The sequence below is a fragment of the Rhinoraja longicauda genome, chromosome 16 (assembly GCF_053455715.1).
Source record: "Rhinoraja longicauda isolate Sanriku21f chromosome 16, sRhiLon1.1, whole genome shotgun sequence".
Lineage (NCBI taxonomy): Eukaryota > Metazoa > Chordata > Chondrichthyes > Rajiformes > Arhynchobatidae > Rhinoraja > Rhinoraja longicauda.
The window spans coordinates 20,688,285-20,832,463 of record NC_135968.1 but is presented as its reverse complement, the minus strand read 5'-3'; the positions used below and the strand labels follow the sequence as shown (position 1 = coordinate 20,832,463).

The 144,179-nt window shown below is 43.7% G+C and overlaps 3 protein-coding genes, 1 non-coding gene and 1 pseudogene across 14 annotated transcripts in view; 2 read left to right on the top strand and 3 right to left on the bottom strand.

Moving 5' to 3' along the window:
• Positions 1-33,806, bottom strand: part of sfxn3 (sideroflexin 3) — a 36,535-nt gene extending 2,729 nt beyond the window's left edge. The window contains exons 1-11 of the mRNA XM_078413400.1: positions 33,674-33,806; positions 22,366-22,535; positions 19,895-20,065; positions 18,408-18,506; positions 14,922-14,997; positions 13,130-13,215; positions 9,293-9,420; positions 7,344-7,393; positions 6,844-6,893; positions 5,371-5,418; positions 1-2,925 (exon numbers count right to left, since the gene is read on the bottom strand). The exon at positions 1-2,925 is cut by the window's left edge and continues 2,729 nt beyond it. Of these exons, the coding sequence (XP_078269526.1) occupies positions 2,829-2,925; positions 5,371-5,418; positions 6,844-6,893; positions 7,344-7,393; positions 9,293-9,420; positions 13,130-13,215; positions 14,922-14,997; positions 18,408-18,506; positions 19,895-20,065; positions 22,366-22,529 (969 nt within the window). The 5' untranslated portion in view covers positions 22,530-22,535; positions 33,674-33,806 and the 3' untranslated portion in view covers positions 1-2,828. The remainder of the gene's footprint in view (positions 2,926-5,370; positions 5,419-6,843; positions 6,894-7,343; positions 7,394-9,292; positions 9,421-13,129; positions 13,216-14,921; positions 14,998-18,407; positions 18,507-19,894; positions 20,066-22,365; positions 22,536-33,673) is intronic.
• Positions 29,111-45,627, top strand: LOC144600827 (RNA-binding protein 8A-like; annotated as a pseudogene).
• trnas-uga (transfer RNA serine (anticodon UGA)) lies at positions 43,048-43,129 on the bottom strand. Its single transcript has one exon. It is a non-coding gene; the product is annotated as a tRNA-Ser (tRNA).
• Positions 45,628-62,061: 16,434 nt separating the features above from the next.
• On the top strand, positions 62,062-119,266 carry pdzd7a (PDZ domain containing 7a). Of its 4 annotated transcripts, none has more exons than XM_078412810.1 (17): positions 62,062-62,080; positions 68,564-69,036; positions 70,903-71,052; positions 71,460-71,634; positions 75,332-75,505; positions 78,565-78,712; positions 83,162-83,222; positions 84,250-84,747; positions 87,677-87,856; positions 89,657-89,698; positions 90,121-90,284; positions 92,872-92,963; positions 95,582-95,673; positions 98,480-98,551; positions 99,867-100,559; positions 102,257-102,357; positions 117,761-119,266. In XM_078412810.1, the coding sequence occupies exons 2-17, from the start codon at positions 68,838-68,840 to the stop codon at positions 117,902-117,904; spliced, it is 2,985 nt and encodes a 994-aa protein (XP_078268936.1). In that variant the 5' UTR covers positions 62,062-62,080; positions 68,564-68,837; the 3' UTR covers positions 117,905-119,266. The 4 variants fall into 4 exon arrangements, with proteins under 4 accessions (XP_078268936.1, XP_078268939.1, XP_078268937.1 ...); XM_078412811.1 differs by lacking the exon at positions 62,062-62,080 and adding an exon at positions 62,087-62,178; XM_078412812.1 differs by lacking the exon at positions 62,062-62,080 and adding an exon at positions 62,182-62,210.
• An 11,042-nt stretch (positions 119,267-130,308) lies between these two features.
• Positions 130,309-144,179, bottom strand: part of LOC144601342 (leucine zipper putative tumor suppressor 2 homolog) — a 112,567-nt gene continuing 98,696 nt past the window's right edge. For all 8 annotated transcript variants that reach the window (XM_078413393.1, XM_078413395.1, XM_078413397.1 and 5 more), the window contains 2 exons: positions 139,451-140,344; positions 130,309-137,051 (listed from right to left, as the gene is read on the bottom strand). In XM_078413393.1, the coding sequence (XP_078269519.1) occupies positions 136,350-137,051; positions 139,451-140,344 (1,596 nt within the window). In that variant the 3' untranslated portion in view covers positions 130,309-136,349. The remainder of the gene's footprint in view (positions 137,052-139,450; positions 140,345-144,179) is intronic.

The following is a 144,179-nucleotide window of genomic DNA, read 5'->3' as shown; positions in this document are numbered from 1 at the left end:
GGCATGGGAGGGAGGGGGGGGGGGTGTGAGGTAAATGTAATTGACCTGAGAAAGACCCCAATTCCAAACCAAGGTTGACTAATTGAGGGAGGTGTCCCATAGATCGTATACACCACAGAATGTGGTTGTGAAGGAAGGCACTCTGTTACATCTTATAATGACAATCCTGCTAATTGTCATACATGGAAGTGCCCCCCATTTTATTGTTGACCTTGCATGTGTTGGCCTGGACCCAGTAAGACAGAAACAAATCAACATGCAATACTTCAGAAAAGGCTTTCGACAAAAACATTCATTTCATGATTCTTAAAGCTTTTTCTTAAATACTCATAAAAGTATGTTATTTTAAAGAGCTGGAATTTAATGAAAGAAGCAAAACTGGAAACACCTTTGCACACAAAGTGCTGGAGGAACTCAGTGGGTCAGGCAGCATCTGTGGAGGGTACAGAGAGGCTGGGACCCTTCTTTGGACTGATTGAAGTAGGGGGAGAAAACTGGAAAAGAGAGGCAATGACAGGACAAAGCCTGGCAAGTGATAGGTGGATATAGGTGATACGGGTTTGATTTTACCCCCCTCCCCCTCCCCCACTACAGGCACTCTGCCTATCAAACCCCGCTTCTTTTTTTGTTGTTTATCATGGATTTTATAAAGTACTGTTTAGACATCTGCTGTGCTGCTACAAGTATGAATTTCATTGTTCCGTTTCGGGACATTTGACAATAAAACATTCGTGACACTGTGCTCTAATTAAATATGAAGCCTGTTTATCTCGTCACCATAATGCTTCCTGGGTCCACAGCACAAGCTAAACCTGATTACAATACACCTGATTCTATTTACAACTACTCTGAAAACTAAACTTCTAATTCCTACACCAGTAAACCCACTATCAGCAAGTCACTTGCTTTCATTATACATAGTAACTATTTTTTTTAAATCACAAAATATTTCTATTTTATACTTTTGATTCTCAAAAGTAGAATATATTAAGATGCTTTAAAGTACCTTAAATGCACTTGGCTTCAACATAGAATCTCAGCAGGAGCTAGGCTTGTGCATTTCACATGGCTTTTGTGTCTTGTTAAAACATGTGTGGGGCCATTCAGTGCTTTTGAGTATTTGGCACTTCAGCATCCCTGAGATAAATGGTCTTCAAGAGGAACAGGCAGCTGCCTCGATGTGACCATGAGCAATAACCATGTAACTGAGAAACGATCATAGAAAGTATACTCAAAATCGTATAAATTCGTATAACGGACGTACCTTTAGAAAGGGGATTTCATTGCCACAGACAGCTGTGGAGGCCAAGTCAATTGATATTTTTAAGGCAGGGATTGACAAATTCTTGATTAGTGAGGGTGTCAAAAATTATGAGAAGGCAAGGGAATGGGATTGAGAGGAAAAGATAGATCAGCCATGGTTGAATGGCAGGGTATACTAGATGGGCTGAATGGCCAAATTCTGCTCCTCGAACTCATGAACAAAGGAAGTCAAAGATTATGTTAAATTGAAAAATCGGGTATACAAAGTGGAAAGGGCTCGTGGTAAGTTAGAGGACAGGAAGCTTTAGGATCTAGACACAAAAGATTTTAACAGCTCATAGGAAGGAAGAAAATTAATTATGAGAGAAAATGTACATGTAATATTAAAGAAGAGTGCCAATGGATGTGTAAATGGAAGAAGGCAGCACCGCAAGGCTGGAAACCCTTAGAGAATGAGGCTGGTGAATTAATAACAGGAAACAAGATGGACAATTTGTCATATCAATTTTTTTAATGTCTTTACTGTGGAGGACACTGCAAAGACTGTGAAGATTACAGGTGGTCGAATTTCAGATAACATGGGGGAAAATACCAATCACAAATGGGATTGGTGTAGATAGGTAAAAGGGTTTGCAGGGACGTGGTGGGCTGAAGTACCTGTTATTATGTTGCCCTACTCCATGACTCTTTGACTCCAATCCATTCCCAACCTTAGTTCCAGTGGGGGATCTTCCTAGGCTGTGTCCTTGGAGCTAATAAAATGCAAGCGCATTCTTGGTCTGGAAGCACCAACACAATCAAAACCCAGTTGGATTGGGACACTTCTTCAGACTGATTGGGGTTAGTCGGGGGGGGAGGGGAAGCAGGAAGAGATGGGGTGTGACAAAGCCTGGTGAGTGATAGGTGGATACAGGCTGGGGGAGGGGGAGTGGTTGACTGACAGATGGTTGGACAAAAATTGACCACAAATCATTATGGATGATTAGAACTAAAAAAAATAGCAACAGACTGCTCATTGAAAGTTAACATTTGCGGGGTTTGCTGTGGGGGTTATTTGAAGAAATGAATGTGGGAGGTTTTAAGTTAAGTTCAAGCATGTGTTGGACTGGATGAATTACAGATTCCCTGAGTGAATGGAGAAGTTAGCAGTGGTGCATTCATCATGATCATTTCTGCAGTTTGGTATCAATTATTTATTCCCACTCCCTGTAATACAAAACACTTTGCAATCCCATTTGGAAATTCCAAGTTTCCAGTCAGGGATTGGCTCCTGGAAAGCCTTCTAATCTTTAATTTCCACTTTATTGTGCATGATGTTTAAACATCTGTCAAGTTCTGCTCAATTATAAATTTTACAATGGCCAATGATTCAAGCGGGTCTCTACCCCTTTTGGCAACCAGCATCCTTACCTTCAGCAAGGATACTTCACCCTCCCAGGATGACTTACAAGAAACTATCAGGGGCAGATTGGAGGGTGATAATTCACACCATTGAAGGGACAGTTACTGTTGCTGCTGAGGTGAACTGTTGATGGTCTTGGGCGGGCTGCTGATGTGACAAAAATCTACAAACCCTTGTTGAAGTATACAACATTAATAGCTGAATTTTTTGCCTGAATCAGAGCCTGAAGTTCTGGTTCAAGTCTGGAAACCTTCATGGTGCTGTGGAAATAGAAAATGAAAAAGGTAAAACTGGTTAATAGCATTAAGGATTTCTTTCCCTCCGTGTTGCTATAGACACATCCCCTGACAAGCAACTAGTTCATCTTCGCTTTAGCAAACTGCTCCGGCTTCAGCTTTGTATGGACAACCTGAAGCAACAGTGCCAAATGACCATGATGTCTGACTAGCTGACCCTCTCAACTTGTTCCTTCTTCTTGTGGGCAGTTAAAGAGGTGGGGAGGGGGGAGAGGGGGAAGGGGGAGGGGGAGGGGGAGAGGGAGGGGGAGAGGATGGGGGAGAGGGAGGGGGAGGGAGAGGGGGAGGGGGAGAGGGAGGGGGAGAGGGAGGGGGAGAGGGAGGGGAGAGGGAGGGGGAGAGGGAGGGGGAGAGGGAGGGGGAGGGGGAGAGGGAGGGGGAGGGGGAGGGGGAGAGGGAGGGGGAGAGGGAGGGGGAGAGGGAGGGGGAGAGGGAGGGGGAGAGGGAGGGGGAGGGGGAGAGGGAGAGGGACAGGGACAGAAATAGGTTCAATAGTTATGAATGTTTATGATGCCACAAATATTAAACATTCTTGAACTAGTCAAAACGAATCAAGCTGTTTTTTAAAAAATGGTAAACGATTCAAAAATTTCAAATAGAAATTAAAATGCTAGAGAACTCTTTGAAAAACTGGAAGTGATAAGTAGAGAAGACTCATCACAGAGCAGATGGGTGAAGGAAGATGAAGAGTGAAATGTAGAACTGGCTTCTCCACTCATCGCCACCAGCCATGGTCACCATCTCCACCCTCCTCTCTCCCACCTGAAACATGTATCAACCAACTCCCCCTCAGCTGGATCAGTCTGAAGAAAGGTCACCCATTCCTTCTCTCCAGAGCTGCTGCCTGTCCCACTGAATTACTCCAGCTTTTTGTGTCTATCTGGCTTCTATGACTTGCCAGCCCGTGCCCCGTCCCTTCCTCTCACAGCTTTCCAACAGTTATCCTCACTCCTCTCCATCAGTCTGGAGTACATGGGATATATCTGGTTCCCGGACAAAAACGTCATCTGTTTAATTTTGCCTGACCAGGCGAGTTCCTCCAGCAGTTTGTGTATTTACTCAAGGTCCCAGCAGCTGCAACCATTTGGCTCTAGATTTGGACATTACTCCCATTAATACCACATAATACTTTTCATTTCTTTTTTTTTTTTTAAAGGTTTTACCCAATAGTTTAATAAATATTCTTGTTAATCCACTAACTTTAAAGCAAATTTGAGAAACGGAGCTCCAGTGAGCCAAATACAAGGATTTCCGATCAATGGGATAGCTATTCGGAATTTCAATGCGTCGATCCTTGCAGGATTTATCCATATAAGCAGGCAGCTGAGGTAACCGGGCTAATGCAGCACCACCAGGTGGCGATGCACTCACTGCACGAACATCTACTAATCAAGTACCACATTCAAACACTGATTTTGCAATAAGCTGGATCCGACATCATATCGTGAATCTGAAACATTCTGCTGACTGTCATCTCCCTACATATACTGTTGGTGTACAGTATTTACAGCATCTTTATGTCACGTCACCAACCTCTTCAGCATTTTGCTTTCTGATTTTTAGCTTTAGTTTAGTTCAGCGATGCAGGATAGAAACAGGCCCCACAGCCCACCGAGTCCACGCCGACCATCGACCGCCTGGTCAAACTAGTTCTCTGTTATCCCACTTTACCATCCACTCCCCACGCACTTGGAGCAATTTTACACAGGGCCAATTAACCTACAAGCCCACACGTCTTTCGGACGTGGGAGGAAACCGGAGCACCTGGCGGAAACCCACACGGTCACAGGGAGAACGTGTAAACTCCACACACACAGAACCAGAGGGCAGGATCGAACCAGGGTCTCAGCTCAACCAGCTGTGCCACTGTGATGCCCTAGTTTTCTGCTGACTGTAACAAGACATTGAGGATGGAACACAGAAGATAGAGTAGTACATAAAAAGGAACAGGCCCTTCAGCCCACAACATGTGTGTTGAATCTGTTGCCATGACCAATTCTTATCTGCCTACACATAATCCATATCCCTGCATTTCCATGTGCCTATCCAAAAGTCTCTTAAATTCCACTGTTGTATCAGCCTCAACCACCAACCCCAGCAGTGTGTTTCAGGCACTCACCAACCTTTGTGTAAAATTTGCCCCGCACCTCTCCGATATATAAACTATAAAAGGAAGACTTGACTAAAGCAAATGAACATCGGGGTGTTATCTGTGCCCACAGACCAGTGCCCATGGTGGCAATGGCCACAATGTAACGTGACAAACCAGCATAAAATTCAACGTCTGTAACAACACGGCAATTAGCATTGCTTTTAGCATGAGTATTCACATTACTTTAAAGTTAATGATTATTTGCAAAAGGAAATAGAACAGTCATGAGGAACATAAAGTCATGAAAGTTAACATACCTTTTCTGTGGAAACAGGGCACAGCATAGAGGAGTGGCAAAGACCAAGCTGAAAGAACGGGATAGAGAAACAGTGGTAAACCAGGTTATTCTGAATCTGCATGTTAACTTACACTAAACAACTGTGCTGGAAATGCTCGGCTAGTCAGGCACCATCTCTCATAGATAAACGCAAAGTGCTGAAGTAACTCAGCGGGTTGAGCAGCATCTCAGGAGAACATATCTTATTTTTCTTATCATTTTTCTTATCCTTTTGTCCCCCCCCCCAGAGATGCTGCCTGACTGTGCTGGTCCCAAATGCCTCCATTTGGGCCATATGCCAAGGGGGAGGTTGGCGTCCATTCAACTGCGAGAGACAATGGTACGGCATTGACATCGTCCTTCTTGGAGAGGGGAATGTTTCAGCTACCGTTGCATTTCCTGCTGTGGCTGGCTAGGTCTATCCTTGACTGCTACAAAAACTTTCTTATCAATGTACCTGTCTAAACATCCTTTAACCATCACCATTGTACTCTCCTCTTTAGTTACCTCTGGCAACTTATTCCATACACCCACCACCCTCTCTCTGCATGAAGAAATGACCCCTCAGATCACTTAAATTTCTCTGCTCTCACATTAAACCTACGTCCTCTACTTCTGGACTGCTCTACTTTGAAAAAAAGACTGTGACCATTCATTCACCTTACCTATGCTTCTCATTATTTTGTCCTTTTTCTATAAGACTACCCCCTCCGCCTTTTATGGGAAAAAATGCCAGCCTACCGAGTTGTGCCTTATAATTCAAGTCTTCCAGATCTGATAAGATTCCTGTAAATCTTTTTTGCACTATTTCCAGCTTAATGACTTCCTTCCTATAGCAGGGTCTCAAAATGCTGGAGTAACTCAGCGGGACTGGCAGCATCACTGGAGAGAAGGAATGGGTGACGTTTCGGGTCGAGACCCTTCTTCAGCTCTGAAGAAGGGTTTCAACCCGAAACGTCACCCATTCCTTCTCTCCAGAGATGCTGCCAGTCCCGCTGAGTTACTCCATCTTTTTGTATCTATCTTTGGTTTAAACCAGCATCTGCAGATCCTTCCTACACTTATAGGTTAGTGCTTGAAATACTAAGGATATGGATCATGTGTAGGCAGATGAGATTAGATTAGGTGACGTTTCGGCTTGGAACACTTCTTCAGACTGGAGAAGTGTGTCAGACAGTCTGAAGAATAGTTGCAAACCAAAATGGATTCTGAAGAAGTGTTCCAACCCGAAACGTCACCCATTCTTTTTCTCCAGAGATGCTGCCTGGACTCGCTGAGCTACTCCAGCAGTTTGTATCTATCCAGTATAAACCAGCATCTGCAGTTCCTCCCTACATACTGAGATTAGTGTACCCTGGCATTATGTTCAGCACAGACACTGTGGGCCAAAGGGCCTGTTCTTGTGCTGTACTGTTCTATGCTCTATCAGAACAACAACAGAAATGTGACTCACCAAAAGCCGACCAACCCAACCTGAATTGGGGCATTGAACACTGGAAAACGCTGCCATAAAAAGAAATGATTAAAAGTTAAAACACTGCGATTGTCAATTAAATTCAAATAGAATGTTCCCTCAACCTGGGTTTGTTATAAAACTAAAGCAGAAAGCAAGACAAAAATCTAACGATGAAAGGAACACAAATACATAACCTTAAGGCCGAATAAGGAGTCACGGTAAACATTCAATACGGTAAAAGAATATCTGACGTTTGGGAAAATTACTCGCTGTTAATTCATTCAAAAATTGTTTTGCAATAGATATTGAAGGAAAAAAATAAAAAATCTTCCCCCACTGTCTCCGCAATACAGAGCGTGCAGATTCTGTGCAGATAGTACCCGTAGTAGATCGAACTCGGGACTCTGGCGCTGCAAGGCAGCAACACGACCACTGTGCCACCGTATTTGGCATTTACATAATCACACACACACACACACACACACACAACACATTACCTTTAAAAATGCTCTCTTTTCCAAAGCATTCATGATAACTGGGGGTATTGCTAGAGAAAAGAAAACGTTATTGATGACTCAGAAGCTATTTAAAAGTAATTTTAACCAAATATTATACGTAAATATTAAATACTATTGTTTTTTTTTATTGATTTCAATTGAATGAAGTGAATCAAGTAATTCTCAATTTATAATCAAGCCCATTAATCCAAATGCATGCATGCTGATTTGGCAGCAGGGACTCCAAAGGTAAATCTTTCATTTTCTATGAATAAAACGATCACCACAATGCCGGCAGCTATAAAATGTGGGAATTAGGAATCTGGTAACCACTACCTGGCTCTTCAGGAGACTTATACTTTTCCACTGAAAGTGACCTCCATTCTGCAATCTATTTTCATTCCCCAAAACAAATTTGCTCATGCTTCAAGAAAATGCCCAATAAACATTTATTGCTTAGCCATCTCATCCATCTACACTGCCTCAACAAGGCCACCACCATAATCAAGGACGAGTCTCACCCCGGTCACTCCCTCTTCTCCTATCAGGCAAGAGGTATAGCAGTGTGAAAAGTCACACCTCCAGATTCAGGGACAGTTTAGTCCGAGCTGTTATCAGGCAACTGAACCATCCGAACAACTAGCCCTGAGCTCTTACCTACGTCATTGAAGACACTCCGACTATCTCTAAACAGACTTTGCCTTGTGCTAAGTGTTATTCCCTTTATTCTGTATCTGTACACTGTGGACAGCTCGGTTGTAATCATGTAGTCTTTCCACTGACTGGGTAGCTTGCAACACAAAGATTTTCACTGAACATTGGTACACGTGACGATAAACTAAACAAAACATTTCTAGGTCTTCAGTCTGAAACAGGGTCTCGACCCGAAACGTCACCTATTCCTTTTCTCCTGAGACGCTGCCTGACCCTCAGCTGCCTGTTACTCCAGCATTTTGTATCTATCTTCAATGCATTTATTGGACTTTGTGTCCTCCTCCTCCTCCTCCTCCTCCTCACAATAAACATCAGCTAAAGCCAAAAAGAATGGAATCGTGAATGTTAACCTGATCCAAATGAAAGAATAGGGTTAATGGACGAACGCAGGGTAGGAAGGGCACAGAACCATCTCAGTTCTTGGCCTTGATTTCCAGGATGAATGCAAGCACTGACAGATGCAACAAGCCATGCAGCTGGCTTTGGCTTATTCCATTTCTAAAGAGCTCTGCATGCCAAACCAGTTAGGATGGCCAGCTCTAGACTAGTGGACTTCCACTGCAAAGACTGAACCGAATACTGGCTTAGCATGACTCTTCCAACTCCAATTTTGCATCTAACTACAGTGCATGACATACAAGCTAAAATACGCTTCCTAGTCTGGAAGAAAACACCTTGGGACTTCAAGGGAAGCATAGTGGGACAGCGGGAGAGTTGCTGCCTTACAGCGTCAGTGACCCAGGTTCGATCCTGACTATGGGTGCTGTCTGTACGGAGTTTGTACGTTCTCCCTTGACGGCATGGGTTTTCTCCTGGTGCTCCGGATTCCTCCCACATTCAAAAGACGTGCAGGTTAATTGGCTTCAGTAATTTGTCTCCAGTGTGTGTAGGATAGAACTAGTGTATTGGTGATCATTGGTAGACACAAAATGCCGGAGGGTCAGGCAGCATCTCAGGAGAGAAGGAATGGGTGGCGTTTCGGGTCGAGACCCTTCTTCAGACCATTGGTTGGTGATCGTTGGTTGGTGCGGACTCAGTGGGCCGATGGGCCTGTTTCCTCGCTCTATCTCCAAAATAAAATAAACTAATCAAAGCACCTTTGTTCCCAATTGCCATCCCACTCCCCATCACCCCCTTCCCCAAGTGCCTAAGCCTGACCAATAATCAGTCAAACAAGTCCCTACGATTAACTATGCAACTGAAACAATGCCCCTCACAACCAAGTCTGGACTTACCCATGGCAGGTATGGCCATACCAATCCGTGACACCACAACCTGGACAATGGCTTGCTGTGCTGCCTTAGCTGACTCCCCTAGTCGATTCCCACTGGCATCTGTGACCGGTATCCCATATTTCAGCTCTCTGCAAAAGAATATGGTTTTACTCAGGGAATATGGCAGCAGGTTCCCACATCGTCTGATATGTGGCATTGAAAGAGTACACAATTGTGAAGCATTTGTATCAGCATTTAGTGAACTGACTCAGCAAGTTTTAGGTTGCATCTCACCGGAGACAAGATGTATTTGAAAGTTGAAAAATTGAGGCTTGAGAAGGTGCTATTGGGAAATTCATCCACCCAGGCTAGATCTCCAACAGATTGTATGTAGGTTAATTTGACTGGGTAAATGTAAAAAATTGTCCCTAGTGTGTGTAGGATAGTGTTAATGTGCGGGGATCGCTGGGCGGCGCGGACTTGGTGGGCCGAAAAGGCCTGTTTCCGCGCTGTATATATATGATATGATGATGACAGTCATCACTTTTGTTCCCCCCAGGATGGAACCGCCAAAGACTAGAGAGCGTAGGTTTAAGGTGAGAGGAGCAAAGTTTAAAGATGTGTGGGATAAGTCTTTTTTAAAACACTGAGGGTGGTAGGTGCCTGAAACAAGCTGCCAGGGGTGATGATGGAGGCCGATATAATAGCAGCATTTAAGAGACTTTTTGATAGGTACATGGATATGCAGGAAATGGAGGGATATAGATCATGTACAGGCAGGTAATATTAGTTTATCTTGGCATCATTTTTGGTATGGGCATTGTGGGCAGAAGGGCCCAATTAGACTTTAATTAAAGGATATAGTTCATGTGCAGGCAAATTAGGTTAGTTTAACTTTGCATCACGTTCGGCACAGAAATTGTGGGCCGAAGGGCCAAATTCTGTGCGATACTGATCAATATTCTAAAGACATGCATTCATACAATGTCTTTTGGAACTTCAGGACATCCCATGAAATTATGTGGCCAAGGGTATGTGTTTAAAGTGTAACCAGAACAGTAAGATAGGAAAAGAAACAGCTGAGAAAAAAAAATACCAACACATCGTCCACTTCAGATGTGAATTGGAATGTCAGTCAACTGAGCTCCTATGCTCCAAGTTTCTTTTAATTGAGTGTGTTGCTTTTACTCAATTAATTGTTGATTAGAAAGAAATCTAGGTTAATTCAGTTCCCTGGCATGGATATAACACTTCAGGAAACTATTCCAAGCCACTTGTGATCAGCAGGCAAGTGGTAACTAAATGCATCACACGGTCTTCAAAACTGAGGAAGGACTTTCGATTCAAAAATCAAAAACATGCAAAAGCATTAAGAACTGGTGAAACAGCTACCTACTAAACACTGTAGAAGAATAATTTGAAATTGTAAACGGGGTAAATGAGGTCAAAAGGTAATAGGGCATCTGTTTCGCTGCCTTGGGGGTTGGCCGTGAAAGAAAATCCCCGCGGTGTGTTTGTTGGAGGTGCATGACTCCTCGGATATCCGAGGAGCACCTTCAGCGAAAGACTGGTTCCACCAAGATGCAAGACAGAACTCCACAGGAGATCCTTCTTCCCAGTGGCTATCAAAGTTTACAACTCCTCCCCCTTCTGTCGTGGGGCAGACTGAGATGGACACCCCTCCCCCCCTCCCCTCCCCAACCTTTGCACATCTGCCACTCATCACTTTAATTTCATGTTTCATGTATTTTGTGTTTTAAGACTGTTGGCAGATCAATTTCTCTCCTGGGATAAATAAAGTTCTTTCATATCGTATCGTACTTGCAGCTGTTGTTAGAGCATTCTGAGGAAAAGGAATGTTGGAGTGCCTGTGTAAAATCTGTTAGGGGTAATAGTGTACACAAACAACAAAGACTGTATGAAAGATCACACGAATCGCATGAATCTTTATTCAAAGATCACATGAACCTTTATTCATTTAACAGTCTGATTTAACTGTTCCCAGTGGTCGTCGTATTTTGTGGTGTGTTTTAAAGTTTTTTACAAATAAAACCAAAGCTATAATATTCTGCCTGGTTTGCCACAATTCCAGTCAAATTTCTTTCAAATAAAAACATGGAAAGGTACAAATAACTGTTCTACTGGGACTCACGGAAGGAGGTTGGAAACACTTGTCAAGATTCCACCCCCAAAATATATATATCCGAACATGAGCCCAAATGCTTTAGAAATTGATCAAATCTTTTATGTAAAGTTTTGCACCACAACCAAAGAACACTCAAAATTAAAGGACATTCCTTTAGAAAGGAGATGGGGAAGCATTTCTTTGGTCAGAGGGTGGTGGATCTGTGGAATTCATTGCCATTGAAGGCTGCGGAGGCCGTCAATGGATATTTTTAAGGCAGAGACTGATAAATTCTTGATTAGTACGGGTGTCAGGGGTTATGAGGAGGAGGAGGCAGGAGAACGGGGTTAAGAGGGAAGGATAGAGCTGCCATGAATAGTGGCGGGGTAGACTTGATGGGCTGAATAATGCTCAACAGTTTAAGAATAAGGAGTAGACCATTTAGGACCGAGGTGAGGAAAAACTTTTTCACCCAGAGAGTTGTGAATCTGTGAAATTCTCTGCCACAGAAGACAGTGGAGGCCAATTCGCTGGATATATTCAAGAGAGTGTTAGATTTAGCTCTTGAGGCTAACAGAATCAAGGGATATGGGGAGAAAGCAGGAATGGGATACTGATTCTGGATGATCAGCCATGATCATATTGACTGACTCGAAGGGGCGAATGGCCTACTCCCGCACCTATTTTCTATGTTTCTATAAATGGCCTAATTCTGCTCCTATCACTCACAATCTTATGAATTATGACCAAAGTTGATTTTACTTGTGCTGCAAAAATTTTGTATCAATCTTGCTGCACAGAAAGTTGTGGGATCATATCCCACTTCATGAACTGTGTGTTAACTACGATTAGTTGACAACCCTAGTCCAGATCAATGTCATTAATCCAGCAAGTGCGTCTGACCAATATTCAACTTTCAAGCAAAACTTCGATAAAAAAAAGAATTAACTGACCATTACTGTCTTTGCTGCTGCTGAGATCTTACATCTGTGCAAAAATAAAGCGCACCCAGCTATTTTGAGCTTCAAGGTTATATAAGCGTTGTGAGAGATGTAATAATAGATCAAAATACTAGTCATAGAGTGATACAGTGTGGAAACATGCCCTTCGGCCCAACTTGCCAAAACCAACCAACATGTCCCATCCACACGAGTCCCAGCTGCCTGCATTTGTGGCCCATATCCCTCTAAACCTGTCCTACCCATGTATCTGCGTAAATGTTTCTTAAACATTGCGATAGTACCTGCCTCAATCCGGCAGCTCATTCCATATACTCACCACTCTTTGTGTGAAAAAGTTACCCCTTGTGTTTCTATTAAATCTCCCCCCACCCCACCCCACCCCCCTCCCTCACCTTAAACCTTTCTCCTAGTGTTTTTGCATTATTGCAATACACCTTTATCTCCTAAAACTATTTTCCATTGTCCTACTTTTTGTGTTGAATTTCTTAGTCCAATTTGATTTGTTCACCACTTTCCGTTTTTTTTTTAATCATCTAACTTTCAAACCATGTCATCTAATCATTTCAACCCCATTCTCCTGCCTTCTCCCCAAAACACCCAACACCCTGACTAATCCCACTCATCACCCCCACCCCCCACCCCCTTTTTCCCTTCAGAAGGACCTTGGCGTTTCCCAACATTTTGCATTGTTGCATCAGATCACCAGTATTTGCTGCCCATCCTCTCCCCGAACAATTCTTTATCCCTGGGTCGGTTTCACAGCAGTCTTACCTCTGTCTCATGAAAGGGATATTGATGCAGTTGGCAGCAGCGACAGCAGCAAAGGGCACGAAACGAGAAATCAAGGCAGGCAAATGCTTCAGGAAAGAAAGATGAAATTGTACATAGTTAGCTTAAAAATTTAATTTAAATGAATTACGTACAAAATTAATTAACTTACAAAATTGAAATGGTTACTTACAAAATTAATCTTTCTACCGAACAGTCATTGACATACCAATACGGATATTTCTACACATGCTTCGAAAATCTGTTGAGTACCTCCTGCATTTTCTGATTTCTCAAACTATTCCATAGTATGCTTTTGTACAGATTACAATCCCATATTCTACGTGGCCTTACAAGAGGTAACACAGCTCACAGTTCTGCTAGCCTGTGATCTTCTCTTCATTCCTTCAACTGTTTTAAACGTACACCAAGGGAAGAGACTATTCTGCTACAGTAGACGCAAAGAACTGCCGATGCAATTTGCTGGAGTAACTCAGCAGGTCAGGCAGCATCCTGGAGAATATGGATAGTTGACGTTTCGGGTCGGGACCCTTTCTTCAGACCTATAGTACCTGTGCCATTTCTCTGAATGAACCACCCAAATAAGATTGAGTCAGGAAGACCCTCTGGAACGTAAAACATGCTTGTTCTCTCACTTCAATTCTCACAAAAGGACATCTGAAAAAATCAATTCTATTTCTCCCTCCTTGAATGCGATATGGTCTGCTGAGTGTATCCAACACATTGTTTTTATTTTGGAACTAGACGGGCGTGAACCAGTTGGGTCCAAACCTCTCCTGCGTGTCCGGCAACCCTCCCGTCCAAACCTCTCCTGTGGGCCCGGCAACCCTCCCCAACTGATGACCCGTGGACACGTTGCCGGCCGGGGAGTCTCCCCCGGGGCCGGGAGAGGAAAGGGGAGAGGGAGCCACTCACCCCGGCCCTGGGCGGCCATCACAGCGGCCAGAGTGACCCGTGGACCCGTTGGGTGCAAACCTCTCCTGCATGGTGGTGTAACGATAGAGCTACTGCCTTACAGCGTCAGAGACCAGTGTTCGATCCTGACTAGGGGTGCTTGTCTGTACGGAGTTTGTTATGTTCTCCCTGTGATCACATGGGTTTTCTCCGAGATCTTCGGTTTCCTCCCACACTCTAAAGACATACAGGTTTGTAAGTTAATCGGCTTGATGTACATGTTAAAAAAAATTGTCCCTAGTGTGTTTCGGGTAGTGTTAATGTGCAGGGATCACTGGTCTGTGCAGACCCGGTGGGCCGAAAGGCCTATTTCTGCGCTGTATCTCTAAACTAAACTGAACTAAAGTTTCCTCTGTATAATTCCATGTGAAAGTATTCCATGAAAGACTCAATAAGCCACACTGATCCACAGCAGTGCATTGGCAGCATCCATAGAGTCATAGAGTCAAACAATCATACAGTGTGAAAACAGGCCCTTCCGTCCAACCTTTCCTATCCATGTAACCGTCCAAATGTTTTTTAAATGTTGTGATATAACCTGCCTCAACTACCTCCTCTGACAGCCCGCTCCATATACCTACCACCCTTTGTGCAAAAACCTTGCCCCTTAGGTTCCTATTAAATCTTTCCCCCACTCAACCTTCTGACCCAGAGATCAAGAACATGGACAAGAGACAAGAGACAATTAATGTAAAAAAGGACAAGAGACAATTAATGTAAAAAGAATAACGTGCTAAAATATGTACAAAGATGAAAATGATCTTTTTTGGCCAGATCTGCCAACTCTAAGGAAGGAAATAGATATGATTATTAATATTACCTTTGTGAGAGACTTCAGCCCAACAGCTGTGACCACCGCGCCTGTAGTTGCACTGACGTATGCTGTGCCCAGCTGGCTACAAAGAGTTAAAAGAAAAGACATCTCAAACGACTACAGATGTTTTCAACATTCTTTTACTCCAGTCAAGATTTATCTGAAAACAAGTTTCATTTTTGGAGCTCCGTTCTCCAGGGTTTTAATTTAAACCAGAATAAGAAAATATTTATATATACATATATATATATATATATATATATATATATATATATATATATATATATATGTGTGTGTGTGTGTGTGTGTGTCAAACATCAAACATAAGTGAATGTGGAAAATTGGAATCCAGTTCAGAAACAGAACATAATCAGCAGTAATTTTAGAAAGAGAAATACACCAAATTGTTCTTTTGAGATATAAATAACATTACATTCAACTTTATGTATAGTCTATACATAAACAAACTTGGCAGAACCAGGCAGTAATAAACCAAATATTACTGACACAATGATTAGGACCCAAATATTACAGATTCAGGGACATTTATCAGACGACTTGAAGGTTCTCTGCAAAACTAGGGTATAGTTCCAATCTGCCAACCTATCTCATTGCAGATCTTGCATTTTTTCTCTGCAACTGTAACGCTGTAATTCTGTAACACTATATTCTGCACTCTGATTCCCGTCTCTTTGCATTCCCAGTTGTACTTGTGAATGGCTTGATTGTACGCATTTATGGTATGATTTGACTGCAAAGAAGGCTTCTCTCTGTACCTCGGTACACAACAATAAACCAATACCAATAACAACCCGTGGCGTACAAGTGGCGGCACCGTGGTGCAGCGGTAGGGTTGCTGCCTTACAGCGAATGAAGCGCCGGAGACCCGGGTTCGATCCTGATAACGGGTGCTGTCTGTACGGAGTTTGTACGTTCTCCCCTTGACCTGCATGGGTTTTCTCCGAGATCTTCGGTTTCCTCACACACTCCAAAGATGTACAGGTACATAGGTTAATTGGCTTGGTAAATGTAAAAAAATTCCCTAATGGGTGTGTGGGGATCGCTGGTCGGCGCGGACCCAGTGGCCGAAAGGGCCTGTTTCCGCGCTGTATCTCTAAACTAAAAAAAGTGCATCTGTCCCTGCTACTACTGCATCTTTTCTGGCCTAAGATTGTGTGGCATGAAAAGCAACAATGCATCCAGCACCACACTGAAAGAGCCCAAAATCTACTAAAAGCTGCAAATACCTGACCCCAGCTTTAAAAACTGTAAAATCTTTGAGGGTTTTTGTTAAGATTTTAGATGTCATTAAAGTTCAGAGACATTTAGAAACTGTTAATGGTGCAATAAATAGTGATCATTAAATTCTTTTAATTACTTTTTAAATGGGTCAAAAGTGCAATAGTTAATTACAAGCAAAAGGAATTTGTCTTCCACTTGATGTCCACAGTTCCACAAGGATGACTGAAATCAATGGGGTGACAACCTCTGCACGAGGTGCAGCCCAGCACAGATCCAAAGGGGGATTCCCCAGTGCATACGATGGAGAAGCATACGATGGAGAAGGAGGAGCTCCATCTCCCAACCTCACGTGGGAGTCCAGGGACGGAGCACACTGACTGATGTGGCACTGCCAGTAAGCAGGTACCAGCCTCCCACATTTGGAATCACTGGCGCCTGCCAGAGACGTCAAAACGCAGTGGACAATGCTCACCGTAGATCAAATTAAACTTATCTTTCCTTGCACTGAACAGCAAAGTGCAGGAACGGGCCCTTCGGCCCACAATGTCTGTGCTGAACATGATGCCAATTTAAACCAATCTCCAAAGAAATGCTGAAGTTACTCAGCAGGTCAGGCAGCATCTCTGGAGAAAACGGCTAAGTGACGCTTTGGGTTGGGACCCTTCTTCAGACCTTCTCTACCCTCTTGTAACAGATCACCCTGCGAACTCCGATGTTCCAGAGACATTTTTCGTTCTAAAAGTCTCAATAGCTCCGTATGCTACTGTATTGATAGATTAGTAACCTGCTCAAAGACTTTCTAAAATCAAACTGATAATGCTTCTTCTCAGTACTTATTTCCACTGATTTGCCTGCGCTCTCTTATTTATAAAGACCCTTAAAAGCACACGTTCACTACTGTTAATTTGCTGCAAGATTTCTCCATGCAACATTATTGTCATCAAGTCATCAATGACTTGGATGAAGGGATTAAAAGTACCATTAGCAAATTTGCCGATGATACAAAGCTAGGTGGCAGTGTGAACTGTGAGGAAGATGCTATGAGGTTGCAGGGGGACTTGGACAGGTTGTGTGAGTGGGCGGATGCATGGCAGATGCAGTTTAATGTGGATAAGTGTGAGGTTATCCACTTTGGTGGTAAGAATAGGAAGGCAGATTATTATTTGAATGGTGTCAAGTTAGGAAAAGGGGACGTACAACGTGATCTGGGTGTCTTAGTGCATCAGTCACTGAAAGGAAGCATGCAGGCACAGCAGGCAGTGAAGAAAGCCAATGGAATGTTGGCATTCATAACAAGAGGAGTTGAGTATAGGAGCAAAGAGGTCCTTCTGCAGTTGTACAGGGCCCTAGTGAGACCGCACCTGGAGTACTGTGTGCAGTTTTGGTCTCCAAATTTGAGGAAGGATATTCTTGCTATTGAGGGCGTGCAGCGTAGGTTTACTAGGTTAATTCCCGGAATGGCGGGACTGTCCTATGTTGAAAGACTGGAGCGACTAGGTTTGTATACACTGGAATTTAGAAGGATGAGAGGGGATCTTATCGAAACGTATAAGATTATTAAGGGGTTGGACATGTTAGAGGCAGGAAACATGTTCCCAATGTTGGGGGAGTCCAGAACCAAGGGCCACAGTTTAAGAATAAGGGGTAGGCCATTTAGAACAGAGATGAGGAAAAACTTTTTTAGTCAGAGAGTTGTGAATCTGTGGAATTCTCTGCCTCAGAGGGCAGTGGAGGCCAATTCTCTGAATACATTCAAGAGAGAGCTAGATAGAGCTCTTAAGGATAGCGGAGTGAGGGGGTATGGGGAGAGAGCAGGAACGGGGTACTGATTGAGAATGATCAGCCATGATCACATTGAATGGCGGTGCTGGCTCGAAGGGCCGAATGGCCTACTCCTGCACCTATTGTCTATTGTCTATTGTCTATTATTGAATATAAAGAGATCACATTTTTTTTCTCCCACTTACTAATATCGGCTAAGCACAGCAAGTGTAGAGCAAGGGTGCAAATTATCACTGAAAGAAAATAGCAAGGATGCAGATGGAAAAAAACACTATTGAGTTAAGAGCTTTTCCCTTCAAGATAAAATTCAATTACATTTGCAGTTTTATTTTCCTCAGTCTGCCAGTTTCTTTCAATGTACCAACCAACTCATTAAATTATTATGCAAAGGAGATTTGTACAAACTTGTATATTAGCTCAGAGATTATACGTTTTCATGACAATATTGCAAGCTGTTGGACTGCCTACCCCACTGTCAGCGGCATGTCTCCACTTCTGTTGGTGTAGTTAACGATTGCATTGAAGGACTGGTTGGCCCATTGCCAAAAGACCACCGCTGGAGTTGTCCTGTCAACAAAGAAAAATGTTTAAAAATGCAATGACTATGCACAATGAGCGCAGCAGCTTGACTTGACCCATAAAAATGCATAGAATATCAGCTATTATGTGCACCATAGTTTTCATGACCTACGTGCACTGATAAAATTAAAACAGCAACAAGAGTGTTCAACGAAGTTGCGATCCGTGTGAACCAGATCCCGAACGGCAGCAACTCCTGCAGTCTGGTGAGGCACAGTGTCACTGATTTAACAAGCATGCACAGAGGTTGCCAGCAATTTTACAGTAATCATAATAAACACTGTCAGTTGTACAATTGCTACATCTGCAAACTCCAGCCTACTTATTTGACTCATCAGGCTGGATCATATTTCAGTCTGAAAGTCAAAGAGGGTTTGATGTCCCTGAGGTGCACATTATAGCAAAGAAGGTCGGAATGGTAATTAACTCCTCATTCTACAATCAAAATTGGGCTTGTTTGACTCTAGCATTGTGCCTTCAGCCCATGGATACAATTATGAGCAGCTTGTGAATGCACAGGTACACAAGGACTGGCATTGAAAAATTGAAAAACTGCATGCTGAAACTCTGAAATGGAAACAGAATGCTGGAAACGTTCAAAAGATAAGGCAGCTTGTGAATGCACAGCTACACAAGGACTGGCATTGAAAAATTGAAAAACTGCAGGCTGAAACTCTGAAATAGAAACAGAATGCTGGAAACATTCAGAAGATAAGGCAGCTTGTGTCGAACGAGACACAAAGTTCTGGTTTAAGTTTGAAGACCCTGCATCAGAACTAGGAACAATGTAAATTGAGTTATAGACTACAGGGTGGTTATAGACCAGATAGTTGTAGTCAAGTTGTAGTCCAACTAGGATGCTGAGGGGCAACTTTTTCCACACAGAGAATGACCAGGAAGTGCTTGAGACAGGTACTTTAACAATATTTAAAATACATTTGGACAGATACATGGAGAGGAAAGGTTTAGAGGGATATGGGACAAACATGGGCAATTGGGATGAGCTTCAGGATGGCAGGATGGCGCAGAGGTAGAACTGCTGCCTTACAGCGCCAGAGACCCAGGTTCGATCCTGACTACATGTGCGGTCTGTACGGAGTTTGAACGTTCTCCCCGTGACCATGTGGTGCTTTCAGTTTTCTTCTACACTCCACAGACGTGCAGGTTTGTAGGTTAATTGGCTTCTGTAAATTAAAAAATTGTCCCTAATGTGTAGGATATAGCTCGTATGCGGGGTGATCATTAGTCGGTGCAGACTCGGTGGGCCGAAGGGCCTGTTTTTACACTGTAGCTCTAAAGTAAAGATGGGGCATCTTGGTCGACAGGGACGAGTTGGCTGAAAGGCCTGGTTCTATGCTGTATAAGTCGAAACTTACCTGTAAAAGGTCAGCATGCAGCCAGTTATAGACATGTTCATTGGAACCTGTGCAGACATCCGTCCAACAAGAAGCATTTTTTCCCCTGTATCTGGATGAAAAGCGGAATCGTAGAGATACTTTGCCTGCCAGAGCTCATCCTCAGTCAGTCCAGGCGGGATTTTGCCAAGCCTGAAAACAAAAGAACAAAAATCATGTGCTGTACTGAACAATAGCTGCAGACAATACATTAATGCAGGAACAATTTTTTCCAAGAATTCAATTCTCCTCTACTAAATGAAAAATTTAAATTTAGAACAAAATAGGACGTTGCTGGAGGATCCCAGCAGGCCAGGCGGTATCTGTAGAGGGAGTTGACAGACAACGTTTCATCAGGAACCTTCTTTAGCTTAGTTTAATTTAGATTAGTTTAGTTTATTGTCGCGTATAGAGATACAGTAAAGAGCTATTTAGTTGCGTGCTATCCAGTCAGAAGTTGACTGCTTTAAAAAGAAACAGAGGATTGAATTCCTCCCTTAAACTCATGGACGGGCAGCGTTTTTAGTTAAATGTTCATATAAGACAATAATAAATATTCACTTTGTCAAATTTTCACTGAGGAGGGCAACTATGTAATCAAATGGGCAACAATGCAATCAGTCTGAAGAAGGGCCCAGACTCTAAATGTCACCTATCTACGTCATCCCTGGTTGCAGTGGTAGAGTTGCTGCCTTACAGCGCCATAGTCCTGAGTTCGGTCCTGACTACGAGTGCTGTCTGGATGGAGTTTGTACATTCTCCGTGACCCTGGGGGTTTCCTCTGGGTGTCCGGTTTCATCCCACACTCCAAAGATGAACAGGTCTTCAGGTTAGACACAAAAAGCTAGAGTAACTCAGCGGGACAGGCAGCATCTCTGGAGAGAAGGAATGGGTAATGTTGACCCGAAACGTCACCCATTCCTTCTCTCCAGAGAGGCTGCCTGTCCCGCTGAGTTACTCCAACTTTTTTTGTCTATCTTCGGTTTAAACCAGCATCTGCAATTCCTTCCTACACAGGTCTTCAGGTTAATTGGCTTCAGCAAAAATTGTAAACTGTCCCAAGTGTGTAGGATAATGCTGGTGTACTGGGGTGATAGGGGTGGACAGTGGGCCGAAGGGCCTCTTTCCATAGTGTATATCTAAAGTAAAGATACTGCCTGACACGCTGAGCTACTCCCACGCTTTGTGATCTATGTAATCAAATATTTGTACCCACATTTTCCAAGATGCCTTCTATTCCTCTGACAACATGGTAACATTGAACCAGAAGTCATGTTGCATTATTTTATCATATAAAAATCGTCAAGAGTTCTGTTCTGGAGCAGAGTGAAAGAGTTTCAGGAGACAGGGTTAGCAGGTATACTTTCAGGCCAACAGAAAGTCAGTCAACAGGGTAACACATAACCACATCAAAGCCAAGTAGCTATGCAAGTCTAGACAGGAAGCGTTGGCAGTCAATTTGGACATGGGAATTAAAACTCAGAATTCAATTATTCCGCATGAGTCTTTAGACAGCCACCAGGGGTCGGAACTCTGATCTGTTTTCATATTAATTGTCGATGGACCGTTCTGGCTATGCACCACACTTTGCCAAGGTCTCCTTGCAGTCTGCCCATTTATTATTTACCACTATTCTAGTTGCTGCAGTATTGAGGCAGAGAAATAATTTCATTTCTCTCAATCAAATACTGTCAGCTCCCCCCCCCCCCCCCTCCCCCAATTGTGAAAATGCCAAAGACTAGAGGGCATAGCTTTACAGTGAGAAGGAGCAAAGGGGCAACGTTTAAAGGAGCTGTAAAAGGCAAGTGTTTTTACACAGATAGTGGTGTGTGCCTGGAACATGCTGCCAAGAGTGGTGGTGGAGGCAGATACGATAGTAACGTTTAAGAGGCTTTCAGATAGGATATGAAGGGAAAGGAAGGATATGGATCACTTGCAGGCAGAGGAGATTAGTTTAACTTAGCATCATGTTCGGCACAGATATTGTGGGTCAAGGGGCCTGGTCCTATCCTGCATTGTTCCATGCTCTAAGTATCAAATATAACTGTGCCTTATAAGAGTACAAAATCGTGAGAGGAATAGATCAGATAAATGCACAGTCTATTGCCCAGAGTAGGTGAATCAAGAACTAGAGGACATACGTTTAAGGTGAGGTTGAAAAATTTAATATACACAAAGGGTGGTAGGTATATGGAACAAGCTGCTGGAGGAGGTAATTGAGGTAGGAACTATTGTGACATGTATGAAACATTTAGATAGGTACATGGATAGGATAGATTTGGAGGGATATGGACCAAATGCAGGCAGGTGGGACTAGTGTAGATGGGGTATGTTGGTCGGTGTGGGTGAGTTTGGGCGATGGGCCTGTTTCCACGCTGTATGTCTATTATTTACAGTGGACAAAGAGATGAGTTGACATGACATTATCCTGCTTACATTGCCTACACACTTACTTGTAGTCTTCCATAATAGTCTTGGCTGTCCCCAGTGCTTCACTAGATGCTAAGATGTTGCGAGGGTCAGTCACCATGAAGAAGTGCTTGGCTCTTCCCATGAAGGTCCCCTGATCCCATCTTGGTTCTTTTAAATTTATATCAGATCTCAGCAGTCCAGACATTTTGCACTAAAGAAGGAAAATATAAAAAAAGATTACTGGAATATTGCTGCATCCATTATTAATTCGTCACAAATAACAAATGCAAAGTTGTCTTTTTGCAAGATGCTCAAAAACTTGGATTGTTTCGCTTTCTTGTACCACAACAATGGAACTGATTTAACATTATCTAAATGTTGTTCTGCTTTTGATTGATAGATTGAATTGGTTGAAAGATACTGCATGGAAACAGGACCTTTGGCCCACCGAGTCCAAGGCAACCATCGATTGCCCGTTTTCAAAGAAGAAAGTACTTATTTAGAAATGCAATATTAACATTTTAAACACTATTGATGTTGGCAAAATATTATACATGCTTTGCAAGTCATATGCCCCAGTGCATAAAAATATAGTCATCATTTATTGGGGCGTGGCTGTGTTCTGCAGCTGCGGCTCACCGGCAGTCTCTCCGTTTTTTTTGTTGCTTTTTTGTCATTGTCGTTGTTAAATGTACGTTTTGTTTTATTTTTAATTCTGTGTATGTAGGGGGGTGGTGGGGGGGTTGGGGGAAACCTTTTTTTCAAATCTCCTCCTCAACGGAGATGCGACCTTTACCGTGTCGTATCTCCGTTCGCGCTACGGCCTAACATCGTGGAGTCGGCGGCCTCCAGCTGGGATCGACCTCAAAGACTCCGGTCGCAGGGCCTGGACTTACCATCTCGGAGGCTTCGGCCGTGGGCCCTGCAGACCGCAACATCGGGAGCTCGCAGGTCCCTGGCTGGCGACCGGCTTTTGGGAGCTCCAGCCGTAGCAGCTTCGACCGCCCCGAAGCGCGAGGCACGATCAACCCGCCCGCAGGCCCTTCATCGCCCTGCGCGGCTCGGCCGCAGCACTTTCCATCGCCCGGTGGGGGCTCAGGACTTTCATCGCCCTGCGTGGCTCGGCCGCAGCACTTTCCATCGCCCAGTGGGGGCTCAGGACTTTCATCGGCCTGCTCGGCTCGGCCCTGGGACTTTCCATCGCCCGGTGGGGGCTCAGGACCTTCATCGGCCTGCTCGGCTCGGCCCTGGGACTTACCATCGCCCGGTGGGGGCTCAGGACTTTCATCGGCCTGCTCGGCTCGGCCGCAGCACTTTCCATCGCCCAGTGGGGGCTCAGGACTTTCATCGGCCTGCTCGGCTCGGCCCTGGGACTTTCCATCGCCCGGTGGGGGCTTCAAAAAGTTGGGAGCCTCGATCACCTCGTGGCACCACGGGAGAAGAATGAGGAGGAGATAAGACTTTGCCTTCCATCACAGTGAGGGTATGCCTAGAGCAATCACTGTGATGGCTGTTTTGTGTAAAAAATTATATCTGTGTGTCTTGTGCTTTTTAATGTCTACTGCCGGACCCTGACGTGAGAGGACGCTGGCGTTGAGTATTCGCCGCTTTTCCGTCAGGATAGTTTGTCTGTTTGTTTCTATGTTAATTGTTTTTGTAAAGCGCTTTGAGCATGTGATAAGGCGCTATATAAAATAAATGGATTATTATTATTATTATTATCATTTGCTTCCCAGTCTTCAGAGCTACGGCTTTACCAACAGTTAAACAATATAGCGATGTCAAGGACCCACAAGAAACATTAAGTGCTTTGCTAGTTAAATCATAAGCCAAGTCCCAAGCCAGGTCTCCGATAGTTCTGAAAGCAGGAGGGTGAACAGCATCAATCAGAAAGTGGACTATGTACTATGATGCAGATTCATTGAGAAAAGTAATTAGCAACAAAACCAAAAAAGGATCCACAGTAGCGTATCTAAAATAAATATTGTCCCTCAAATAGAGAGGATAACAGATATTCCGATCCTAACACTAAAGTGCAATCAATTATGATCATGCAGTATTAACTGTGTATCTCAGAGAGATGGACTTTATACCCGTTCCAATTTGACCAGGAAATTAAGAACAAAGCTCTCAAACACCAAATAAAATAGGCAGATAATATCAGGATAGACACAAAATGCTGGAGTAACTCAGCGGGACAGGCAGCATCTCTGGAGAGAAGGAATGGGTGATGTTTCAGGTCGAGATCCTTCTTCAGACTGGTTAGGGATAAGCGAAACGAGAGGTATAGACGGTGATGTGGAGAGATAAAGAACAATGAATGAAAGATATGCAAAAAAGTAACGATGATAAAGGAAACAGGCTGTTTGTAGGATGAAAATGAGAAGCCATTGCGACTTGGGTGGGGGAGGGACAGAGAGAGAGAGAGGGAATGCCGCGGCTACCTGAAGCGAGAGAAATCAATATTCATACCACGGGGCTGTAAATATGAAACACGAAATATGAGATTCTGTTCCACCAATTTGCGTTTAGCCTCACTCTGACAATGGAGGAGACCAAGGACAGAAAGGTCTGTGTAGGAATGGGAAGGAGAATGAAAGTGTCCAGCAATCAGGAGATCGGGTTGGTTCACGCAGGCTGAGCGAAGGTGTTCAGCGAAATGATCGCCCAGTCTGCGTTTGGTCTCGCCGATGTACAAGAGTCCACATCTCGAACAACAGATACAGTTGATGAGGTTGGAGGAGGTGCAAGAGAATCTCTGCCTAACTTGAAAGGACTGTCAGGGTCCCTGGGCAGAGTCGAGGGAGGTATAGCGACATGTGTTGCATCTTCTGCGGTTGCAGGGGAAGGTACCTGGGGAGGGGGTGGTTTGGGTGGGAAGGGACGAGTTAACCAGGGAATTGCAGAGGGAACGGTCTCTGTGGAAGGCGGAAAGGGGCGGAGATGGGAAAATGTGGTGGGATCCCATTGGAGGTGGCGGAAATTTTGCACCCATTTCCAGGAAAAAAAGTTATGCCATATTGCTTTTAGCCAATTTAAATGGCAGTGAATTATGCAATTAAGTGTATTAATTAAGTTAATTAGGTAAAACTGCCACTCATTTCAAAGACAATTAAGGATGGACTAAATGTTAGCCTCACCAGAGTCCACATCTTGAGAATATATATATATATTTTTAAAGCACAGTCACGCTTACATTAATTGATGCATTACTTTCATATTTAAGATCACTAAATTCTGGCGATTTTTTGTTATATTTTCCATTCTTCTCTCCCCACAAAAACAGGCTACGGTGACAAGAACAAGTCTATCAGGTTTGCCAAACCTCTCCACCAGCTTGACAGACTACCTTGCATTCAGATTGGCTAATTTGAATGTTAACACCATTGATGATCCATGCACTCCTGCAGCAGCTGCAGCAAAATCATTCAAGAGCTTTTCAGCCCCTGTCTGTCACAAGAGGTGATCATAACCCTGCAACAGCGCATGTCAGTGTTAATGCTGCTGACGTTTAACCCACCAGATCAACTATAACAACATGCCGATAAATCGAAGACTTACTTATTGAAACCAGTATGACTGGCTCTTTAGTAACAACAAAGAACTGCAAATACTGGTTTATACCAAAGATAGACACAAAGTGCTGGTGTAATCAGTGGGTCAGGCAGCATCTCTGGAGAAAAAGGATGGGTAATGTTTTGGATTGGGACCCTTCTTCTTCGACCCAAAATGTCACCCATCCTTTTTCTCTACAAATGCCACCTGACCCACGGCATTACTCCAGCACTTTGCGTCTGTAACTGGCTATTAAATCTGGGTGACTGGAATTCATTGCCACAGACAGCTGCGGTGGCCAAGACATTGAGTATTTTTAAGGCGGAGATTGATAGGTTCTTGATTAGGAAGGGTGTCAAAGGTTACGGGGAGAAAACAGGAGAACGGAATTACGGGGGATAAATAGATCAGCCATGATTGAATGACGGACCAGACTGCATGGGCCAAATGGCCTAACTCTGTTCCTATGTCTTATGGCTGCATCTGCAATATCACAAATGCAGAAAGCAGAAACGATTGTAATTTGTATACACTGTGGTAATGGGGGATTTTGACCCTTTGCTTGGGGAGATGGGGGGAAGGGCAGCATATAAAGAATTACAACATCATAAATACATAAGCCGCCTTGACGGTAGTGGACTCCCTGTGATCGTTTCACATCACAGAAGCAACGAGATTAATATATCCTGTCGTGTCTTTATTTATTCCACTGAATTCACGTTTCTGAAAACACTCTTCTGTTGTAAATGGACTTTTAACGATTGCTAGTGCGGCATATGTAATTATTTATTGAAACATCCTCTTAATTCTTCCATCTTAACCGTGGACAAGCTTGCTTCTGCTATTAATGGCCTGAGTCAAATTAAATTTTTATGCCTTACAATTTCATTACACAATGACAGCTAATTATAATGTTGCTATTCCTGATACCTATGAAATTTTAACTCTCTTAAAGATATGTCCATTGAGACCGCTTGCTGAAACTAACAAACCCCGGGATATTACCAGAGAAATGATGCATGAATTTTTCTTTTAACATCTTTCAACGTGCCCTGGGGGTCTCATCTTTCTGATAATAGGAGACAGCAAACGATTTAATTGATCTCACTTTAAAGGAACTGAGGATTTGCAGTGGGAACAGGGCCTTAATTTTAACTCCCTTTTAGAAACAGAACAGGGTTTTGTCTCAATACAACCCGATATCAGCAATTGAGTGATGCTGACAGCAAAATAATCTGCCCCAAAGCCAGTGGCTCTTTGAAACAAATCAAACCTGCTAGGGAGAAGAACCAAAGATACAATCTGCCCCAAAGCCAATGTCTCACCAAACAAGCTAAACCTGCAACTGAACCATCTGATCGTCAACAAGAGAGTGGCCCTGACTCACCATCTACCTTACTGGAGACCCTTGGACTATATTTAATCAGACTTTACTGGCCTTTGTCTGGCACTGAACATTATTCCCTTTATCCTGTATCCGTGCACTGTTGATGGCTTGTTTAGAAACATAGAAAATAGGTGCAGGAGGAGGCCATTCGAGCCAGCACCCCCATTCATTGTGATCATGGCTGATTGTCCCCAATCAATAACCCGTGCCTGCCTTCTCCCCATATCCCTTGATTCCACTAGCCCCTAGAGCTCTATCTAACATAATCATGCATAGTCTTTTGTAATCATGTATAGTCTTTTTGCTGATTGGATAGCACGCAACAAAAAAGCTTTTCACTGTACCTCGGCACACGTGACAATAATGAAATAAACTAATCATAATGAAAATGAACAGAAGAGCACCTCCAGTCCCCACTGGGAGCCAACTGTACACACTCCAAAATATTCCATTTTTATTCATTGTTACTCAAAGCTCAAAACTGAAGGCAATGCCCCAGGAAGTGCCAGACTATGGCTCTGCCTAATAGGAGTATCATGTTCTTTAATTTAGATGCATGGAAATAGGCCCTTCATCCCACTGAGTCCATGCCGTCCATCGATCACCTACTCACACCAGTTTTATTTTATCCCAATTACTCATTCACAATAGGGGCGATTCACACAGTCCAATGAATCTACAAACCTGCACATCTTTGGGATGTAGGAGGAAATTGGAGCATCCATAGGAAACCCATGCAGTCACAGGGAGTACGAGTAAACTCCACACAGAGCGTACCACAGATTAGGATTGAACCTGGGTGTCTGGCGCTGTGAGGCAGCAGCTTATCCAGCTGTACCACTGTGTCACCCTTACAAGCTTCCTTACTCAACACTCATGCTAATGAATTTACCTTTGTCCTTCAAGGATCCCTATTCAGACTGGAGAAGGGTCTCGACACAAAATGTCACCTATTCAAGCTCTGCAGAGATGCTGCCCGACCTGCCGAGTTACACCAGCAGTGTCCTTTTTATAAACCAGCATCTGCAGTTCCTTGTGTCTACATGTTATTAATCCAAATTGATTGAGATCTTATTTGCATCTATCACACTCTAGTCGCTTCTTGAACATCTCTACCATCTCAGGTGCTGAATCTACAATGTTTCACCACCTGCATGTTTCACTTGAGGATTACACTGTCGCCGGTGGACTTCAGTTGCCATCAGTGTGATACGATTACATGTGGAGTCAAGATTTCACTTAACGCAGAACTTGTTAAGAGTAATAAATGCATGCTCATGTTATTAATAAATAACCACATTTCCTACTCCAGAGCTGAGCTGAGGCTACATACGCCGTAGTGTTTATGAAGATGAAAATCTATGAACAAATGCTGGGTGAAATTGGACAACACGTCTTCTACCCCCATGGGAACAGACCTCATCAAATCTTCTCAAAAACTGCAGATTGCTCTTTGGTTCTCAATTACCAAGCATGATACTCTTACTGTAAATATCTGCTAAAATTTCACCGTTAAATAGCTAAAAAACATGGAAAACACATTTTTCACTCAAAGCCATCAGACGCTGCTGGTTGCATTAATCGGGGCAGCAAGGTGAGAGAGTGGAGCAGGAGATGGGAAAAGGGCCTGGAATGTAGTCGAATTATCTTACAGGTCTCTCGGACAGCATTGCAAGAGTGGAAAGTGTGGCCTCAGTCTGGATACGGAGGAGGCACTGGACAGAGCGGTCAATGGTTAACAACTGGGAGATCCAGCAGGCCTAGCCATGTTTGAATGGCGGAGTAGACTCGATGGGCCGTATGGTCTAATTCTGCTCCTATGTCTTATGAAAGAGGAGTACCGGATGGGGAGTCCGTTATCCTGTGCTTCCGACACAGAAATCACATCAGGTTTGCAAGGAGTCCCTGTCAAATTTCCCAGGAATATGAACTGATCTGGAAATCATTGTTATTATGTTTCATTGTTTTAAAAAAAAATCAACTGATTTTGAACAAACTCAGTATTATGCACTTTCTTGGCATATAGCTAACATATTTTTACATCACTAAGATTAGTACAAAAGGAATTTGCAGGCAGAACCGCTGCCTCGCAGCACCAGTGACTCGGGTCCAATCCTGACCACATGTGCTGTCTGTGGAGTTTGCCTGCTCTCCCTGTGACCACATAGGTTTCCATGCTAATTGAAACTAAAATCAAAACTGAAAGCTTTAAGTGTTGAATAGGGCGTACCTCACAAAAGGACATGCATCACATGACTATGGTCAGACTATGTCTGAAGAAGGGTCTCGACCCGAAACGTCACCCATTCCTTCTCTCCTGAGATGCTGCCTGACCTGCTGAGTTACTCCAGCATTTTGTGAATAAATACCTTCGATTTGTACCAGCATCTGCAGTTATTTTCAGACATTACATGACTATGTTTACTCTTATTCTCAATACTCCCCCACCTTGAACGCATCTTTAGATGCTTTAGCGATATTGCGCGGAAACAGGTCCTTCGGCCCACCGAGTCTGCGCCGACCAATAACACTATCCTATACACTAGGGAAAATTTACAATGTACATAATATGCCAATTAGCCCACAAACCTGTACGTCTATGGAGTGCGGGAGGAAACCAGAGCACCCGGAGAAAACCCACACGGACACAGGGAGAACGTACAAACTCTGTACCGACAGCACTCGCAGTCAGGATCTAACCCAGTGTAAGGCAGCACTACCACTGCTACGCCGTTGTGCCGCCCCCATCTGTATGACTAGATTCAAAGAAGCAATCACCAGAGACCTATTAGAAACAAAATTGCATTCCTCACACTGACAGTAAATCATGTTGTGTGGCATATTCATTTCATGGGGCCCAAGTACTTCTGGTTCCTTCAGCATCACTAAGCCAGATAACCAATATTGGTGCATTGCAGGAATGTGGAAGCAGATTCCAAATGCAGCCGATGTAGCGAGGATACAGCATTCACAGGACTGCGTGCATGACAGTCAGCTGAAGGTGCATCAGAAAGAGCACGAGGAGGAAATAATTCTCACAACCCAACCCATCAGGTCAATATCCAAAGCCTTCCACTGCCTGTCAGAACTGGTAGACATTCGATCAGTATCTCCATCCTAAACCACAGCAAAGAACCATCGCTCTGGGTAGATCAAGACGGAGTGATTCACAGCCACCTCAGTCAGTGAATTTTTGCTGGAGTCACTGGAAGTTACAAGAGCAGATGCTGACATTCTCCCACATTGATTCAGTCCATGTGACATCAAGCTGTACTGCACTGTACATACCAGCAGAGTTTATAACAACTTATACCATGGAACACAACAGGATGAGGGGTGACCTGAGGTGTACAAGATCACGAGGTGAAAGGTGGGGGGGGGGGAGATTTAATGGGAACCTGAGGAGCAACTTTTTTTTCACAAAGGGTGGTGGGTGTATGGAACGTGCTGCCAGAGGAGATAGTTGAGGCAGCAACTATGACAACATTTAAAAAAACATTTAAAGAGGTACATGGATAGGACCGGTTTAGAGAGATATGGGTCAAAAGCAGGCAGATGGGATTATTGTAGATGGGGCATGTTGGTCATTGTGTGCTGGTTGGGCCAAAGGGCCTGTTTTCATGCTGTATGACTCATGACTATAGCAATTAACTACCGAGGGCGACACGTTGGAGCAGCGGTAGTATTGCTGTCTTTCAGCGCTTGCAGCGCCGGAGACCCGGGTTCGATCCCGACTACGGGGGCTGTTTGTACAGAGTTTGTACGTTTTCCCCGTGACCTGCATGGGTTTTCTCCGAGATATTCAGTTTCCTCCCACACTCCAAAGACGTACAGGTATGTAGGTAAATTGGCTTGGTAAATGTAAAAATTGTCCTGTGTGTGTGTGCAGGATAGTGTTAGTGTGCGGGGATCATTGGTCGGCACCAACCCGAATTGGGCCAAAGGGCCTGTTTCCACACTTTATCTCTAAACTAAACTAAACAATGTATTGCCGCACTGCCGATGATCTTACTCCAGAATTGGTCCACTCTCTACATAAACTGTACCAAACCCACTGAAACAATTATTCATCTGATGACAGCATTGAGGAGGCAAGATTCCCCTGCCTGCAAAAAGAGGATAAATCCACTTATGGCTCGTTAAATCGAACCTTGGCAAAGTAATGGAAGGAAAGATCAGCAATGCTACTAAGCTGCCCTATTCATTAATAAGGTGCTCACTATGAAGTTATGGAGCTATACAGCTCAAGAACAGTCCCTTCGGCCCAACTTATCCATGCCGGCCAAGTGGCCTACCCAACCTAGTCTCACTACCATTCAGTCTGGGCTGAATAAGGACCTAGCTGCTCCAAAGGCAGTCACAAGAGCTGAAATACTTGGGTAAGATGAAAGTAACTAGCTTTACCATCATGTGGCATCAAATCTCTCCCAAATCAATTTGTCAATTGGCATCAGCAGCAACTCTAGCTGAGGTCATGCCGAGCACAAAAGATGATTGCCTTTCCTTCTACCATGCAAGAAGAGAAAATGTTTGTTGACGATTGCAGTGTTCAGATGCATCATTAATTCTTCAGACAATTAAGCAGAGTGTGCCACCACGCAGCAGGATTTGGAACATAACATTTGGGAAGAACATCAAGTAACATTTGCTCTTGCAGATGACTCCATGAAGACTCGCCAATCTTCAACAAGAAAGGCAACCAGTCTTTCTTAAGTAAAACACAAAGTATTTTACTTAGGAAACACAAAGGAGTGACTCAGCGGGTCAGGCAGCATCTCTCGAGGACATGGAGAGGTGACATTTTGCGTTGGGATCCTTCTGCAGACCAGTCTTTCCTAATGCCTCTCATTAATGTACCACCACCAAAATGCCTACCAACAACATCCCGGGATGTTCATATGTGTTTAAGTGTTGAAATCCATGAAATTTAAAAAATGAAATCACCAACTCCTCCTACACTCAGCAATTAAGCAATATATGAGTTGGCAACATCCTAGGCTATTCATGCGTTAAAGTGTTGGAATTTCCAATGAAAATTACTAGTGAGCTATGCAGGAACCAAAATCACACTGTTTCCAGCTCATAAATTGCTGGGTGAAGGGGAGGTCAGATTTTATTTTTAAATTTCAAGGAAAACACATGCCCTTTCTTTCGATAAAATCCAGCACTCCACAATACAGTATTTCAAGCAGGTATTTAATAAAAAATGTCATTCAAACCCTGTCTGCCCTCTAAAAGAAGCATACATCGTGTAAACAGTCAGAATCTTTTTCCAAGAACAGAAATATTAAATACGACAGGGCAGAGCTTTAAAGTAAGTGGGACAAAGTTAAAAGGAGATGTGCAGGGCAAGTTTTCTTTCACATAGAGGGTGGTGAGTGCCTGGAATGAAGTGCCAGGGATAATCAAGGATGAGTCTCACCCCAGGCACTCCCTCTTCTCCCCTCTCCCATGAGGCAAGTTACAGAAGTGAGAAAATGCATACATCCAGATTTAGGCACAGTTTCTTCCCAACTATTATCAGGCAATTGAATTATCATATCACCACATATACAGTAGTCCTGAGCTACCATCCACCTCATTGGAAACCCTCAGACTATCTTTAATCTGACTTTTCTAGACTATATCTTACACTGACCGTTATCCCCCTTTATCCTGTATCTGTGTACTGTGGACGGCTTGATTGTAATCACATATAGTCTTTCGACTGACTGAATAGCACACAACAATAAAGCTTTTCGCTGTATTGTACACATGACAATAAACTAAACTAAACTTAAAAGGGTGGTGGTTGTAGGTGGCATTTAAAAAACCCTTTGGGTAGGCATATGGATATGTGGGGAATGGAGGGATATTGATTATGCGTCAGCAGATAAGAGACGGTCTTAGCATCATGTTCGGCACTGACATTGTGGGCTGAAGGACCTCATAGAGTCATAGAGTGATACAGTGCAGAAACAGGCCCTGCAGTCCAACTTGCCCACACCTGCCAACATGTACCAGCTACTCTAGTCCCACCTGCCTGCGCCTGGACCATATCCCTCCAAACCTGTCCTATCCATGTATACAGTACCTGTCAAACTGTTTCTTAAACTTTGGAATAGTCCCAGCCTCAACTACCCCCTGTGGCAGCTTGTTCCATACACCCACCACCCTTGTGATCTTGTGCTGTACAGTTCTTTCGGAAATAAAGAGACAACATTAATTGACAGCGTGCCCGCCTGGAATGCATTAGCTGTCAATGGCAATGTTCGTGACCTTGAATTTCCAGCAGGACGGAGAGCCAGTTGACAGGGCGAGTTCAGGGGAAGCAGCCCCCTGAAGGCGAAGGGTGCAGTTTTGGAAAAGATGGGGGGAAGATGCCTGGGACACGGGGCCTGGGACGTCCCGGGTAATTTCAGACTCACCAGTGCTGTGGTGGGTTGTGAAGCCCTTGACCGGGAGACGCGCTGAAGACGAGGAGCCGCCGCCGCTGCCGCCCTAAACCTCCCTTCCTTCCTTCCTTTAGCCGCGGCCCTCGGTGCAACCAGGCGCCGCCTCTCCCCGGGCCCGCCGCCCTGACTGGCCGATGGGCGGGCGGGGCAGCGCCGGCCAATCACAGCCCGGGACGGAGGGGGCCGGTCCCATCCGGGCGGCGCTGATTGGCCGGCGCTGCAAAATGCGTCTCCATGGCAACGTTGGGGCTTGCGTGCGGATTGGCCGCTGAGGAGGGGCTGCACCAGAGGGAAGGAACAGCAGGTGCGGGTTTAAACCCAAGACAAACACCAAGTGCTGGAGTAACTCAGCGACACAGGCGGCATCTCTGGAGTAACTCAGTGGGGTAGGTGGCATCTCTGGGGAGAAGGTGGAGTAACTCAGCGGGTCAGGAAGCATCTCTGGGGAGAAGCAATGGGCAGGGCCGTCTTTACAGCATTATGGGCCCCGGGCAAAGCAGTGTACTGGGGCCCCTACAACAACTACTCACAGGAAATAAAAATGTAAATGGTCCATAAAATTAAACATATATTTATTTTATTGGCACTTCCAACAAAATCGGTGTTGAAACATTAAAAACATGCTGTACAGCAACAACTAATCAACATGATAAACATTTGAACAATACACGAGGCTTGAAAAACACAATAATACTCAGTAAGCCATACAGATTAGATGTCACAGTATGAAATTACTACGAATTTCTTATTATAACAAGCATTTGCGGCATTTCTTTGCAGATAATTGCTTTATTATTGGCTTGAAGTCAATGGTCTTTAGGATGTCATTTTCCATGCACATGAGTGAAAGCCAGTTCAAACGATGCTGCCCCATTGTGCTACGAAGCTGATTTTTTATAAGTTTCAGTCTTGAAAAAGAACGTTCTCCTGTACAGTTGGTCACCATCATGCACATGAACACTCTGAGTGCAATTTCAACATTCGGGAATACAGATTTCAAATTGTCGGAAATTATTTTTCTGTACAATGCAGGGAGAGTCTCACAATTTTCATCAAGAGCCATGTAGTGCTTGAGATGCTCACATTCATTTAAAAGGTCATCATAATTAAGGTCTTTGTGATACATATTAGCCAGATGTTCACACTTTTTCTTTAGTGGATCAGAAGCAATAGTTTTCAATTCACTGAAGAAAGAAAACAGATTTCCAACCTGTGAATAAGCTTCTGCACGTTTTGTCAGTTCAAAGATTAGAGTGTCCAGAATAGGGAGGAAAGTTTCTACCTTGAACTTTCCGCTTTTACTGAGAAGTACCTCTGCTGATGATGATCTATCATATCTAGTAAGACGCACACTTCGTTTTCGTTACCGTTTTTTCTCATCACTGTAATCTGTATCTGGGCACATACTCCTGGCTTTGAATTCATATTCACTGAATTTATCTCTAGTTTCCTGAAGATAGGTTTTCATAGACTCAAGAAGATTTGTGGCAACAAGGATGTTCACATCCTTTGACTGCAGGACCTTGCTTGTTTTGTTCATTCTTTCTAGCATCTAGGGCGTGCAGCGTAGGTTCACTAGGTTAATTCCCGGAATGGCGGGACTGTCGTATGTTGAAAGGCTGGAGCAATTAGGCTTGTATACACTGGAATTTAGAAGGATGAGGGGGGATCTTATTGAAACATATAAGATAATTAGGGGATTGGACACATTAGAGGCTGGAAACATGTTCCCAATGTTGGGGGAGTCCAGAACAAGGGGCCACAGTTTAAGAATAAGGGGTAGGCCATTTAGAACGGAGATGAGGAAGAACTTTTTCAGTCAGAGAGTGGTGAAGGTGTGGAATTCTCTGCCTCAGAAGGCAGTGGAGGCCAGTTCGTTGGATGCTTTCAAGAGAGAGCTGGATAGAGCTCTTAAGGATAGCGGAGTGAGGGGGTATGGGGAGAAGACAGGAACGGGGTACTGAATGAGAGTGATCAGCCATGATCGCATTGAATGGCGGTGCTGGCTCGAAGGGCTGAATGGCCTACTCCTGCACCTATTGTCTATTGTCTATTGTCTATTGTCATTCCAAAGAATTATGAGAAAGATTGTTTCCAGGTTTTCCATTTTCTTGCTCAATCCTTCTGCCTCTCGCCTTGTATTCACTTCCTGTTCATTGTCAGCTGATACAGAATCCAGCGCATGTTTTATTTTCTCGAAACCCCCATACAGAGCATGAACAGCATCAAAATGTGCTGACCATCGTGTGTCAGATAGACGCTTGACCACAAAATCTTTTCCTAAAGATGATGTCAATACATTCCATCGATGAGTAGAAGCAGCAAAAAAGGAATACAGATGTTGAACAAAGTCAAAGAATTTTACAGTTTGTAGACAACACTCTGCTGCTTTTACTCCAACCAAGTTCAGGCTGTGTCCAGCACAGGGGACATAGATGGTGAACTCATTGAGTTGATGAATCCGTGCTTGCAATCCAGTATATCGTCCAGACATATTTGAGGCATTGTCATATGACTGACCACGGCAGTTTGATAGTAGAATTTTGTTCTCATTAAGAAAATCCACAACAGTGTCTGTTAGAGCCTTTGCTCCATGAGAAAAGATGGGGATGAACATCAAGAAACGTTCCACAGGCTCACAGCCTTTAATGTATCGGACAGTAAATGTTAGTTGATCTGTGTGTGAGATGTCTGGAGTGGAATCTACACTTATTGAATAATACTTTGACTCTTTTACTTCTTCAAGAATAGTACAAAGAACCTGTTGTCCCATTAATTCAATAAATTCCTCACAAATGTTTGCAGATAAATATGACGGGTTCCCTTTTCCAGGATTTCCATACAGTTTGAGATGTTCTTCCAAGAAAGGGTCAAATTCACTCAACAGCTCTAGTATGCCTAAAAAGTTGCCATTTTTTACTGACCCAATAATCTGATTTTCTCCACGAAATGGCAAACCTCTGGAGGCAAGAAAGCGAATTACAGAAACCACACATGTCAACACTTTATGCCAATATTCCTGCTCTGAGCGATGTTGTTTATGTAATAAAGAATCTACACTTCCAGTTTCTTTATGCCTAATCAAATATGCTGTCATGCACTTTCGATGTTCTTCTCCATTTTCATGTTCTACAATAACATTGCTGTGCTTCCAGTCATTGAACCCCGATGTAGCAAAGGGAGATTCTTTCTTGGACAATAGGCGACATACTAAGCAGTACAAACGACCTTGGGATGGTGAATAGAGTAGCCAGTCACGTTTTACACACTCGCCATTCTGCTGTTCACGTTTGAACACATTATTTGATAAATACCTTGTCTTCATACTCTCTACTCCAGCTGTTTTATACACTTTGCGTGAGTTTGAAAGGTTGCTATCATGATTCTGACATGATGAGGGCCCACTACAAATCCAGTAATCTACTGTGTTAGTATCATTAATGTTCCATAGCCCCGGATCTGTCTCTTGGATTGGAAACTCCTTTACTGTTACAGATTTGGGTATTTCCTCTTGTGAAATGTCACCAGCAGCAGCAACAGGTAATGATACTATTGGTATGTCTGCTGAAACTGGATGATTGGTAGCAGGAATGGATTTGGATGTGGATGCTATATCTGAAAGAACAGTACTAGTGGCTGACATTGCAGGAGTGGATGTAGATGTGGATGCTATATCTGAAGGAATGGTATGAGTGGCTGATGTTGCACCTGTGTTGAACCACGATGTTAATTTTGGAATTTTTCCAATTTTCTCCTTCTCCTCTGCAGCTCTCTTCCTCTTCTGTGCTCCACTCAAAACATTACATTTCATTTCTGCTAAGGGTTATTTACCTGGAAATATATATTATAAATGTTTAGTATTAAGTCCCACGCCAGGATGTAGGGTTATATAATATAAGTGTGTTTGCGACAAGACCTAAATATTTAAACATTCTGCTTCCATAATGAACACGTCCCTCCTTAAATTGTACAAACAGTATTTATTCTTAATACAAACTCTCTACTGTGTGCTGATTCACAACACTGCCGGGCAAGGCCTTGAATAGCCCAGTGGCGTAGCTAGGGTGTCTGGCACTGATCTAGCCTCATCTGTGTATAGGTCTACAAGACTACATTCAACATTTTCTCAACTTGCACAAATAAAAAGCTTATCCATTCATATATTCACAAACTATTAATACCTGGTTATTAGTACTGCATCATAAATTCATAATCTTAAATAACCACTACATGCTTATCGTACAAGTGTTCAATGTTGTGAATGAACCTCAGATTTAATCACTAATAATCTATGCATAGCCCTATACCTGTGTTCATATACAATGTATAAATATAACCAATAATCATGTCATTGTAGCGACCATGGAGAATGGTCTAGGTCGTCGAACCCTCGGATTGGCCAGCGAGGTCACGTGGGAACGCGACCATGGGGATTGGTCCAGGGAAGGACATCGCTGATTGGCCAGCGATGTCATGGGTGCGTTTGGCGCCCGATTTAGTTAGTTCGTCTAAGTCTTCAAGGAAGACAGTAAGTTTATATTGGTTGTCCTGCGACTTGTTGTTTTGATTCTGTATTCGTGTATTGCGGTTGCAATAAACTACATCTACAACTACAAGTTTCGGACTCGCCATATTGGTGACCCCGAACGTGATCTGGACGATCACCGACTGAGAAAAACCCGACGCCTCGTTGACGATGACTGAGCAGGGCACACCGGAGTCAAGCGCGGCGGACGTTCATCTTCCGTTATTTTGGACGTACGCACCGCAAGCTTGGTTTATCCACGCCGAGGCCCAATTCCATATAAAGAAGGTGTCGGATGATTCCACGAAGTACTTCTACCTCGTCAGCGCGCTATCGCCGGACACAACCAAGCGCGTGATGCGGTTCATAATAAATTCACCTGCGGAAGACAAGTATGAAACCATGAAGAAGGTATTACTGCGGACCTTCGGGTTAAAAAAGCATGGTGGTGCGGCAAAACTTCTGCACCTACCGGAGCTTGGAGACAAACTGCCTTCCGTCCTCATGGCCGAAATGATGGTGCTAGCCGGTGAGCATACGGATTGCCCGATGTTTGAGCAGGCATTCCGCGAAAAACTCCCCGAGGATGTCCGATTGCTGCTTACGGATTGTTCTTTTAAGGACCCCGAAGCATATGCAGCGAAAGCGGACGCGCTCATAGCGGGAAAAAACAAGGCAGGGGATTCCATCAACAAAGTCTCGACATCGGTGACCACGCCACAGCGACGGCAAGATGGCGCCACGTCTCCCGCCAATTCTCCGAAAGCCCGCCAAAAAGATCCGCACAAGCGCGGCTGGTGCTATTATCACCTACGATGGGGTAACGAATCCCGCAACTGCCGTTTGCCTTGTACCTTCGCGGGAAATGCCTCGGCCGATCGTACATAGGGGCAGTTACGATTGGCCAGAACCGGCGCCTCTATGTCCATGATCGATTCACGGACACAGAATTTTTGGTAGACACGGGAGCCATCGTCAGCATAGTGCCGCCGACCGACCTCGAAACCAGATCGGGTAAGACAGGTCCCACCCTCATCGCGGTGAACGGCAGCCCAATTCGCACTTTCGGTACACGGAAGATGTCCCTGGGTTTAGGCCTCCGCACGTACGAATGGCCATTCATCATAGCCGACGTCAAACAAGCGATCCTGGGCGCAGATTTTCTCTGGGCTTTTTCACTGGTTCCTGATGTCCGCGGTAACGACCTCCGACCTTCCGCCGAAGACGAGCACGTCGCTCCGACAATCGCCTCCTCGCTCAGCCCTACTGTCCAGGCCGTCGTCGCGGCCCCCGACTCGTATGCTGCGATTCTGGCCGAGTTCCCAGAGCTGCTCGTTCAACGTTTCGACGCACCTTCGGCTAAACACGGTGTGGTCCATCACATCCGCACCGAAGGCCCTCCCGTTTTCGCTCGGGCCAGGAGACTACCGCCAGACAAACTGGTGGTGGCAAAGGAGGAGTTCAGGAAGATGGAGGAAATGGGAATTGTCCGTCAGTCTGACAGCCCGTGGGCCTCGCCGTTACACATGGTCTCCAAGGCATCTGGGGGGTGGAGGCCATGTGGCGATTATCGGCGTCTCAATGCTGTCACCACGGCTGATCGCTACCCCATACCGCACCTACAGGACTTTTCATCTGGGCTGGAAGGTGCGGTAGTGTTTTCCAAAATCGATTTGGTGCGAGGATATCATCAGATTCCGGTGCGACCGGAGGACATACAAAAAACTGCAACTATAACTCCGTTCGGGTTGTTTGAATGGTTGCGTATGCCTTTCGGTTTAAAGAACGCGGCACAGGCTTTCCAGCGACTGATGGACCGCGTGGGCCGGGGTTTACCCTTTTTGTTTATCTATCTAGACGACATCCTGGTAGCCAGCCCCTCCGTGCTGGAACACCAGGCCCATTTGAGGACCGTGTTCCAGCGGCTCCAAGACCACGGGCTCATTATCCAACCCTCCAAATGTCAATTCGGCCTGCCTGCCCTTGATTTTCTAGGGCACAGAATTACTCCTGCCGGTGCCGCCCCTTTACCCGAGAAGGTGGAAGCCATTCGGGCCTTTCCCAGGCCCACCACTGTAAAAGGGCTGCAGGAGTTCGTCGGTATGGTTAATTTCTACCATAGATTCGTTCCGGCAGCGGCGCGAGTCCTGCGCCCGCTTTTCCAATGCCTTGCAGGGAACCCGGTAGAGTTGTTGTGGTCCCCGGCCGCAGAGTCGGCTTTTACGGCAGCTAAGGCAGCCCTGGCAGACGCCACCATGTTGGTCCATCCGAGCCCCTCCGCCCCCACGGCCCTGACGGTTGACGCCTCTGACGTGGCGGTGGGTGGGGTTCTGGAGCAGCAGGTTGGTGGCCATTGGCAGCCTTTAGCCTTTTTCAGCCGGCAACTAAATTCGGCCGAGCTGAAATATAGTGCATTTGACCGAGAGCTTCTAGCTCTCTATTTAGCTGTCCGTCATTTTAGGTATTTCCTCGAGGGCCGCCCATTTGTGGCATTTACGGACCACAAGCCATTAACATTTGCGTTTTTGAAATTGTCTGACCCATGGTCGGCCCGCCAGCAGCGGCACCTGACTGCTATCTCCGAATTTACAACAGATGTCCGTCATATCGCGGGTAAGCTTAATGCCATTGCTGACGCCCTGTCTAGACCTGCTTTTCCCCCTATTTCGGCGGTGGACTGCGAGGTGGATCCCCAGGAGCTCGCGGAGGCGCAGCTTCTGGCGGATACCGTTTCGGCTTACCGGTCCACCACTTCGGGATTAAAGTTGGCCCAGGTGGCTTGTGGGTCGGAGGGCACGAAAGTCTGGTGCGATATTTCTCTTCCTCGTCCCAGGCCGGTAGTGCCGCCTTCCCTTCAGCGCCGAGTTTTCGATGCCATTCATGGGTTGGCGCACCCGTCCATCCGCTCCACCTCTGCCTTGGTAGCAGCGAGGTTTGTCTGGCATGGCCTGAGAAAACAGGTAGCGGGGTGGGCACGTTCCTGCGTGCCCTGTCAGACCGCTAAAGTCCAGCGCCACGTCCAGCCCCCCGTACAGGATTTCGAGGTCCCGGCCTTTCGTTTTTTTCACATCCACGCCATATCATTGCTATTAATAGTACTACAGTAGGTCTAATGTGAGTAATGTCAACTGAGTTGAAGTGACGTAACATATACGCTAAATGACGTTATACAGCATGAGATCCATACACATAGGCCTACATGCAAGTGAGGTGGCAGAGGTGACTGCGATACTAACCTGGGGATACTAAATCAGAGACAAATCACAATGTCCATTTGTAACACAATAACATTGCAGCAAATATTTATAGTTTAGTACTAGACCAAGTGGACCCGTTGGGCCCATTCCTCGTAGAGGGGGAACAGGGAAGGGGAGAGGGTATGATTGAGTGAGGCCTGGACCCAAAGCCTCTCGTGTATTGTTGCACCCTCAACCCACCTTACCCCCCCCCCCTCCTCCCCTTACTGACCCACTCCACCCCCCTAGCCACCCCCACTTGCCCCTCCCCTGCCCCCACCCGGGACGCGGGGGGATGGAGTGGCTGAGTGTTAGACCAATGCAGTAGAGGATTGGGGGAGTTTCAAAGGGGGTTCAGGGAGGATGAATTGGGTGAATGGAGGGTGGAAGAGAGGGGGGGATAAGGGGGCTGGGGGGATGGAGTGGGTGAGAAGAGGATAAGGGGGGATGAGGTGGGTTGTGGGGGGTGGGATGATAAGTGGAGTTGAGGGGGTGTGGATGGAGTGGGTGAGTGGGGCTCTTAAAAAAAAACCCTGAAACCAATTTAAGTTAATGCAGCACAGGTCTGGGGGAGTTTTAAGGGGGATTAAGGGGGAATGGAGTGCATGAGTGGGGCTCTGAAGAAAAATCCTAAACACAATTTCACGACCCCTGTTGTCCCCCTCCCCAGTGCCCATTCTCAGACCCCCCCATTCTCTCTCCCCAGACCAACTGTTACTCTCCGCCACCCCCCTTTCCGCAGCACCCCCATTTCCCCCACTCTCTCTTCCCCCCCACCACCAACCCCCACCCTTGCTGTCCCCCTCCCCAGTCCTACTCTGCCTCCTCCCACCCCCACTCTCTCCTCCTCCCACCCTCCCCGTCGCCCCCCCCCCCCCCCCGTCGCCCCGTTACTCTCCCCCACCCCCCTTTCCCTACCAGCCTTAAAGCACTTACAGATCGCTGTGAGAAGCACTTAGGGATGGAAAAGCAAAGCACTTAGGGAGCTAATTGTTGCGAAACAGATCGCTGGGAGAAGCACTTAGGGATGGAAAATGTTGCGAAAAAAACACTTAGGGACCGAAAACGTTGCGAAAAAAGCACTTATTGAACCTACATTTTTAAAGTAGTATTTATTTATTGCAAGTCACTTAACATACACAGATCAGCATGGGGGCCCTATGCTCGTGGGGCCCCAGGCAAGTGCCCATCAGGCCCATGCGTTAAGACGGCCCTGGCAATGGGTGGCGTTTCGGGTCAGACCCTTCTTCATAATCTGGGTTGTTTGGTTTACTTTAGAGATACAGCGCGGAAACAGGCCCTTTCGGCCCACGCCGACCAGCGATCCCCGCACATTAACACTATCCCCTACCCACACTGGGGACAATGTTTACATTTACCAAGCCAATTCACCTACAACCTAACCTCTTGGTCTTTGGAGTGTGGGAGGAAATCGAAGATATCGGAGAAAACCCACGCAGGTCACGGGTGGAAAACGTACAAACTCCGTACAGACAGCACCTGTAGTCGAGATCAAACCCGGGTCTCCGGCGCTGCATTCACTGTAAGGCAGCAACTCTACTGCTGCGGCCCATAAAATTGAAGACTGCAGCGAGCAGGATTCGAACCTGCGTGGGGAGACCCCATTGGATTTCAAGTCCAACGCCTTAACCACTCGGCCATCGCTGCCACTGCTCTTGGATTAACATTAGTTTTTTTTGGAGGGTGCATTTGCAGACTTTCAGAACCCTGCAGAGGAGTTTGCTACCTGGAATAATGCTTCTTCAGTATTTCCTCCGTGCAACATCATCATAATTCTCTTGGCAATTGTGCCATTATTATAATCTCTGACCAACAATCTGCCTATCAAATAACCCCCCTCCGCTGTGTTTAAGGTTGCCAACTTCCTCACTCCCGAATAAGGGACAAGGTGACGTCACCACACCCAGCCAGCGGCCACGTGCTCGGGCTCCACCAATGACGGCCGCCCAGGCCGGGAGGCGGGTTGCTACGCAACCTCCATTAGGGCCTCGGGGCCTACACTGTCTGGAGGTAGACACAAAATGCTGGAGTAACTCAGCAGGTCAGGCAGCATCTTGGGAGAGAAGGAATGGGTGATGTTTCGGGTCGAGACCCTTCCTCAATCTGAAGAAGGGTCTCGACCCAAAACGTCACCCATCTTCAGCTGGATCTCCATGAGACGGGCGGCGAGGACTTCGCCATGGACGACGAGGATGATGAAAGTAGCCACAAACTGAAGGAGAAGGCGAAGAAGAAGAAGGGGCGAGGATAAGGCTCCAAGGAAGGCGCTCGATCCATGTTGCGAGAAGAGTACGGCTCCGTGGAGCAAGACGGCGACGAGCCAGGCCCTCAATGCTCGGTGGAGGGGTGGATCCTGTTTGTGACTGGGGTCCATGAGGAAGCCACCGAGGAGGACATCCACGATAAGTTTGCCGAGTACGATGAGATCAATAACCTGCACTTCAACCTGGACCGACGCATCGGCTACCACAAGGGCTACGCTCTGGTGGGGTACGAGACCTACAAGGAAGCGCAGGCGGTCATGGAGGGTTTGAACGTGTCGGAGCTGGCCGGGCAGCCCATCAGCATGGACTGGGGTTTCGTCGGGGGGCCTCCTCGGAGCAAGAGGCGGGGTGGCCGCAGGAGCAGCCGGAGCCCGGACCGGAAGGGGTCACTGAGCCGGGACAGAGTGCGGAGCGACCGGTGGGACGGAGCGGGCCTCACAACGCCGGGGACCGAGATGTGCCCGCAGATCACCGTGCCCAAACTGAGCCGTGCGTTACAGGGGCCGTTTAATCTCAGTCGGGACTGTCGTGGGGCTGGGGAGGGAAGAGTAAGGTTGGCTTGTGCAAAACAACACTCAGAAATAAATATTTTAGTTCCAAAAAAAATCTTCAGTCTGAAGAAGGGTCTCGACCCGAAACGTCGCCCATTCCTTCTCTCCCGAGAGCTGCCCATCCCGCTGAGTTACTCCAGCATTTTGTGTCTACCTTCGATTTTAACCAGCATCTGCAGTTTTTTTCCTACAGTGTCCAGGCCCACAGTGCCCCGCGGGTCTAATACGGGACAAGGGCGGTCCCTTACGGACAAACCAATTTAGTCCAAAATACGGGATGTCCCGGCTAATACGGGACAGTTGGCAACCCTAGCTGTGTTCACCTATTACCAGATTCTGAAGGAAGGGCCCGACCCAAAATATCACATATCTATGTTCTCCGAGGATGTTGGTTGACCCAATAAGTTAGTCCGGCATTTTGTGGCTATCATTATTGTCAGAGTCATACAGCACTGAAACAAGCCTGTCAGCCTAATTTGCCCACACCGACTAACATATCTCATTGTATTGGCAACTGCAGTCTTTTCCAATAAAGTCCTTTCCAGTTGCCATTACTTCAAAGGCAGTGGGAGTGAACTTGACGCAAACCAACAGAGATTTTCCAAACGTATTTTCAGTTTAATCAGTCGTTTATTGAAGTAGTTGTACAAAACAAGAAGATGAACCTACCAGGCTGTGCTTATTTTGCATTCAAGTCATAGCTGGTGTTCTGTTCTCCCCGTCTGACCACAGCTCTCGTTGTAGGTCTGTTGCAGGTCTGGTAAGAACTGTATCTCACCAAACTCCCTGTGTCTAACCCCTCCCAGTCCTTGTGTCTCCAGATATATCACCTTGTTCTGGCTCCTCCAGTCCGTTATGCTTATATGTGTACTCATCTAATGACAGCCCCCAAGTGTCCAAAATAATACTGCAAGATATATCTAGACAAAAATAATATAATATGCTAAAGCAGCCAGCACCAACACAAATGGCTCGTACACACCAGCCCCTAATTGTTCTACATATATAACGAAACAATTACAAGTAAACATTAAAAGGAGCTATAAAATTTTACACATAATCAAAAAAAAAGTATGCACTATATGTTGGCTTCTAATCTATTTTAGTGATTCTTCAATCTTGAAGGCCACCAGTCTATGCTGTACTCGGGTATCAGCTTCTAGGAGCAGACATATCTTTGTTATTGGTCTTTCCAAGATATTGCTCTTAGTTTGAAGTTGAACTGTGCACACAATACCTTGTGCATCTGGTGTGGTCTCCAATATTCTGCCCATTAGCCAGGAGCCTCATGGTGCAGTGGAATCAGCCACCTCAACAATGTCACCTGTAGCAAAGCTTTTTACCTTAGACCACCATTGTCGTTCTTGGATTAGAGGCAAGTATTTTTGCACCCACCGTTTCCAAAAGAGATCTGCCATATATTGTACCTGTCTCCACCTGCGTCTAATGTATAAATCTTCCTTTACAAAGAGTCCGGGGTGGTAGTTTTGGCTTACCTTTCAACAGAAGAAGATCGTTTGGCGTGAGTGGTTCCAGGTCCATTGGATTATCAGAACTCTTGGTAATGGGTCGATCATTTAAAATTGCTTCAACTTCACAAATTAAAGTTTGCAATCCTTCATCGTCCAGAACTTGTTGGCTAAGAACAGAGTGCAGCACATTTCGAACCATGGGATCAATTGTTCCCAAACACCGCCGTGATGGGATCCTGCTGGAGGGTTAAAGTACCACCTTATCCCTTGCCTTTTGCCTTTGAAGAGGGTGTTGAGTTAGATGGGTCCTATCATGAGCTCTAGCAGATGGTCCCAGAGTTGTTTGTTTTGGTCTAAAACCTGTTGCACTTGATCAGGCAAGTATTCAGCTGCATGTGGCTCTAATTTAGCTGATGTTTCCCTTTGAGCAGTTTCTCTTCTCAAATAAAAGTTAATCAGATCAGATACTCTAGAGCTGCTTCTTGATTTCATAACCTCAAGTACATTGAGTCTTGCTTGGTTGCTGCCAGTTCAGCATCTAGTTCCAGTCATTCCTTCCGTCTTCTCAGCTGTTCCCTTTGTCTCTTCTGCTCTTCCTCCATTTCCAATTGTCTTCTCTTCTGTTCTTCCACCAATTGTTCCACTTGTGCCTCAATCTCATGCTGGCTTTTCAGGTAGGCAACCCATTCTTCGAGAATGGCCACATCTGCCTGAGCTTTCATACGAGCAGAGAACGTTAAAGATGCACATGATGAAGAACGAGATTTGAGGTTCAATTTAGATTTTGAGATATTTGAAACACTGTCATCAGGTCCAATGATGTCTGAGTTTACATCACTGTTGTGTGCACTCCCAGCAATGGAGTGTGTAGTTTGCTGACCAACCTTGAATAACCATGCCCTAGTATCTTGTGTAAACTCGAAAGTTTCCTCTGTTTGGTGAATCCCCTGATTTTGCTTTTCGAGTTCGTCTTCAGGCAGTGATAACTGTACCAATGCCTCATAATCTTCTTTGATTTCATCATGGAGCTGGTTTAATTTAATCAAGTTGGTTTGTACTTCATTTACATTTTCACTTGATTTCATCTCTTTCATCATTTCCATTAACTTGTTAGCTTGTTTATATCTTTTGTTTTTCATCTTCTGGTGCTTCTCAAAGAGCGATTCCCAGCCCTTGGCAGTGAGTTTGATAATCCTCTTTTCCTTTTCAGAATGTTTTCTGATGTCACCACCTTGTGGCTGAACATCAGATCTAACCACAGACATACGTGTACATTATCCCTTTAAGACATGTTGACGTAAAATCGTATCTTGTACAAAAATTCAAAACAACTGATATCTTGCGATGCTCAAGGTCACTTCTTTGTTCTCAGCATTCCAATTACAGCTGCCATTTTTCAATACAGCTTCTGATATATAGCTTTTCCAATAAAGTTTAATGCTGTACTCACCTTTCCTGCGCATTGGCTTTCGAAGTTTCCAATCTCCGTTAGTCAGATTAGCGCAGGTAGCGACCCTGTCCAGTCTGTTGCCTTCGGCTTCAGGCTTGCAAAATAAAACGATCTATGTTCCGTCCAGTTGATTCACAAGCTCCAGTCTCACTCATGGAGCCAATTCTTACTTATAATGGCTCTTTAGAGATAGTTCTTACTTTAAATGTAATGGCAACTGCAGTCTTTTCTAATAAAGTCCTTTCCAATTGCCATTACTTCACAGTGAGTAGGAGTGAACTTGTCGCAAACCAACAAACAGATTTTCCAAATGTATTTTCAGTTTAATTAGTCGTTTATTGAAGTAGTTGTACAAAACAAGAAGATGAACATACCGGGCTACACTTATTATGACTGAACCAGTCATAGCTGGTGTTCTGTTCTCCCCATCTAACCACAGCTCTCGTCGTAGGTCTGTTGCAGGTCTGGTAAAAGAACTATCTCACCAAATTCCCTGTGTCGAACTCCCCGTGGAGCTCGCGGTCTCTGGTTAGAGACCGACTTTGGGAGCTCCAAGCCGCAGGAACTTCGACCGTCCCAATGCGGGAGCTTTGATCACCAGCTGTGGGAGCTTTGATCGCCCTGACTGCAGATGATTCGACTGCTCCGACTGCGGGAGAAAAATGAGGGAAGAAGTTTAGACTTTATTTCCTTCCATCACAGTGAGGAATGTGGAATGTTAACTTTTAAGTAGTTGTGTGTCTTGTTCCATTTTTTAGTATGGTTGTATGGTAATGCGAATATCACTGTACCTTAATTGGTGCACGTGACAATAAACGACCTTTGAAACCTATCCATGTGTTGCAACATTTAGACACGGACACAGACTTTATTGTAGTGGGCATACAAGTATGTAGCTCCAGATGGACCCCTGTATATTGCATCTTTTAACGTGGGGAGACTGGTGTACAAAGTCTTTGACAGGGACAGCCCTGTCTAACGACATGAACTCCACCAGGATTGGAAGACTCTCCCTGCTGCAGCCTTCTTCCACCTTCTTGGCCTGGTGGCCAGCAGCCATCTTCCAGCTGTTTCAACGTTGAGGTCTTCTTCTTGGGTTGCACTTGGACCTCCTTGACCTGCTTACCATGGGTGACCCTGACAACATATCTCCAGATGGTTTAGCTCTCAGGATATTGGACACATGCAATCCCCACCCTTCCACTAAGTCTTAATTAAGTGAAATTGCTGCAAAGCAAAGAAAATGAATCACAAACTTCCCCCAAACAGCCTTTACATTGGCTGCACCAAGCTTCATGCTTCAGTGCATCCCTCAGCACGAACTCCTGCTGTCTGGGTGAGTCAGCACCATTTTCACAACATCTTACTGTGCTGGGAAAACCAATAAGATTTGGGCTGACCAAAGAACCAAGTTGATGGTCTTTCAGCGCACCTGATGTTCGTCTCCAAATGTGTCCCCGGAAACAGCTCATACATCAGAGAGTCCTTTGTTATGGTGTTGTTCGGGATGGACCGTGACAAGGACCTTTCCCCCATCCTTCTCCAGACGCTCTTTGTAAATCCACACTCAACTAAGATGTGAGCAACCGTCCCTTCTCCCTAGCTGCCTCTAATTATTACTTCCAGCATAATTGCATAAAACGCATACCTTCTCAAAATGCTATTCTAATGACTCACAGGCGCCACCCTGCCTTCTGTTAAATTTAGAACATTTCCTAAGCCCTGGTACTGTATCGTACTTAACTCCCTCTTTGGCCAAGTTCTCTCCAAACCCAAAGAAAATTATTACAATGCATTACAAAATTAACACTGGGTATAATAAAACAGCAATACTGACAATTAAGCAGCTATTGATGTTTTCTAAGTTATGCTATGTGTAGTCCAATTCGTCCTTTGTGTTGTATCTTTCTTGTGAAACAATCTATTGTAAGGTCCAAAAATAGACACAAAATTCTGGAGTAACTCAGGGTAGGGGAATCAAGAACCAGAGGACAGAGGTTTAAGGTGAGAAGGGAAGGGTTTAATGGGAACCTGAGGGGCATTTTTTTTACACAAGGGTGGTGAGTAACGGAAGAGGTAGTTGAGGCAAGTACTATCATACTTAAAAAATATTTTGGCAGGTTCATTGATAGGATAGATTGAGAAGGATATGGGCCATACACAGGCAGCTGGGACTAATGTAGATGGGGCATGTTGGTTTTCACACTATGTATCTCTATGACTCACACTATTCAGTGAAAATCTTTCACAGTTTTTATGTTACGCCAATAGAGATGAAGTCATTTTGATTTATCAGTTCGAACGTGATAACCGAATGTGTTTTTCCGTCAAACATTAGAATTCACTTTGAGTTGGTGTATCCATACAAGGCATTTGTTAACAGGGATAATTGACAAAGCTCAGTTGAAATTACCTGAAGACTAACAGCTGCAGTAAAATAATTGGAAAGTATTAATAGGAAACATCATGAAGTAGTTTAGGAAAATGAACTATTGTCATCCGCAAAACAGCTGGAAAAATCTTCGAAATCCATGTGATAATAATACAATTTACCCCCTAAAATTGTGTAAAATTAGATGCTTGTGTAAAAATTTAAAACATGAAAAAACAGTGGTTTGAGATGTCATGATTTAAAAAAGAATCATATAAAGGCCCTCAATGTAAATTCAACCTTTTTATAAACAGTGAGAAAACAACAGCAGCGAAATGTACTAAGTTGCCTTGTTTTAAATTACTTCATTTAATGGATATATTACAAGTTAAGATGTCACACACCCGGAACAACATTAACTGTATTTATCAATTATTTTATTGAAAACAAGATTATACATTTCCACTCTAATCACAATTAGTTGCACCACTTTCAACAAACAGATAATTACTGCTGATGAAAATATCGCTCCAAGGAACGCAGCTAATAATACACAAGGTGTTTTATGTTTATTGAGACAAAAGGGATTTAAATATTAAACTATTCAATAAATTTAAGTGTGAATTTGAATAATCTAAGGCAGGCGGCTTGTTCTATGATGTTTGGTGGCATTGCTGAATGAGAATAAATGATGCAAATAGCTTCCCTGTCGCTGTAACGCTACTGGAAACATTAATAAACCTCAGGCTGCATCTGCTACACAAGCAAATCGTTTTCAATTATCAAAAGGCTGAATGTTATACCTTGTAGAGCAGTGTTTCCCAAAGTGGGGTGTTACTGCCCCCTGGGGGGCTGTAGGATTATCTAGGGGGGCGCTGAGATGCAAGGGGGTGGTGAGGGGGGGAGGGTGCTGCAGGAGGGCAGGTGTCTGTACGCACTTGACCTGCTTATGGGGCAGTTGTTCTGCCGTGCTCTCCACTGACCTTCTCTCTAAAAGCACGCACTGTTGCTAATAGTAAATGGTATCTAAGACTCTTGCTAAATAACTATCATATTTCCAAAAGCTGGCATCACTGGATCAAATTCATCAATTTTGTTAAATTAATTAAACAAAAAAGTTGTAATTGGATTTTGAATACGTGCACAATTAATTATTACACTTTTGAATTTTATCGTGTTATTACCTCCCTCAGTGGGTCATGCAAAGTATTATTTTGCTTTTTATGGGGTTGGATAGGGGGCACTGGGATGAGTTTACAGAGCGAAAGGGGCAGTGGCCGAAAAGGTTTGGGAACCACTGCTGGAGACCTGAACAAAATGGTGATCCGTTCAAGTGCAATTTTACATGTGTTATAATTTCCAGCCTATAATCTTTGGGGCGGCACAGTGGTGAAGCAATGGAGTTCTTACCTTACAATGCCAGAGACCCGAGCTGGATCTTGATTACGGGTGCTGTCTGTACAGAGTTTGTACGTTCTCTCTGTGACTGGGTGGGTTTTCTCCGGGTGCTCCGGTTTCCGAAGCATGTGCAGGTTTGTAGGTTAATTGGTTTCTGTAAATTGTAAATTTTCCCTAGTGTGTAGGATAGTGCTAGTGTAAGGATGATCGGTGGTTGGCTCGGAATCGGTGGGCCAAAGGGCCTGTGTCCATGCTGTATCTCTAAAGTGATGATAATTTATAAAAAATCTTAAGGATAATTTGAAATCTTTGTAGGCTTTCAGTCACATACTCTGTTCCAGTTAATTCATTATGAGATGATTGTTAGCATGGATAATAATCTCAGAAATGAAAAACCTCCTACAAACAATCAGATGGCCAGTTCACCATTAAACGCATCACTAATCAGTATAATATCATTATTCTGTCTCCTTATCTCAGACTCACGCTAGCGATCTACTTTCAAAATGTTTTCAAACTCCACAACTAGTAAAATGATAATAAGTAGAAATAACACTGGCATTTACGAGGTTTATTGATAGGCACATGGATTTACAGGGAATGGAGGGATATGGATCCAGTACAGACAGGGGAGATCAATTTAACTTGGCATTATGTTTGGCATGGACATTATGGGCTGAAGCGTTGGTGTACTGCTCGATGTAAGCAAATAATCTATGACGGAAAGTGCCGCAGTAACTCAGCGGGTCAAGGTGCAGACACAAGATGCTGGAGTAACTCAGCAGGTCAGGTAGCATCTCTGCAGACGTTTGGATCGGGACCCTTCTTCAGACTGAATGTGTGTCTGAAGAAGGTCCCGACCGAAAGGTCATCTATTCATTTTCCCCGGTGATGCCGCCTGACCCGCTGAGTTACTCCAGCATATTGTCCGCATTTTTTGCAAACCAGCATCTGCATTTCTTTGTTTTGACAAAGTAAATGTTCTGTGTTTTGATGTTGATTGATTGTTAGATGCTGGCCAAGGCTGAGCATAACTCTAATGATCACCAACAAAAGAAGTGGAAACCTCTGGCAATGCAGCATGATTGATCTAGCTTTGTTTTTTGTTGCATATCAGTCAACCTGTTGACTCCATGGCAAGAGTACCATTAACTGAGCTTCATAGTCAATTTTCCAGGCTTGGCAACCCTTGGATCCCTGCACATATTACTCACTTCAAACTACAGCAACAAACAAAGTCCTGGAGGAACTCAGCAGACCAGGCATCATCTGTCATGGGAAATGGACAGTTGATGTTTCCTTCTTCAGTTGTATGACATTTTCCCTCCACCTCTGCTGCCTAGGCTAGGTTCCTCCAGCTGTTTGTTTTTTGCTCAAGATTCCAGCATCTGCAATCTATTGTTCCTGCACTTTATACTACACTTGTGTAAGGGCTAACATTACGAATGCAGCAATGTGGGTTTTATTGCAGGAGTGTAAAAGCTCCAGCTCGGATTATTCCTGGGGCATCCTGTTGTCAGCATGGAAGCGCGGTTTATGGCTGATCGTATACTCTGATATCAGCAACTGGCCTCAAAGCTTTGAAGTGTTAAGAAGAACATCTTGCCATATGGACTGCCCTTTGTTCCCAAGAAAGAAGAGGTCACGATGGACACTACGGACTCGGAGGTCCCGAAAGACACATATTTATAGGGCATTGTAAACTTGCCATATAAGGCAGTGATGGAAAAATACTGGCACATGTATTTAGGGTATAAAAGGTGTCAAATGTAAGCTTTCGGGGAGAGAGACTACACTAGCTTCCTAAGCGTTTCTAAACGCTCCGGTATCTAAGCTCTCTCCCACCTGGGTGAGTAGAATAAAGAGGTTAAACGAATTCAGTTGTCTGCCTGTTTTTTCTAATACGCCACGGACTACAACACTTGAACTTGACTACCAAAATTGTAACTGCCTGGATCTGGCTCAACCCGCTTTCAAAATTAGTTCCTGTTGCACGTGGCTATACTTAGTTTAGTTCAGAGATATAGCATAGAAACAGGCCCTTCAACCCACCGAGTCTACGTCAAATATCGATTACCTGTTCACGATAGTTCCACATTATCTCACTTTCTCATCTACTCCCTACACATTTTACAGAGGCCAATTAACCTACAAAATCTGAACGTCCTTGGGATGTGGGAGGAAACTGGAGCACCAGGAAGAAATCTACAGGGAGAACATACAAACTCCATACAGACAGCACCCACGGCCAGGATCGAACCCGGGTCTCTGGCGCTCCGATGCAGTAGCACTACAAGCTGCACAATAAAAGTAATAGCTGTCACTAAAAATAAGAAAGAATTGAAAGTGTCTGCTGTAGATTGCTATACTTATTGTTAAAAAAAAAGTAACTGCAGTCACTTGAAGTAAATGAAAAATGATAGGGTCGAAGTTACTGATCTAACAGAGCCACATGAAACAAAACATCCGCCATCATCAGCACAGTTTCTTGTTGGTGCACTGGACATCTACATGAGGTTTTCACCCACGATCTGTCCACTCAATCAGTACTTGTTATTTTTTTTAAATCAGCCTTGAAATGGCTCGGTACTTTTAGCACATATCACTACATGCCTGTCATTATCTCTGCAACAGCAGCTAATGATAAAATGGTTGAAGTTTGCATGAAGGCTAAAACATCAGTGTATTCAGTCTTGACAAGAAGATGTTGATGATGAATCTGCACAAATATTTGACATTGTAGATTTTTAAGGCTAAATGCATTATATTTTGTTTTGCCTCGGCTATGATGAAAATATCCATCTCCTTGCATGTTCTTGAATAAATCTTAAATATTCCAATACACTCTAGTTTATATCCAAAAATATTTAGTTGCTCTAATTGAGAGTCAATCAATCACTACCAGTCTTATTGAACACAAAACAGGTACAAAAACGACAATACTGCAACGTATGTGCTTAGAGGTTATATTATCTTTGTAAATTTGTAATTTTCCCCGGTATGGGACGAATAAAGGAATATATTATCTGTATTGGCTGTTTTTACTTTGTAGGAATTTCACATTTTATGACCAATTATAATAGGTCAATGCATGATGTCACATTCAACTGTAATTGTGGTACACACACACACAGCTGTAGAAATAGCAAATAGATGGAATTGTAGGATAGAATATTAATAAATTGAGATGGCCAAGTAAATGCACCTAACAATGTAAGAAGTCTTGCAAATGTGTTATTTAAAGGGACCCTTAATTGCAGTTTTGTTGGGGACTGATCTGGAGGGAAAGTGTATTGTGCCTGTGTGACTAACACAATGAGACATTTAAACAGTAATAAACTTTAAATACTTAGTGCTGGTAGTTTTCCATCATCAGTGTTATGTCCCTGAACTGAGGAAAGAAGAGCATGTCAAATGTAACAGCTTGCATCAATCATTTAGTTGGTACCTGCAAAGGAATTACCACTAATAGACACTTCTACTTATGTCAAAGTGTCCATTCCTCTCTAACCAACTAAATCATCTCCTGCAATTCTCCTCCTTAAAAAAAATAAAAAATTCTGAATAGCTTTGTTGCAGTTAATTTTTATTTCAGCTGGACAAAACACCAAATTGAAGAAAATGGCCACTATAAATTATTGGATTCCCAGACCTCCCAACGTGTGATTTTACAAATTCATAATTTTGATGTCCAAAATTCAGAATTTTACATCAAAATTGATAATATGGCGCGTAATGCAACCTTTCAGCAAAAAAAAAGGTATGCACGCCAGATGCGCATTGCACTACATTCATGTGTGAAAAACGACTATTATTTCCAACAGTCTGTAGTTCTTGGACTACATGTACAATGTCAGGCCTATCATGAGTATATTCTGCTATTTGTAGAAAGATTATTGAACCTTTTTGCAACACGAAAAAATTGTTTTGTTTTGTTTTTTCTAATTTGCTTTTTCCTTACACATCCCAATTCTCTAGGTATTGAATAAAAGAACAATGGTCATAAAGTGTATGACTAAGTTATAAAGAAAGAGTTGATATATGCGACTCAAACTAAGTATACGGAAGCACTTGTTGAAGTAAATTCGCACATTAATTGATAATCAGCCCAAAAAGGTGGTAATTGGCTTTTCTGCTGTGTTTTATATTTTATCCCCATCTTAATTAATTAATACAGTTATATAATCTTGCACTTAAGTTTAATATTTACTCATTACATTTCCACCACTGATTTTCTGGCACACTTGGTTCCCAAGCTTTGCTGGTTTATCCAGCCGGCCAAGGAAGACGGCTAAGGGGATAGATGTGCTGGCTCCAACTGGGCTGGAGTTCCAGAGCCCCGGCCGCAGGTTGCAAATTCACCCCACTGATCGGCCATGGAAGTCTCGATGAGGTCGAGATTGGCTGCCTTGCCAAGCCTGGGTGCCCCATTTTCGGGGAGGCTTCCAGGGCGGGGGGATTTCTCGCAGAACCCCTAGCGACCTCTAGCGGCCGAATTGACAAATTGCAATTACCGACTGTTTTGTGGTAAAATGTGAGGCGAAATCGGAATGGCGGAAATGAAATAAGAAAGCGGAAACTTTCCGCTAAATTCGGAAGGGTTGGGAGGGATGGATTCCACTGTAAATTGTGGAATCGACTAATTTAATTCTTCAATTAATTCTTCGACTAATTCTTCAGTAATATTTGAACGTTTATACAAAATGGTCAATTTTAAAAGTATAAAACCCTGAGCAAATGCATCAACTGTGTAACTGTGATTAGTCTGGGATTAGGGCGGCACAGTGGTGCAGTGGCAGAGTTGTTGTTTTACTGCGCCAGAGACCTGGGTTCGATCCTGACCTTGAGTACTGTCTGTATGGAGTTTGCACATTCACCCTGTGACTGGGTGGGTTTTCTCCAAATGTTCCGGTTCCTCCCACATTCCAAGACGTACAGGTTTGTAAGATAATTGGCTTCTGGACAATGTCCCTAGTCTGTAGGATAGAACTATTGTATAGGTAATCGTTAATCGGTGTGGACTCGGTAGGCCAAAGGGCCTGTTTCTACATCGTATCTCTAAACTAAACACGACTAAACTAAACTAAACACTACTGTGATAGTCAATGTCTTTGTGAAATGTTGTTATTAATATTGAAATACCCATCTAAACCTTATCTGCTTGCATACATTTATTGATAATAGGAAAAAAAACTGCAGATGCTGGTTTAAATCGAAGGTAGCCACAAAATGCTGGAATATCTCAGCGGGTCAGGCAGCATCTCTGGAGAGAAGGAATGGGTGACGTTTAGGGTCGGGACCCTTCTTCAGTCTACCTGTGTCTACCATTTATTGATAATGATCAGTTGGAAATAGATTATTTTAAATTTTTGCTACGCACAATGCTGTCTGCCAGTTACTTAGCTTATTTCTCAAAGCCAGATATAAAAAATGTCTTATCTTCTTCCAAAAGGCAATTCTTATGTTCATTTCAAAATAGTTACCGGGAAAGGTAATGCAATTTTCTCCAGAAAGTATTCATTCACACAGGTTTTTTCAGGACACTTTCTAGCAGAATCGTATTGCTAGAAAGTGTCCTGAAAAAACCCGTGTGAATGAATACTTTCTGGAGAAAATTGCATTACCTTTCCCAGTAACCATTTTGAAATGAACATAAGAATTGCCTTTTGGAAGAAGATAAGACATTTTTTATATTGTACAATCGTATTGTACAATTTAGAATATTTTGCAGGGTCCCTCAGATTCCAAAACACTTTCAGCTATCGTAACAATCAGCATTTCATACAAATGCAGAATAAGTGTTATTGCATTTCATACGGCGTTGAAATCACTATAACAGGCACCGCTTCTATTTTGTGATGCCTATCAGTTGATTACTTCTGCAAAGGAATACAAGTAGTGCATCTAAAATGATTTCCATATTTTGTTACTTTATTCTCAAATAGCATGCAACTAAATTTGTGAGATCCTTCAATTCCAAGTCGTATTTTGATGAACATAGTGAAATAATCTCGGCGAATAAGAGTTTGCATTACAAACAACAGCACTCTGAGATAAGCTTATGGTCTATGAAAATATACACACCAAGAACTTCAAAAGTGGTATCTGGGAGTCTTGATTGACAGCAGCTTGCAGTAAACATTAATGATTTAAATGTCAGCCATACACTGACACCTACACCAAAAATCTATGGTGTTGTAATTATTAAAAGTATATGAAAAATTAAACAACTGCTGACTTTTGGAAGATGTTACTACGTATTGCATGTTATCATTTTATTAATATTCTTTCAACAAATATGGATAGCTTAGGAAGATGAAATCAGACAGGGCCTTTGAGGAATATGAAGAAAGCAGGAAAAAAACACATGCAGGGAATTAGAAGAGCGAAAAGGGCCCACATAATGTTTGGTAAATGGATTAGAGAATCCCAAGGCATTTTATACATACATTTAAACAAGAAGTGATATGGTAGAGGGTAGGACCACTTAAGCATAAAATAAAGAATTTATGCTTGGAGTCAGAGGATGCAGGCACGGTACTAAACAAGTTATTTGTATCGATTTTCACCAAAGTGACTGACATAGAAGGCAGTGAGGTCAGTGTTAGAGTATACTAATAAGCCGGGGTATTTTTAGATCAAGAAGGAAGTGGTGTTAAGTCTCTTGAAGAACATTAAAGTAAATATGTCCCCAGGGCCTGATGAGATCCATCCCAGGTTATTGAGAAAGACAAGAGAGGAGATTGTGGGCTCTTGACAGAGATCTTTGTATCTACTCTAGCCACAGGCGATGTCCCGGAGGACCAGAGAGTGATCAATGTTGTTGCTTTTGTTTAAAAAGGAAAATAGAGGTAATCGAGTAAATTATGGGGTCATAAGATTTGCATCAGTGGCAGGGAAGCTGTCAGGGATAGGATTTACTTGCATTTGGAAGACAACAGTCAGTATGGCTTTGTGTGAGCAGGTCATGACTTAAAGTGTCTAACAAACTTTAAGTTTTCGGAGGAGATGAATATTGATGCTAAGTTAGTGGTTGTTGTCTACATGGACTGTGGTAAGGCTTTTAACAAGGTACCTCATGGTAGACTGATCCAGCAGATTTGAAAAATGGCCACAAAAGTAGATAGAGTGGTAAAGAAGGCACGTTTCCTTCATCAATTGGAGCAAGAGTCAGGAAGTATTGTGACTTCATAAAACTTTGATTAAGCAGCACGTGGAGTATTGTGTTCATTTCTGGACACCTTATTACAGGGAGAATGTTGAGGCTTTGCAAAGAGTGCAGGAAAGGATTAGCAGAATGCTGCCTGGATTAAAGGATTTTAGTTATAAGGACTGATTCGACAATTTTTGATTTTTTTCTTTAGTGTCGGAGGCAAATACTAGAGGCCATAGCCTTGAGGAGAGATGGGGAAAGAAAGCAGAAACACTGAGCAAGTTTTTTTACACAGTGATAAGTGCCTGGAACGCACTGCCAGGGTGTTGGTGGAAGCAGATGCGATAGTGGCGTTTAAAGGGTTTTTAGATAGGCACATGAAAATGACAGAAATATGAATCATATGCAGGCAGAAGGGATTGGTTTAATTTGGTATCATGTTCGGCACAAACATCATGGACTGAAGAGCCTGTTCCTCTGCTGTACTGTTCTATGTTCTGTGTTTCCAGTTTTAAATTACAAAAACTAATGTTAAAATCATCAGAACAAAGAAAATGATTTGTTGCATCGAGATATCCTTAGCGAAAAATAAGGTCATAAGTGATAATGTCATAAGTGATAGGAATAGAATGATGCCATTCAGCCCATCAAGTCTACTCCGCCATTCAATCATGGCTGCTCTATCTCTCCCTACTAACCCCATTCTCCTGCCTTCTCCCCATAACTGCTGACACCTGTACTAATCAAAAATCTATCTATCTCTGCCTTAAAAATATCCACTGACATGGCCTCTACAGCCTTCTGTGGCAAAGAATTCCACAGATTCACCACACTCTCACTAAAGAAATTTGTCCTCATCTCCTTCCTAAAAGAACATCCTTTAATTCTGAGGCTGAGACCTGGACTCTGCCACTAGTGGAAACATCCTCTCCACATCCACTCTATCCAAGCCTTTCATTATTCTGTGTGTTTCAATGAGGTCCTCCTCATTCTTCCAAACTCCAGTGAGTACAGACCCCAGTGCCGGCAAATGCTCATCATAGGTTAACCTATTCATTCCTGGGATCATTCTTGTAAACCTCCTCTGGACCCTCTCCAGAGCCAGCACATCCTTCCTCAGATATGGTTGCCAAAATTGCTCACATTATACTGGGGTTAAACATTTTTAAGTGATTTACAGTTTTATGTTTGTGCATATGTGAACTGATTAAATTGCTTGAGAATTGGTAAATAACCTGCACAGTCAACTAATCAGCAATGAACGTAAAGTGCTCATCACATGAAATGAAATGCAAATTACTTGCGTTGAAGAGTACAGTGGAGAAGTTAACATAAGCAAAAATCAATCACTCTACTTTGAAGTACGTCAGAGGATAAAAATCTTCATTTTCAGATTTAGATTTGCATCTCATTTTTTCCATCTTCGCATTTCTCATCATTTAGATATGTAGAAACACAGCTGCACGAATCCTGCCAAATGCTGGATAAGTACTGACATGTTTGTCACAGTTCTGAAACAACAGAACCTGAATTGTAAGAAATGTATGTCTATTCAGATGCATGACAAGTACTTACCTCAAGATTTTTTTTAATACATGATACAAAAGGATTGAAATATGACAAGTGCCATTTGTGCTGCTCCAATACCGAGTAAAAACTATCTGAACTAAGAGTCTAGGAAGGAACTGCTGAATTACACCAAAGATAGACACAAAATGCTGGAGTAACTCAGCGGGTCAGTCAGCATCTCTGGAGGAAAGGAATAGGTGATGTTTCCCTCTCCCGACACTCAGTCTGAAGAAGGGTCTTGACCCGAAACGTCACATTCCTTTTCTCCAGAGATGTTGCCTGACCCAAAAAGTTGGAGTAACTCAGCGGGTCAATCAGCATCTCTGAAGGAAAGGATTAGCTGATGTTTCTTTTTCCCCTGACTGTCAGTCTGAAAAAGGATCTCGACCCGAAACCTCACCCATTCCATCTCTCCAGAGATGCTGCCTGTCCTGCTGAGTTACTTCAGCATTTTGTGTCTACCTTCGATTCCGACACAGTTCTTTCCTACATATGTTGCCTGACCCGCTGAGTTACCCCAGCAATTTGTGTCTATCTTTGAACCAAGAGTCTAATTACTTCAACATGCCTTTAAATGGCATAACTATCATTGAATCAACCACCATCAAAGAAGGCCAGAAGTTTAGAAACAAGGAACTGCAGATGCTGGTTTACAAAATAAGATACAAAGTGCTGGAGTAACTCAGCGGGTCAGGGAGCATCTCTGGAAATCATGGATGGGTGACATTTTGGGTTGGCACCCTTCTTCAGACTCAGAATCTATATTCTTGAAAAGAATAACTTAGTTCTGCTAATTTATCTTAATATCATGACATATCCAATACATTTTTCACACTATAAATAGACACCAAGTGCTGGAGTAACTCAGCGGGACAGGCAGATTCTCTGGAGGACATGGATAGAAACATATAAAATAGGTGCAGGAATAGGCCATTCAGCCCTTCAAGCATTCATGGATGATCATCCAGAATCAGTACCCTGTTCCTGCTTTCTCCCCATATCCCTTGATTCTGTTAGCCCGAAGAGCTATATCCAACTCTCTCTTGAATACATCCACTGAATTGGCCTCCACTGCCTTCTATGGTAGAGAATTCCAGATTCACAACTCACTGGGTGAAAAAGTTTTTCCTCATCTCTGTCCTCAATGGCCTACCCCTTATTCTTAAACTGCGACCCCTGGTTCTGGACTCCCCCAACATCGGGAACATTTTTCCTGCATCTAGCCTGTCCAATCCCTTAAGAATTTTATATGTTTCTATAAGATCCCCTGATAGGTTACATTTCAGGTCGAGACTGTTCTTCAGACCCATTGATTCCTCCAGAGATGCTGCCTGACCCGCTGAGTTTCTCCAGCACTCGTGTCTTTTTTTGTAAACCAGCATCTGCAGTTCCTGGTCTATATCTTTTGTGCTGCCACCTTACACCGGAATTTGATCTGGGCTTGCTTCTTCTTCAGGATATTTACTTTGGCAATCTGTATGCCTCGCCTCTCACAATGACGCATTGGCTAAGTTCTCATATAACTCATTGCTCTCTTGCAATGCGACGCATCGTTACTCGCAGGAATCTGACCCAATGCTCAATTGCTTGCCAATAGCTACCTATAATCCGTCATTTACATGAACTGTGTTGTGATTGCCAAGCTTGTGAGCTGTCCATGGTGCTGATTTCGCCTTCATTTTAAGCTGTAGACTTGACATTTAGATTTCGGAGATGCGATGCGAAAACAGGTCCTTTGACCCACCGAATCCACGCCAACCAGTTACACCCTGTACACTAGCACTATCCTACACACTAGGGACAATTTATTTGCTCTATTGCCATAGCCCTGCAAATGTGCTTGCCTTAAGTGCCTTCCCAATTTACATTCAAAATCATTGACGGCCTTCCCTTCCACCACCTTCGTAAACAGCAAGTTCTAGGCCATTACTTAGGTAACTTATTTTCTTCAGACGAAGCTTTTTTGTTGCATGCTATGCTATCCGGGCAGCGAAAAAATGATACATGGTTATAACCAAGCCTTCCACAGTGTACAGATACACACATAAAGGGTATAATGCCTCGTGCAAAATAAAGCCCAGTAAAGTCCAATTAAAGATAGTCCGAGGGTCTCCAACGAGGTAACTCAGGACCGCTCTTTAGTTGTTCAGTTACTTGATAACAGCTGGGAAGAAACTGTATCTGAATCTGGAGATTTGCGTTTTAACACTTCTGCACGGGAGGGGGGGGGGGGGGGGGGGACATGGATAATTGACGGGTCTGCGGGCCAATGGGTAGCAGCCTCTCCGCCGGCGCTGCGGTCCAATGAGGGGCGAGGGGCGGGCTCTGGCGGCGCGAGTGACCTGTCGCCGTGGCAACGGACGGCGGCCGGTAACTTGTGTTTTGGGGGGAGAGGCCGGTGAACAGCGCCTTGTGTTTGGGGGGGGGAGGCAGGTGAGCGGACAGCGACTTGTGTTTGGGGGAGGCAGGTGACCGGACGGCAGCATGTGTTTGGGGGCCGGTGAGTTGACGGCGGCTTGTGTGTTTGGGGGAGGCCGGTGAGCGGACGGCAGCTTGTGGGGCCGGGGGTTAGAGTCCTCACGACGCCCCCCACCCGTCCGCCATCTTGTTGAGGGGGACCCCAGGCCTGTTCCCGGTGCTCACTGACATGGTGAAGGGAGGTGAAAAGCACCTCCACCGCTCCGGCTGGTTTTCCTCGTTGGCTTAATGGTTGATGTGCATTCGGACTTGTTTCGGGAGCTGCCGCGGTTATCGATGCCTTTACTCCGAATGACGGCTCCGCGCCTGCCTCCGCCGGCGACCCCGGCCCTTCCTTGGCTTCACCGCCTGCCCACGGCGCATGCGTTGGGGGGGGGTGCAGGCATGAGATGCACGGTGGTGGGAATGGGTGTACAGTGGGGGTGGGAATGGGATGATGAGTGGGTGTGGGAATGGGAAGATGAGTGGGGGTGGGAATGGGATGATGAGTGGGGGTGGGAATGGGATGATGAGTGGCGGTGGGAATGGGATGATGGACGGCCAATGGAATGATGCACAGCAGTGGGAATGGGATGATGCACCGTGGTGGGAATGGGTGAGGATGAATTGCATTGGTGTTGCAGTCATGGGATGCACAGTTACGGGAATGAGATGATACACGGCAGTGGGAGTGGGATGTTGCACGGCCAATGGGATGATGCAGGCGGTGGGAATGGGTGAGGATGAGTTGCATTGGTGTTGCAGTCATCGGATGCACACTTGTGGGAATGGGATGATGCACGATGGTGGGAGTGGGATGTACAGTGGTGGTGGGAATGGGATGATGAGTGGGGGTGGAAATGGGATGATGGACGGCCAATGGGATGATGTACAGTAGTGGGAATGGGATGATGCACGGCGGTGGGAATGGGTGAGGATGAGTTCCATTGGTGTTGCAGTCATGGGATACACAGTTACGGGAATGAGATGATGCACGGCCATTGGGATGATGCACAGTAGTGGGAATGGGATGATGCGCGATAGTGGGAGTGGGATGATGCACGGCGGTGGGAATGCGATGATGCAGGCAGTGGGAATGGGTGAGGATGAGTTGCATTGGTGTTGCAGTCATGGGATGCACACTTGTGGGAATGGGATGATGCACGATGGTGGGAGTAGGATGTACAGTGGTGGTGGGGGGAATGGAATGATGAGTGGCAGTGGGAATTGGATGAGTGGCAGTGGGAATGAGCTGCACGATTGTGGGAATGGGATGATGCACGGTCGTGTAAATGGGATGTACAGGGTGAGAGTGTGGAAGATGAATTACATTGTTGTTACAGATATGGGCTGTACAGAGGGGTTGTCCAGATAGGGGAATAGACAATAGGTGCAGGAGTAGGCCATTCGGCCCTTCGAGCCAGCACCATCATTCACTGTAATCATGGCTAATCATCCACAATCAGTATCCCGTCCCTGCCTTCTCCCCATATCCCTTGACTGCTATCTTTAAGAGCTCTATCCAACTCTCTCGAAAGCATCCAGAGAATCGTCTCCACTGCCTTCTGAGGCAGAGAATTCCACAGATTCACAGATTCAAGTTTTTCCTCATCTCCGTTCTAAATGACCTACCCCTTATTCTTAAACTGTGGACCCTGGTTCTGCACTCCCCCAACATCGAGACCATGTTTCCTGCCTCTAGCATGTCTAATCCCTTAATAATCCTATATGTTTCAATAAGATCCCCTCTCATCCTTCTAAATTCCAGTGTATACAAGCCCAGTCGCTCCATTCTTTCAACATATGACAGTCCAGCCATCCCAGGAATTAACCTCGTGAACCTACGCTGCACTCCCTCAATAGCAAGAATGTCCTTCCTCAAATTTGGAGACCAAAACTGCACACAATACTCCAGGTGTGGTCTCACCAGGGCCCTGTACAACCACAGAAGGACCTCTTTGCTCCTATACTCAATTCCTCTTGTTATGCCATTAGCTTTCTTCGCTGCCTGCTGTACCTGCATGCTAACTTTCAGTAACTAATGTACAAGGGCACCCAGATCTCGTTGTACTTCCCCCTTTTCCTAATTTGACACCATTCAGATAATAATCTGCCTTCCTGTTCTTGCCACCAAAGTGGATAACCTCAGATTTATCCACATTAAACTGCATCTGCCATGCATCTGCCCACTCACCCAACCTGTCCAAGTCATCCTGCATCCTCATAGCATCCTCCTCACAATTTACACTGCCACCCAGCTTTGTGTCATCTGCAAATTTTCTAATGTTACTTTTAATCCCTTCATCTAAATCATTAATGTAAATTGTAAATAGCTGCTGTCCCAGCACCGAGGCTTGCGGTACCCCACTAGTCACTGCCCGTTACCCCCTACTTCTTGTTTTCTGTCTGCCAACCAATTTTCTATCCATGTCAGTACCCTACCCCCCAATACCATTTGTTCTAATTTTGCCCATAATCTTCCATGTGAGATGTTATCAAAGGCTTTCTGAAAGTCCAGGTACACTACATCCACTGGCTCTCCCGTCCAATCTCCTCGTTACATCCTCAAACATTTCCAGAAGATTAGTCAAGCATAATTTTCCCTTCGTAAATCCATGCTGACACGGACCGATCCTGTTACTGCTATCCAAATGTGCTGCTATTTCATCTTTTATAATTGTCTCCAGCATCTTCCCCACCTCAAATATCAGGCTAAATGGTCTATAATTCCCTGTTTTCTCTCTCCCTCCTTTTTTAAAAAGTGGGATAACATTAGCTATAGCTATACTTCTCTTTTCTTTATATAATGTCCTTGACTTCCCTTGTCAGCCAAGGCACCTCTTACTCCCCTTAGAATTTTCTTCCTCTTTGGAATAAACTGATCCTGCACCTTCTGTATTGTTCCCAGAAATACCTGACATTGTTGTTCCACTGTGATCCCTGCTGGGGTCTCCTTCCAGTCAACTTTGGCCAGCTCCTCCCTCATGCCTCCATAGTCCCCTGCTCTAATGTAATACTGACACTTCCGATTTTCCCTTCTCCCTTTCAAATTGTAGATTAAAACTTATGTTATGGTCACTACCTCCTAATGGCTCCTTTACCTTGAGTTCCCTTATCAAATCCGGTTCATTACACAATGGTGTACATGGTAGTGGAAATGGGATGCACGGTAGTGGGAAATGCTGAAGATAAATTGCATTGGTGCTGCAGAGAGCGGATGGACAGAGGGGTTGCCCAGTGGTCAGAATGGGTGAAGATGAATTGCATGGGTGCTGCAGAAATAGGATGCACGGAGGGGTGCCCAGTAGTTGAATTGGGTGAAGTTGAATGGCATAGATGCTTCAGTAATAAGTTGCCACGGAAATGTTGACAAACAGTGAGAATGGCTGAAGATGAATTGCCTTTCTGCTGCGGGAATGGGATGACACAGAAGGTTTTTCATGCAGCAGGATGGGTGAAGATGAATTGTATTGGGACTGCAGTAAAAGGAATGCACAGAGGGGATGCTCAGCAGTGGAAATGGGTGAGGATGCATGACATTGGGGCTGCAGTATGGGATGCCGCAGAGGCGTCCCCAAGTCGTGAGAATGTGTGAGGATGAATTGCATTGGTGCTGCAGGAATGGGATGCAGAGTGGGGTTGCCCAGTAGTGAGAATGGGAGATGATGAATGGCATAGATGATGCAGAAAAGAGTTGCTACAGAAGAGATGCCGAGCAATTCTCCAGAGCAACCATGTTCTCCAGAAATGCTGCCTGACCTGCTGAGTTACTCCAGCACTTTGTATCTATCATTGCTGGAGAAACTCCTCCCGGAGAGCCCCGGAAAAGCCGAGGTCTGAGTCTCGTGGATCGGAGCCCACTGGTCAGTGCCCATGGCCGACGGAGTTGACGGCTGTGGCCTGGGTGGGCACCAAGGAGGACCCAGAGAGGAACCGGCAGCAATAGTGGAGAGGTCAATGCGGTGGACGATGATGCCGCTGACCGACAGACGAGGACGGGCCACGTGGGAGTGAGGACAATGCTGTCAGGGGGAAGGAACAAAGGAGGACCCGGCGTGGAGGGACAGCTGTGTGGGAGGGAAAGATCAATGGAGGACCCGGCATGGGGGGGGGGGGGGGGGGGGGCGCTCTGAGGGAAGGGGAGAGGGTGGAGAACAAAATGGGACCTGGTGCGGAATACTTTGTAACTTTGTCAGCGCCGTTAATGTGGCGACTCTTTGCATACCTTGGGTGTGCAAGCAAAGAATTTCACTGTGACAACTCGCATATGAAAATAAAGTATTCATTCATTCATTGGGAATGGGTGAACATGAGTTGCATATCCACTGCAGCAATGGGATGATGCAGAAAGTTTGCCATGCAGTAGGATGGTTGAAGATGAATTGCTCTTGTGCTGCAGTAATGGGATGCCACTGAAGAGTTGCCAAGCAGTTGGAATGTGTGAGAACGCATGGCATTGGGATTGCAGGAATGGGATGTAACAGAGGGTTCGTCAAGCAATTGGAAGGTTGAAGACAAATTGAATTGGTGCTGCAGGAATGTGATGATGCAGAAGGATTGCCATGCAATGGGATGGGTGAAGATGAATTGCATTGGTGCTGCAGCAATGGGATGCCCATAGTGGTTGCCAAGCAGTGTGAAGAGTGACGATGATTTGCAGTAGTGCTTCAGTAATGGGATGGCACAGGAGGTTTTCCCAGTCATGGGAATGGCTGAGGATTCACAAGGTACGGGGATGAACCAATTGATGAATTGACCTGGCTTTTATTTTCATTCATTCACAAGAAAACTAAACATCAAAGTTCCACCAATATTTACCTCACCCTAACCTCGCAATTGCTTTGAACTTAATGGTGGAGGTGGAAACCTTCATTGCATTCATGCTGTTACCAGGTGCAGCAAGTCAACCACTGGCCACACTCACTGACACACATTTGGTTTTGCTGAGTTCTGTGCATTATCCATTTCAAGTTTTTTTTTGTAATTTTGAAAATATGGTTTCTTAAGTACAAAATGATTAATATTCAACAAAAAATAAAGTTATATGCATAACTCAAAGAGGCATGAACTATTGAATTTTAAATGTTGTTTTCATACCTACGAAGCCCAGTACACAAGAAATCTATTCACCAACCCACCCATCCATCTTCCTGTATAGTAGCTGGTCCATCCCTAGACAAGAGGAAGATGGGAGTGTTTCTTCCCCATGACAGAGGGGAGTAGGCACAGGTTTGTGTAGACTTGGTGGGTCATAGAATCATATAACAAAGAAAAATGCCCTATGGCAGTGAAGACAGATCAACTCTAGACATTTGCTAGGTATGGTCATGATCTGCCGAAGGTTTCAGTATTTTATTGCTGTGTACACTTCAACAATATTTCTTTTTCTACATCTACCAAAGCATTATCCCCACACCCATTCCCTGCTCCAATTATAAACATTTTCGTACAAATGATCAGTCTTCCCCCTGTCCCTTCCATGTTCAGCATCACCCTCCCTGCCCCAGGAAATTGCAACTCCAGAAGGAAACTCGGGTGGTAAAGAATTAGTTATATATTCATAAATTAAAATGAGATGTTCAATTAATTAAACATGAATGACAGTTCTTCCACAAGTGGGGACAATCCTTTTCACATCATGTATTTTCTGTAGACACAAAATGCTGGAGTAACTCAGCAGAACAGGCAGCATCTCTGGCCCGCTGAGTTACTCCAGCATTTTGTGTTTATCTTCGATTTAAACCAGCATCTGAAGTTCTTTCCTACACATGTATTTTCTGCAATTACACTTCATAATATAATCTGATATATCATAAAGCAATATATGCATGAGCTTTCCAATGTTTAGCCCTTTGCTAAACATCTGTAATCAATGTTGTCCAATTATGACCTCTGTCTCTTCTTCATATAACATGTTATTTTTTGCATGTGAGCAGTAATTTCCAGTTTGGTACAGAATCAAATGTTGTTCCAAGAAGAATTTGCTTTAGTATATGAAATCTGAAATTGAACAATTAACATTTTAACTTATCCCTTTTGATCCGGCACGGTGGTGCAGCAGTAGAGTTGCTGCCTTATAACACCAGAGACACAGGTTCGATCCTGACCATGAGTGCTGCCTCTACAGAATTTGTGACCGTGTGGGTTTTCTCTAGGTGCTCTGGTTTCCTCCTACACTCCAAAGACCTACAGGTTTGTAGGTAAAAATTGTAAATTGTCCCAAGTGTGTAGGATAGTGTTCGCATATGGGGATCACTAGTTGGCGTGGATTCAGTGGGCCGAAGGACATGTTTCCACGCTGTATCTCTAAAGACTAAAGCGCAGTACAGGTAAAGCCGTAACTCTGCCTTAACTCTATGCTAAAGTAAATAATGCAGTGTTTCCTTTGATTTACAGAAATTCGCGAAATTATTTCCAAATAACTTTCTATCAGTCACTGAGGCAAAATGGCTGAAGGTTTGGCAAGTCTTTGTATTCTCCATACCCCCATTTCTGATCTCAATATTCTACATGGAGCCGTCATCAGTTCCTTGGGAAAACAAGATGCAAGGTGAAGAATCCTTGGTGCTGCTTCAGACTTCAAAATGAAAGAAAATGGCAAATCCATCTCCCACACCTGATAACATCACATGAATTTATACAGTCCTGATTATTGGTGGACTACACCAGCATGGCTCATTCATTTGACTCTGCAAGAAGAGAGATGACAGATACAATACATCCCACCTATCACACTGGCAGTGCAAGCACAGCAACAAAGTACCTGTTAAAGAAGCAGCACAAGCAAATGAATGGACCGCCCAGGGCAACTCGATCTAATTCACCCATGGGCAGGGTGATCCTTATCACAGGTGCTTCTCCAATTGAAGGTAAGACCAGGTGTACATAATAACATCACAGTAATATCCACTTCACATTCTGTTTTAAATTGGATCTGCTTAAAAAATAATAATATTTTAGCGGCCTTAAGGCTTTTAGCACTAACCCCATGGATTGGAGCTACCTTATGAAATTGAAGCATGTACTTTTTCAGCACAGGAGATGATTCAGTTCATATTTCCATGCCATCTGACAAAGGGCTTTTGAAACTAATTATATGAACTCATACTCAGCTTCCATCCTTTATTTCTAGTTCTGGAGTGAATCCATCTGAAAATATAGTGACTTATTCTTCTTTGAGGATGAGTTTTAGCTGTCTTATTTCTGAATGGAGGCAAGGACAAAACTAATAATAATCTGTCATAATAATAAGAGTCTGAAGAATGGTCCCAACCCTATCTATTTTCTCCAGAGATCCTGCCTGACCCACTGAGTTACTCCAGCAATTTGTGTCTATGGACAAAACTGCTTGCCATTTGACATTAATTGCCAATAAATTGATAATATTATTCAGATATATCCTGAAGGAGAAATAAATTCCAGTTTAATTCGCACTGAATCTGTCCATTCATGCACTTGGCCGTGGCAAATGCCTTATCATAATGTATAGTGGATTTCCTAATGTAACTTAGTCAGTAAATAAATAAGATTGCTTCCATTTTGTTTTCAACATTGGGGTTCATTGATAGAACAATTAACATTACACTGTGTGCACTGAAAATTTATTGCTCCAGTTGATTTGTCTACTGTTTATGACAAATTCCACAATTCCTTTCAATATCTAAATATAGAATTTAAGGTAGGGGGGAAAGATTAAATGGGAACCAGGGGGTAATTTTTTACACAAAGGGTCGTGGGTGTATGGTACAAGCAGCTGGAGAAGGTAGTTTTTTAATAAAAAAACATTTAGACAGGTACATTGATAGAGTAATATGGGCTAAAAGCAGGCAGGTAGGTCTAGTGTAGGTGGCATATGTTGGTTGGCATGGGCAATTTGGGCCGAAGGACCTGGTTCCACCCTGGATGACTCAATAACTCTATATTCAATGACAGCATTTACTAGCTTTATGAAGAATTCCAAGATTCATAATTTGTTTTTATTTCAACAATAAAACCTCCTATTTTGCTTGGGCAGCTTACACCCAGCGGTATGAATATTGATTTCTCTTACTTTAAGTAACTCTTGCATCCCCTCTGTCCCCATCCCCCCCCCCCCCCCCCCCCCCCCACCCTAGATGTCTGCTAGTTTTACAGACATCCTGGTGAGTACCCCTGTCTGTATTAACTCGTTATCACCTAGCCCACAGCCAACAATGGACTATTCTGGGCTCCAACTTTCCTTGATTATCATTACTTTTTTGCGAATCTTTCAGTCATTTGTTCTATATCTCTCTATATCGCCATCTATATCACTCATTTCCCTTTCCCCAGACTTTCAGTCTGAAGAAGGTCTCGACCCGAAACGTCTTCTATTCGATTGTAATCATGTTTAGTCTTTTCGCTGAATAGCGTGCAACAAAAAACTTTTCATTGTACCTCAATGCATGTGACAATAATATTTGAACTACACTAAACCTAACGTTGGAGAATTTTGATACACAGTCTGGAGGCTGCAATGTGTCCATACAGAAAATGAAGTATTATTCCTCAAGCTCTCCTTGGCAGGAGGCCTGGACAGATAGGTCAGAATGGGAGTGGGATGATGAATTAATGTGGCAGGCAACTCGCCTGTGAGCTTAACTTAGGTACTCTGCAAAACATTCACCCACTCGGCAAGCAGACACCAGTCCTTCACCTGTTTATATTTGATCCAGACTAAGATCAGATTTTAAGTAAATTAACCTCTTTTTTGCCAGCTGGCATTGAAGACTGTGATTCGGCCGAGGCAATCCACAACATCACCGTAGGGAAAAGCCTGGACGGGAAACTGGGATTCAGTGTCCGTGGAGGCTCTGAGCATGGTCTTGGAATATTTGTGAGCAGAGTGGAAGAAGGAAGTGCAGCTGGTAAGTTATGCCTCACTAAATTATATTTTAAATTAATAATTTTACTTGCATTAAGTTACATGTACTTATTGATTTGGGCTTGGCCTCATGTTGCCATTCCTGGAATGAGTGTTCTTATGTACTTTTGTAAAAATGTAGCCATCCCCTTTTTGTGTTTTGTGTTTTTGTGTTTATCTGGTATAAACTAGCATCTGCAGTTCCTTCCTACACAGGAGAACACCCTATCTTGTGGACCGTTCAGTAATCTGATGAGCGGAGGAAGAGGTTGTTCCTGAGTCTGGTGGAAATGCTATCAAACTTTTGTGTCTCCTGCCAATTGGGGGGGGGGAGGGGAAGAAGAAGAGGGAATAATATAATACAAATGTTGAGCTGTGAGATGTTTATTTTTGTTTTGTTTTTCTGCTTAGACCAGAGTGGCCTCTGCGTGGGTGATAAAATGATGGAGGTGAATGGAATAAGCTTTGAGAACATTACGATGGGAAGTGCTGTGACTGTACTCACTGGGAGTCAGCGTTTACGTTTGGTGGTAAGACGATTGGGAAAAGTGCCAGGGATCAAATATTCCAAAGAGCTGACTACATGGTAAGTAAACTGTATGCTTTAACAACTGGCAGCAGTGCAATTTGTTATGCTCTGGTCGTGATACAAGCAACTATTCTGACAAATTCTTTTTCACTTAAAATTTGAAAAAGAGTTTGCTAGTATACTCTTCTGTAAAGCTTTTCAGCTTTAAGTAACACATCTGGAAATTTGAAATTGCATATTGTTATTGAATTGTTATAAATGCTGGTGTAAACTTATCGTGACTAATAAAATATTCATTGAGAGTTCAAACATAAAATTATATTCTGCCCAACCATTGTATTTGTTCTCCAAGTTTGGAGTAGAAGGAATGTCAGCAATGCTATGGTGAGGATTTTAGCTATTCCATGTATTATTTGATATGGTATCACATTTCTTTGAATTATTCCAAAGTTCCGTCAAAACGCTGGGAACATTTTTTTTCTTTTTATTTCATTCCCAAATATTAACCTAATCAGAAAATCAAAAAAAAGTTTGTGACAATAAACTAAATTAAACTAAATTCCCTAGGAAACTACAAATCAAAATGACTTTCTTGTTTTCCAAAAAAATGGGGGCAATGGTGGGCAGCTAATCTGCTTCTGGGAGTAAAATTGCCATTGATGAGAAGATCCGAGCAAAGGCAAGTAAATGGAGAGACAACATTTAGCCTGGCCAGGTGGAGCAGGAATGGTTCTTCTGGAATTCCAGAATTCCGGCTTGTCAGCCGCCCCTTGTTGAGAACTGGAGCCCAATTGGGATTAAGGTGAGAATTACCAATCTTGTGGACATTTTCTGATTAACTAGAAGGCAGGTCTCTCTGGTTGGACACTGCAGAGGCCAAAAGGCACATGCGTTGGAGATAAACCCAGACTCGTGAGTTTCACCTTCTACAATATGACGATGAGATGAGACTGACTGCGGGTGGACATGTTTCCTTCCTGGCTTAAACAGTGACATGGTGGTGCAGCAGTTGGTGCAGCTGCCTCGCAATTCCAGTAACCCCGGGTTTGATCCTGGCTTGGGCTGCTGCTGTGTTTGTGAAATGTGCATGTTGTCCCTGTGACCACGTGGATTTCTGTCACGCATTCCAGTTATCGTTTTGGACGGGAGCTGAGGAAAACATGCCCACCAAGCACGCTATCTTTGCATCAAAGGATAGAGCTCGCTATACAGCACAGAAACGGGGCCCTCGGCCCAATTCATCAATGTCGACCTATGCCCCATCTAAGCATGTCCTATTTGCCTGTAAAAAGGACATAGTGCTGGAATAACTCATCAGGTCAGGGAGCATTTGTGGAGAAAAAGAGCAAGGGTCTCGACCCGAAACATCACCTATTCATGTTCTCCACAGATGCTGCCTGACCTGTTAAGTTACTCCAGCACTTTGTGTCATTTGTGTATTACCTAGCGTCTGCAGTTCCTTGTTTCCCCATTTGCCAGTATTTGGCCCATATTCCTGTAAACCTTTCCTATCCAAGAAGGGGAGAAAATTGTAGCTAATTTATCAGAATGGGGCAAAACAATGATTCAAGGCGAGAAAGATTGTGTTGCTTTATCATTTCACTCATTCTTTCCTCTGTTTATTAATTTTCCTCCTTTGCTTTTCTCAAGATGGAGCCTAGTATTTTCATTGTATTGGTGTATTTCCATTGTTTATCCAAAAATACTTTGTAGAAGTTACAATTCTTTACATAAGATTTCAAGTAAGGTTAACGATATGACTGTGTGAGACTATAATTTAGCCAATGTCATTGTCGGGAATTGCATACAAAAGTCATACTTGCGTGCATCTTTAACTTTATAGCACCTTTCCATTTTAAAAGTAAACATTTGTACACTGTGCTAAAAATTGCAGAGATAAATTTATATTAATATTATGGCTGATAGTAAAAGTTGACATTAATTGACTGCTCAAGGGTTTGATTGGAACAGAAAATTAGACTCAAACCCTTTATCTGCACAAATTCAAGATCAGTGAATAAGAAAATTGTTTTCAAAATTACATTCCCACAGAAGTGATATCGTCATGAATACTCAATTATGTAAGGAGAATTAATTTGCTAGTGATTCACATTAGGTCTATTTACATGACTTAACATAACCCAATATATCATTTTGAAGCAGCATGCCAGAGCTTTAGTCCAGGTTGGTATGTTTTCATCACAACCTCTTGACGAAAGTGTAAAATAATTCTGGAAAAAAAGTTGACATTTTGGTTTATGCATAAATTCCTGTCTTGAAGCAACACATTTTCATCTTCTTAGAATCAAATGCAAATGAAACAATTAATGTAAATCTTTACACCCTATTTCCTATTTTCTGCTTCATTGCACAATTCTGTAATTAAATATCTGTATATATATGCTAATTTTTTTTGTTACCTAGATGAGTTTTGTTAATAATACCTCCAGATTGTCATAATATGGTGAACATTGCAAGCACTAGAATATTATTTTTATATCTTCAGTGTCTAAATCATTATAAATCACCCCACTGATGTTGTTTAATTCTCTCATTCATATATCCAATATTTTCCAACTTTTTTTTAAGTGAGCTTAAAAATGTAACAAAGATACTTAAAAACTCAAATCATTTGTATGTTACAAAAGCTGCCTTGATTGAAATGAGAGGCAAACTTTATTCCTGTAAGGGAAATTCTTCTCATTTGTAAGATGATATAATAAATTGAACCATTGCAAAATTTTTTTGTGATGTGCATTAAAAAAATAATGGTTTCACCAGTGGGTCAATTGAGGTAATTTACTAAGCCCAGAACAAAGGCCGGGGAGGAGGGGGGGGGGGGGGGTGCATAAGAGGAGCATAGTTGGGGCTTAACTACAGGGTGAGACCAGAAATGTACAGAGGAATTCAGAACCAGGAGAGTCTGGGAATAGCAACTCTGTTTCCAGGTGGTTAACAAATATTCCAGATTGCCCAAAACGCTGGAAGTGCTCAGTGGGTCAGGCAGCATCTGTGAAGGAAATGGACAGGTGACTGATCCAGACTGATTCCCCATTTTAATCCTCCACTGTTTAGAGTCTCCATTACAGATTGCCCGACTGCCAAGTTTTGTTATGTCCACACATAGGCATCTTTGAGTAACAAAGAGTACAAAACTCCAAATTTCATGTGTTGAGGAAAATAAAAAGATGTTTTGAGTCTGGTACCTTCTGTTTGTAAGGGGGTGGGGAAGAAAGCTAGGAGCGAGGATGGGTGGGACAAAGTGTGGCAGATAATAGGGGGGGCAGGGGAGGGTTTGACAGGCAGATGGTTGGATAAAGGTCAGATATTACAACAGAAGGTGTGGGACGAAAAGGATGGAAGTGTTGCGAATTGTGAAGCCAGAAGAAGGAACGTGGGTGGAGGGGGAGGTCTGAAGAAGGGTATCGACCTAAAACTTCACATATCCACGTTCTCCAAAGATGCTGCCTGACCCGCAAAGTTACAGAAGCTAGTGTTTGAAATAGGGATTGGGTGGGTGGAAAAACAATGTGTAAAAGTTCTGACAGAATGGAGCTGGTATATGGGATTTGGAAACTTGCTGGTTTGATAGATAAGTTTCATCAAGAAATGTTTGGACAGGACGGCCTATTTCTTTGTGATTCTTGTTAAAATCATGAAAGCTATTACCCCAAGTTGGTACTTTTTATTTACTGTGTATACCTTGTTCACTGAGGATACGGATGTACAAATCCTTTTGTATTTTAACTACTAGGGTTGACACAACAACAAGGAAGATAATAGCAGAGAAAACTCAAAGTTCTGGAGACATTGCATCTGAGGATGGAGTCAGGAGAATTATCCATCTTTACACCAGTTCAGATGATGTGTGCCTAGGTTTTAACATCAGGGGTGGAAAGGAATTTGGTTTGGGAATATACGTATCCAGGTAAGGTAAAATTTCAGTTCAAGTTGGAAGTAAAGTTAATCACCATATTGATTTTGCTGGCTATGTGTGTTTAAAAACAAGTTATCTGATCCCATTTCTTTAACTAGCATCAAACAAAACTGCAAGCAGATGGTAAGGTTATAAGGTTATATTCTATGTTTTTACTGTTACCAAAACCAATTGATGCACCGTGGTGCAGCAGGTAGTTCTACTACCTCAAATCTCCAGTAACTGGGATTCGATCCCGACCTCAAGCATTATCTGTGTGGAGCTTGCACATTCTCCTTGTGAATGCAAGGGCTTCCCCCGGGTTTAATTTCATTATTGTCACATGTACCATGGTTTTGTGAAAGACTTTGTTTTGCATGCCATCCATTCAGATCAGATAATACGATACATCAATCAAATCAAGTACAATGGATAGACAAAAGATACAGAGATGCATAGTTCTCAGCATTGTAACGCACCTGTTCCATAGACAAAGTTCAATGTCCACCATGGGGTAGAGGTGAATCGGAGAGTACCCTAGCTTATGGAAGAATTGTTCAGAAGCCTGATAACAGAGGGGAAGAAGCTGTTCCTGAATCTGGTGGTGTGCGCTTTCACGCTTCTGTCCCTTATGCCTGATTGGAGAAGAGAGAGGAAGGAATGGGTGGGACAACTCTGGGTTCCCCGTCTAAAACAAACACATGCTAGTTGATCAATTTGTAGATAACTGTATGTTACCCCCAATGGAGCTCGGTGGCAGAAAAATCAAGGGTTAGAAAGAAAATATCCCATGAAAATAGTTGGGGAACGGGACAAATAGAAATACTTTGAGAGCGAGGGTGAGCCGAAAGATTTTTCAAGTCCAATGAATATATGGGAAAAAATTAAGTTCGTTTTATATTAAAGTGACGTAGGATAATTATTAGCATTTACTTAACATGCATTCTGGAATGTTGAATTGTTCAAAAGCCTACTTAAGATTTACTCAATCTTAAAACTCTTTAAAACACTTTTATGTCGGGAAAGGCATTTTTTTCAAACATTTAAAAAAATATGTACAGAATTCAGAAGATTAGTACGTGACCGCGAGCCATTGGATTTTGAATAGAAGTGCTTTCATTCATGCTACCTGAAATGCCATATTGTTCAAATCATGTTTAAATTGTAATTTAAAAGATGGAGATGAAGTTTTTGTTTGGAGTTGGATGATCTAAACTTGATCATTCGCTTGGCTGCTCAAAACAAGAGGGATTTGAGTCTGTGTTTTGTGCATGCTATTTACAGTGGAGCTTACTTGTCAAAAGTAAAGCATTCTAATAGTCATTGAGTCATTCAGCAAGGAGTCACACAGCATTATCCTTCAAGGCAGTTTTTAAAATCATTTTGTTCATCATTCTACTTCTATGTTCTACAGGGATTAAATTGGCCAACTGCCATGGAGTCAAACTACTTAGAGCTAGTCATTTTGCATTTCGCACAAATTCATTTCATTTGAAGTCATGGGAAATGAATCTGTGTGGGAGTTACTTGGTGTTGACAAATTCAAGCCTACCCTAATTTTTTTGTTGTACATTGCCTTTACAAAAGGTTCACAGCATGGTTGAGTTCAGAGTACACTTGAGTGCACTTTCAATGCATAACTTTTTTTTCCCCTGAGCATTATACAGTAAACCCTCGTTATTACAGACCTCTTTATAACGGATTTTAGTTATAGCAGACTGTCTCTATAAGAACACAGCTGCTGTGTTAAGAACACACACTGTGGAGGTTATTGAAATTGACTTGGCATTAAAATTGACAAACAATCGCTTTGGTCGACACTTAACTCTATTAAACAATGTAACAAACAGCCTTTAGTATTTTTAGCTTACAGTAATAAAAGTACATTTTTGCCGTTTAAAAAGAATTTTGCATTTGAAAACAGCTCACTGATTCACGTGGTTGGAGTGAATTCCCTACTCGGGTTATAGCGGACAATCGGCAATAACAGTCACCATTACCCCCAGATGGTCTGTTATTATGAGGGTTTACTGTAATTTAATTTCCCGCCAACATTTGAACCTATTCCTTTCCTTTTGAAGTTGGTAACTTAATAGCAAGAGTCAAGTGTATTTAATTGTCATCTGTACCAACAATGGAACAATGAAATTCTAACTTGCAGCAGCATTAGAGGTTTGTAAACAATGCAGACAGATAATATATATACCAAACAAAAAAAACAATAAATTAATTACCCCAATAGAAGTGCAAAAAAAACCTTGTCCTCATTGCAACCAAAGACAGTCCATAGTTCAGAGTTGAGGTTAGTATTGGGAAGTGTTTAAGAACCTGTTGGTTATTGGGAAGAATCCATTTTTGAACCTGGTGGTCATGGTTTTCAGACTCCTATATCACCTTCTCTATGGTTCTTTTATCAGACTGATTATAGTGGGGTGGAAGCTGGAAAAGAGGTGGGTGTGGGACAAAACTTGGCAAGTGATAGGTGGGTACAGGTGAGGGGGGGGGTTGATTGGCAGATCGGTAGACAAAGGCTAGAAATGAAAAGGAGGCAAAAGGTAACTAAAGGATACAAAGGACTGAAAGAGGAGTGAAATGTAAAGCCAGGGGAAGGATTCAGGTGGAAGTGTACAAAAGTCATGCTACCTAAAGTGGCACAATGGCGCAGTGGTAGAGGTGCTGTCTTATAGCGCCAGAGACCCCGGGTTCGATCCTGACTATGGGTGCTGTCAGTACGGAGTTTGTACGTTCTCCCTGTAACCTCGTGAGTTCTTTCTGAGTGCTTCGGTTTCCTCCCATATTCAGTTTTTTTTTAAATTGTAAATTGCCCCCAGTGTGTAGGATAGTGCTAGTATGCAGGGATTGCTGGTCGACGCGGTGGGCCGAATGGCGTGTTTAGGCGCTGTATCTCTAAACGAAACTAAATTAAACTACTGCTTCTCTGCCAGACATTTCGTACAGCCAACCTATCTCGTTGGAATCTTAGGAAAACAAAAGTAGCATTGCCGATGATCTAGTTTCTTATGTTTGTTTTGTTGAAACCCATTTGATTAAAGATAATTATTTAATGGCAGAATTGATCCCGGAGGACTGGCAGAGCAAAATGGCATCAAAATTGGAGACCAAATCCTAGCAGCCAATGGAATAAGCTTTGAGAAAATCACCCACAGCAAAGCAGTAGAAATCCTGAAGGGTTACACACACATTATGTTGACAATAAAGGTAAGCTAAAATCTTTTGCTGCAATATGTTCGTGCAGAATTGGATTTTTCCCTTCCAAATACTTTTAAGCAGTTTGCAGCTTAGATGTACTGGAGCTGTTCGTACAATAGTTGTGTGAGAACAGATTATAAATATTACATTATCATAAAATTATTGGAATCAGCCAAAAGGAGTATACATTGGCTAAATGCCAGTATTTAGTAGATAATGAGGTATTAAGCTAATTTGTTTGTACACAACTTGATAAACAGCTGGTTTACAAAAAGTGTAAACAATCTGGTGTTTAAGAGTGTTCTATGCGTATAATTTGAACTGAAATGATAATTGTTGTATATACTGCACTGTGAATAACCTGATAATATACGGCACATAACAAAATGAAAGCATTCTTTCATAAATCACGCGGATATATCATTTTGCTGTTACAGTATTGCTGAAGGTAATTATACCCTTGAGATCACAGCAATTGACAGTGCTTTCATCTGAGGATATATCAGTGTGAATAACAGATGGCAAACCAAATAAAAAAACTTCACAAATATGGAGGCTGTTAAAACTCTATGATCAATATCATCCAAATGGATTAGCAATGTTGGCCCTGATATTCACAGGGACGTGGATAGAGAAGGGAAGGGCACCTGCCCAGGAAACAAAAACGAGTTGATTTTGTGAATATTTAGTTTAGAGGTACAGCATGGAATCTGGCCCTTTGGCCCATTGAGGTATCGCTGACCATCGATCATCTGTTCTATCTTCTTTCATATGTCAACTACAACAGTCAAAAATGGCTATTGTTGCTTCAGAGTATCGTAGTTGACGCTTTGCTGCAAATTTTGTCAGTTCCGTAGAACTACCCAGGGTGGACGACGAGGACGTAAAGCAGCTCCCACCCCACTAGTTCTATGTTATCCCATTATGTCACGAAAGAAGAATCCACTCCCTGCACACTAGGGGGAATTTACAGAAGCCAATCAATCTACAAACTTGCACATCCTTGGGATGTGCTGGAGCACCTGGAGGAAACCCACGCAGTCACAGGAAGAATGTGCAAATTCCACACAGACTGCAATCGAGGTCAGGATCGGACCAAAGTCTCTGGTGCTGTGAGGCAGCAACTCTATATCCGCTGCAGCAGCGTGCTGCCCTAATTGAACGTAGTTGGGTCAGTCTTGTGCAAATTAACACAAGAGCACTTTAATAAAATGTTTATGTTTCTTCCCTGGCACGTTGATGATCAGGTGACTACTTCAAGTAGGAAAGGCAATCGAAATAGGAGAGGGCTATTGGTGATCCACCGGGTGGCGCCAGCAATGGCTGCCTCACCAACAGTCTGTCCCTTCCTTTTGTTGTTTGTGTGTGTTAAATGTGCGTATTAGTGTTCTTTAGCTTGTTTTATGTGGGAGATGGGGGAAACTTTCTAATCTCTTACCTCGACAGAGATGAGATTTTATTTTGTATCGTATCTCCGTCCGCACTGCGGCCTAACATCAAGGAGTTGGCGGCCTTTGCTGGAGACCGACTTTGAGAGCTCCAACCGCGAGAGCCTGCGGACATACCATCGTGGAGCTCGCCGTCTCTGGTCAGAGACCGACTTCGGGAACTCCAAGCCACAGGAGCTACGACCGCCCGACACAGGAGCTTCGATCGCCCCAAAGCGGGTGCTTCGATCCCCCCAATGCGCAGGCTTCGATCTCCGACTGCGGGAATTTCGATCGCCCCGACTGCGGATGGTTAGACTTCCTCGACCACAGGACAATAAAGAGGAAGTAGATTGCACTTTATTGCCTTCCATCAGTGAGGAATGTGGGGAATCCACTGTGGTGGATGTTTATGTGAACCTTTATGTAGTTGTGTGACTTGTTGCTTTTTTTTTAGTATGGCTGTATGGTAATTCGAATTTCATTGTACCTTAATTGGTATATGTGACAATAAACTGACCTTGACCTTGAAGAGCAGGAAATGTTAATGAAGGCAAGGGAAATATCCGCTCCCTGGTGACCTCAAGTGAGCATGTGTTCAAGCTTTACATATTTTACTAATATTTGAGCAGAGTAAAGGCAACATCTAAGCTCCACACTGTGCAGTGCAGCTTGTCAGAGAGGATAGGAATGTTTCTTCCAAGTAAGAGCCATGTTTCTTTGCTCATAACTCAATGGAACGAGCTGCCAGGAGTGGAAATGGAGACAGATACGATAGTTGTGTTTAAGAGGTGTTTAGATAGGCACATGGAAAGCAGGGATTAGTGGGAAATGGATCATGTAGAGGAAGATGAGATCAGTTAAACTTGGCATCATGTTCGGCACAATCATTGTGGGCCAAAGGGCCCATTCCTGTGCTGTACTGTTCTATGTTCTATAACCAGCCAACTGAAATTGTCTGGCTAGTTAGATTGCTGATGCACGTTGCATCGAACCAATCTTGATTCCACCTTTCACCCATCCATTCCAGATTCCTACCCGTTTCCTCAGGACATCTAACCTCTGCACCTATCTATGACACCTATGATCTCTGACCTTGTTTTCTCCTACCCAACTGTGTGTCTCTGCTGACAACAATCTTTTTAACCTCTGCTTATGTGATCTCTTCCCTCCAACTATAATTTTCCATCCAACTAACCATGGGACAGTGGTAGAGCTGCTGCCTTACAGCACCAGAGACTCGGATTCGATCCTGACTACCGGTGCTTGTCTGTACGGAATTTGTACATTCTCCCCGTGACTTGCGTGAGTTTTTTCCGGGATCTCCTGGAGTAACTCAATGGGTCAGGGAGTAACTCAGTGGGTCAGGCAGCATCTTTGGAGAGCATAGATAGGTGACGTTTTAGGTCGAGACCCTTCTTCAGATCTCCCCCTCTGCCCAAGTTCCTTCCTCTGGCATCACAATTTGCAACTCTTCAATCTTTTTGTCTTACACCTTCTGTTTATTCACTCTTGTCCAACCATCTGCCTGTCAACAATCCCCCTTGCCTGTGTTCACCTGCCACACTTTGTCCTGTCCCACCCCTCCTCTCTTCAGTCTGAAGAGGAACTTGACCCAAAACATCACCTATCCATTTTCTCCAGGGATTGATTGTTTGATTGATTGGTTGATTGATTGGTTGATTGTTTAATTGATTGATTGTTTAATTGATTGATTGATTGATTGATTGATTGAGCAGGGAAACAGGCCTTTCAGCCCATTGAGTCTGCACCGACCGTCGATCACCAGATCACGTTAGTTCTATGTTATCCTACTTTCACATCCACTCACCTACAGACCAGGGAGCAATTTAGAGAGGCTAATGAACCTACAAACCTGCACGTCTTTCGAATATGGGAGAAATCCAGAGAACCTGGAGGAAATCCACGCTGTCACTGGGAGAAAGTGCAAACTCCACACAAATAGAAATTGAGGTCAGGTTCGAACCCTGGTCTCTGGCGCTGTGAGACAGCAGATCCACAAGTTGCACCACTGTGCCGCCAGACCTGCTGAGTTACTCCAGAACTCTGTGTCATTTTTTGTAAAGTAGCATCTGCATTTCCTTATTTCTACTATACAACTATTATGTTGGTTTTCTTGTTAAAAGAGATGGATGTATTAAAATTGGTGAAATCCATCTCGAATATATCAAACTAAAATTGTTTTGTATGGATAATTCGTATAAAGCTCTTCTACATCCTTTTCAGTTCCATCACATCTATTTTGTAATGTGGTGTCCAGAAAAGTATGCAAAACTCGAGTATGGTCTGGACAGTGGATGCAGATCTAGCATAATCTGCTCATATTTCAAATCTTTACTATTTAACTAAAGCAACTGTATGTCTTGCATTGACTGGCCCTGATACCTTTAAGCATTTATGCACATTTACTCCACAGTCCTCTACTTCTCCACACCTCTCAATGTCCTCCTGTTAGTTATATATTCTGTTGACATTAAGAAGGGTTCTGACCCGAAACGTCACCTATTTTTCTCCAGAGATGCTGCCTGAACTGCTGAGTTATTCCAGCATTTTGTGTCTATATCCTGCTGACCCGTTGCATGTCCTTGACTACTTCATGGTTCTCTGGATTAAATTGCACTGGCCACCTCACTGCCTGTCTATACCGGACTGGATCACCTATATCTTCCCACAATCTAAATATCAATGTCGACCACATGGACAATTTTTGGATCATTTGTCTGATTCTTTATCATATCCTCTTTTGAAGTCCAAATCATTTCATATGCTACGCAATGATTGTATTGACTGCTAGAATGATCTCAGATGTTCTGGGCAATTAAAAATTCATATAATAATAGGTTGTTAGTAATTGCAATGCTTCGGTATGTGCTGTTGTCATGTAATGTGCCCTATTTAGCTTTTCACCTGTGAAGAGTGTTTCAGGGAATTTATTATTTAGCAGCTTCTCAGATTAAGTTCTCTTCTAAATACAGTTGGTGAATTGATTATGTTTCATGTCTCCAATCAGGAGGTTGGCAGATATCCTGCATACAAGGAAATGCTGGCGGAATACAGCTGGCTGACCAAATGTAAGTACAATGCAGAAGACCCAATGAATATTACCATCCAAAACTGCTGCTCAATTTATGGTGTGTAGAATTAGACTTTTTTTGTTTTGCTACATTTCTTCATCCATCTGGAGTAGGATTTATGAGTTCATATGTTATAGGAGCGGAATTAGGCCATCTGGCCCATCAAATCTACTCTGCCATTCAATCATGGCTGATTTATCTTTCCCTTTCAACCCCATTCTCCTGGACTTCTAATCATAACCCCTGACACCCTTACTAATCAAGAATCAGTCAATCTCTGCCTTAAAAATATCAACTGACCTGGCTTCCACATTCTTCTGTGGCACTGAATTCCACAGCTTCACCACCCTCTGGCTAAAGAAATTCCTCTTCATCCTCTTTCTAAAGGTACATCCTTTTATTCTGAGTCTATGGCCTCTGGTCGTCGACTCTCCCACTAGTGGAAACATCTGCTCCACATTCACTCTACCTCTGAGATATTTTCTTACCAGAATACAGTATTGAAGAAACAATTGTGACAATTTTCATCGTGAATTATTGTCAAATAATTGAAATAACTTCCTTCCATCAAAACCTTAGATCTTTTTCCATAATTCATTATAAAAGAATTGTATTATTTTTTAAACAATAGTTTTCTAGGTGCAGGAAGATGCCAGTGCCCATGAGGTCGGTGCCAAATTAAAAGCCTCTTAGTGATAGATAGGCACTAGGAGATGCAATTGCTGGTTTACTAAAGAAGACACAGTGGTGAAGTAACTCAGCAGGTCAGGCAGCATCTCTGGAGGACATGGATGTGCAATGTTTCTCGTCAGGACCCAAGATGTCACCTATCCATGTCCTCCAGAGATATTGCCTGACTTGCCGAGTATCTCCAGTATTGTGTTTTACTCAAGCATCCGCAGTTCCTTGTGTCTTCATTGCAATTTTTGTTCTGCAGATACCATCCTAACTGTTATGTACAGCCTTAAGTCTTCCAAATAACTATTCCTAATCCTAAATTGCAGTGCCATTTTGTTTTTTTCAGTGACAAATAATCATTCCCAGCGTTTTGGCTCAGACACAAATTCTTCCACTTCATCTCATTCATCTGGGACACCTTTGAGCTCCATGAGTGATTCTTTACAGGTCTTCCTCCCAACCACCCACAGTTCAACTGACATGGTAGATGTATGTATTTCCACAGAGGACTCCAAATCTCTGCAGTACAATCGTCTAGAGACAATAGAGACTGCTATACAGACAGACCTCCAGCTGCCTCCTTGCTCAAATGTTGACGTGGCACGTGAGCAAAGGACAGGAAAGGCAGCAACAGAGCGAAGCAGGGCACTTGGCCGCACGGTGCTCCTGAAGGAAACGGCCATTAGGTCAGATAGTATTAAGGAAACTCGCATCAGACCAAGGACTTACTCCACAGGAGATAGTGCTGATGAATTGTTGGACTCTCCAAAAACTGCAGTACTGATGGCGCTGAGCAAACCAAGAAAACTAATCAGCCGATCACAGAGTTATATTACTATCGGAGGTGAGTCTTTAAATGGAGCAAACGCCAAACATTTTTGTTTTGCCTTTCATAGGTTTCTCTATCCTGTTTATATTTACTTTGAAACGTAAAAAAAATATATGTACCTGTCTTTGAAAATTGAACTTTTTATTTGTAATTTTCATATTATCTGGATGCAATTTATATTAATAAACCTTAAAGACATGGACAGTTACAAGATAAGGGAATAATGATTTAGGTATCTACTCCTGCCCCTATTTTGTGTTCTAAACATTGGCGTTTTAAAATTAATAATAGTTTGAAGAAAGACGTCAGAACTTTCTTTCATAATGATTGTACTGAACAAAAATCACAACCGTTTAGTTTAGTTTAGAGATACAGCGCGGAAACAGGCCCTTCGGCCCACTGAGTCCGCAACGACTAACAATTACTCGTTCACACTAGTTCCATCCTACACACTAGGGGCAATTTACAGAAGCCAATTAACGTACAAACCTGCATACCTTTGGAGTGTGGGAGGAAACCCCCTTGGTCCCAGGGAGGACGTGCAAACTCTGTACAGATAGCACCCACAGTCAGGATTGAACCCAGGTCTCCAGTGCTGTAAGGCAGCAACTATAAGCTGCACCACTGTGCCACCCTGATTGGTTAATAACTAACGAGTCAAGTGATGTTGCTAAATTGAAACAACAGAGTACATTTTGAAAGCCAAATAGATAAAGCAGTAAATCTAAATGGATGAATTTTTTGTTATCATTTAACATGATGTGTAATTTTAAATTTATCAGCTTTTGGGTTAAAGTTACATAATTCTTACTTGGGTTTATTATTGTCACATGTACCGAGGTACAGTGAAAAGTTTTGTTTTGCATGCTATCTAAGCAGATATACTGTACATAAATCCATTAAAGTCCAAATCATGTACAATAGGTAGAGCAAGGAAGAATAGAGAGTGCAGAACATAGTTCTCAGTATTGTAGCGCACCAGTTCCATGGAAAAAGTCCAATGTCCGCAATGGGGTAGAGGTGAAATGGACAGTACCTCCAGCTTATGAAAGGACCGTTCAGAAGCGTGATAACCGTGGGGAAGAAGGTGTTCCTGAATCTGGTGGTGCACGCTTTCAAGCTTACTACAAATTGTATTTGTAGTTTTTTTTGTATTAAAACTATAGACTTGTTTAATACACAGATAATGGCTGTAACAATGCCACAAACCAACTTGAAAATTACAAACGAGAGTATTATAGATCAAGGCTGATAGTTAAATTTGATGTCCTTGAAATGGTCATGCTATTTGCATGGGATAATGAGGGAGAGGGAGTAGATATGAAATGATGAATGTTAATTTAAAATGCCTACTGTTCTGTGATTCATTTTTAATAGATTAATGAAGTCATCTATTTTTTTAATCATGCTGCTTCAAAGTCACCCTAATCACAGACATCTTAGTGGTCAGGTGATGTTGAATTTATGAGATTGACCCAAAACCGTTGCATGTAAATCCATTGTAGGATAGAGAAGCTTAAAGGAGCTTTATTTCTCTTTGAGATTGCAATAACTAGTAGGTTTCCACTGAGATCAGTTCACAAATTATATTACAGGTACAATCGATGACCTTGAAGGGGAGATTAGGCAGAGAATGCACAGAATTGCATGGAATACATTATATGGGGAATAAAATGCATATGAACTGGGAGTCATCACATTAACAAAAGCAAAGGAAGAAAATCTGGATAAAGGCACATAATGTGCTTACAATGTTAACTATGGACAGTGCAGGATCTGTGATACTTGGCTACGAACAATAATTTAAACTACTATAACACCTCCATCTAAAACAAAAGTACCAGGATGCTTTAATCATGCAAAAATAGATGCCACGTCAAAAGAGGAGTTATTAGGACAGGGCTGAAGTTTGTTCAATATGAGGGGCATTAAAGAAAATCTTGGATGTAGTTGTCAAAGGGTGGTTTTAAGGTAAGTTTGGTATAGAGACACAGCATGGAAACAGCCCAATTGGCCCACTAAGTCCATGCCAGGCATTGATTACCCATTCACACTAATTCTATATTATCCCTCTTTCTGATCTGCTGCCGTATACCTGAGGGGCAATCAGCCTTTGTAATACAAGAGGAAACCGGAGTACTCGGAGGAAACACTGGAGTTACAGGGAGTATGTGCAAACTCCATGCAGACAGCACCCGAGGTTAGGACCTCCCATCCTGCAAATCACACTGAGGAAGGGTGCCGATCTAAAACATCAGCTGTCTTTTCCCTCCACTGATGCTCCCTGACCTGCTGCGTTCCACCTTTTGTTTTATGCTCCAGATTTCAGCATCTGCCATCTCTTGTATTTTCTTCTTGCATTGTCCAACTTTAGGCAACTCTTTCTTCCAGTTTGCATAAGCAGTAGCCGATTTTTGCCTGCCATACCTTTTTACTTTCCTTTTTTCATATAGTCGTGCTGTCCAACATAACACAGAATATAAAGCATTAGTTGTTTTATACTAAGGTCATTTTCTGCTCTTTTTGGCTTTGCTGGTGCATTTGGAAATTTGGGCCAAGTAGACCATTGACCAACTGTACCTTGGTACAAGTGACGATAAAACTAAACTAAACTTTCAAAAAACGAAACTAAAATTTCAAAACAAGCCCTTTGGCCCATCAAGTCCACGCAGGCCATCGATCACCCATTCGCACTAGTTCTATGTTATCCCACTTTCCAACACATTTAGATTGTGTATGTTAAGGGGTACTGGAAGTCCTTGTTGTCCCATTATTGGTTTTACCAACATTAAACTGTCCAGCACTGTTAATTTAGTAGCACCTAGTGACAACTTTCCACCCACTGGCAAACGCTATGTGCTGAGCGTAACTTCGCAATTTCAATTGCAATTGATCTTTTGGTCTCTATTTCCTCTTTTGTTTTTAATCACTTTCACTTTTCTAGAGGACAAGAAAAAGAAGAAAAAGAAACAAAAGACATCTGAGAAAGGAACAAAATTGGAGCGGTCCAAAACGTTTGTGAACATCTTTTTCAGAAGCGGACGATCAGGAAAGCAGTTGAGTGAGCAGAAAGAAAAAGAAAAAAACAGATCAAAATCCCCATCTCACTCAGAATCAGACAAAGGTTTGAAAAATGATAATGAACTGTTACCAAGAAGCTAAACAGTGCCTTGTAAATTGCTTTCTAATTAATCTGGTATTTGAAACAAATAGCTTAACATTCTTCCTTTTGATAAGCTAAGTGAAAATTTGAGTGTGAATGTAAAATGTAATCTTTATTCTTTATTCAAATGTTTTGCTGAATTAGTCCTTTCCTAATTCTGTAGCTAATCTTGTAATACGATGCTTATTATTGATCAACCCCTCGCTCCCCCCCCCCCCCCCCCCCCCACCCTCCCGCACCACCACTTTACCTTGGTGGAGGCATCTCCCATCCAACCTTGCGGTCGGTCTTGGATGGAACAGCTACAAGAAATTGCAGTGAATTGTGGGCGCAATCCAGACTATCACACAAACCAACCTCCATTGACTCCATCTACACTTCACGCTACCTCGGCAAGGCCACCATCATAATCAAGGGCAAGTCTCAATCTGGTCACTCCCTCTTCTCCCCTCTCCCATCAGGCAAGAAGAACAGCAGTGTGAAAACACCTACTTCCAGATTCAGGAACAGTTTCTTCCCAGCTGTTATCAGGCAACTGAACCATCCATACACCAGCTAGAGAGCGGTCCTGAACTACCATCTACCTGATTGGAGACCCTCGGACCATCTTTAATCGGACTTTACTGGACTCTATCATGTACTACATGTCGTTCCCTTTATCCTATATCTGCATTGTGAATGGCTCAATTGTAATCTTGTATAGTCTTTCCGATGACTGGATAGCATCACAACAAAACGTTTTTCACTGTACCTTGTGACAATAAATTAAACTAAACTCCATTACTAAACTAATGCTCATTACTAAACTCCAAACTAAATTTACATACAGAGGACAGGTTTAGATGGATAGGACAGGTTTGGAGGGATATGGACCAAATGCGAGCAGGTGGGTCTAGTGTAGCTGGGACATGTTGGCCGGTGTGGGCAAGTTAGGCCGAAGTGCCTGTCTTCACACTGTATCACTCTATGACTCCAATTGCCCAACCTTCATGTTTTAAATTCACATCAGAGACCTATTGGCTGAATAGTCTCTACTGCAATAATTTTATGATTTCCTTTCTAAAGTTCGCATCACCACATCTTCTCCATCATTCTATTGTTTTAAGGTTTTTGGTCATTTTGCTTTGTTCGGCTGATCGTTTGTTGTTCCATTACGGATCTGTAAATTGCTTTAGGCCACATTTCTATGTTAAAGGTATCAGCAAAATACAGTCTGTTGTTTTGTAAAGTCAGCAACTCTTAAAATTACCAAGGGAAGGATTTTGCATTTCCTGGGATATTTTGACTTTGGAGGAATAGCTTGGTATTAGAATTCTTGAAGAACTAATAATTAATGTTGCTACTGTTCTTTTTAGAGGCATGAAAGAGTGGATGTGGCGAGATTATTTCCAGTAGTGGGAGCGTCTAGAACCAGAAGGCACAGTCTCAGAATAAAAGGATGCATCTTTCGGATAGGGAAGAGGAGCAATTTATTTTGCCAAAGGGTGGTGAATCTGTGGAATTCATTGTCACAGATGACGGTGGAGGCCATGTTATTGGGTATTTTCAGAGCAGAAATTTATAGGTTTTTGATTAGTAAGGGCATTAAATGTTACAGGGAGAAGGCAAAATAGGGTTGTGAGGGGAAAAATGGATCAGCTATGATCGAATGGCAGAGCAGACTAGATGGGCCAAATGGTTTAATTCTGCTTCTATGTTTTATGATGGTATTGTTATAGTGTAAATACATAAATATTTTACTTGCCATTCTTTCCATTTCAGTGACTGCTGTTCAAAAATTTGTCATCAGAAGTCTAAAGCGGGGTAAATGCTTGCGTTATGCCTGGTGTTTAATAAGAATTTTGAATAATTCCTGCACTTATTCAAAAGATAATACTTTTATGATTCTCGTGAAACCTTTTCTATTTTGTTATTATACTTTCTCTGAAAGAATATTAAAGCACTTCTGGTTCCAGGGAGTATATCCTGTATAATAACATTTAGAAATACTGCATGTGTAGGAATTCTGCTATTTCTAAACTTTTCTTTTTTTTTTTCACATTGAGTGAGCGTAATGACATTAACTTTGCTCCTCAGCAAGGTTTCTTGTGTATGCTTTCCACTACATGTCAAATCTATATTGATTAAATTTATGCATGAATCCCGGTGGATCATTGAGTGCTTCTTGTCTTTTTCCACAAATTTGCCTTCTTCATGAATGTGATTGGATTTATCTCTAATTTCAGATAAAGAAAGAGGCCATCGCTTTAAAACATTGGGCCTTCAGAAGGACCAAAATGGCCTCTCCACAAACGACTCATGTAGTCACTGCCTAGCCGTGATTGAAGATATTGCAAAGAAACTCCTGAATCAAGATGAAGTCAATGCCATTTTGCGTCACTGTGAACAGGTATTTCCCTTAAATACCACAACCTTGAGCTAAGCTGTAGACCGTTATCAAGATGTATTTCCATTTGCACCCTTACCTTTAGACTTTAGAGATACAGATACAGTGCAAAAACATGCCGTTTGGCCCACCGAGTCCGCCCCGATCAGCAATCGCCCCGTATGCTAGCACTACCTACACACTTGGGACAATTTACAATTTTTTTTACCAAAGCTTACAATTAACCTACAAACCTGTACGTCTTTGGAATGTGGGACGAAACCGGAGCACCCAGGGAAAACCCACATCGGTAGTCAGGATCGAACCCGCATCTCTGGCGCAGCAAGGCAGCAACTCTACCGCTGTGCCACTGTGCTGGCACTGTACCCTTTTACAATTTCTCCCATTCTATGTTATTTTCCCTCCTTTCCTTCCATTTTCAACCCATAAACTCCATTCAACCCTAAATTCCAATCCCACATGCATAGAATCTTCCCATCCTTGCTGATCTACCATCTTGAATGGAAAATTCTTAACCTCTTCCAACAGCATGGCTCATTGTCTCACAGTACCAGAGACCCTATCCTAACTTTAGTTGCTCTCTGTGCAGAGTCCACACGTTCTCAGTGTGGCTGCATAGGTTTCTTCCTGTTGCTCCAATTTCCTCTCACATTTTAAAAATATCTGGGTTGTTATGTTAAATGGCCACTGTAAATTGTTCCTATTGTATAGGTGAGTGGTAGAATCTGGAGGGAAATTGATGGGAATGTGGAGAGAATATTGTTGGGAATGTGGGGAGAAGGTAGGAGAATGGGATGAGAGAGAGATAGAAATAGATCAACTGTGATTGAATGGCGGAGAAGACTCGATGGGCCGAATGACCTAATTCTGCTCCTCTTGTAATCTTATGAAGATACAATGGGATTAACGTCAGTAGTTGAAGCCTGTTTCTGTGCTGTATCTCTCTGATTCTATTTCCCCAAAATCACAAATAAAAATTGCACGAGATTATTTGTGCTCATTCACGCTGTTGAATAAAGTACTGAAGATATTGCTATAAATATTTTCACACAAAAATCAGATTTTTGCTACAAAATCAATCTGTTGTAAAATGTACTATGTGCATTGTATAGCCTGGATATCCACCTGAAAGCAGAAACAAACATTTAAATATGGCCTCTGCTTCAAGATAGATCGCTCAACGGGTGTGTAATAAAATAATGAATTCTTTCTTTATTAAGTTTTGTATTATCATTGAACGCAGAGGAACTCACTTAGAAGTAGTTTTAATGCCAAAATATTAAAAATTGACAAAATGACACCATTTCTCAATCTTCCACTAGATGGTATAAAATAATTTTCCATGAATTACTACATAACATTATGAAGTAATTGTAAAATAGACATGGACTCTTCAGACCAAAGAGGCCACACTGAGAATTGGCCTGAATTCAGTCCCCCATAATAATGTAAGTTCCCATGTTCCTTTTCTTGAACCGCACATCAAACCTATTTGTGATTGTTGGCAGGAACCTGTAATTTACCTGCTCTCACTTGCCATAACGTGGGTATTTTTAAAGCGGAGATTGATCGGTTCTTGATTAGTAAGGGTGTCAAAGGTTTACAGGACAAAGGCAGGAGAATGGGGTTAAGAGGGAAAAATAGATGAGCCATGATTGAATGCCGGAGCAGACGTGATGGGCCTCATGGCCTCATCCTGCTCCTATGTCTTATGGTAACTTAGCTGGGTGTGAAGTAAAGAGCCTGCTTCTTCACAAAAACATTTTAACAGCATTTCCAGCACAGTGATAGTGTGACGGCAGCAGGTATGCTTTCCATCTGACTGCATTACTCCCCTGGGCCATTATACAATGGACTGTGCAAAAGTTCTCTTCATCTCTGTACAGGTTTCTTACATGATTCGATATATTTTGCTATGTACTGGACAACATTGTAATTATTTTAATCTCAACCATGTTTGCTCCCAACCAGTCAACACGTCATCAAATTGAAGGAGACCCTCAAGTGAGGGGGCATTGAGAATGAAGCGGGACCCGGCGGGAGACGGGAGGGTAGGGGGAACTGAGAACAAAGAGGGGAGGGGGGTGGCACCAAGACCAAAGGGGGACCCGGCAGGAGAGTGGGGGGGTTTGAAGTTGCCAGCTGCCACATGCGACGGCAGACAGTTGATGGGACTGTTTGGTGAACTTTTGCAACTTTGGCGGTGCCAACATGAGGTAACACTTGTGTACTGCCGAGGTGAGGTCTGCTTTAGGATTTTACTGGGTTGTATGCAAAACAAAGCATTTCACTGTAACTAGGTACATGTGGCATTAAAGAATCATTGAATTACTGGAAGATTGGTGCCATTGCTTTCAACAGCTCCAGACCTGAACTCTGGAATTCCTACCCTGAACACCATCTCCATGTTTCTCTTGGCTCTTTCACCCACCATTTGAGTATCTAGCCTCATATGTTTTTGATGATACTGAGTGATTGAATTTTTGATGCTTTACTATGTTCAAATAGTGATACAAATTCTTATTGTTACTGGTGCTAAGTTATTTATATTTTATTTACGCTAACGAATTAGCATTAATTCTGTGTTTAGTATGTTTCAGGTAGTGGGGTGGAAGATCTTGTGCGGCCTCTACTTTTTATTTTGGATAAACCAGAGAAACTGCTGATACTGAGAGAAATCAGGTAAGAGGAAAAGTGAAATGCAAAATCTAGCACTATGAATGATATAACAAATTTTAATGTTCCTTTTATATCAGATGGAGGACAAAAGTATTGAATGTTTATTTATTTGGCTGAGGACAATCTTTCATAAGGAATGCGGACAACTTTTTCTGATGATCATTAGAGCTTGAGTTGAATGTTAGAATGCCAATCGATCCGTTAGCCTTGCAAGTCTAAGGCAGGAGCAGATTTGCTCTCCATAATGCAGCACAATTTGCTCTCCATAATGCAGATTTGCTCTCCATAATGCTCTCCTCAGCAGCTGAGGCAGCAGCTGGTAGAACTGCTGCCTCACGACGCCAGAGCTCCCAGTTTGATCCTGACTTGGGTGCAGTCTGTGTTTGCACATTCTCCCTGTGACTGCGTGGGTTTCCTCCCATTTCCCGAAGACGTTTGTAGGTTAATTGGCCTCTGTAAATTGCCCCTGGTGTGTAGAGAGTGGTTGCGAAAGTGGGGGATAACATAGAACTCGTGTGAACAGCTGATCGATGGTCAGCATGGATTCGGTAGGCCCAAGAGCCAATTTCCGTCCTGTATCTTTCAATCAATCAATCTTTCAATTCCACAGATGATGTATTCCCAGTCAGTGTAATACATTTTGTTTGGAAATGATTAGAATTTTTCTTGTGCATGTACAGGTGACAGCTGCAATAAGTTGAAATACTGGCGATTCTGCTAAGAAAAAAATAATGGCTTTGCAGGTTGATGCAGATGTCACTGCAGTTTTATTGCAGAAACATAACATGCCTTCATATATTTTCCAAGCACCTATCAGAGTAATTGTTTACAGTGTAGTGTAGTAATGTAGGGAGACGTGGCAACCTATTTATTTTAGTGCAGGTTGAAAAAGCAACTTGTGGAAAAAATTCCACTGATCGTTTTCATCATGTATTCTGTTCCTAAATGCCTCACATAAAAGACTGTGTGCCTCTGATGATGCAGTATTTCCTCAGCAGTGTCGGCATAGATTAGGAGCGCGTCACTGGAGCTTGAACCTTAACCTTTATGACTCGGAGGCAAGAGTGCCACCACTCATCTGAGGTCAACAGTAAGAACCAGCGAGTTCCTCTCAATTTGCTGCGGTGTTTAAATATTCAAGCAGTTCACGTACTTTCGTGCCTCACCCACGAGAAAATCATTGTTCTTGAATTTTTGACGGTGTAATTAGCAAGATACAATAAAGCCTGCGCCTTTTATCATTAAAAGAAATATAAGACCAATTCAGCAAAGGGCAGTGGTTTATTACAGTATTGTATAGTTTCCATCGGATAATTTCTACAAAATGACTCGCTTTTATTTTAATCAACAAATGTTCATGTTGAAACTGACTCCCTATTAATGAAAATGTTTAACTCTGATTTCAAACAAATTTATTTGCAGCAACTCATTTCCAAAACATTTATTTGGCTTAATAATTTGTAAGGATAAAATTCGCAATTCATTACTATTTGTAATCAAACTTATTTCATGATTTTGCTGGGCTCTACCTGGAAATCTTACTTCAGTTAATAAAGATACCCATTTTATAACGCACTGATGGATTATTTGTGTCCAAAGGATCTGTGCCACTCAAAGCTGTCAAGCGTAATAGATATTAATTCAGTGGAGAAAATAGGTGTGTTACCTCATTTCAACAGGATATATTCTTTCCACTAGAAAACTGATGCAGTGTGAAATTGTTCCAATTCAAACCACCACTCAATGGGTAAATGATTAATGCCATTGTCAATGAAATGGTAGAGAATTGAATTGCCCGAGACACATGTCTTCAGTCATTTCAAGGATCTCTGAGAGATCGTAAAGGGGTTAAAGGGAATTCTTTGTTCAGTTTGCCTATCTTCATCTTTCTGTTTGTGTTCAGATGGACAAACAGCACTTGACAGAGTAATTAGTAACCTGAATCAATTGTACATGCCAAATATCATCCTAAAATTTGGAGCATTCCAAAAAGGTTTGCAATTACTGCCTGAATCTGTCAGAAATACAATTTTATATATTTTATTATTATTGAACAGGTTTTTGTGCTGTATATACAGGTCCGCCACTGATTTTCCGGCAACTGGTGGTTCAGCTCCTTCTTTAATTCGGACAAAATCCCTTTCCCGGAAGTCCCCCCAGAAACGTGGCGCCCAGGCTGGGTGAGGCAGCCGATCTCGATCTCGTGGGGACTTATGGGGCTGAACGGTGGGTCGAATGTGCCCCCTGCGACCAGGGCTTTGGATCTCCGGCCTGGCCAGAGCTGGTAGATCTGTTCCCGTAACCAACTTGCACGGCCGACTGACTGGTCGAATTTCCCAGCTGCGGCTGGAGCCGTGGATCTCCATCCCGGCCGGAGCCAGCAGATCCGTTCCTGCAGCAGACTGCCGCAGCAAACTTTGCGGGCTGGTATCTCGACCCCCCCTGCAAGGCCGTGACCTCTTTTGGTCCAAAAACACATAATCTAGAAAGGCTCTGGAACCAAGTGTACTGGAAAATCAGTGTTATTAAGTAAAGATCCTTCACACTTCTGCGAAGCTCTAATATTTACCCGATGGAGATCTTTGCATCTGACAGTGCTTTATTGTATCATGTCTCTGAAGGACCATCATCGGACCAACTGACCTGGGGAGATTTGACAGTATGGTCATGCCTTATGAATTGGAAGCCTATGATATTCTGAAGATCAGAGCAGGTGAGAGAGTGTACAACAGTGCCGAAACATTGTGAGAGAAAGATAATTTATAGTCAACAAAGTGGTTTAAATATTTTTTGTTAATGACTTAGAAATTCACTGGCATTGTACAATATTTTACTTGCAATTGGAAGATGGTGGAATATATTCTAAATCCACTGTGCGCATGAGGCTGTCTGTACATCCACAGTCATGGTTTAACACATCTGTTGAGGCATAGGTTTTTTTCTGAGCTCTTGCGTGTTGTCTGATGTTTGAATGGTTGGTGGTGATTTTTAAATAAACTTGATAATAATGTGGGCTACCTTGGGGTCATCATCCACAGCCTTGCTGTTCAGATCTGGAAGATGATCTGAAGATTTCCATTCCATAAGACATAGGAGCAGAATTAGACCATTCGGCCCATCTAGACTGCTCCGCCTTTGACCATGGCTGATCTAATTTTCCCTCTCAACTCCATTCTCCTGTCTTCTCCCCAGAAACCTTGACACCGTTACTAATCAAGAACATATCTATCCCTGCTTTAAAAATACCCAATGACAGCCTTCACAGCCATCTATGACAATGAATTCCACAGATTCACCACCCTCTGGTTAAAGAAATTTCTCCTTATTTCAGAGGATTCAGCGAATAGTTTTAGGCTTGGAGCAAGTGTCTTGATGCCTAGGCAAGCAGTGAAGTGTCCAGCCGTTTGCACCATGATAAAAGATTCAATATTTTTTCTCAAAAGCCTAGTTTACAAGTAAAAGCTAGGAAGAAATAGAAAATAGAAACATAGAGAGCAAGAGGAGGCCATTCGGCCCTTCGAGTCAGGCATCCTCCTGCGCTTATTTTCTATGTTTCTATTTTCTATTTCTTCCTAGCTTTTACTTGTAAACTGCTTGCCTGGTTAACTAATCATGAATCCATATTTCTACACATGAACTGTACCTTATTTATTGTCAGTGAGACAATGTTATTTTTTCTCGTTCATTGTGGTTTAGGTCATCTTCTGAGCTGAAGAAACGGCATGAGATTTTTATTTATTTTAGAAATAATGCTTTAAATTTGCATGTAAATTAAACAGGCAAAAAGAAATTAACATGTCATCAAGATCATGGTTTTTCATAAATTACAAGTGAATAGAAACATCAAGTCAAATCATATTTTCGCCTTTAAATTGTACTTCCTTTTGCATGTTGGAACATAGAAGAGTACAGCACAGGAGCAGGTCACAATGTCAGTGCTGAACACAATGCCAAGACAAACTCGTATCTGCCTGCACGTAATCCATATCAGTGCTTGGTAACCTCTCTGATGAAGCACTGAGCAGTTCTTCGGTAGACATGGCAGAGAACAGCTGTGGCCATTTTGTTCAGAGAGATACAGCATGGAAACAGGCCCTTCAGCCCACCGAGACCACGCTGACTATTGATCACCCGCACACTAGTTCCATGTTATCCCATTTTCGCACACTAGGGGCAATTCGGGGAATCCAATTAACCTACAAACCTGCACGTCTTTCGAATGTGGAAGAAAACCCATGCAGTCACAGGGAGAACATGCAAACTCTGCACAGACATTACCCCTAGTCAGGATCGAACCAGACTCTCTGGCGCTGTGAGGCAATATTTTGAAGAATCCTATGGGGGATCTAGTGCAGAATCAACCAAACTGTCATCCAGGGAGAGAACAAGACTGTTCTGGCAGAGTATCGTGTACCTTAGTGCTTTGGAGAGGGTGAAAAAAATGGTGAAAGCAGGTTAAACATCAACTCTGAGAAGAAATCAGATAAATATGGAAAAAGGAAAAAAGGGTTTCCAACCTCTAAAACTAAAACTGTGAGCATAGCGCACAGTGGTGCAGCTGGTAGAGCTGCTGCGTCACAGCGCCAGGGACCCGAGTTCGATCCCGACCTGTCCTTGTGGTGTTTGCACATTCTCCCTGTGACCGCGTCAGTTCCTCAGGGTGCTCCGATTTCCTTCCACATCCCAAAGACATATAGACTTGTAGGTTAATTGGCCTCTGAAAATTTCCCCTAGTGTGTCAGGAATGATGAGAGAGTGGGTTAATATAGAACTAGTATTAACGAGTGATCGATGGTCGGCGTGGACTTGATGGGCCAAAGGGCCTGTTTCCATGCTGTATCACTAAACTAAATAGAGTAAGATTCTGCGATGTTTTGCAATTTTAATGTATTTTATTTATATTCTGGCATCACTAGCTACAATTTATGAATCTTAAAGTTAAAACTTGCAGGACAAGAAAAGATAAAGTGCTAGAAGGTCAGGCAGCCTCCCTGAAAAACAGTTAGGGAACCTTTCAGATTAGGACCCTTTTTTAGACTGATTGTATGGGGGGGGAAGAGAGGAGAGTCAGGACAAAGCCTGGGTAGTGATAAGTAGAACAGGTGAGAGGATTTTGTTAGGAAGATGGTTGGACAAAGGCCAGAGGTGAAAAGACAGAAGGTGTGAGACAAAAGGATTGGAGTATTGCAAATTGTGAAGCCAGTGGAAGGAACGTAGTGGAGGGGGAGAGGGAGGCTAGATTCAGGTCCAAGTTTAGGTAGGGCCATTACCGAGTCTGTTTATATGTTATACTCTATTTTATATATGCTTACTACAATAAAATCGCACTTGTGTAATAAAGAGAACTAATGCTAAAAATAATCTTCACATGACAATTATCATTATATTGTCAGTTTTTTAATGTACAATCTTAAGCCTATCAAATTACTTTTGCGCTTAGTGAAAATCCATCACTTGCATTTAACCTGAATATTTTGTAAAGTTGGTTAATTTATTGTCAATTAAATAAATTCTTCCAGGGAGATCGCCAGTGCTTAGGCAAGCTGACTATGGATTGACCCCAAAGCGACACCTGATTACACCTATTCCAGGTTGGTTTGGTTCCATGAGATGTGTGGCTTCAAATTCCAATTAATTAATGCCCAATCTGTAGTGTCAAAAGGTATCACATCATACTCAATTTAACATTGGTTGCTTTTGACAGGGGGAAGCACAGTGGCGCAGCGGTAGAATTGCTGCCTTACAGAGCCAGGGACTCCGGTTCGATCCTAACCCCAGGTGCTCTCTGTATGGAGTTTGTATGCTCTTCCCATGACCGCGTGGATTTTCTCCGGGTGCTCCAGTTTCCTCCCACACTCCAAAGACATAAAGGTTTGTAAGTAAATTGGCTTCAGTAAAATTGTAAATTGTCCCTACTGTGTAGGATAGTGCTAGTGTACGGGGATCGCTGGTTGGCATGAACTCGGTGAGCCAAAGGGCCTGTTTCTGCGCTGTATATCTGAACTAAACTAAACTAAAGACAGTTGTGGTACATAAATCCTGTGCGGCCCCATTTCTGATCCTTAAGATTATATATCAAACTTTAAAATAAAATGACTTATTTTGATCGTAGCTCTTTTATCGTTCAGGTGGGAAACCTGCTGTAACTGAGCCGTTACTTGCTCCATTCAGTGAAGTCCACCTACTCGGATGAGTCTTTAAGTGATGTGATGGGGCTCATAACTACATACAATTGGCGTAAGCTTGCTGTTAATGGCTGCCCTTGGATGTTTGAAAATAAGCCAAAGTCAAAATGGTGCCAGGTACTTTGCAGCCTTCTTTAGATTATAATTTCCATCTCATTTCTGCTCTCATCCCATCCATTTTTTTCCTGAACAATGGATGAGCAGTAGCCAATTACTAGCCCATATTCTTAAAATTTTACAGTTATTTAATTCCGCTTAGTTTTAGAGATGCAGCATGGAAACAGGCCTCTCGGCCCACCCAGTCCACGCTGACCATTGATCACCCATTCACCTAGTCAAGTCAAATTTATTTGTCACATACACATACACGATGTGCAGTGAAATGAAAGTGGCAATGCCTGCGGGTTGTGCACCGTCTAGTACTATGTTATCCCACTTTCTCATCCACTCCCGACATAATTTGCAAATTGCAGAGGCCAATTGATCTACAAACCCGCACGTCTTTGGGATGTGGTAAGAAACTGGAGGACCCGGAAGAAATCCACGTGGTCACAGGGAGAACGTGCAAACTCTGCACAGACAGCACCCAAGGTCAGAATCAAACCTGGGTCTCTGGTGCTGTGAGGCAGCAGCTCAACCATCCTCGCCACTGTGCCAGTTCCTGTATGGTTCTTTTAAAAAATCAGAGTTATATACCTAAAGTATTTTTTCCTTTCTATAGATTTCAGAGGTGGCTTTCATCTGAAACCATCTCAGGATTATGAAATGGAAAGACTGATGGTGGAGGAAATCAAGAGGTTAAAGATCTCTGCTTCAATCCAGCAAGAAAATAACCGAAAACGATTCACTGCTTTAGAAGATGTACCTGTGGATAGGTATGACATAGAAAACACTTTGTTTAAACCCGTTTCTCACAGTCCAGTGAGGTCAAACTGGTTGCTGGCAGAGTCCTGTCGGACTGCAGTCCTACCATCTGCTCCAAAGCAAGATGCCAATACAATCCAATTTGAGATGTTGGACAAACGGCCTGGCAATGGCAAAACTGGAGGAACTACAAAATCAAAGCAACACAAAACTGAAAGAGAGAAAGCAGAGAAAAATAAAGACACGCCATTGTATTCAGTGGTGAACAAGTCCAAAAGTACAAGGCCCGTTTTAGATCAGATGTTTGAAGAAACTTTGCCCAATAGCAACGGACGTTTACGCAGCGTAACCACAACCAGAGATAGCCAAAATGAACTCAAGGAGGAACACCGGGTTTATGCAGAGATTCAGGAACTCTTGGAAAATGGTCATGAAGAAAGAAAAAACATCAATGAAGGAATGAAAACAAGGACGGGGAAAAGCACAGGAAACAAAGTACAAGAATATGACCTGGTGCCAGTCAAAGTCTCCAAGATGAAACAATCATTAGGTATGGACTTCACCTTGCCTCGTCCAGAAACGGATAAAATATTAGTCATAGAGTCACACAGCAAGGTGTGGTTCGCACAGTTTTAGCAATTTTGTAACACAGTGCAGTTTACTTGAAGAAGTTAACATACTCTCTAAATTATTAGCAGATTGATTTTTAATTGCTTACCCAATAAATCCTGAGAGATGTAATAATTAGTAGCAACTCAGCTCCATGAACTATTTATTTCAATGAAGTTAAAAGCACAAAGCTCTTGGATTCCTTTAGTTTATTGTCACATATACCGAGGTACAATGAAAAGCTTTTTGTTGCATGCTATCCAGTCAGTGGAAAGACTGCACATGATTATAATCAAGCCGTTCACAGTGTACAGATACAGGATAAAGGAATTAATGTTTAGTGCAAGATAAAGTCCAGTAAAGTTCGATTAAAGGTAGTCCGAGGGTCTCCAATGAGGTAGATGGTAGCTTAGGACCGCTCTCTAGTTGGTGATAGGATGGTTCAGTTGCCTGATAACAGCTGGGAAGAAACTGTCCCTGAATCTGGAGGTATGGTATCGACACTCCCCTCAGGTGCTGAAACTTTGACATACGCTGATGATCCAAGTGTCGTACGCTGATGATCCAAGTGGGATTCAATTTTTTCATGACCCAGAAAATAGAAGCAGAGCATTCAGCGCTTCACACTGCACTGCCATTCAATGTGATTATGGATGTTCATCTATCTCAATATCATAGTCCAACACACTTCCCAAACATTTTTTGATGCCTTTTGCATCTAGAAATGTGATATCGCCTTTCGAAATATTCTTCAATATTTCATCTGTCTGCTGAACTTTCTTTTTATCTCAGTCTTAAAAATCTTGGCTAGTAACCATAGACATTCCAGCCTGCAGGAAACATCCTTCCCACTTAACTTGTTTAGCCCTGTCAGCACTTACCAGAGTAAAAATTGTTTTCTTGTTTTCTTTTTTATTTGACTCTTGTAAAACTTTTCTCTGCATTTTTTTATTTCTTTGAAAATGTTCTCAAAGATTTTGTCCGGAAAAGATTTACAAGAAAAGTGTCAGGACTTGAAGGCCTGAGCTATAGGGAGAGGTTAAGCAGGCTAGGACTATTCCTTGGAGTGCAGGTGTATGAGGGGTGATCTTATAGAGGTGTATAAAATCATGAAAGGAATAAATCGGGTAAACGCACATAGTCTTGCCCAGAGTTGGGGAATCGAGAACCAGAGGACATAGGTTTAAAGTGAGGGGGGGAAGATTTAATAGGAATCTGAGGGGTAACTTTTTTACACAAAGGGTGGTGGGTGTATAGAACGAGCTGCCAGAGGAGGTAGTTGGGGCAGGTACTATCACAATGTTTAAGAAACATTTAGACAGGTACATGGATAGGACAGGTTTAGAGGGCTATGGGCCAAATGCAGGCAGGTGGGACTAGTGTAGATGGGACATGTTGGTCGGTGTGGGGAGGTTGGTTCAATGGCCCTGTTTCGACGGTGCATGACTCAATGACTCTATTCAGATGTATTCTCCAATGTTCCAAGCAGAACATAAAGTTATAATCCTGTTCTTTTGTGGTCCATTTACCCTATTTCAAAGTTTAGAACCTTCTGCAGTTATGAGAATTTTTGCTTGTTTTCATGAATGCAAAATTTGCAACCTAAAACAATTCTGCTGTTTTGACATTAAATTTTAGGAATCAGCATTTCGGGTGGCATTGAGTCTAAAGTTCAACCTGTGATAAAAATAGAGAAGATTTTCCCTGGAGGGGCTGCATCGGTCAGTGAAACTCTTAAGGTAACTCAATCGCTGAACTGTTCTGCTTCTCTGCACTGAGATAAATTAAACCTGTAAGTCTGTGGGCCTGTTCTTTGAAAGATTGATGATCCGAGTCTACATTTGCAGTGATAAATTGGATTCTTAATGCTTTATAGAATTTATAGTTCCACAGTAGAAACACATATTGTATGTTTGCTGATGCATTAAAGAATGAACAGTGGGGCCGAAAATATTAACCACATTTGTAGCATTCTCCTTTAACTTGCCAAACATTAGATAACTCTTCCATTATAAAGCTTGCCCCAATTTAATTGAACATGGTTCTTTGCAATTCAGTTTTCATCAAAGGTGCCACAGAATTATGAATTAGAATTCTGTAATTATTGTTCATCACTTGTTCTCAAATAAGACCATGACATCGCATCTGGAATGGTGCGATGTCCATGTTATAAGTTATAGAAGCATAATTAGGCCATTCGGCCAATCGAGTCGACTCCGCCATTCAATCATGATTGATCTATCTTTCCATCTCAACTCCATTCTCCTGCCTTCTCCTCTTAACCTTTGACATCCTTTCTAATCAAGAATCTGTCAATCTCTGCTTTAAAAATACCCAAGAACTTGGCCTCCTCCACAGCCATTTATGGCAATGATTCACCACCGTCTGCCTAAAGAAATTCTTCCTCATCTCCTTTCTAAAGGTACATCCTTTTATTCTGAGCCTTTGCCCTCTGGTCCATGACTTGGATGAAGGGGTTAAAAGTACCATTAGCAAATTTGCGGATGACACAAAGCTGGGTGGTGGTGTGAACTGTGAGGAAGATACTATGAGGTTGCAGGGTGACTTGGACAGGTTGTGTGAGTGGGCGGATGCATGGCAGATGCAGTTTAATGTGGATAAGTATGAGGTTATCCACTTTGGTGGTAAGAATAGGAAGGCAGATTATTATCTGAATGGTGTCAAGTTAGGAAAAGGGGATGTACAACGAGATCTGGGTGTCTTAGTGCATCAGTCACTGAAAGGAAGCATGCAGGTACTGCAGGCAGTGAAGAAAGCCAATGGAATGTTGGCCTTCATAACAAGAGGAGTTGAGTATAGGAGCAAAGAGGTCCTTCTGCAGTTGTACATGGCCCTACTGAAACCGCACCTGGAGTACTGTGTGCAGTTTTGGTCTCCAAATTTGAGGAAGGATATTCTTGCTATTGAGGGCATGCAGCGTAGGTTCACTAGGTTAATTCCCGGAATGGCGGGACTGTCGTATGTTGAAAGACTGGAGCAACTAGGCTTGTATACACTGGAATTTAGAAGGATGAGAGGGGATCTTATCGAAACATATAAGATTATTAAGGGGTTGGACACGTTAGAGGCAGGAAACATGTTCCCAATGTTGGGTGAGTCCAGAACCAGGGGCCACAGTTTAAGAATAAGGGGTAGGCCATTTAGAACGGAGATGAGGAAAAACATTTTCAGTCAGAGAGTTGTAAATCTGTGGAATTCTCTGTCTCAGAAGGCAGTGAAGGCCATTTCTCTGAATGCTTTCAAGAGAGAGCTAGATCGAGCTCTTAAGGATAGTGGAGTCAGGGGGTATGGGGAGAAAGCAGGAACGGGGTACTGATTGAGAATGATCAGCCATGATCACATTGAATGGTGGTGCTGGCTCGAAGGGCCAAATGGCCTACTCCTGCACCTATTGTCTATTGTCTATTGGTCCTAGTCTCTTCCACTACTGGAAATATCCTCTGCACATCCACTCAATCCAGGTCTTTCACTGTGTACAGAAGTGGCTGATTAGTCTAATCTGGGCTCGATAGTTTGTTCTGGAATCTTGTTTTGCCACTTGGTACGAAGTATTCTGCCTAGAAAAGTAATTTGGAAGCGATTAAGCTGTCTGGCATGTCTGCCATACGCTGTTCCCATCTCAGAGTAACCTGGGATAGACAACATCATGATAAACCTTCAGCTTGGTCTTTAGGCCTCTTTGTTCCCGCAATGTGCCTCCCAGTCTCCCAAAAGAAAACCTGACTTTTCCCATCGTATCAATGTGGACTGATCTCAAGAGAATGCCACTAAGGTGTATGAACGTGTCCACTTCTGAAACCCTCTGATCATTTGCAAGAATGTTTGATTCTGTGTATGGGGTGATTGGTGGGTGTAGGTGTATAAGCTCTTTGCGCTAACTGTTATGGCAAAGTTGCCATTGGCACTGGCAATTATTTCCAGCATTCCTGCTTATCCACTTTAGTTTAGAAATACAGCGTGGAAACAGGACCTCCAGCCCAACAAGTCCATGCTGACCATTGGTCTCGACCCAACACGTACGTCACCCCTTCCTTCTCTCCAGATCGCCTCACCCGCTGAGTTACTCCAGCATTTTGTGTCTATCTACAACCAATGATTACCTGTACAGTAGTTCTATCCTATACCCTAGGGACAATTTACACAAGCCAATTAACCTATAAACCTGCAAGTCTTTGGGATGTGGTAGGAAGCCAGAGCACCCGGAAAAACCGACACGGTCACAGTGAGAACGTACAAACTCCGTTCAGGTAGCAACAATACTCAGGATCAAACCCAGGTCTCTGGCGCCGTAAGGCAGCAGCTCTACCACTGCACCACTATGCTGCCCTCTGACACCACCTGCTTCAAGCCCAAAAGGACAGAATGATCGTGAAGCCCTGCTTTCACGGCCCATATTGTACTGAAAATCAAGATCAAGCGAGCTTTTGCCCTTCTGGTCCACGTGAGCTTTCTGTCTTCCATGAGCTCGCCTTAGCTGCTTTGCTTGCATTGAGTTCAGCCATCAGCAAACAGGAAGTCCCATAAGGTAGTTTCCCTAAGTTTGGTTTTGGCTGAGAGTCTCTTTGGGTTTAAAAAGAGCACTCAGTCCTGTATCCAAGGGTGATATCATCTTCTTTATCAGGGTAGGCATCAGCCAGCCAACATCACACAAACACTCAACATAGAATTTTCTAATAGTAAACCTCTAAAGTAACATAAAGTAACAAAGTGTGACAGCCTACTTTGTCACACATACCGACAATCTATCCCTCATGTCTGAAGAAGGGTCTCGACCCGAAACGTCACCCATTCCTTCTCTCCTGAGATGGTGCCTGACCTGCTGAGTTATTCCAGCATTTTGTGAATAAATACCTTCGATTTGTACCAGCATCTGCAGTTATTTTCTTACACTAATCTATCCCTCGTGATGTTTTACCAAACAACGACTTAATACGCAATTTGAATTTAGTCTTTGGCCTTGATATCATCATGCATATGGTTTGTAGCTAAGTTTTATCTGACGATTGTGTGATTAGATAATGGATGCAACCAAGTAAAATGATCTTCCCGATGTTAATCCAGATCGTGTTGAGTTAAGACTAAAGAAACAGAATGATCTAGATTTTGCTATTAAAAGTTGGCACTTCCACTTGGAACTGGGCAGAAATTCGGGATTTGCAAGTGGAGAAATCCCAAGCTTTCATTCAGATAATTGCATTGGATTTGGGAAAACTGGAAGTTGTACTCTTCTGCAACTGCAGTACAACTCCATTTTGCATTTGGACTCCTGCACCGGACCACAGACTTCCGTGGATTTTTCCAGGGAAGTCTGCGGCACATTTCCAGGGACGTTCACAGGGTTGATCACTGATCAGCGCAGATTTGGTGGGTCGAAGGGCGTGTTGCATCTCTAACGTCTAAATCCCCTGAGCTGATTGTGAAAATCGGTTGTCGACAGAAGGATAAGTACTGGTTAATTTTCTGTGTTTCTATTTAATCATGCAGGTTTAAACATAGAGGTGGTTGTTTTCTTTGGAATGTCAATAATTGTTATCTTTTAATATCCAAGTTTTTTAAATAATTTTTGATTTTTAAATAACTTAATATTCTTAATTTTTAAATGTATTTGAATATTTCTGATGCGCAATGGCTTGACGGCGGTACAGTGGTGCAGCTGGTAGAGTTACTGCCTCACAGCGCCTGACTATGGGTGCTGTCTGTGTGTGGGATGCGAAAGTGTGATAACATAGAACTAGTCTACAGGTTAGCGTGGACTCAGTGGGCCAAAGGGCCCGTTTCCACACCATCTCTAAACTAAACTAAATTCAGCAGGTACTCCAGTTAGGATTGCATGTGTAAACATTTGTTTGACACAATATTTGGTTCACGATAACACTTAAACAGTTCTTTTGAATTCTATTTGAGCACTATTTTCTAACTTCTCTACTTACACACATACTATAATTTAAGGATCTTTTGCAAGAATTTCTAATGGATAGTCGTTAAAGAATAAAGTTTTTTTCATAGATCAAAAGAAGTGCAGCACAATGACTCAGCAATAAAGTTGCCACCTTACAACGCCAGAGAGCCAGGTTCGATCCTGACTACGGGTGCTGTCCAGCTTTGTAGGCTAATTGGCTTCTGTAAATTGTCCCTAGTGTGTAGGATACGGGTGATTGTTGCTTGGCACAGACTCGGTGGATCGAAGGGCTTGTTTCCACACTGTATCTCTAAAACAAACTAAAATCAAATAATACGGGTTGAAGTTAGCCAACGTGTGTCTTAAGCACCCTGAGATTGCAGTGACGGTATGTTAAATTGTCAAGTGGCTACCCAGAGTATAGTTACAACTTAGTTATTGTTTCTTTTTGCAAGCTTCAGTTTTCTTTCAATAACTGAGAAGGATTCAGTGAATAATAATTGCTCTATAAAGAGCCCTTTGTTTGAATATTGTACAACATAATTAGTTTCTAACTGACTGTCCTGATACAGTGAATGGTTACTTAATTAAAAATGCAATAGAGGTAATTCACAGTCATCCTGAGAGCTCAGTAAAAGGTGAATCAGCAATGAGGGCAGATTGAATATCAGGGTGCATGCAAATTTAATAAGAAAACTCCAATTTAGAATGCTATTTTCAGCTAATTAAAACATATATCTTTACCAAAGAAAGATTCACAACAGGCTTGGCATTTAAAATAAATACTTAGTTAATTGGAGTACACATACAAAAGTAATTGTTTTGGCTGAATTAATCAAATGTGCTTTGATGCTGATATTTTGGCTTCAGTTTAAGTCGCATGCTGATGTCAAGTCTTCGACAGGATTCCAAGAATTTTAAAAGAAATTTATTGTGATCAAGAAACCAATGCAAAACAAAAGGGCCTCAACATAAGAAAATTTCAGGACATTGAAGTTTAATAATTCATTTCCTTAGAAATATGGGAACAACTTAGGAGTTGTTTCACAATTACTTCAGCATCTATCTCTTGCAGCTTTATATTTAACAAGATTAACCAGCTATCGACATTGGAGATTTATTTACAGAAAATAGGAAGGCTTATGACAAATTTCCCAAACGATACAGATAAATCCAATAAATCAACCGTCCACGGGAGTAACATTTCCAGCTTTCATTTCTGATTGTATGTAATGTTTCAGGAATGAAATTGCATCAGGTATTTGTATATTTACTAAGGTTTAAAATGTGTACTCAAAGGGAAAAAACAGGTTTATTTAAATCTATAATTTGAATGAAGTCTTTCCAATGTTTTTTTTCTTAATAATTGAGTGATTTTTGTTTTTCTATCCAGTTTCGTAATATTCCTTGCAATTTTATTTTTAATAGTATCAAAAACAAATAAGTATCTTAATTCAGACTTATTTTGGGGAAAAAATGATTTAAAATAAAATTAATCTCATCATTGCTGCATTAAAATATGTTTCGGGGATATATAAATCGGCTAAAGTAAAAGCAAAAGAAAAAAAGAGTTGGGGTGGACTCCAGCAATCTGCGTGCAACTGGAAAGAGAACTAACGTTTGCCAAAATAATTGTTTACAGCCAAAATAAATGCTCAGTCAATTGGCAAACTTTTGCTTCAGTGTTTTACATATAATGTAAGCAATGCCAAGTGTGCCTCTAACATAACAGTTGGGTTTCTGTTTCACAAGTAATCATCAACGGCTCTCAACGTTTTAGCAAAGAGTGTTGTGGGTATATGAAACGAGCTGCTAGAGGAGGTAGTGGAGGCACTTACAATAACAGATATGTGGAGAGGATGTTTCCACCAGTGGGAGTGTCTAGGACCAGAGGCAATAGCCTCAGAATTAAAAAAGGATGTACCTTTAAAAAGGAGATGAGGAGGAATTTCTTTAGTCAGAGGGTGGTGAATCTGTGGAATTCATTGTCACAGATGGCTGCGGAGGCCACATCAGTGGATATTTTTATGGGGAGATTGACAGATTCTTGAATAGTAAGGGTGTCGGGGGATATGGGGCGAAGCAGGAGAATAGTTTGAGAGTGAAAGATAGGTGAGCCATGATTGAATGGCAGAGTAGACTTGATGGGCCGAAAGGCCTAATTCTGCTCTTCGAACCCATGAACAACATTTTAGACATTTAAACAGGTACATGGACAGGAAATGTTTAGTGGAATATGGGTCAAATGCAGGAAGGTAGGACTAGCACAGATGGGACATCTTGGTAGGCCCTCAAGTGCTGGCAACATTGTTGTAAATCTTTTCTGCACTCTTTCCACAATATAAGTGCAAGACCGTTCTGCCTTATGACTTGATCATTATTCTGCCAAGTATGTTGTTACTTTGCATGTCTAACAAGTTTGTCCACTGGTGAATGTGCAGAATGAGTACAACCTTTATCAGAATACAGACTCGAACACAGTGTAAGACTAAGCCAGATATTTAATCATAAAATATACTGCCTATCACTGTACACACTTGTAATACATAGTATAAGCTTGATATTAAAGTGATATTCTTTCTTTGAATATCTTCTGCATTTTGCCATCTCTGACTTTATGAGACACTCGCCCTTCTCTTATGAACCAGAGTTCTCAGAAGCAATAACAACTTTAATTTAAATGAACAGCTATTCATCCGGATTGAGAAAACAATGATCTTGTAGGGGGAAGGATCAGGTAGAACAGAATGAGGAGGAGGACTAGGAAGAAAGCGAAACCTTCACTGAAACCTTCGAGTTTTATGAAGGCGTTAAGAATTGGTGATTGAAAGGATAACTGCCAAAGGAGCAACCAAGTGGGAGAGGGCAATAAAGCCCTTAATGAGTACATAAAAATGACAAAAAGTCACACAGCGAGGCGATGGAGACATGTAAAGGTTATATAAAGGCTTTGATGCCTCTTGGGAACAGGAATTTATGTAGGAAGTCTATAAAAAAAACTCAATAATGGAAGTATTTTATGAGTGTTGAGCAATCTGAAAGATGTGTGATTTGTGGGGTTAGCAATGAACTAAGGAACATAAAAAGTAGCATCAGAAGTAGGGTATTCTCACCATTGCATGTACTGCCATGAGACAAGATCATGAGAGACGTCCTGAAGTGTAGTGGTAAGTCTGGGCAGATTGAAGGACTAGGCCACATCTACAGCTCTCTGCAGTTTCTAGTGGTCTTGGCAGAGCAGTTCCCAAACCAAACTGATGCAACCCGACAGTATGTGACATCTATCGAAGTTTGTAAGAATCACTGCACACATGCTGAATTTCCTCCGTCTCCTCAGGAAGCAGAGGCATTGGTGCATCTTCTTGGCTGTCACATCCCTGTGTTAGTGCACGGCAGATCATTGGTAAACTTAACAAACATCCAGTATTTCTCTTATTTCTGCTGAAGTGAATATTCTTGTATTTTATTCATATAACCCCTCGGATCCCTATTAAATCTTTTCCCCTTCACCTTGAACCTATGTCCTCTGGTCCTCGATTCCCCTGGGCAAAAGACTTTGTACAATTACCCGATCTATTCCTCTCACGATTTTGTACACCTCCATATGATCACCCCTCATCCTCCTGCGCTCCCAGCCTACTCAAATGTCTGAAGAAGGGTCTTGACCCGAAACGTTCCATTCCTTCCCTCCAGAGATGCTGCCTGTCCCGCTGAGTTACTCCAGCATGTCTACCTACTCAACCTCTCCCTACAGCTCGCACCCTCTAGTCCTGGCAACATCCTCGTAAATCTTTTCTGAACCCTTTCAAGCTTGACAATATCTTTCCCATAATCATGCCCAGAACTGAGCACAATATTCTAAATGCGGTCTCACCAACGTCTTATACAACTGCGACATGACCTGCCAACTTCTATACTCATTGGTTTTGGTGCCAGTTCACAGTCGATGCAGCTGGTCATCAAGGCTGGTTACAGCCGTTGCCTCCAAAGGACCATCCCGCGAGCCGTCATCCCCATCCAGTCGTCCTGCGGACCATCATCCCTCTCCTTGCCCAGACATCTTTAAGGGATTATGGGAAGAAGGCAAGAGAATGGGGTTGAGAGGGAAAGATAGATCAGCCATGATTGAATGGCGGAGTAGACTTGAAGGGCCATACGGCCTAATTCTGCTCCTAGACTGTATGAACCTTTGTACCCTGGAGGCACCTCGGAGTCGTGGAAGGTTAGACCCCTGGTTCTTCCTACCATTCCTTCTCCAGAGTCTGCCACCATCGCTGACTCCCTCTACCTCCTCTCAGGTTCCCAGTCTTTGGGGTGAGCAGGGGCTGGGCTCGGCGGCTTCCCCCTCCCGGTTCTGCGGCGGGCGAGATTAGGCTTGCTTTCGAGGTTTGGCTGTGGCTCGCTTGGATCTTCTGCCGCGCGTGGCTCAACGGGACCTAGCAGTGCCGCTTTGCAACTTCACCACTGCTCACATTCCCACTGAGAGATTGATGGAGACAACCAACCTCATAACTAAAACGATTGGTGTTTACAGCAGAGGCAGAGATGAATGATGTTACGAAGATGGAAAAAGGCTTTACCGATAATGGAGTGAATGAGATGAAAAAATGCACTGAGTCGTCATTCATGATTGGTATAATTTATGTGCCAGATTGTCATCATCAGTCCTGGAGTTGGAAGTCGATACAAACACACAGCCAGACATGTCCTTATTTTTGCTGGTAATGAAAGTAGGTTGAATCACTTGGCTTCTGCCTTTGCAGCTTAATGAACTCTGCGTGCGAAGGTGACAGATTACCATTTATTAACAAAAGAAGAATGATTAAATATTTCTCAATTATTCATGAAGGTAATTTTAGGCAGTGTAATTTTAGGCAGTGTAATTTTAAAGGTTTGGCGTTGAAGATGTATTGCTTAATTACTGCGAGCCCCCATTTGCTTGCAGGTGCAGAGTTATCACTCCCTAAAGGAATATAAACTGTGTCAACATCAGAGTTTGCCTAACTAAGGGTTCTTGAAGGACAGGGATAAATCCACCGCCACTTTTGTTAGATAAAGAAACCTAAATAACCATTGAATTAACTCTGACAGTGGCAATATCTAAATTTTAATGCGTTTAAAATATCATGTCCAAATGCAGTGGTGAAAAGGGCAGAATAAGAATGAAAAATAACACTTTTTTTGTAACTACATTATATAAATGGGGATTCTCAGGAGTCACAGCCGCATGCAGCAATTTAATCAAATTGAGAGCAATTCAGTGTGGTAAAATTATCTCTGCTTACAATTAAAAGATTAGGTTAAAACGATAATACCGTGGATGTTAGCTCATTATAACGAGTGGGAAAGTAAGATAACTACCCTGCACATCCCAAAGGGATTTGTGGCTGGCACGAAACCTGAACAATCCTTTTGAAGAATCATTATACTGTATATATTTGTCTGCAAGCAGAAAATTACCTTGCCTTGTTTGACGTTCATGGCTGATACATGGCTAATTTCATATCTCATCACACTTGCCTGAAAGAGTCAGCTTTAGTTAAAATTAACCAGAGATTCAGAACTTAAATCATCTAAATCTTTGTGTCGGCTGTAAATTGCAGATACTTATTTGCATTCTGTTAATATTAGAGATGGCCTCACCAAGCTTTCTTGAAGGGCAGAGGTAAATCCCCAAGAATTAGTGTTGAGCAAGGTAGCCTATGAGGCTAACATGGTGGCATAGCTGGTAGAGTTGCTGCTTCACAGCGCTGGAGACCCTAGTTTGATCCTGACTTTGGGTACTGTCTGGCTGCACGTTCTCCTTGTGACCGCATGGGTTTCCTCCAAGTGCTCCGGTTTCCTCCCACGTTCCAAAGACATTCAGGTCTGTAGGTTAATTGGTCTCTGTAATTGCCCCCAGTGAATAGGGAGTGGATGTGAAGTGGGATTACATAGAACTAGTGTAAATGGAAGATCGATAGCCGGAATGGACTTGGAGGGTCGAAGGGCTGTTTCTCTGCTCTATCATTCAATCAAACACCTGACGCCGCTTTTAAGTTACTGTCCAAGAAGAGCGTTGTCCCTTAATTTAGCATCGTCAGATTACAAATCCCTCTGTAACATTCTTCCTTCAGATCTTTGTTCTAAAAGAAACTAGGCTGAGATCATGAGCACTACCACAACACTCCAATTGAAAAAAGTCCTTGTCTGCAATCAATCGATTGACTTCAGTATTGCAAATTGCTATGTGGCTGGGTCAAAAAGGCAGATATTTCTTCCCCAAAGCAAACTGGGATAACCTCCACAAACACTGCAGCCCATCAAGAAAATTGGGCAAATAACTAACTGCTGGAGGAACTCGGCAAGCCAGGCAGCATCTGTGGAGGGAAATGGGTAGATGGCATTTTGGGCTGGAAACCCTTCTTCAGGCTGAATATTGGAGATGGGCACTAAATGTGGGCCTTGGAGTGACCCATCCAATGGTGGAATTGGGGAAAGAAAACTTGCCATGACTTTGATTTTTACGATTTAGGCCGGGAGAGGAGAGATTGACAGGTCGCTGGCGATCCAGCTGGAAGCAATGGCTGCAAGGGTCTTAGACTGTGAAAATGGCGCCAAAACCTGGCGGCTCTTGCATATGTACTTAGTGGGCTGTTTCTAAGCATTCAGTACTTAGTTGGGGATTGAACTTGGGTATGGCAATAAACTTACTGATCTTCGTTTAGTTTAGAGATACAGCGCGGAAACAAGCCCTTTAGCCCATCGAGTCCATGCTGGCCAGCGATCCCCGTGTACTATCACTCGTCTACATACCAGGGACAATTTACAATCTTTACTGAAGCCAATTAACCCATAAACCTGTACGTCTTTGGCGTGTGGGAGCAAACCCACGTGGGAGGAGCACCCGGGGGAAAACCCATGTGGTCACAGGGATAACGTACAAACTCCGTACAGACGGCATTCGTAGTCAGAACCCATAGTCAGGATCAAACCCGGGTCTCTGTCACTGTAAAGCAACAAATCTACTGTGCGGCACATTCCACCGTGTATGCAAAACAATGACTTTCACTGGACCTTGCTACACTTGATAATAAAAGAACCATTGAATCATTGAGATAGAACTGTCCTTGGAAGAGTTGAAACCTACAGATGCCTTCCATATCTATCATGCCTGTTTTATTCCCACAGAATAGCTTCATAACTTTTACCTCTCAATAAGATCGTAAGACACAGGAGCAAAATTAGGCCATTCAGCCAATCCTAATGAGTCAGTAAGTGCACGGGGAGGCCACAGGCACGTTCTGATGGATGATACAGAGACACAGTGACATATCTTAATCAGCTGTGATTCTTTTTGATGCATTAGGGTTGATTCACAGCCAAAAGCTTACCCGTTTTTTTTTGGTTTGGGAGCCATTATTCAGCACATGTTTGAATTATGCAAGACCCTGGGATCAGAGGATTATACAGCACAGAAACAGGCCCTTCAGCCCAAGATGCCCCATCTAAGCTAACCCCATTGGCCCACATTCGGCCAGTATCTCTCAAAACCTTTCCTCTCCATGCTGAGCTGCATTGAAATGATCTTTTTATTGGCCTGAGTCTGAAGACGATCCCGATCTGAAAGTCACCTCTCCATTCTCTCCACATGCTGCCGGACCCACTGAGTTACTCCAACACTCAGGATTTTGCACACGATTCCAACATCTGCAGTTCGTTGTGTCTCAATCTTTTTATTGGTGCTCTCTCATAATAGATTTTTGTAACTTGGATCTTACAAAACTTGCATGTACAAATAACTGGAAAGAGTTCGCACTCTGCCTTCATTTTGATAAAGTTATCTTGGGTAAATATGTAGCAAAGAACTGCAGATGTTGGTTTATACCGAAGATAGACACAAAATGCTGGAGTAACCCAGCTGGTCAGTCAGCATTCCTGGAGAAAAGGAATAGGCGACATTTTGGCTCAGAACCGGAAAAGTCACCTATTCCTTTTCTCCGGAGATGCTGCCTGATTTTCTGTGTTACTTCAGCATTTTGTGTCCAGTCTTGGGGAAATGTTACTTGATGAAGATTTTATAATTCCATTACAATTGCCTTTGACAGAACTCCCCAGTGAAGGGACAGCATTGCATGGAACTTCCAAGTCAGAAATGATCATGGAAATTGGCATCTTTAGCCAGCGGTTTTGTTGTGCAACATATAGTCTGGTCCATCTGTCACAGTGCTCGCTAATGCAATTTTGCATCCCTTGTTTTAACGAGCCACAAACAAATGAAATCGATGGAAATTAGATTTCTTTCAACTTTTAAGAATTGCATTGATAGCTGAACCACGGGTTTATGGAGAACAAAACCATGCATGAATGCTCTTTGGGCCAAGTTCCAAGTCAGACTGTTGGGTTGATTGAAGTGAGTGAGGTACATGTTATGCATAATTGCCATCATTCACTCTGCTTTCAAATATGCTATTTGAAATTAATTCACATACCAAGAGTACAAAAGTAAAGGGATCACTTCACATTCTTCACAGTATTGGTACTGGTTTCTTATTGTCATGTGTTGGGGGAGTCCAGAACCAGGGGGCACAGTCTTAAGAATAAAGGGGAGGCGATTTAAAACTGAGATGAGAAAAAACCTTTTCACCCAGAGAGTTGTGAATTTGTGGAATTCTCTGCCACAGAAGGCAGCAGAGGCCAATTCACTGAATGAATTTAAAAGATAGTTAGATAGAGCTCTAGGGGCTAGTGGAATCAAGGGATATGGGGAGAAGGCAGGCACAGGTTACTGATTGTGGATGATCAGCCATGTTCACAAAGAATGGCGGTGTTGGCTCGAAGGGCCAAATGGCCTCCTCCTGCACCTATTGTCTATGTTTCTATGTGTACCCCCTTCCCTCCCCTGTGCCCCACCTATTTCTCCCTCCAAACCCCTCCCTCCTGCTACTCTCTTCCCTCTGGCCTCACAATCTGCAACTCTTGAACCCTGTCTCACACCCTATGCTCTTGGGCCTTTGTTCCAACCATCTGCCTATCAAAATCCGCCCTCGCCTATAAGCACCTATTGCCTGCCATGCTTTGTCCTGCCTCTCCCCTAAATCTCCGCTTTAAAGATACCCAATGTCTTGATAAAAGTTCCTGTGCAATCCAAAGCTGCAAGTAAGGATTTCATTGTTCATAAGTCATTGGAGCAGAATTAGTGCATTCGGCACATCGATTCTGCCCCGCAATCCGATCGATCATGGCTGATCTGTCACTCAATCCCATTTTCCCGCCTTCTCCCCGTAACCTTTGAACCCTTACCTATTAAGAACCCACCAATCTCCACTTTAAAAATACCCAATGGCTTGGCCTCCACAGCCGTCCGTGGCAATGATTTCCACAGATTCACCACCCTCTGGATAAATAAATCCCTCCTCATCTCCCTTCTAAAGGCACGTCCTCTTCTTCTCAGGCTGTGCCCGCTGGTCCTGGTCCCTGAGCATTGAAACCCCTGACTACAAAAATGACATTAGAAAATGCATTCTGATTAAAAGAAAAGAAAAATACTTTACTGGTAGAAGACAGGCAGTTGACTGGGAAATACATCAGCTTGAAGGTGATGTTTGGTGACGTCACATACACGGGTGATGCGGTCAAATTGTGCTGCCTCCTGTGTAACGGTGACCACTTGTTTTCCAGGTTTCTTCTTCCCCCAACCTCCTCCCACAACCAGTCTGAAGAAGAGTCCCAACCTGAAATGTCACCTATCCATGTTCTCCAGAGATGCTACCTGACCCGCTGAGTTTCTCCAGCACTTTGTCTCCTTTGGTGTGTTAACCAGCATCTGCAGATCTTTATTTCTACAGCAAAAAGCTTTTGATTTCATGCTATCCAATCAAATCAGATAATAGCTTGCCAACCTGAGAATAACATTGCCATTCTTTTTCAGCAGACCCAGAACAGCACAGAAACGGACTCTTCTGCCCACAATGTCTGGGCCGAGCACAATGCCAAGTTAAACTGATCTCATCTGCCTGTACATGATCCATATCCCTCCACTTCCTGTGCTTCCATGTGCCTATCTAATAACTTCTTAAACCACTATCCTATCTGTTTCCACTACCACCCCTGGCAATGCGATCCAGGCCCCCAGCACTCCGTTAAATTAAAAAAATGCCCCCACACATCTCCATTAAACATTCCCCCTTTCAGCTTTATAGCGTTGGACATTTCTTTCCTAGGATAAAGTTCTGACTGTCTACCCTATATATGTCTCTCATAATTTTATATACTTCTATCAAGTCTCCCCTCAATCTCTAACATTCCAGAGAAATCTAGTTTCTGATTTCTAGTTCTGTGGGAGCTAATCTGACTGATCGGGACTATACTGAATGTACAGATTGCTAGAATGTGAAAGGTGGGTGATGTTTTGTCCTTGATTTCTTCCAGGCTTTTCCTTCTCCATTTCAAGCGGTCATGTCAAAGATTCTCATTAGTTTAGTTTAAAGATACAGCCTGGAAACAGGTCCTTGGGCCCACTGAGTCCACATTAACCATCATACTCACTAGTTGTACATTGTCCCACGTTCTCATCCACTCCCGATACGTTCTACGGGCAATTTACAGAGGGGCGACGAACCAGCAAACCCACATGTCTTTGGGATGTGGGAGGAAACCCATGCGGTCACAAGGAGAACGTGCAAACTGCACACAGACAGCACCTGAGATCAAGATCCAACCTGGGTCTCTGGCACTGTGAGACAAAAGAAAATTCATGGGAGGAATAGATCCGGTAGATGCACAGAGTCTCTTGCTCATTCAGAGTAGATGAATCGAGGACCACAGGACATAGGTTTAAGGTGAAGGGGAAAAGATTTGATAGGAAATGGAGGGGTAATTCTTTCTCAAAGGGTGGTGGGTGCATGGAACAAGCTGCCAGAGGATGTAGTTGAGTCAGGGACTATCCCAACATTTAAGAAACAGTTTGACAGGTACATGGATAGGACATGTTTGGAGGGATATGGACCAAATGTGGGCAGGTGGGACTAGTGTTGCTGGGACATGTTGGCCAGTGTGGGCAAGTTGGGCCGAAGGGCCTGTTTCCATGCTGTATCACTATATGACTCTTAAAAGGATCAATTATGACCTGATAGTTAATTGCAGAATTATTCATCCTTCTTTTGTCTGAATGCTGTTTATAGGGAATCAGTGGAAGAAATGGTATTGAATAGTAATCGTGATGTTTTGTTACCTTGGTACAGGCTGGTTATGAACTGATTTCAGTTGATGAAGAAAGCCTCCAAAACGTCACACACCGACAAGCAGTGGATATAATTCGTCGATCGTACAGTAACAAATCACTGGACCCAATGGTGTTTGTGGTTAAGGTACCCAAGAACAGCTGAAGATTAAACCTGTGGAGATGTGATAGACTTCGATGTATAGTTCCTGATTATTACACAACGTGAAAATGAATGATCGGCATCCGTCCACAGAGTGTCAATTCATTAGAAATCTCTGAACGACTTCAGACCCCAGGCACTTTCATTCAAAAGGACCATATTGATTTCAAAGAAATTTGCTAAATGTTCCATACAGTGGATGGACACCGAGTACTATATGTGAATGGATCATTTCTGTGTAAATACAAATTGTGCAGACCGGTGTAATATAAAATGTCTAGAGCGGTCTCTTACACATAGGCACGTGGTCTTTAAATCATTTTATGGAAAACATTGCAATTTTTATATCACGGTTAAGGATGAATTTTGGACTATTGGTGTTAAGATTGTTGGAATTCATTAGTTATAGAAACAGAATTAGGCAATTCGGCCCATCGAGTCTACTCCGCCATTCAATCATGGCTGGCCTATCTTTCCCTCTCAACCCCATTCTCCTGCCTTCTCCCCATAACCCCTGACACCCTTCCTAATCATGAATCTGACAATCTTAAAAATATCCATTGACTTGGCCTCCACAGCCGTCTGTGGCAATGAATTCCGCAATTTCACCACCCTCTGACTAAAGAAATTCCTCCCCATCTTTCTAAAGGTACATCCTATTATTCTGAGGCTCTGGTTCTGGACTCTAGTGGAAACTCCTCTCCACATCCACTACATCCAGGCCTTTCACTATTCGGTAAGTTTCAGTGAGGTCCCCCCTCATCCTTCTAAACTCCAGCGAGTACAGGCCCAATGCCATCAAACGCCCATCATAAAAATCTTTTCATCACTCAGTCCTGAGTTTGATTAGGGCATTGCCACTTTTATATTGAGACAGTGCTATCAACAGATTAATGGTATTCTCACCATCGGTAACACTTTGCTGTATTAAAGTGGATGGCCATCCCATTGATAATGGCATTAGAAGTGTTTCTGAGTCATTTTTATGTCCACTTTTCAATGTTAACATTTTATGAGGAACAGCACCATGATAGCAGGAGATTTTTCCCTGGGCATTGGTTCCTATTAAATCATATTAAATAGAAGTAGCTCCTGATACACCAGGAAGGCTTACATTTATTTTGCAACCTTATTACCAAATTCCATGTCCATTCAGTCTGTGGGCATTGCTGCTTCTATTTATTTAGATTCTTTATAGATTCTTTTTAGATTCAAAATCATCTGGATCGTGTTTACAGCCTGATTGTTAACCAAAGACATTTTTATTTGCAATGTTGTACATGATAGCTAACGACACTTAATTCTCTGTGATGATCAAAAAGTGCCTTAACGATATATGTGAGCTTCCTTTCCATAGAAAACAGAAGAGCAAATATATTATCTAACTGCACCCTTGACATTTTGTGAAATAAAACTTGACATTAAAACAAAATGGCCTTGATGTGTCGATACCTTACCATCCTCAATTGTGTAAAATGTGTTGAGTATAAAAAGAATTGAACAAAATACCTATTAATCAGATTTACTGGATTGACATTTGGCTACGATTAGTGCAATACTTATTTTATTCTCTTTGGGGATTAGTTTCAAGATCCTTCTCTGACAAATTTATTCCAGTTATTCAGTTGACATTAATCTGCTTTCATTAACAACTAACATTAGCTTTTGACCATCAACATACTTGGTTCAGCTTTCATGGTCTTCATTTAACACCCACTCCTACCCTTCCCATCCACTTCACCCTTTGAAAGGGAGAGGATTCAGGTAGTGGGCATGACCCAGGATGCATGTGTTAACTATGTGTGTTTTGTATCGTGTGTGTATTACAATGAAGTTTAGGCTCCAGGGCACATCAAGCAACATGCCTAAATGCAAATAGGACATGAAGAATGAATTTAAATCGAGAGCCTTATCGGCAGTAATACCGTGGGGAGCCTTGAGAAGTATTTTGTTGATGACATCCGCAGTAAGCACCAAATCTTCTTCATGCACTCTCCTTAATAATACTGTCAGAAATCTGCAACTTTCATAAAGGCAAATAACAGCCCATGGACAGCATCAGAAACAGCTGCACCTGATCCAATAAATTCTACTGGTCAGTAACATGGATGGAATTCCACCAATTCCACAAGAACTCGTATAATTGTACTGCACAATAGATAAGTGCCACATTCACGAAGCATTCAAAGCAGGATTCATATTGGAATGCAATGAATCAAACTATAGGTACTGTTTCAAACTGTAGCATCAGTGTTATATCACAACCACTTCTCTGTATTGAAATTCTTTTCAATTAATGTACAAGTTTTTTCTTTATTCCCTTGATTCCTACAGCTACCTGCCCTTATTCTTCTTCCAACGTAAGTAATTCATCACCTGCAGCCTGAGGGGACAGACAGGAATTTTGGATCTCTACCAAAAATGTTACTGTGATCCAGCGAGCAGCAGTGTAAAAGGAGATAGATGATCCCAGGATTGATTGGGTTAACATATGATGAGCATTTGAAGGCACTGGGCCTGTACTCGCTGGAGTTTAAAAGGATGAGGGGGAGACCACATTGAAACTTACCGAATAGTGAAAGGCCTGGATAGAGTGGATGTGGAGAGTATGTTTCCACTTGTGGAAGAGTCTAAGACAGAAGCCATAGCCTCAAAATAAAAGGACGTACCTTTAGAAAGATGATAAGGAGGAATTTCTTTGGTCAAAGGGTGGTTAATCTATGGAATTCATCGCCACAGAAGGCTGTGGAGGCGATGGATATTTTAAAGGCGCAGATTGACAGATTCTTGATTAGTAAGGGCGTCATAGGAGAAGACAGGAAAATGGAGTTGAGAGAGAAAGATAGATCAGCCATGATTAAATGTCGGAGTTGACCTGATGGGCCAAATGGCCTAGTTCTGCTCCGAGAACTTATGAAATGAAATATCCTCAGGTTTTCTGCTCTGACCTTCACTACTCCAACCCTGTGTCTGTCTACAGAATGACATCTTTCAAGTGAAACTCCTTCCTCCCCTCTACCCTGCTGTGCACTCATTTTCCCCACCATCTCACCCCCCTCCTCTCACTAGTCACCCTACTCTTTTCCCCTCCTTCATACACCATTCTCCCTCCCCCGAGTTCCCATCTCCCTTTAATCTCCTCACCCCCCCCCCCCCCCCCCCCCACCCTCGTGCCCTTTCCACTCTACCCTTCCCTCTGGCTTTATATTTCACTTCGGTTGTCTCCTAATCTTTCACACTTTTATCTCCTTGTCATCTCCAGCCTTTGTCACTTACTCTGCCCATCAAACCCCCTCCCATGCCTCCATCACTTGTGTGGGCATGAACTAAAGATGCTGGTTTACATCAAAGATCGACACAAAATACTGGAGTAATTCAGCAGGGCAGGCAGCATCTCTGAACAGGAATAAGTGAAGTTTTGGGTCGAAACCCTTCTTCAGACTCGTGTCCATCTTGTCCATCTATCACTTGCCAGGCTTTGTCACGCCCTATTTCTGTTTTTCAGCTTTCTCCCCCCCCCCCCCCCACTCCTCTGAATCTGGATCCCAATCTGAAACATCGTCTGTCCATTTCTTCCACAGATAGTCTGACCCATTGAGTTCCTCCAGCACTTTGTGTTTTGTGCAGAATGTGCAGAATGACAGTGTTGAAAAAACGTCATAACAGCATTGTATGCTTGTTCATAAGGACAAGACAACATGCTTTTTTCAATAAACACAAGGAACTGCAGATGCTGGAATTTTGAGCAAAAAACACAAAGTAATGGAATAACTCAGTGGGTCAGGCAGTGAATTGGCTTCCACTGCTTCTGTTGTAGAGAATTCCACAGATTCACAACTCTCATCTCAGATTTCCTCATCTCAGTCCTAAATGGCCTACCCCTTATTCTTAAACTGTGACCCCCTAGTTCTGGACTCCCCCAACATCGGGACCATTTTTCCTGCATCTAGTCTGTCCAATCTTTTAAGAATTTTATATGTTTCTATAAGATCCCCACTCATCCTTCTAAATTCCAGTGAATACAAGCCCAGTCGACCCATTCTTTCATCATATGTCAGTCCCGCCATCCCGGGAATTAAGCTGGTGAGCACACGCTGCACTCCCTCTATATCAATAATGTCCTTCCTCAAATTAGGAGACCAAAACTGCACACAATACTCCAGGTGCAGTCTCACCACGGCACTGTACAACTACAGTAGGATCTCCTTGCTCCTAAACTCAAATCCTCTTGCAATGAAGGCCAACCTGTCATTAGCTTTCTTCACTGCCTGCTGTACCTGCACGCTTACTTTCAGTGACTGATGCACAAGCACACCTTGTTGCATCTCCCCTTTTCCTAATTTGACACCATCCAACCTCACATTTATCCACATTATACTGCATCTGCCATGCATCTGCCCACTCACCCAACCTATCCAGGTCACCCTGCAGCCTCATAGCATCCTCATCGCAGCTAACACTGCCACCCAGCTTTGTGTCATCCGCAAACTTGGAGATGTCACATTTAATTCCCTCATCTAAATCGTTAATATATATTGTAAATAACTCCAGAGCGTTAGCCCAGAGATGCTGCCTGACCCATTGAGTTACTCCAGAGATGCTGCCTGACCTGCTGAGTTACTCCAGTATTTTGTCTCTTTTTTTGGTAAACCAGCATCTGCAGTTGCTTGTATCAGGGCCGTCTTTCTATATTGAGCTATGTGTGGTGGACCCCAGAGTCAGCTGCCAGTTTCTCCAGAGTTACAGCAGCAAACTGATAGCTTCACTGCCATCGCTACCACATATTTTGGGACATTGACTCGGAGGTGAGAGTTCATGTTTCTAGCTCCCTGTGAATTGAATCTACAAAAAGCATAAATATATTGAAGTGGCTCCTGGACTCCAATCTAATTGTTTCCCATTGCACCCCACTGTTTTCTTAGGCACAGCGGTCGAGTTGCTACCTTACAGCGCCAGAGAACCGGGATCGATCTTGACTACGGATGCTGTCTGCACCGAGCTTGCACCTGTGTGTGCGTGGGTTTTCTCCGGGTGCTCCAGTTTCCTCCCACACTCCAAAGACATGCAGGTTTGTAGGTTAATTGGCTTTGATAACATTGTAAACTGTCCTGAGTGTGTAGGATAGTGTTAGTGTATGTGGTGATCGCTGGTTGGTGTGGACTTGGTGGGCTGAAGGGCCTGTCTCTGCGCTGCATCTTTAAAGCCTAAAGTGGAGAATATATCATTGTGTGTGCACTTCCCTGCAGCATTCAATGACTGGAATCCCGAGAGAAGTCAAAAGAGGATTCTTTTTTTGGAAATACCAAACAATTGGAAGCCTACTTTGTGGATCGTTAGAATATAAAGGCTGCTGTTTATTCAAGAGCATTCATTTGGCATATCATGAGGTCAGGATGATATATTGAACCATAAAAGCCAAACTTGACTGCGTTTGCAGACAGCGCTGTGAATTACATTGTAACTGCATTATTCAGTCCTGTCCTGACACATGCTGTGGGAGATTGCTGTTTTGTTTTCGGTAATTTTTTCTCTCGCTGGTGGCAGGTGTTATGAATAAATTGACAGTAATGACAATTGGATAGTAAACTCTTCCGATTAAACCATCTGTGTTAAATTGCGTGATGTGTTACTGAAAATGGCATCCTTTGATGTTTAGCAGTTACGTATATAAATGGTAATAATGTTAGGTGAGACTATGTTAGATTAGATTAGTTTCTTGTCATATACACCAGGGTGCAATGAAATCCATTGTCCACGTGAAGCTCACAGAGTCAATAATATACATACAGCGATGATACAGTAAACACTTGCAATACGGGTTTGAGGGAAAAATAAGCTTGATGGGCCAAATGGCCTAATTCTGCTATTATAAATTATGAATTTATAACGGACTATGGGAATGAGGGGTAGGCGGCATGGTGGCGCAACGGTAGAGTTGCTGCCTTACAGCGCTAGAGACCCGGGTTCGATCCTGACTACGGGTGCTGTCTGTACGGAATTTGTACGTTCTTCCTGTGACCTACACGGGTTTTCTCCGGGTGCTCCGGTTTCCTCCCACACTCTAAATTCGTACAGGCTTGTAAAATTGTAAATTGTCCCTGGTGTGTGTAGGATAGTGCTAGTGTGCAGGGATTTGTGGTCGACGTGGACCCGGTGGGCCAAAGAGCTTGTTTCCACACTGTATGTCTAAAACAAAAAAACGAAGAGGATGCAATCTGTTATTGCCGATTGGTTGCTATAAACGAGCTCGGGGATCCAACCCGAAACGTCACCTATTCCTTTTCTCCAGAGATGCTGCCTGACCCGCTGAGATACTCCAGCACTTTGTGTCTATGTGAGGGCTGGGGGGGTAAAGTTTAACCCAAACAAAGGTTCACCTGCACCTCCTCCAACCTCATCTATTGCATCCGCTGCTCTTGATGTCAACGTATTTACATCGGAGAAACCAAGCGCAGGCTCGGCGATCGTTTCGCTCAACACCTGCGCTCGGACCGCATTGACCAAACTGATCTCCCGGTGGCTGAGCACTTCAACTCCCCCTCCCATTCCCAGTCTGACCTTTTTGTCATGGGCCTCCTCCAGTGCCATAGTGAGGCCCACCGGAAATTGGAGGAGCAGCACCTCATATTTCGCCTGGGCAGCTTGCAGCCCAGTGGTATGTACATCGACTTCTCCAACTTTAGATAGTTCCTCTGTCCCTCTCTTCCCCTCCTCCTTCCCAGATCTCCCTCTATCTTCCTGTCTCCACCTATATCCTTCCTTTGTCCCGCCCCCCTGACATCAGTCTGAAGAAGGGTCTCGACCTGAAACGTCACCCATTCCTTCTCTCCCGAGATGCTGCCTGACCTGCTGTGTTACTCCAGCATTTTGTGAATAAATACCTTCGATTTGTACCAGCATCTGCAGTTATTTTCTTATATAACCCAAGGCTGGGAATCGCAGAGCCCCAGGCCCCACGTGTGGTGCACCAGGGCCCGGTACTCAAGCTGCCTTCGTGCTGCTCGCTCTCTCCTCCCGTAACTGCAAGCACGTCACGTGAAGCCAGCTCCTTGGGTAACTTGACGGAAGTGGTGGGGGGGCTGGTGGGGGCGGTGCAATGGGAGCTTCCCTCCGCTATAACCGAAAGCCGCTGTACGGAGGAGGTCTGTTATTGCAAGGGTTTACTGTAAATAGAATGAGGGCAAACCAGCAGAATGGTGCAAGGTTTTAGTTATTTTAGAGATGCAGCACGAAAACAGGACTTTTGGCCCACTGTGTCCACACCGACCAGCGATCCCCGTACACTAGCACTATCCTACACACTAGGGACAATTTACAATCCTTACCAAAAATACGAGTGGTGCAAAAGAATATTAAAGCACAATAATGAAATAAGCAACTAAGTAAGACTTAAGAGAAAGAGTAAATGGAGGCAGCTCTGGGAGGGGTGTGTGAAAGATTGATTTAGGAGTCTGATATCGGTAGCGAAGAAGCTATCCTTATGTGTAGACTTTTACCCTCCTTAGCTATCTAGGTAAGAAAAAGCTACTGCCATTAAACTTGGATAATTTCAACATTTTTTTTTATTTGTTAGAAACACAATGATCTGTAATCAGTTTTATACATGAACTGTACAACGTGAAAAAATAAGTAATCTGGAAACAGATTCCACAAACACCATGTTCAACACCAAGCAGGAAGGAAAGGGCAGACAGTCGAGAAAGTAAATGAAATATATATTGTGAATCCTCCTAAATTAATCTCATCACAAGATCCACGTTTAGATACATACTTTGAAAGGGTCCACGCAAACATCAACCGCTGTGGTGCATTGCTATCAATCCCATTATTATTTACAAAATCTCTCACCATTTTATAAAAGGTCAAGTATATGGTTTTACTTATGAAACAGACTTCAACATAAAAAACAAGGAATAATCAATTTTACAATCTTATTGGTCGAAAGGGCTGAAAATAAGATTTGAGATGGCAGTTTGAGGAAATAGGTATCATGTATTAATACTTATTTTTTTCGTTTTTAGTTTATAGAGAGGTGGCGAGGAAGCAGGCCCTTCAACCCACCAATTCTGCCTTGACCAGTGATCACCCGTTCACACTAGTTCTACCCGACACACTCGGGGTAATTTACAGAAGCCAATTAACTTACATATCTGCACGTCGTTGGAATGCGAGAGGAAACCGGAGCACCCGGAGAAAACCTACGCAATCACAGGGAGAACGTGCACACTCCGTACGGACAGCACCCGTGGTCAGGATCAAACCCGGGTCGCGGGCGCTGTAAGGCAGCAACTCTACCGCTGCGCCACTGTGCCGCCCATTTGTTCACATGAAATGAAGTTGCCTGTGAGTCCAGGAGTTATTGTCCGTATGGCCGAACTGGAAAGGCAGTTTGCAAAGAGTCAACCACTTTGGCTGGGCTGCAGTTAGATCGGGGCCAGGCAGAGTAAGGATGGCAGGTTTCCGCCCCTGAGGGACATTAGTGAACCAGATGTGTTTTTATGACAATCTGTTAGTCTTGCAAAATTACATGGCAGCATGAATATCTTTCCTCTCAGAGACATGAAAGATCTCATGAACAATGGCAAAATCCCTCAAAAGTGTCTTATAATATTACTTTTAGAATGTCCAAGGAGGAATTTCACAATCAGTCTGCAAAAGCCGCTCAACTTCTGAACCTTTTCATACCTCTAGTTTCCCTCTCCCCTGACTCTCAGTCTGAAGAAGGGTCTCGACCCGAAATGTCACCCAATCCTTTTCTCTATAGATGCTGCCTGGCCCGCTGAGTTACTCCAGCATTTTGTGTCTATCTTTGGTGTAAATCAGCATCTGCAGTTTTTTCCTACACTTGTCACCTATCCATGTCCTCCCAGAGATGCTGCCTGACCTGTTGAGTTACTCCAGCACTTTGGTGTCCTTTCGTGTTTAACCAGCATCTGAAGTTGCTTGTCTCGACATCCCATTCCTGGAATTAACCTGATGAACCTTTGCTGCTCTCCTTTAAGGAGAGCTGTGTGCAGATTTTCGAGGTGTGTACTCAGCAAGATTCAAGAATCAGAATTTCCCACATATCTATTATCGATTGTATATTTAGCACTAGCCTTCAATTAACTCCACCTACACTTCACCCTGCCTCAGCAAGGCCACCACCATAAATCAAGGACAAGTCTCATTCTGGTTACTCCCACAGATTCAGGGACAGTTTCTTCCTAGCTGGTATCAGGCAACAAAACACAACAAAAAGCTTTTCACTGTACCTTGGTACATGTGACAATAAACTAAATATACTAATATACAATATACTAAACTAAAGAAAACATATTTAGCACAATAAAGGACAGGAGGAGGTAGTTGAGGCAGGTATTATTGCAATGTTTAAGAAGCATTTAGATGGGTACATTTAGATAGTTTAGTTTAGAGATACATCATGGAAACAGGCCCTTTGTCCCACTGAGTCCACACCGACCATCGTTCACCTGTTGACACTAGTTCTATGGTATCCCATTTTCTCATCCATTCCCTATACGTTAGGGCCAGTTTACAGAGGGCCAATTAACCTACAAACCCGCATGTCTTTAAGATGCATGGAGGAAACAGGAGCACCCGAAGGAAGCCCACACAGTCACAGGGAGAACGTGCAAACTCCACACACACAGCTCCCGAGGTGTGAGTGAACCCGGGTCTCCGGTGCAGTGAGGCAGCAGCACTACCAGCTGCACCACTTTGTCGCCCAGTGACAGGATATGTTTCGAGGGATATGGGCCAAGCGCTGGCAGGTGGGATAGTTGGGGCACATTGGTAGGCATGGGCAAGTTGGACCAAAGGGCCTGTTTCCACGCTGTATGATTCTGTGACTCCCTCTATGACTCTAATGACAGACGCAGTCAGTAACAGCTTTCCAGCTAAGCTCTGGTGTGGCTGAGTGCCTGAGTGCAGTATCTTGCATTCACTTAAGGATTCTCTTGGAAGGTGGTGGCGATGCACACAGGTTTAATCACCAGAGATAGCAACGATGGGAGCTTCAGCATAGAAAGCAGTTACTTCCTCAGATGCAGGAGGTGATGTGAACCTGCTCGTCTTAATAGGACGAGAAACATGTCATTAGATTTAGCATCTATCTACATGAAACCCTTAAATGCAGAGCCATTAAAGTGGGGAAGCTCACCACATGCTCCCCGAGAGGAGATAACACCAGTCCTTTGATGGACTCAAACAAAGAGGCCTGGTGAATCAAATGGAACATGAACTCATTTAATGAGCGCACACACATAATGGAGCCTTCTGTGAAGTGTGCTTGGGCTGTTATCTGTGGCATAGATTAAAAGAGGCTCCATTAGATTTTGCAGGACTCTACAAAGGACTCGACAAATTGCTGCCTCGCCATCTAATTACCCCATCAACCCCGCATTCAATCGGCCAAATAATAACAGGGCAGTAATGATTAAAAAAATCATCCACTACTCTCAGACACTCGACGACACGACGTTTCACTGAGTTTATCAGTAAATTGGCCGAGGCCGCCACTTTCTCTGAATGGGTTCACTGTTTCGTGATCCTTATTTCATCGAGCCAGTACACCAGGCTTTACAGCGAGAAAATAAGAAATTGCATCCCTCCTTGGGTCAAGGTAGAAATTGCAAGATGACACCAGAATGTGACATCGCTGAAGATTGTGTTCAGTTTTGGTCACCCTGCTGTAGGAAGGGTGTTTTTAATCTGGAAAGTGTATCGAGAAAATTTACGTGGATGTTGCCAGGGTCTGTCGAGGGTCTGAGCTACAGGGAGAGGTTGGGCAGGCATGGGCAAGTTGGACCAAAGGGCCTGTTTCCGTGCTGTGTGACTCTATGACCCTCTGTGTGCTGTTCCAGAAGAGGATCCATTGTATTCTTAATCTTTACAGATGCAGCGTGGAAACAGGCACTTTGGCCCACAGAGTCCGCGCCAACCAGCAATCATCCTGTACACTAACACTGTTCTACGTACCGGGGACAATGTACAATGTTACTGAAGCCAATTAACGTACAAACCTGTAGGTCTATTGGAATGTGGGAGGAATCCGGAGCACTCAGGTGAAACGCAGGGAGAACGTACAAGCTCTGTGCAGACAGCACCCGTGGTCAGGATCGAACCCGGGTCTCTGGCACTACCACTGCGCCACTGTGCCACACTCATGCTCAACATGAACATTTGACTGGATAGCATGCAGAACAGGCATTTCACTGTATCTCTGTACACGTGACTATAAATAAAATAAACTTCCTTCAGGAAAAAAAGCAGATTTGGAAAGATCTTTTTCATGACTTAATAAAAACGAAATTTTGGAAAGAGTTACTGGGTTAATTGACCATCCAGAATCATACGTTTACCACAGCCACAGCAGCTGGGAAAATTAGATTCAATTAATTAAATCTGGAACAAAAGTTGATCGTATCAATAATGGCAACCTCTGGAACTACAGCTAGTTTAATTTAGTTTTGAAATACAGCGTAGAAACAGGCCCTTCAGCCCGCCGACTCCTTGCCAACCATCAATCACCTGTTCGCACTAGTTCTATCCTACACACTAGGGACAATTTACAGAAGCCAATTAATCTACAATCCTGCACGTATTTGGAACGTGGGAGGAAACCGGAGCACCCGGAGAAGCCCCACACGGTCACAGGGAGAATGTACAAACTCCGTAAAGCAACCCCTGGTCAGGATGGAACCCTGGTCTCTGGCGCTGTAACGCGGCAGCTCTACCGCTGTGCCACGTCGCCCTGTCGTAAAGGACTACCTGCTTCACAAATGGTCTCATCCTTACCCAGCCAGGCCTTGGACCGAATAATGTGATCTCTCATGTTATGTCTCCCCCAGTCTGAAGTCTTCTGACCCAAAACGTCACCTATTCCTTTCCTCCAGAGATGCTGCCTGACCCGCCGAGTTACTCCAGCAGTTTGTGTCTCTCTTTGATGTGATCAAAGTCAGCATTATTATTTTCCCTGCCTGCCAAAAATTGGTTGTTCCTTGAAATGTGAGTCAGCAGACCACTTTGCAGCTCCATTTTTAGTTCAAATGAGGTCACACAAAAGTCAGGAGTGCTTTAGGCTGCAGATTTAACAATCAGCCCATTGTATTCTTCCAGGCCAAAGAGCTCTCTAGCAGCCTGGACTCAAATACTCGCAAGAATGTATTTGAGAACGCTTCAGCCAACCAGCCCTCTCCTCATCTCACCTCGTCCAGCATTCTGGTACCTCTTACCCAGTCAACAATGGGCCATTATGAGCTCCACCCTTTCTTGGTCATCTGTTGCCGGCCCTGCTTTGTTCTGGCCTTTTCTTAACTTCAATTCCTTCCCATCCCCCCCCCCCCCCCCCCCCCCCCCCACCTCTACTTTCCAGACAACATCCGTAGTCAGGATGGAACCCGGGCCTCTGGCGCTGTAAGGCAGCAACTCTACCTCTGCACCAGGTGTATAAACAAATAGTAACATAAAACCACAGGATCACTTGCAGGCAGAGGAGATTAGCTTTACTTGACATCATGACCGGCACAGATATTGTGGGCTGAAGGGCTTGTTCATGTGCTATGCTGTCTGGTCTTATGTTGTGAAAACCCATCAGGTTCATTAATGTCCTTGGAGATCAAAATCTGTCATCCTTACCCAGTCTGATCCATCTGTCACTCCAGACTCACCAAGTTAGTTGACTCTGTAGAAACTATGTATAAACTATGTACAAACAAGGAACTGCAGATGCGGGTTTATACCAAAGATAGGCACAAAATGCTGGAGTAACTCAGCGGGTCAGGCAGCATCCCTGGAGGAATAGGGTGGGTGATGTTTTGGGTCAGGACCCTTCTTCATTTGACTCTTAAACTGGTTTCTCATTTCTAGAGCAATTATAGATGGACAATAAATGGACCATGAATGCCACCATTGCAACTGACATGTCCCACCTTGTAAACCATTCAATAAACGTACTCAAGAAATGACAGAGAAGGTAGGGCGGCAGTTTTAAGGGGCTTAAACAATCTGTGAAGATGGCTTGGCATGTTATCAGCAGTGGGGCGGACTGCAAAACCAAGAAAGCCGCACAGAGGGGGTGGTGCAGCTGGTAGTGCTGCTGCTTCACAGTGCCAGAGACCCTGGTTCGATCCTGACTTCAGGTGCTGTCTGTATGGAGTTTGCATGTTCTCCCTGTGACCGTGTGGGTTTCCTGCGGGTGGCCCGGTTTCCTCTCATGTCCCAAAGATGAGCGGATTTTTGACGGTTCACTGGGCCTCTGTAAATTGCCCCAGTATGTAGAGAGTGGATGAGAAAGTTGGGTACCAGAACTAGCTGGATGGGGCCGGTTTCCATGCCGTATCTTAAAAATCTTTTGCAGCACGGTCTGGAAACCTTCACAACTTTAGAGAAACATCTACAGCCACCATTGGCCTGTTAGTCAATAGGACCGGCACAGTGGTGCGGTGGTAGAGTTGCTCCCTTGCAGCGCCAGAGACCCGGGTTCCATCCTGACCACGGGTGCTGTCTGTATGGAGTTTGTACGTTCTCTCTGTGACCGCATGGGTTTTTTCCAGGTGCTCCGGTTTCCTCCCACACTTCCAAAGACGTGCAGGTTTGTTAGGTTAATTGGCTTCGGAAAAGACTGCAATTTGTCCCTCGTGTGTAGGGTAGTGCTAGTGCACTGGGATTGCTGGTCAGTACGGACTCAGTGGGCCGAAGGGCCTGTTTCCGCGCTGTATCTCTAAACTAAACTAAGCTAAACTAAACTAAAAGCAAAATAGCTGAGGTAGAGAATAAACCATTATTATAACATTCTCAAGCTTTCCATATAAAACGTCCGTGCATAGGTGTGTTAGCACAAACACTGGCGAGCGTCCATGCACAGGTGTGTTAACACAAACACTGGCGAGCGTCCGTGCACAGGTGTGTTAACACAAACACTGGCGTGAGTTGTGCAGCGTGCAGAGGACAGGTCAGGCCCTTACATCCCAAGAGCTTTCATTTATCATATCATATCATATATATACAGCCGGAAACAGGCCTTTTTCGGCCCTCCAAGTCCGTGCCGCCCAGTGATCCCCGCACATTAACACTATCCTACACCCACTAGGGACAATTTTTACATTTACCCAGCCAATTAACCTACATACCTGTACGTCTTTTGGAGTGTGGGAGGAAACCGAAGATCTCGGAGAAAACCCACGCAGGTCACGGGGAGAACGTACAAACTCCTTACAGTGCAGCACCCGTAGTCAGGATCGAACCTGAGTCTCCGGCGCTGCATTCGCTGTAAAGCAGCAACTCTACCGCTGCGCTACCGTGCCGCCCGTTCTATGAGACAATCTGGTTCTTGAAACGTTTTGACCTGATTTCCCAAAGTCTACGTCCTGCTCCTCCATTGCACTGAGCTACAGGGAGAGGTTGAGCAAGCTAGGACTTGGCCAGACAGGTAGGGACGCAGGGCTAAGGTTACAGCCAGATTAGCCACCACCATGTGGAATTGGTGGAACAAGAGAACATTATTCCTTGGGAGCGCAGGAGCATGAGGGATGATCATGTAGAGGTGTGTAAAATCATGAGAGGAATAGATTGGGGAAATGCAGAGTCTCTTGCCCAGAGTAGGGGAATTGAGAGCCAGAGGACTTAGGTTTAAAGTGGGGGGGGGGGCATTTCATAGGAACCTGAGGGGTAACTTTTGGTAGGTGTGTGGAACGAGCTGCTGGAGGAGGAAGTTGAGGCAGGGCCTACCGCGATGTTTAAGACAGGTTCAGAGGGATAGGGACCAACCGCAGGCAGGTGGGACGAGTGTAGTTCGAACATGTTGGTCGGTGTGGGTAAGTTGGTCTGAAGGGCCTATTTTCCATGCTGTATGACTCTATGACTACGACAGAACGTAACTCTGCCACAAGTTGGTATGCTGCACCTCCCTGCCTCTGCTGAAATTCCATTGGATTACAAATGGCTGATGCACACACCAGAGGCTGGTGAGGGGAGCACTGATGGAATATTGAAGGATGAGGGGGGGATCACAGCAGCAATGAAGAAAGGTAATGGCATATCATGCCAAGAGGAGTTGAGAAAAGAAACAGAGGTCTTTCTGCAGTTGTACAGGGCCCTAGTGAGACCACACCTGGAGTACTGTGTGCAGTTTTGGTCTCCAAATTTGAGGAAGGACAATCTTGCTATTGAGGGAGTGCAGCTTAGTTAATTCCCGGAATGGTGGGACTGTCGTATGTTGAAAGAATGGAGTGACTGGGCTCGTATACATTGGAATTTAGAAGGATGAGAGGGGATCTTATTGAAACATATAAGATTATTAAGGGATTGGATACGCTAGAGGCAGTTCCCAATGTTGGGGGAGTCCAGAACGAAGGGCCACAGTTTAAGAATAAGGGGTAGGCCATTTAGAACGGAGATGAGGAAAACTTTTTCACTCAGAGTTGTAAATCTGTGGAATTCTCTGCCTCAGAAGGCAATGGAGGCCAATTCTCTGGATGCTTTCAAGATAGAGCTCTTAATGATAGCGGAGTTAGGGGGTATGGGGAGAGGGCAGGAACGGAGCATTGATTGTAGATGATCAGCCATGATCACATTGAATGGCAGTGCTGGCTCGAAGGGCCAAATGGCATACTCCTGCACCTATTGTCTATTGTCTATTGATCTCATTGAAACCTACCGGATAATGAAAGAACTAGAAAATGGACGTGGAAAGGGTGTTTCCAGTTATGGGAGAGTCTAGAACCAGCAGGAACAGCCTCAGAATCAAAGAACGCACCCTTTAGAATAGAGATGAGGAGGAATTTCTTTAGCCAGAGGAAGGTGAATGTGTGAAATTCATTGGGTATTTTAAAAGTGGAGATTCTTGATAGGTAGGGTATCAAAGGTTATGGGGAGAAGGCAAGAGAATGGGGTTGAGAGGGAAAAATAGATCAGCCATGATCGAATGTAGAGTAGACTCGATGGGCTGAATGACCTAATTCTGCTCCCATGTCCTATGAGATACTGCTTGGGTGGAGAACTAGGCCCATGTAGCAATAGGTTTGGCTGAGAAGGAGCCAACATGAGAGGAGCCTATTTTTAAGCAGCGAGCCTAGCAACGGAAGCCACGTTTTTGCACAGCCACCAACACTTACATCTGTGTAGGAAAAAAATTGCAGATGCTGGTTAAAATCAAAGGTAGACACAAAATGCTGGAGTAACTCAGCGGGTCAGGCAGCATCTCAGGAGAAAAGGAAAGGGTGACGTTTCGGGTCAAGACCCTAGGTCTCGAGATTGGGTTGAGATCGAGATCAGTCTGCAGAAGGGTCACCCAATTCCTTCTCTCTCTCTCGAGATGCTGCCTGACCCACTGAGTTACTCCAGCATTTTGTGTTAACCCGTACTTCTGTCTTGGCAGTGCTTTGCAAATATACCGTGCATCTGGTTGTGGGCAGACAGAAAGATGGTGAGGATTATGGTGTTATAAGTAGAATGGGTGGAAATTTTGCTTGTACAAACTGTCCACGTTTTTCACTTGAAATCAAGTGCAAAAGATGCAGGAATTATTTTACCCAATCCCATTCTGCTCTATAACACTGGATGGCACAGAGGTAGAGCTGCTGCCTCACAGCGCCTGACACCCAGGTTCGATCCTGACCACGGGTGCTGTCCGTACGGAGTTTGTACAATTGTCCTGTGGCCGCGTGGGTTTTCTCCGGGTGTTCCTGTTTCCTTCCACATTCCAAAGACTTGCAGGTTTGCAAGTTAAATGTGTTCTGTAAATTGTCCTTGATACGTAGACTTTAGACTCTAGATACAGAGCGCAGGAACAGGCCCTTCGGCCCACTGAGTCTGTGCTGACCAGCTATCACTAACACTATCCTACGCACCAGGAACAATTTACAATCTTTGCAGAAGCCAATCTTTATCTGCCTCCGTACAGACAATACCCGTAGTCAGCCTCTGGCGCTATAAGGCAGCAATTCTACTGCTGCGCCACTGTGCCGCCCAATGAGGCATCTTGGTGGGGCACAGAAGAATTGGCCCTGTTACACCAGCGCTATTCTACACACCAGGGACAATGCACAATGTTACCAAAGACAATGTAGGATGCCAAAGAGTGTCCAACATAGAACTAGTGTACAGGAGATTGATGGTCGTCGTGGACTCGGTGTTTCCACGCTGTATCTCTAAACTAAACTGACTTAGAGTCATAGCAATGATGGATTCCCATCCCAATTACCCAGGGAAGACTGGCTTAATTCTACTGGAGTGTAGGGATACTGATTCCACAGTTCAGCTTTGTATCTCTCACTATCTGTCCAGAATCAATCCTGGCCACAACATGAATACGTAGCAAGTGACAGAATTCTCATAAACATAAACAACTACAGAGATCATTTAGTCTATTAAAATATAAATCTGGCATACAAATCCAGTCTCCTTCCATTCAACAAAGAAAAGGATATCAGTTTCATTATTTTATGCCATTTTATAAAAGGTGCTCAGAATTCAGACTTATTTTACAGGAGCACTTTTCAAGGTATATTTTCAAGTTTTACTTTATATAGACTTCCATTCCGAAAAATTGCATCCTATTGCATCTTGTTTTTATGACTGCTTTTGTTCCTTTTTAATTAAAGTTGTCTACACCCAAAGATCAACTTGGCCAAATTTGCCTTGTCCTTTAATGGTGCATGAGTGGGCAACGGTATTGGGTGAATACTCTTGGGATAGGTCAATGGCAATGGATAGTATGGTGGGAGGTACAGCTGGTAGAGCTGCTGCCTCCTCATAGCACCAGAGACCCAGCTTTGACCCTGGCTTCGGGTGCTGTTGGTGTGGAGTTTGCACGTTCTCCCTGCGACCGTGTGGATTTCCTCCAGTTTCCTCCCACATCCCAAAGATATGCGGGTTTGTGGGTTAATTGGCCTCCGTGAATTGCCTGTAAGAGTCTGCAAGGACTGGATGAGAAAGTGGGATAACATGGAACTAGTGTGAACGGGGTGATCGGTGCTCAGCGTGGGCTGAATGGCCTTTTCCCATGCTGTACCTTTAACCGATTTAATTAGAGAGGGGCAACTCTGGTATGTCTAGTATAATGAACAATCTTTCACGCCAAAGCCCTCTGGTATTGGGTGTCAATAGAACAGTACCATTTCACCGCAAACATTACCGACTGTTTGCTCGTTGGAGTGGTCAACTTCACCGCTGTATTTCATTGTATCTCCCCCTACACTCACACGGAGAGGGATTGAAAAGCACTTAATGGGAACATCAGAGGAAAACCTCCGTGGAAGCAACGAGAGACCAAGATGTCTTGATGTACCTGGTGGAAGATTAGGCCAAAGCAGTCATCGGTCCTTTTTTATTACAAACATAGGAAGTAAACTATAACAGGTTAGCGAGTTATGATTGTCCATCGTTATATTTATCTAAGACAAAGTTATGGCAAAGGTGGTTTTGTCCTTTATTAAAATCATTTTTTTTAGATTTCTGTTGCCGTGATCTCCTCGAATCGAATGTCTTCATTTCGTCCGTCCTGGTCGTCCAACTCCCTGGCTTCCAATTCCACACTGAGTTGCCTCATTTCCCTTTCCAGCTCCCGGTTTCTCCTGTACATCTGTATGTAGTTGTGTTGGAGCTGCTTTTGGTACCTAATCACCTTGTCCTTCTCCCCTTGCCACGTCCGTCGCTCCACCTCAAAGTTCTGCTGCTGATTCTCGCTCCTCCTCCGCTCGTACATGAGCTCGGCCCTCAGCTTCTCCAGCTGCTGCCGGAAGCCGTGCTGGTTGTCCGCGTTCTGCCGCTGGACCTTGGCCTCGTCGCTCTCGTACATCAGGAAGGCGTCGTCCCGCTCGGCGTAGGTGCCGACCGCCCGCCTGCTGTTGCCCAGGGCTTCCCTCAGGCCCGTGGTCTCCATCTCCAGCTTGCCCACCTTCTCCCTCAGCAGCTCGGCCTCGTTCTTCTTCCGCTGCAGCTCGTTCTCGCACACCTCCAGCTCCAGGGTCTTGGTGTGCACCAAATCCCGGAACTCGTGGATCTCGTCCACGTGGTCCTGAAGCTCCGCCCGAACTTCACGGAGCTGCGCCTTCAAGGACACGATCTCGTTGCTCTTCATGGCCAGATCGGCCTGGGAGTCCTTCAGCTGTTGCTTCAGCAGGGATATCTCCCCCGACTTCTGGCAAACCTACAACAGGAAAAGAGATGAGGAAGCTCGGCGTGTCTCCAGTGACTCTTACAAAGGTCCGAGCCATAGAGTCTTACAGCGTGGAAACAGGCCCTTCGGCCCAACTTGCCCACACTGACCAACATGCCCCCCTCTACACTCGTCCCACCTGCCTGCGTTTGGCCCACATCTCTCTAAAACTGTCCTATCCATGTACCTGTCCAAATGTTTCTTAAACATTGCGATAGTACCTGCCTCAGCTACCTCCTCCTGCAGCTCATTTCTTACGCCCACCACCCATTGTGTGAAAAAGTTACCCCTCAGGTTCCTTTCCCCCCTCACTGAAAACGTATGCCATCTAGTTCTTGATTTCCTTACACTGGCCAAGAGACTCTGTGTGTCTACCCGATCTATTCCTCTCATAATTTTGTACACCTCTCGAAAGATCACCCCTGCGCTCCAAAGGATAGAGTCCCAGCTTGCTCAACCTCGCCGTACAGCTTAAGCACTCGAGTCCTGGCAACAATCTCATAAATCGTCTCTTTCCCTCTTCTACAGATGCACAATAGAAAGCATACAGTCGGGTGGCATCACAGCTTGGTTTGGGAACTGCATTGCATAAGACCACAAGAAATCGCAGAGAGTTGTAGATGTAGCCCAGTCCCTCACACAGACCAGAATCCCCACCATTAACTCCATCTACATGTAATGCTGCCTTCGAAACGCAGCCAACATAATCACAGACTTGTCCCACCCCGGTCATTCCTTCCTTTGCCCCGCTCACATCTGACAGAAGGTACAGAAGCTTCAAAGAGTACACTGCCAGACTCAGGAACAGCTTCTTCCAAGAACTAGAGGGCACAGCCTCTGAATAAAAGGATGTACCCTTCAAAATGGGGATGAGGAGAAATTTATTTAGTCAGAGGGTAGTGCATCTGTGGAATTCATTGCCACGGACGGCTGTGGTGTCCAAGACAATAGGTATTTTAAAAACGGAGATTGATAGGTTCGTGTTTAGTAAGGGCGTCAAAGGTTGGATCAGCCATGATCGAGTGGCGGAGCAGACTCAATGGGCCGAGTTGGCCTAATTCCGCTCCTATGTCTTATGGAGGTGTATAACATAATGACGGGGATAGATAGGGTGATGCACAGTCATTAATCCAGACTCGGGGAATCAAGAACCAGCGGTCATAGGTTTAAGATGAGAAGGGAAAGATTTAATAGGTTCCTGAGGGGCAGTTTTTTCACTCAGCAGGTGGTGGGTGTATGGAACAGGCTGCCAGATGAGGTAGTTGAGCCAGGTACCATAACACCATTTAAAAGACATGTGGACAGGTACATGGATAGAAAAGGTTTAGAGGGATTGGGCCAAATTGTCTATTGTCTATTGTCTAAATACATGCAGATGGGATAGTGTAGAGGGGGCATCTTGGTCCACATGGACATGTTGGGCCAAAGAGCCTATTTCCGTGCTGTATGATACTATGGCTATTTGGCGAGTCTTGAGGTTGCTTACTGCCATAGCCCGCAAACTATGACTCTCTATCTGGTGAATCTGTGGAATTCATTGCCACACACGGTTGTGGAGGCCAAGTCACTGGGTATTTTTAAAGTGGAGATTGATATGTTCTTCACTAGTAAGGGCATCAAAGGCTACAGTGAGAAGAAGGAGAATGGGGTTGCGAGAAAAAAAAGATCAGCCATGATCGAGTGGTAGAACATCGATGGGCTGAATGGCCTAATACTGCTCCTATGTCTTAAGAACTTGTGGTACAGTAAACCCTCATTATAACGGGCCATGGGGGGAGGGGAATGGTGTCCTTTATTGCCGATTGTCCTCTAGAAGGAAGTAGAGGATTCACTCCAACCGCCTAGTGTTCACTCCGTGAAACAAGTTGTTTTTAAATACAAAGTTATTTTTAACAGCTACAATTGACTGCAAGTTACAAATACTAAAGGCTGTTTGGTACAATGTTAAAAGAGTTAAGTGCCGATTTAAGCAATTTCTGGTCAATTTCACTGCCTTGTCAATTTCACTGCCTTGTCAATTTCACTGCCTTGTCAATTTCACTGCCTTGTCAATTTCACTGCCTTGTCAATATCAATGCCTTGTCAATTTCACTGCCTTGTCAATATCAATGCTTTGTCAATATCAATGCCTTGTCAATTTCAATGCCTTGTCAATTTCAATGCCTTGTCAATATCAATGCCTTGTCAATTTCAATGCCTTGTCAATTTCCATGCCTTGTCAATTTCACTGCCTTGTCAATTTCACTGCCTTGTCAATATCAATGCCTTGTCAATTCCACTGCTTTGTCAATTTCACTGCCTTGTCAATATCAATGCCTTGTCAATTTCACTGCCTTGTCAATTTCACTGTTTGTCAGTGTGGAGCGAGGGGTGAGGGAAGGAAGACTTACCTCCCACTTGGTCTCCTCCAGTCGTGGTCCGAGCTCAGTCTGCTCCTTCTCGAAGGAGGCGCACTTCTTGTCCAGCAGCTCCCGCTCCTGCAGCAGCTGCGCAAAGTCCTCCTGCATCTTCTTCTTCTCCTGCTGCAGCTGGTAGACCTGCAGTTGCAGCACCTGCTGCATCCGCTGCGCCTTCTGCGAGCCCTGGCGCAGGCGTCCAGCGCAGCTGCGACGCAGCTCCTCCATCTCCTGCTCGCAGCGCCGCTGCTTCTCCTCGTAGATCTGGCACAGGGTCGCCTCGTTCTCATCCAGGCTCTCGCGCAGCTGCTGCAGCTCCTCCTCGCGCTCCCGCAGCCGGTCCTCCAGCTCGCGCATGGCCGCCTCGTGGCCCGGCGGTGGCGGGGGCGGTGGCGGCGAGCGCTCGCCGTCCGACAGGGCCGGACCCCGGCCACTCAGCGACGCCGTGCTCTTGCTGGAGGAGGAGCGGCCACTGTCTGAGTTGTGGAGCGAGACCGTTCCACGCTCCTGGAACCCGTGGCCGCCGCCGCCACCTCCTCCTCCTCCTCCCGCCTCCAGGTGGAGCTGCCCCGTGGATGAGCCCACTCCGTCCAGCTGCTGGCTGCCACCCGTGCTGTAGGTGGGCAGGCTGGACAGCGAGTTCCTGCCAGAGTCAGACAGCGTCCCGGACTGCACGCTGCCCCGCGCGCACCCGTAGCTTTGCAGAGAGTTGCGCTTCTCCCCGCACCCCACCGACCCCAGCGAGCTCCCATTGAAGACAATGTTCAGGCTCCCCTGGCTGTCCGAGAGCCCGTTGATGGGGCGGGGAACCAGGTACTGCACTGAGTTCCTGTTCTTGGGCACGACCGGTTTGAAGGCCGTCGGCCTGATCAGGTGTTTCTCGATGTTCTGCAAGAGAATGAGACAAGATTGGGTTTAGTTTAGTTTAATTTAGAGATACAGCGCGGAAACAGGCCCTTTCGACCCACCGGGTCCGCGCCGACCAGCGATCCCCGCACATTAACACTATCCTGCACCCAACTAGGGACAATTTTTTTAACATTTATCAAGCCAATTAACCTACAAACCTGTACGTCCTTGGAGAGTGGGAGGAAACCAAAGATCTCGGAAAAAACCCCATGCAGGTCAAGAGGAGAACGTACAAACTCCGTAGTCGGGATCGAACCCGGGTCTCCAGCGCTGCAATCGCTGTAAGGCAGCAACTCTACCGCTGTGCCACTGTGCTGCCTCTGTTTAAACTGACGAGAGGAATAGATCCGGTCAGGATTCGAGGCCCTGAGCTACAGGGAGAGGTTGAGCAGACTAGGACTCCATTCCTTGGCACGCAGGAGCATGAGGGCGGATCTTATAGAGGTGCACAAGATCATGAGAGGGATAGATCGGGTAGATGCACAGAGTCTCTTGCCCAGAGCGGGGGAATTGAGAAGCAGAAGACATAGGTTTAAGGTGAGGGGGGGAAAGATTTAATAGGATTCTGAGGGGTAACCTTTTCACACAAAGGGTGGTGGCTGTATGGAACAAGCTGCTGGGAAAGTAGTTGAGGCAGGGACTATCGCAACATTTAAGAAACATTTCGACAGGTACATGGATAGGACAGGTTTAGAGGGATATGGGCCAAACGCAGGCAGGTAGTCGAGTGTAGATGGGACATGTTGGTCAGTGTGGGTAGGTTGGGCTGAAGGGCCTGTTTCCACACTGTATCACTCTATGACTCTAAGGTTTAGGTTTGCCGATGACACTAAAGTGGTGGTATTGAAGATAGCACGGATGGGTATAAAAATTTCAAACATTTTGCGGGATCTTGATCGGTTGGGTTGAAGGGCCGATGAATAGTTGATGGAGCTTACGACAGGGAAATTGGCCACCACAGCTGCGCAGTGGTAGAGTTGATGCCTTACGGAGCAAGAGCCCGGCTTCGATCCTGACTCTAAGCATTTCTGTATGGCCAACACCAACCCAGAACACCTGAATATTGCGTGGCACCTGGGAGACATCAACGCAGTCACAGGGAGAACGTGCAAACTCCACACAGACAGCACCGGAGGTCAGGATCAAACCCAGGTCTCTGGCACTGAGAGGCAGCAGCTTTACCAGCTGCACACCACAATTAATCTACACTGACCGGCCAATTTGTAATGGCTAGTTAACCTACCACCCGGTCTTTGGGATGTGGGAGGAAACCAGAGCACCCCGAGGAAGCCCACGCGGCCACGTGGGAACGTGCAAACACCACAAAGTGGGCCGGATGGAGCCTAGGTCCTGAGGGGAGGGAGCCGCCGAGCCGGCCACCGGTCGGAAGACCCGGCGACCTGCAGGGAGAGAGCACGCTGAGCCGCACAGTGCACATCCCCCACGGCCGACAGCACTACCCTGCGGGGGAGAGAGGCTGCCATCCCAGCCCCTGCTCATCCGCTGGAGTCCGGGGAAGATGAAGCTGGCGATGACGGATGCGACGGGCGAGGAGAGTAGGAGAGGAGGAGGACCCGGTGTCTGGACTACCGCACCCTTGAGGTCGACTGCGGGAGGCACTCCCGGGGAACAAATGTGGACGGGCGAGGAGAGGGGCCTGGCATTCAAGGAAGGCCCGCAGCAGCCTGGGGCTCACCTGGATCGAGCTCCGCTCAAAAGGTCTACAGCGGGAACTGGACATTGAAAATGGCGCCAAAAACATGGCACCTCTTGCATGCGGGCTCAATAGACTATTTCTGTACACTTGTTAAATGAGGATGGTGTTTAGGTATGGGAATATGTACTGGACTGTTTGTAAGAAAATAATTTCACTGTGACAATAAAAGCACCATTGAATTGAAAAGCGCCATTGGGCCAGTCAAACGTGGTCAGTCAGCCGCGAGTAAGCACCTCCACAGCTCCCATTTTGCAGACTTTGCATTGTGTTAACTGGGGCCAGACCTGCGACTGCTATCATAAGCTGCTCTCTGGCCTTGCACTGAGCAATTTGAACCAATGCCACTTTATCCTAAGGCTGAAATAGCACTGACACTTTTTTTTCATCAAGAAATGACTGGACAGGAGATTAAGAGGTCACGAAGGAGTTAACGATACAAGATTCCCCGGAAGCTGTTTGTCCCTGTCGATCAAAAGCAACAGCAAACATTTAGCCAACAACTTTGGGGCGGCTCGGTGGCGCGGCGGTAGAGTTGCTGCCTTTATTGCCCCAGAGACCCGGGTTCGATCCTGACTACGGGTGCTGTCCGTACAGAGTTCACACGTTCTCCCCATGACTGCGTAGGTTTTCCCCGGGTGCTCCGGTTTCCTCCCACACTCCAAAAGCATACAGGTTTGCAGGTTAATTTGGATTTGGTAAAAATTGTCCATTGTTCCCAGTGTGTAGGATAGCGCTAATGTACAGGGATCACTTGTTGGCACGGACTCAGTGGGCCGTAAGGGCCTGCTTCCAGGCTTTATCTCTAAATTAAAATGCACTACTTTCCAGGGAGTGTGCACTTGGAAAACTGATTTGAGTTCTTGATCATTGCAGCAAGCATTCTGCCAATTCAATGCACTGTGAGAAGAAGATGGAACACAATTGATTGAGTGATTGAAAGATACAGCATGGAAACAGTCCACGCCGACCTTCGATCGCCCATTCACACTAGTTCTACATTAGCCCACTTTCTGATTCACTCCAGACACACGAGGGGCAATCTAAAGAGGCCAATTAACGGCATAAGTGAGAGAGAGAGAGGAGGTAAAAATGAGAGGGAAAGACAGAATGGCAGTCCGAGGGAATGAACGAAAGAAGGAGACGAGAGGGAGGGAAGGAATAAGAAGGAGGGAAGAGGCAAAGGAGAGGGATGACAGAGATGGAAAGAACGGAGAGAGGGAAGGTGAAACCATGGGAGGGAGGGAATCTCTCGTCTGCCTTCAGTTCTCTCCATTCACTGCCTGTCTGTGTGCCTATCCAGCATTCTCTTAAATGCTAGTATATCTGCCTCAACCACCATGATCCAAGCACCCACCCACCACCCTCCGTGTAAAAAAAACCTGCTCCACACATCTCCGTTAAACGTTGCCCTTCTCACTTTAAAGTTATGCCCTCTGGTATGTGATCTTTCCATCCTGGAAGAAAGGTTCTGTCTACCCGATCTTTGCCTCTCATGATTTTATATTTTTCTATGAGGTCCGAGAACAAGAGGCAGAGAGAGAGAGAGACAGTGGGTGATCTAAGATCAAAGTCTGTAAACCATTCATGGAGCTTGATAATTGTGGTTCATGATTTCACTTGCACTTGATTATATTATAATTGTCTATACACTCCCAAAGTTCCATACAAAGTGCATTTTGAAGCAAATGCATAAATCAAAGCTGGGATTGTACTTTTTAAGGGATGCTCAAATGGTCTCAGGGATGTGGTTATGTTTGATCCAGCACGTCTTGCTGGAGCTGTTTTTGCACTGTTTAAAGGTTGCTTGGCACTTTGTCACCTTAACAAAGTACTCAAAAAGGCCAGCGCGGTGCAGCGGTAGAGTTCAATCCTAACCTCAGGTGCTGTCCGTATGGAGTTGTACATTCTCCCTGTGACTGTGTGGATTTTGTCCGGATGCTCCAGTTTCCTCCCACACTCCAAAGACTTACAGTTTTGTAAGTTAATTGGCTTCTGTAAATTACACCAGCACTATCCTGGGGAAAGTGTAAATTAGGAACAATTTACAATTTTTAACGAACCCAATTAACCTACAAAAACCTGTACGTCTTTGGAGCG

What these genes read in the sequence shown, in the direction of transcription:
- pdzd7a (XM_078412810.1), top strand. Translation starts at nt 68,838, where the DNA reads ATGGCTCATTCATTTGACTCTGCAAGAAGAGAGATGACAGATACAATA. An exon ending in TCACTCAGAATCAGACAAAG is followed by an intron (nt 87,857 to 89,656) that starts GTTTGAAAAATG and finishes TTTCCATTTCAG; the next exon opens with TGACTGCTGTTCAAAAATTT. An exon ending in TATTCTGAAGATCAGAGCAG is followed by an intron (nt 95,674 to 98,479) that starts GTGAGAGAGTGT and finishes AAATTCTTCCAG; the next exon opens with GGAGATCGCCAGTGCTTAGG.